The 144,179-nt window shown below is 38.7% G+C and overlaps 3 protein-coding genes across 5 annotated transcripts; 2 read left to right on the top strand and 1 right to left on the bottom strand.

The window, feature by feature from the left end:
- Positions 1 to 5,200: 5,200 nt before the first annotated feature.
- On the top strand, positions 5,201 to 22,711 carry BIRC3 (baculoviral IAP repeat containing 3). Its single transcript, XM_024574602.3, has 9 exons — positions 5,201 to 5,356; positions 8,521 to 11,751; positions 11,859 to 11,958; positions 14,004 to 14,082; positions 14,995 to 15,043; positions 16,792 to 17,034; positions 20,238 to 20,492; positions 20,842 to 20,883; positions 20,999 to 22,711. The coding sequence occupies exons 2-9, from the start codon at positions 10,899 to 10,901 to the stop codon at positions 21,190 to 21,192; spliced, it is 1,815 nt and encodes a 604-aa protein (XP_024430370.2). The 5' UTR covers positions 5,201 to 5,356; positions 8,521 to 10,898; the 3' UTR covers positions 21,193 to 22,711.
- Positions 22,712 to 36,471: 13,760 nt separating this feature from the next.
- Positions 36,472 to 62,098, top strand: BIRC2 (baculoviral IAP repeat containing 2). Of its 3 annotated transcripts, XM_053924966.2 has the most exons (10): positions 36,472 to 36,616; positions 36,774 to 37,003; positions 37,786 to 39,926; positions 40,021 to 40,120; positions 45,906 to 45,984; positions 46,570 to 46,618; positions 58,591 to 58,833; positions 60,651 to 60,905; positions 61,223 to 61,264; positions 61,373 to 62,098. In XM_053924966.2, exons 3-10 carry the CDS (start codon positions 39,029 to 39,031, stop codon positions 61,564 to 61,566), a joined length of 1,860 nt encoding a protein of 619 aa, XP_053780941.1. In that variant the 5' UTR covers positions 36,472 to 36,616; positions 36,774 to 37,003; positions 37,786 to 39,028; the 3' UTR covers positions 61,567 to 62,098. The 3 variants fall into 3 exon arrangements, with proteins under 3 accessions (XP_053780941.1, XP_053780940.1, XP_053780939.1); XM_053924965.2 differs by lacking the exon at positions 36,774 to 37,003; XM_053924964.2 differs by lacking the exon at positions 36,472 to 36,616 and having other exon boundaries at positions 36,633 to 37,003.
- A 14,724-nt stretch (positions 62,099 to 76,822) lies between these two features.
- Positions 76,823 to 118,549, bottom strand: TMEM123 (transmembrane protein 123). The gene is made up of 4 exons (XM_024574594.3): positions 118,209 to 118,549; positions 83,400 to 83,750; positions 82,082 to 82,235; positions 76,823 to 79,192 (listed from the first exon to the last, which is right to left on the bottom strand). The coding sequence occupies exons 1-4, from the start codon at positions 118,306 to 118,308 to the stop codon at positions 79,168 to 79,170; spliced, it is 630 nt and encodes a 209-aa protein (XP_024430362.2). The 5' UTR covers positions 118,309 to 118,549; the 3' UTR covers positions 76,823 to 79,167.
- Between the last annotated feature and the right edge of the window lie 25,630 nt (positions 118,550 to 144,179).

Genomic DNA, 144,179 nt, shown 5'->3' with positions numbered 1-144,179 from the left:
ATAAAAGATCCTTAAATGCACTATACATAAAAATTGTTAAATTAGACTTCACCAGAATTAAAATATTCTACTCATAAAAAGAAACTGTTCAAACCCTGGCTGGTGTGGCTCAGCGGACTGAGAGGTGGCCTGCAAACCAAAGGGTCACTGGTTTGATTCCTAGTCAGGGCACATGCCTGGGTTGTAGGCCAGGTCCCCTGTAGGGAGCATTTAAGAGACAACCACACATCGATGTTTCCCTGCCTCTCTTCCTCCCACTCTTCCCCTCTGTCTAAAAATAAATAAATAAAATCTTTAAAAAAATAAAAGAAACTGTTCATGAAGGCAAAGTCAAGCCACCACCTTGAAGAAAATATTCACAAGGCATATATCAAAAGACTCATATGCAGAATATAAAGAACTCCCTTAAGTCAATAATAAAAAGTCAATTCAGTTTAAAAAATGGATGGAAGATTTGAACAGACACTTCACAAAAGATGATATATAAATCACCAAAAGGCATACACAAATATATTACACGTCATTAATCACTAGGGAAATAAAAATTAAAAACATAATGAGGTATCATTACAAACTCAAAAGAAGAGCTCAAATTTAAGCTGTTGTCAATACTAAGTCTTAAGAACAGTGTCCAGAAACTAAAATTCTTATATATTGCTGGTGGAAGTGTAAAATGGGGTAAACACTTTGTAAAAGTTTTTGGCAGTTTCTAATAAAAAATAAATATATGCATATTCAGTGGCAGTTACACGTCCAGCTATTTATGCGATAGAAATGAACCCATTGATTCACAAAAAGACTTAAACTGAAATGTTTAGAGCTTTACTTTTCATAAGGGATCAAACCAGGAAACCCAAGAATCCATCAACAGGAGAATGGATAAACAAATTATGGCAAATTCATCCAGTGGAACACTATGTGGCAATACAAAGCACAAACTATTGCTACACTACGATTGGGTGAAAATAAAAATATGTTAGTGAAAGAAGCCTTTATGAGTACTCATCATACTATCCCAGTTATATGAAGGTCAAGAACAGACAAATCTACGGTGATAGAAATCAGAATAGTGGTTGAAATGGGGGGATGGTAGATTTGATAGGTATTGACTGGAAAAAGGCATAAAGGAATTTTCTTGGGTGATGGAAAATTTTCTTGATCTTGGTCTGGTTAATGGTCACCTAAGTATATATATTTGTTATAATTCAGGAGCTGTTCACTTAAATTGTGTGCACTTTAGACTAGAAAATTATCTAAATTATGTTATCAAAGTTATCAGAATTATACGTTATTAAAGTAGCATCAGGACGAAAACGAAAAGTAAGCCACCATTGCTCTGGCCAGGTAGCTCAGTTGGTTACAGCGCCATCCCAACATGTGGAATTTGTGGGTGGGACCCCTGGTCAATGCACGCGCAAGAACCAACCAGTGAGTGCATAAAGAAGTGAAACATTGAATCAGTGTTTCTCTCTCTCTCTTTCTCTCTGTTCTTCTCTCTCTAAAACCAATAACTAAAGAAAATTAAAAATTAAGCCACCATTTACATGGGTAAACTTCATTAGTTCAAAATAGGTCTGTCTAAATTAAAAATATTTACTTGTAAATATCTTCATCAGCACTTGTTAAGGGCGGATGTGGCTATATTTTATTTGCAAGATATAAAATTGTCAACAGACTAAGAAATTTCTGGCATTTACTCTTATATTTACTTTGGAACCAGAACGGCATGTTCCCTTTGTTAGAGTTCACTTTTACTTTCATTTCTAGATTCCTGAGTAGACTCTTTATGTATTACTTTAATTAAAAATTTTGAAAACTTACAGTGCAATAGCGTTAGGCTGGAAGTTATTATGACTTATTTTTTATTTGAAATTTCTTCCAAAGGTATTTAGCATAATTACCCTCAAGGGAAAAATACTTTAAAGTTGATTATTTAATAATAAGATATTGACAATGAAGTGCTGTTAAGAGTTATCAAAATTCCAAACCAGGAATGGAGTGAAAAACCCTCTCACACACTTATACCTTACTTATACACTGAGAGTAGAAGAAAACTGGAGAACTAGAGGTAGCAATGGGCCTATGTATCTACCTTGTCGCTTTTCTCAAACACTTCCTTCCTCATTTCTGTCTCTAAAACAGTATTTGGAGAGAAAATATATTTATGAATATTGAAAGGATTAGAGGGGGAAATGTTACACTATTAAAAATTTGGGTGCTGTTTTAGAATAAAGTAGTCCCAAGTGGATAGATTGACTCCATTTTTGTAAATCAACAATGATTTATTGAGCACCTACTATTTGCCCTGCTACTACTAGCATACTGCTGTGAACAAAATACATACAGTCCTTGCTCATATGCAACTTAGAATTGTTACAGGTAAACAAATATTGTACTTAAAAAAAAATCAGCAATTAGAGTTGTGTAAAATGTTGCAAAGAAGACATATTGATCCACTCCAAGCCCTGACAGGTCGGATCACAACAATCATTATTATTATTTTTTAAGATTTTATTTATTTATTTTTAGAGAGGGGAAGGGAGGGAGAAAAGGAGGGAGAGAAACATCAACGTGTGGTTGTCTCTTGCACATCCCCTACTGGGGACCTGGCCTGCAACCCAGGCATGTGCCCTGACTGGGAATCGAACCAGTGACCCTTTGGTTTGCAGTCCGCACTCAATCCACTGAGCTACAGCAGCCAGGGCCACAACAATTATTATTGATTGGAAGAACTTGGGAATCTTAGTTGAGGATTTCTTAGGCCATCTCCTTTAAACTGGGATATACGTTCTCTTGGGTGAGCATACCAACTCTTTACAAAAAATTTAGCAATGTGTAAGTGGTAACTCAAATAGGGTTCAGAGAATTAACAATCTGATGTAGTATTTTCACAAGTTGTTTTTCCACGTGTAGGTTTTCCTAAAATTGATCTGCCTGAAAACAAGAGTTACGGTTCCTAGCTTTCTTCTGTCTGCTCACCAACGTTTTCACAATGATTCTCTCTTAAAAAAAATACTGGCTCCTCTCTCACCCATCTTGGATTTTAGAATGGGTGTAAAATTTTCCTGGACAATTAGAAATATTGTCCAGGAAACATTTGCTAGTGTTGAGAAAATGAATGACTCTAATTATGTGGGTATAGAGTTGCCAGGTAAAAAATAGGACACCCAGTTAAATTTGAATTTCAGATAATCAATAAACAATGTATTCAATGAATAATGAGTTACATGATTTGTTATTTGTCTCAAATTTAAATTTAACTAAGGGCATTTTAATTTGCTAACTCTGGCAATCCAACATGGAGAGCAAAAGTCTGTAGTTTCCAAGTCACAGATTTAAACTAAATTGAGCTGTCTACTGATAACTAATTATATTTTTGGATAAAAGATTAGTAAATGACTTTTGGGCTATAAAATAAAGGTTCAAAAAATTGTCAGAAGATTGATATAATAACATCTTCTGGGCCTATCTATTTACTTGTGTAAAAAAGGTTTTCAACACTTACAATCTTTAGAAATGAGAAAAAGGAACTGAATCTATGTGAACCCTATCGCATTCCAATAATAGGCAATACTTGTGAGCACACACTTGAATAAATTGTTAAAATATAACCTGCAACCCCATTAAGATTACTTTTGTAATAGAATTTTACTTATTGTTAGTAATCATCAACATTTATAAAAATTTGTTATTTTGACCAATTGTGTAATAAGTATCAAAAGTAATATAAATGATAATGCAATCAATGAGAGATTTTTTTGATTTGCAGGCCAGCACTCAACCACTGAGGCACACCAGCCAGGGCGAGAAAGTTTTCTTTAATACTTAGATCACAGGAGAAAAAATTAAATTTTAATTTACACATACATTGTTTCAGAAATATGTGCCAGAGTGATCACAAAGATGTCTGTTTTGAGTATATATAGATATCGAAATTCTGCGGGGAAGTACAATGTTCAAGTACCAAAGGTAATAATATAAACTTTCCAATCATTAAATATGAGCTTATACATTAATTATTGAACGGATGGTGGTGGGTATCAAATGGCTATGTTATTTGTAGTCCATTGAATACATTTAAAAGAGGGCTGCATCAGTTTTATTCTAAAATATCTATGTTTACATTTTGTAGTTCCTTTGCAATTACAACAACTTTTATATTTTAACGTCAAGTTAAAAATGTGCGGGGGAATATAGTTTTTGAAAGTACTTTTGGTGAGCACGTGGACAAAAGTGTCTAAGGACCCCAAAATGTTGTCAATCATCTCAAAGGCGAGTTGAAAATGGCTTACAAAGTTTTCATTAAGCAGGCTCAAAAGTGGGTTGAAATCTCGACGTGATCATCTTTTTTTTATAAAATTCCGAATGAAACTCTAACTGGAGCTTATCCTACGTGTACTGAATGAAATGGGCGTCCTTTTTGATGAATTTGTGAATAATATTATGGGTTCTGCTTTTGGTTCCCGATTATCTTTGATCTGTTGGAAGAGGGGAGAATCAGGTGAGCTCCCCCGATTCCTCTCGTACCCTGGCAGGGACTGTCCTTAGAGAAAAGTGCTTACACTTACAGCTTAGATAAGGAACGCTGGGGAGATACAGCAGGGCAGTGAGTCTCAGCCTTCACGTTGCCCTGAGAATATCACCCTGATTTAGAGATCTTCCTGGTGAAGTAAAAGGTGGAATTTTTTATAGCCAAGTGTACCCGTTATAACCAACCAACCAACAAAAGAAGTTTCAGTGTAGGTAACTAATAAGATGATCTCAACCTTTAAAACGGTAAAAATAAACTGAAACGGACAATCATGTGATTTTTTTTCATACCTCTGCATTTTCATTCATATCTTGCTTTCTCAATTAGACCAAAAAGTAGAAATTATTAGAAAGGTTTCACCAAGTCCATGAGTTTTTAAAAATATGTAGATAAGGGAGATGGACCATTTCCAGTGATCGTCTTGTCTGCATAGGTTATCACTCTTTCCTCTGACCCACGAACAGTGAGGCAGAGCTCAGCCTTTCAGTAAATGTCTCGCGGATACGCCGAGGTTTAGAAATAATCGCGCTTTTAGGGTCGTGGAAATCCCCGAGTGAGTGATTAAGGGGAAGTGTCTGTGGTTTTTACCGCCGGAGTTCCCCTAAGTCCTAAGAGGAAAGCACCAACCACTGGGAGGAGTTCAGGTCGCCGGGTGTGCCGGGGTGTGGGTGGGGGAGGGGAGAGCGAAGTGACATATTAACAGGCAGCGTGCGACTCTCCCCCTGACGGACCCGACCAGCCCAGCCGGAACGCCGGGGCGACAGCTGTCACCGAGGAGACTTGGCAGGCAGGACCTGCTAGCGCGCATTAGCCTTGGGGCAGCAGGTGGGTGACAGGGCTGCTGTGAGGCCGGGTGCTCCAGCCCGGGTGGGAGACGGCGGGCTTAGAGGCGCGCGGGTCTGCGGCGGAGGACAAAGGTCAGGGGGTGGCACGGTCAGAAGCACCGCTGCACGGCCCAGAGGCCCGCTCCAGGGCGGCTCTGGAGCGCACCGGAGCGGAGAAAGAGTGGGGTTCCCCCGCGAGCCTGCGCTGTCTTTCCCCTTTGCTGTCAACCCGCCGGGTGGCGCTGCGCGCAGACCTCAGGGTTCCAGGGCGCTTGCGGTGCAGGCAGCCCCGCGCGGCCTTAGCGGACACTCATTTTCTGTCCGCCTGCCTGCCGGTGCTCAGTTCTATTTTACTTTGGGGGTGAGCCAGTGGACTGGGGAAGCTTTGATACTTGTTTTAATATGCTTGCCAAGAGGTATCACCAGGTCTTTGAGGATGCCAAATAAGCTTCAGAATTGGGCCTTAAAGCAGAGCTTTGCATGATAAGAACTCAGTAAAATATTTAATGAATAAATGGAGGAATGTTCCTAATGGTGGCACAAAGATAGCCAATTTTTGATAGTTTTCCTGGTGATCAGTATCAGAATTCTTTAGTACTCTTAATTAGTAAAGAGCTGGAGGCAACTGATGCTAAAGTAACTAACAATAATAACTTAGTTTCCTATTATTTATTGGTAACATGAGGCTTACTAATACCTAGTATATGCTAGGACCCCCTCCAAAGATTTACAGGTGTTCTCACAATCTTAAGAAGCAGTTACTATAGTTGGCTCTATTAACGATGGGAAAACTCAGGCTCACTTGCCCAAGGTTACACACCCTAGCCGGCTGGAGACTGAATGGTACTGGAAGCCCAAGATGTCTGACTCCAAAGCCTGGTACTGAACCATCACTGTGCAGACCTTGTGGTCGTTAATATAAAACTGATGTCCTTAATACCATGCAGATGAGGGTATTGTGGTCATAGGGGACTCAGTCAAGTTTGCTAACATTTACTTCTTCAACAAAAAGTCTGAGTGAGTGTCTTCATTACAATACCAGGCTGGGTGGACATTGTGTTTGGCAGGGCTGGTACATTGTTGAAACGTAGTTGTGATCTGAAGGAGTTCACAGTCTAGGGGGAGGCAGAAAAATAGAGGCAAAGGCCCTCCAGTGTCAAAGACATGGATATACTAAGTGCCCAAGAGACACCCAACAGCCCTGGGCTCAGGGAGGTTGCCCACTGGAAATTATAAGAGTAAAAAGAGAAGGGGTTGGGGGACTGGAGCCAAACTGAGAAGGAAGTGCAACGAAAGAGGAATTCCAATAGAATGGTATCAGAAATCCAAGACAGCAGAGCATTTTAAACAGGAAATGGACCCCAGTGTCAGAGAAAAATTTCCATTGGTTTTGGCAAAGAAGCTATTGGCTTTATTAATATTGAGATTAATTTTAAGTAGTGCTGGCTAAGGCCAATTGTAGTGGGAGATCTTAACCATAGAAACCTGTTCAATTCACTTGGTTATGAAAAGAAAGTGAGATACAAGATAGCTGCTTGAGTGGAAAGCGGGGTTCAAAGAGGATTTTTTTTTTTGGCTTGTTTTTATTTGAGAGCTGGGACAGACTTAAGCATGCTTGTCATATTGAAGAAAAAGAGAAGTAGAGAGCGGAGTTGAACAATGAGGAGGGTGTTGTGAAGAGCGTGGTCTCTGGCGTAGTGGGAGAGGGTGGCACCTGGAAAGGGGCAAGTGTTACCTGAGGGAGCAAGTAAGTTGTGAGCAAAAGGCATGGACTTGGGAATGTCAGAGGATAACTGCTCACTGATGTCTCTTTTCTTTGAGAAACAGAAGGCAAAGCCATCTTACTGAAAGCAAGACGGGGAGCGATGGAGAAGAAATTTGAGGAAGGAATTGAAGGTTTAGAGGCATTGGGTAGGACAGTGGGATAGGGAGCTGACTAGGGATGAGTAGAATTGTTAGGGATGATGAAGGGCCAGCCAAGGTGACACCTGAAGTCAGGTGGGTCCCAGTCTGCACGGTCCCAGACCTCCCCTAGCAGCTTTCCGGAGTCTAGGTATCGGAAATGATTAAGGCAGAGTTTGAATTGATCCAGGGTTGGCATCTTGGCATATTTCTGTATATTTATTTTAGAACCATTGTCTAAATATCCACAAACATATGCCTTATTTCCACACCAAAGCTTCTTTAGGGTAAAGTCTGTGGAAGAGGTTTGCTGTCTCAAATGCATAGGGGCCAGGCAGGTGATATAAATGAACAAAACTGTGGGTGTCTCTTTTAAACAAAAGCACGCTTTATTTACATATGTAACATGTAGGGATATTCTTACTTTCCACACGGAAATAGGGTGCTCACATTTTTCTCTAAACATGTGTTCCTCTTGGTCTACCTTTCATTTTTGTTACTTTTGATAGATACAGGCATTAAATAGTTTCACTTTCCTCATAATTCCACTGTAAGAAAATCAATGGTGACAGCTCAGTGACAAATAGCAGCTGACAGTGAGTCTCCATGCCAGGGCATCAAGTACGGTGCCAAACTGGAAAGCATGTTCCTGTCTAAGAGGTGCAGTCGCTGCTCAGAGCTGGCTGGTGTGGCCGCAGGAACATAGGTCCAGTGTGGGCAGATTTTTCAAGAGATTAGCTAGAATCTAGAATGTTAGGGAAAATCCCTTACTTTTTCATTAATTAAGACTTCTAAAAATACTGTGGTTCAAAATGCACTTATTTGGAAAACTGGTGAAATTCATATAAGGCATGCAGATTAATTAAAAGCATTGTATCAGTGTTAATTTTCTGGTTCCTATTAATTATACTCTGGTTAAGTAAGATGTTAACTTTGGGGATGTTAGGTACACAGTAGAGGGAACTGTTATTTTTGAAAGGTTTCTCTAAGTATAAATTACTTTCATAATAAAAAAGTTTAAAAATGGTAAAAGACAGTTCAGTTCTGTGCAAGCCAGACCTAATACCCCCGCTAGCCCCCAGTCTGGGCTCTCTGGCTTTTGTCTGGCATTTCCGGGCCTGTGCCGCGCCTGGTACAGCACCTTGCGCACAGTGCACAGTCAGTCAATGCTAGTGCTGTACTTTGGAGAAAATGTTTTTAAAAAGTTATTGTGTTTTTCCTATGAATTATCTGACTTTTAAAACTGTCTTTTTTTTTAAACAGGTTTTACAAAGGAAGTGAACCATTCTACTTCTAGAATTTTCCGTTTTTTCTATAAATCAAAACAGCTCAGAATGGAGGCCTAAAACCCTTAAAGGGACTTAGTCTAATCTCTGGGAGGTAGTTTTGTGCATGAGTAAACAAATTACGTAGTTAATGAGAGTTTGTAGCATCCAAAGAATGTTATACCTTTAAAAATATGATCTAGTTATGAGGTATAACTATAAAGTAATATTGAGTTTGATTTTGAATTTGACTGGAGAAGTGATTGTACTTGGGACACATTGTTGAAGCACTCTTCAAAACTGGCTGGGCGGTCTCCCACTGGCTGCTGTGTAGAATAGAAGAAAGTACTTGTGTTTGTTAAAGATTTAAAAATGAATGACAGTTATCTGGAACAAAAAGTTTACATTCAACCTCCTGCTAAATTACAGAAATATACAAATGAGAACTTTGACTTCTACAATGGCAAAAAATTGTCGAGAACAAAACTTTTTAATAGGTACAACAAATTTAGAGAAAGTAGGAAAGATGAACTTGATGATTGGTGATGAAATTATGTAACCATGATAAAACTATTGCTATTTTAAAACTCTAAAATTTAGTTTGTTCAAATGGGCTATTATCTCTGAGAATGGTAGGAATAAAAATGACAGCTAGATGGTTATATTTTGGTGAAGGAACAAACTTATTCAGAAAGAAAATTTACACAGAGACAATAATAAATACCAAACAATTTTTTATAACAATGTGTAAAATTTTTGACCACTGAAAGGAAAGCTGAAACTAGACATAAAAACTCACCTTTGAGATATGTTTCTTTTGACACCTGCAAATAAAGCTTTAAAGTCTGCAGTAGAAAATCCCAACAGAAAGAAAGAAAGAAAGAAAGAAAGAAAGAAAGAAAGAAAGAAAGAAAGAAAGAAAGGGAAAGAGAGAGAGAAAGAAAGAAAGAAAACAAAAGAAAGGAAGGTAGAAAAACCCCAACATCTGCAGGACCAGGAAACCATGCTTGTTAATCACTGCTAGAAAAACCGTGATGACTTGTTTATAGGTCATTGCTGATACTATTAATTCAGAACTCATTCACTAAAAGGTACTCATAATTGAGATATTCTAAATTGTTAGAAGGTCTTTGTTCAAAAAGAGTAGATTGTGACAAAATAAATTTATTATTTTTTATCTTGATAAATTCAAGTTCAAGGTATTCTATCTGTGATATGATTTCTGACCAAAGCCACATCTGTACCCTTTGCTTATCCAAGCTAGCCTACAGACTCAGCACTCTTGACTTTTGACTGCTATAAAAATAAGTCCACTACCAGAGTAGAAGATTTGACATTGGCTCTCAACAGCATGAAGCCGAGTTTAAAAGACCTGTTGAGCAAATACATTCATCTCTGATAATTAATTTAAAATACAACATCTAATTTGCTAAGGTTTGATAGTATCATTATTACAAAGCAACCCAGTTCCTATCTATGGGAAATAATTAATATTTATTAAATCTTAAAATGGCCTTAACATGTATCTATTAATTCTATTACTACTTAAGCTCTATCTGGAAGAAAATTTTAGGTTGATTTGTTCTCCTTATTAAAGTGATTGTAGGAAGAAAAAGTACTTAATTTGAGCAAGATTTGGGATGTGCTATATTTCATTGAATCTAAGATGTCATCAATTATAAGGTATATTATTATTTTATATACCTCCAAGAAATAAAAATGCTGCTAATTGAATATGATATTTAAATTGTCCTTTTAAATATCATATTAAAGATACCTCTCGATACCAGAGATGTTAAAACATGCATCTTACAATCAGTGAACTATGGTAATGCATTCTTGTCCTCTTAATGCTTTTTTTTCCCCCTAGCTACTAAATTTCACAATTGAAATAAAGCAAAATAAATATAGTTTGAATATTTTTCCCTCAGAGTTCATATAGAGCATAACTTTCCATCATGAAAGCAAGCCAGCTGAGTCAGACATTTCATCTTTAGGCTGGCTGAATGTCACTGAAGCCTTCTAGTGGAGAAGCTGACCCACCTGTGGGATACCTGACACTAAATGGCATCTTGATGACCTAAAACACTCTACACTTTTATGAAGGGCTTTAATTTCATCACAAGGTACTGTGTAGCATCACGTTTACGTTGTATGAGTATACAGAGGTGCTCTTCATACATAATTGTCCCTTAAGATGTATCAGTATAGGACTAGAATCTTGCTGTGCTGAAACCCTGAAGACAGGAGAAAAAAGAACAGATTTCCCATTCTAGGTGTTCCCCCTAATACTAAAATTAACACAAATTAAAAGTCATGCACAAAACTACCTCCCTAGAGAAAGGCTAATCCCTTTTCTTCCCCAACCATTTCTTCATGAACGTAGTAGAAGACAGCAAGTTCTTATCAAATCTGATGAAAAACGCCAACATGTTTGAATTGAAATACGACTTTTCATGTGAACTATTCCGAATGTCTACGTATTCGACTTTCCCCACCGGCGTCCCTGTGTCAGAAAGGAGTCTTGCTCGTGCTGGGTTTTATTACACTGGTGTGAATGACAAGGTCAAATGCTTCTGTTGTGGCCTGATGCTGGATAACTGGAAACAAGGAGACAACCCTATTGAAAAGCATAAAAAGTTGTATCCTAGCTGTAGCTTTGTTCAGAAACTAAATTCAGGTAACATTTCGGGAGCCACCTTTCAGTTTAATTTGCCTTTTTCAGTAACAAATTCCACACATTTATTACTTCCACGTTCAGAAGAAAATATTGGTTATTTCAGTGGCTCTTATTCGAGCTTTCCCTCAAGTCCTGCAAACTCCGAAGCAAGTCAAGATATTTCTGCCTTGAGAAGTCCCAACCATTGCCTAATGAATACTGAAAATGCCAGATTACGTACTTTCCAGATGTGGCCATTGACCTGCCCGTCGCCAGCAGAGCTGGCAAAAGCAGGTTTTTACTACATAGGACCTGGAGACAGAGTGACTTGCTTTGCCTGTGGTGGAAAATTGAGCAACTGGGAGCCAAATGATGATGCTATGTCAGAACACCTGAGACATTTCCCCAAATGCCCATTTTTAGAGAGTCAGCCTCAAGACCCTTCAAGATACAGTATTTCTAATCTGAGCATGCAGACACAGGCAGCCCGTTTTAGAACCTTCTGTAACTGGCCCGCTAGTGTTCCAGTTCATCCTCAGCAGCTTGCAAGTGCCGGTTTTTATTATATGGGTAAGACACTTAATCTGATAATAATAATTTTAAAATTCAACATGTTTTATACATTTTAGAGGGCAAATTATATGTATTTATAAGTTTTGGTCCAAAATTAATTTTAGGTTACAACGATGATGTCAAATGCTTTTGCTGTGATGGCGGACTGAGGTGTTGGGAAACTGGAGATGACCCATGGGTGGAACATGCCAAGTGGTTTCCTAGGTAATTGTTTTGATATTCTCTTTGCAAATGGGTTGATTGTCATGAGATAGGTTATATATGTGTACCTTATAATTGGCTGTTACTTCTTTGTTTCAAAAATATATTTGTGAATGCATTTAGGATGGATGGATGGATGGATTACTTAGAAAAAGAATTACTCAAAAGGTTTTGATGAAAATTTAAGACAAAGAAAAAATAGGTTTAGGATTTTTTGTGTAATTAATATATATTTTAAAATAATATATGCTCATTATAAAACCAAAATCACATGTTGTAGACAAGTACAGAGACAAAAAAAAATAAAAAAAAATTTTGTGAGTCCAGGACTCACAAACTAATGATGACTAGTTACCATTTTAGTGGACATCCCTCCAGAATCTCTTTGTGCATATGTACATACACAGGTAAATGTATATAATTTTACTGCATGAATTAGATATTGTGGATACTGTTTTGAAGCTTTTTAAGTCAATATTATATCTGCATATATTTCTATTCATTCAATATTAATTGACACAAATATCAACAACTGAATCTAAAAAACAAAAGTAAAAACAAACTAAGCAAACAACTAGAACAGCAACAGCATCACAGAAATGGAGATCACATGGAGGGTTATCAGTGGGGAAGGGGAGGGGGAGAATGGGAGAAAATGTGTAGGGGTTTAGAAGCATAATTGGTATGTACAGAATAGACAGGGGAATGTTAAGAATAGTATAGGCAATGGAGAAGCCAAAGAACTTATGTGCACAACCCATGGATGTGAACGAAGTGGGGGGATTGCTGGAGGGAAGGGGGGGACTGGGTAGAGAGGGGCAAAGGGGGAAAATTGGGACAACTGTAATAGTATAATAAATAAAATATACTTTAAAGAAATAATATTAATTGATCTATTGCCAGGCATTGTTCTAGGTGCTTAAAATACTCAGCGGGACAAAACCAAGACTTCTGGTTTCATAAGCTGACTTTATAGCAGGAGAGGGCAGATAATATAAACTTAATAAGTAAGTTATGTAGCATGCTGGAAGATAATAAGTACTATCGGTAAAAAGAAAAATAAGAGAGCAGGGTAAGGGAGATCAGAAGCACCAGGCAGGTTGCAATATCAAATAGGGTGATTAAGGTAAATGGAGACCCATGTCCTCTGTTTTGATCACTATATGGCTTTTTATCGCCATGTCTTACACTTTTGATTATTCCATACTTGTTTAGAGTCCCCCCTTTTTAAAATCGAAATCAGGTGGCCTATATTTTTTTCGTGGTCAAAGGTTGTAGTATTTTTAATGTTGATTACTAACCTTGGTATCCTAACTTCTTTTCCTTACATATATATTTTTAAACATAATACTGCAGCTTCATTTACATCAACTTAGTACTCCCCAAATATTTCAGATTTCAAAAATGATGAAGAGTATAAAGAACACTTTACAAAGGTGTTTTAAAAAGTGTTGCTAACTTTCCATTCTGGTCATTTTACAAATAGAGGAAAAGAATGGTAAATTTGCTTTGCCATTGTCATGAATTCATTTTGTACTTAAATTTGACAAGGGTGTGTGTTATCTAGGAAATGTCAAACTCGTGAATATCTACCTAGTAGAAAATGTGTTCCGCTTCCTCATTCTTTCTCTCGTCCCTCTTTGTATATTTCCATCTTTTAAACATACAAAGCTTATTTATCAACAATACCAGTAATGAGGTCATTTTCTATCTGTCCCTTTGGCTCTGTTCTTAGTGTTCAGAGCGTTCTTAGGAATATTAGGAGAGTTGAAGAGAGCAGCTAGGAGCTCTGAGTGGAGGTAGCCGAACTCATCCACCGCAGGCGGAGAGTGTGTGACTCACATCCTCTTCGGCCCCGGCAGGTTACCGTTATAGCCGTCCTCTTGCTTACGTCATCTTGCCTTTGACTTCAGCATCTCTTACCACTTCCCATATGCTAAATGAATAATCAAGTGGTTATACGTAAATCATGTTATTTTAAAATATGACCAGTCCACAAATGGCCAGATTAAAATAACTCCCCAAACTTAATTTTGTTTACATTTTAGGTGTGAGTACTTGATACACGTTAAAGGACAAGAGTTCATCAGTCGAATTCAAGCCAGTTACCCCTATCTGCTTGAACAGGTAGGGACTTTGTTTTTTTTAATCTCTGGTTAACAACAGATAAATTATTTTCTGAATATTTACAGAGAGTAGTATTTTCCTTCAAAGGAAAGAGTTGCTTTAGAAATACATTTTTGTCTTTATAATACCAAGCATGATTTAGACTCTAAACTTAAATTTACAATGGATGTATATTATCTAGAAAATGTCAAACTTGTGAATATCTACTTACTAGAAAATATGTTCAGCTTCCTCATTGTTTCCTCATTTCATTAAAGTAAATTTTAGAAAGTACTATTCTTAGGATAAAAGCAGATCCAGAATTAAAAACCTCCCGCAAAATATTTGTTATATTTCTCTTTAAATATTTTTCTAATAAAGTTGCAATAAAATTATTTGAGAAAAAAATTGGATGGGAGAGTAGAATTGTAATGGTTTAGTATATTAATTTTCCTTAAAAAGATTTGAGAAGGAGAATTGCATTGCTCTTTCTAATCTTCCTGGAAAAGCAAATAAGACCTTATATAGTAGTTTGGGGATCAAACACTTTCCAGCCATAGTAAATGGAACTTTAAATGTCCAACTTGTCCCAGAGGATGACCCAGGACATGTAAGATCTTTGGGATGAAAGGCAAACAATAATTGTGTCACAGATCACTGAAAAGGCCTAACCCTTCTCCTGCCTTAATGCAAATAGAATTTACTTGTTAATATACACATACACATACATGAATAAACTCTATCAGTTTATGGCTTAGGAAATTACTGCTATATGTACATAAAATAGTGCTTCTGACATGAAAAATTATACAGTCTATAAGTGAGTCAGTTTGCAATAAGTTGAATAAAATAGGTCTCTCAATTCATTTTAATTTTTACAATGGTCAGGGTAAGATTTATATTTTAATTTTTATACTTTCTTTTTCCCTGTAGCTGTTATCTACTTCAGACAATCCAGAAGATGAAAATGCAGAGTCGCCAAGTATGTAGAATGATAACTGCTGCATTAACCACTTGGTACTGTTAAGATTGAAATTTAGTTATAATGTACATTTGTTATGATTTATAATTTAGAGTGCTTTTTCAAATATATTAAGTGGGTATTCCTCTAACTTTAGGGTATACTATAATTGCCTAACAAACTTTAAAAAATATTACAGATTTCTGGTCTCTATTTCAAACTTACTGAATTGAATCATAATATCGAAGGGTGGTGCAGGAGCATCTGTTATTTTGAGAACTACATACATCCAGTCTAACTCTTGCTCTCAGGCCATTTGGAAACAGATGCACTATGGCTTTCAATTGCTCCCATATCCTTTCTGTGAAATGGAGAGGGTAGAGATATTATTTCCATTTTTTAATAGTGACCCTGAGGCTCAGTGAGGTTAAGTGATCTGTCCATCACCTTAAACATAACAGGTGATAGAACCGATATTTGAACAAGCTCTTCTACTCTATAGTCTACTATTCAATGCAATTCAATAAATATTTATTGTGTATCTGCTACTCTGAGGACAGAATAGAGAAGAGGATAAACATACCCCCTGTTCTCATGACCTAACTGGTGAAGGGATACAAACCAATACAAAGATGGGAGAGAGGGATATGGTGGGAAAGTTAAGCACTATAAGATGAAGGACAATTAACCCCGACTTGGAAGATCAGAAAAAGCTGCAGGTTAGAGGAGGTATTTGTCTCATTACAGAATCAAAGGGAAGAGTAGCAGTTAACCAAGAGACAAAGGGAGGAAAATGCAGAAAGATCAGCACATGAAAGACTTAAGTGACAAAAGAGAACAGGCGCATTTGAAGGACTGAACAAGATTCTGTATGGCCAGATGGAGGATTTGCAGACAGATAAATGAATGAATCAGGCCAGCAGTGAGAGCAGTCAGAACTGCAGGCAGGGTCTGTGACTTCTGGGCTGAGTGTAGAGTGTGGATGAACAAGTGGTGAGAGAGGAGGATGAAGATGTAAACCAGATCCAGATAAGGTGTGAGATCTTACAAGCCACAATCGAATGTTATCCTGAGAACAATGGAATTGTTGACAGAATTTAAGAATGTGACACAAGCAGATTTAGGTATTTAAAAGTCATCAGCTGCAATGCTGAGAATGAACTAGATGGGAGCAATACTGAAAGAGGCCATTGCAGTAATGAAGGTGAATGAGGACAATGGTGTCTTTTGAAAATATATGAAACTTGATTTAGAAAGTTCATTTTTTCATTCAACATGGGAATAAAGAACTTCTGTTCCGCTAGCAGTAATCTTTGACATTCCATTTCTTTCTCCCACTCATAGTTACGCCAGATAATGCATATTTTGTATCTGAACACAACATTCTATGTTCTTATTCTAGTAACTGAACATGTATACCATTACTGTAAATACATTTTATTTTTATTTTTTATTTTAGAGAGAGGGGAAGGGAGGGATAAAGAGAGGGAGAGAAATATCAATGTGAGAGAGCACCCTCACCAGGGACCAAACCTGCAACCCAGGCATGTGCCCTGACTGGGAATGACACCGGCGACCTTTTGGTTTGCGGGATGAAACCCAACCCATTGAGCCACAGTGGACAGGCTCATTATTTTAAATTTGACAAAGTTAATATAAAATAGTGCCTATATATTTGGGGGGCTTTACGCTTTTGATATTGTAATAACTTTCCATTTTAAAAATATACAGAATATCCCAATATACGTTAAATTCTTTGTTCCATACAGTTATTCATTATGGACCAGGAGAAAACCGTTCAGAAGATGCAGTCATGATGAATACACCTGTGGTTAAAGCTGCTTTGGAAATGGGCTTCAGTAGAAGCCTGGTAAAACAGACAGTTCAGAGTAAAATCCTGGCAACTGGAGAGAATTACAAAGTCGTCAGTGATCTTGTACTAGATTTACTTAATGCTGAAGATGAAATAAGGGAAGAGGAGAAAGAAAAAGCAACTGAGGAAGAAGAATCAGGTACACGTTTATTAGTGCAGTCTCTATTTCTGTAAGAATTCGATGTCATTGTATATAAGTTACTAAAAAAATACTCATAGTCAATTCAGATTTTTCTTATGTTCAGTATTCTGAATTTGAATTCTGAAACATTTTTTTCACATTAAAATAGATTTGAATTGCTTAGTAAATTGAAAATGTATATATTGGATGAAAGCATTTTTCCTGCTTTTTCTTAATTTATAATTTTACTCTGGGTAACTGGCTGTGTATGTAATGATTCATGGCATATTTTTGACCCCAGGCTAGTTGCTCACTCTCATTTGCTGTGAACTGGGGTGGGATCAGGGACAATTATTAATTTTAATATTAGCCTAACAGTATATCTTAACCTATAGCTATACATTAATATACAAATTATGATTAAGTCTCTCACCTGCCCACCCAAGAGCCGAGTTTCCCTTCCTAGTGTTCCCCTAGTATTTAGGGGAGTCCTAGGATACTGTTTCACATTCTCTCAAGACAACCACCCATGTCCTTCCATACCAGCTTTATCTGCCACTCTATTGCCTTCACTATGTTGCCTTTCACAAAAACTCTCTTCCTCAGAGCATGTTCAGTTTCATCTGGTTGTTCTGATTGCTTGTTACTGGAGACAGAGAAATGGCCTAGAGAGAGAAATGATCTCCCCTTTGCCATCTTTCCCCAGCATGGACTACATCTGAGAGTCCTTTCAACATAGCTGAAAACAGACTGCAACTTTTAACAAGCTCTTCCTGGAGAGTTAGGGATAACAGAAGCGCACTAGAGCACACATGGCAACTGACAACTGTAACTATGTGGCCGCTCTTGGTGCCTCTAAGCCCATCCTCATGAATCTCTCTTCCTAGCTTCTGCTTCATCTCTGCATAGCTCTAGCCAGTTTACACAAGTGACCAGGAAAATCCCAAGCATGTTTTCTTGTATCAAAGTTCAGGTCCCCAAATATCCACTAAGCCCAGAAGGAGAAAAGAGTTTACTCCTTATCCTTGTTCAGGGCCATCTGGGATCTATTTCTTCCTAGGATGATTGACAGTGAGATTGTCCACTCCACTCCTGAATAAACCTACCCTGCCCACGAAGGTGGCTTTGTCTTCTGGCCAACCCAAGCAAATGTATCAGTATTTATAGTATTACATAGTACATTGTAATACATACAATAATACAGTATTATATATTCACCAAAGTGTGAATTATTCAGTCCTACATACCACCAATTCAGCAGCAAACTCATCCAAGTTCATCTTTGCCCACCCTACTCAAGTTCTCTTTTTCACTGCGAAGTGAAGATTAGGCTGCAAGTCCTTCCTGTAGTCTTCTCAGGCTTGGCCATTGGTCATCACTGAACAATTGCTCATAGGAGAGAACACCCATCTCCACAAGTATTTATAGACCCTATGAAGTCTAAAGCTATCCAGTTATAAAATATTTATATTTCCTCCCAAGAAAATCAGCAAAGTCTCCAGATATAACCCCAACTCAACAATATACAATAATTTGCATTGTCAAAAAGATCCCTTAGCTTCTCAGCTCAGCATTATGTCCATACTACCTAGCACAGTGTCTGCACTCAAGAATATTTTTTGAATGACTGAATGAAAATATTTCCATTTAAGTTACTGATTATTTTATAGTTTCCCAAGAACAATGGGTGAGTAATTTCTTGATAGGTGTGTAAATAAAGATGCAATTAAGGATATTTTTCCAGAATAACAGAATGATATACTTCAAAGGTATTTTCACCTCTTGTTAGCCAGAGTACAGTCTATGACTAGGAAATGAGACATTTTTCCACAGCCACTAGCAATCCAATTTTAGAATACTTAAAAATTTCAGAGAATTCATTAATTAGGTTAAGTAAAATGTAATTAGAAAAACTAATCTTAGATTGAAAAACTAATATACTTCAACATCAACTGTAAATTATAGTTTAATATTTTAACATATCAGTATTTCTCTAACATAGATAATTTTAACACAATAAGTTCTAATTATTCTCCCACTTTGGTTATTACTTCTTTGTTCCCATTGCTCTTTAAATTACTCAGGCTTGGTTGTTCATTCGTTCAACATGCATTTATGGAGCATCGACCTTGTGCCAGACACTTCCCTGGGCCCTGGTCCTTTTCTCAGTTATTCTCCGAGTTTCAATTATCTTCAAAATGTATGTCTCTCATCTTGACTTCTTGACCACGCCCTACAGTTTATTCTTTATTAAATGGTTCTATTTTTGTGTCCTATTGCTTGCCAAATTCAGTGTTTCTAAAAATCTAAAAATCATCTCTCCCAAATAATTCTCCATTAGACCATCCAACTTCTGTCATTAGTTATTTAATAGAAATAGCGTTATGGATCATGGTGAAACTACATGATAACTAAATAATTATTAGAGTCATAAGTCATTTTCCAAAGAGATAATAAAATTTCAGAGTTTCAAAATAGGAAACATTTTACCAATAGATACAAAATCTAGAACTGGAAGGAGGATAAAATGCTCCTAAAGGACAGGAATGTGTCACTGACAAGTAGGATTTCGTTTCCACAATGCTGTTAGTGTCTTTCCCCTTTTACTGCAAAGTAGTCAGGTAGTGGCAATATCCAATCTAATTGGGGGAAATATTAATAATGAAAATTGCATCTTAAAATGGAATGTTAAAGGAATTTTATAGGCAAATGATAATTTAAGAAAAAATGTTTGATCATTTTAATTTTCCTGATTTTATTTTTCCCAGTTTGACCAGATTGAATCAAAATTTTAATTTTATTAGGTTCTAAATTTTATTTGGTTAAAGGCTTAGCAGTATTGCCAAATGGTTAAGAGCACAGATTATGATGCCAAACCGCGTTGGTTTGACTTTTGCTAGTTGTGTGTCCTCTAGTAGTTCACTTGCCACACTGTTTTCTCATCTGTTACATTAAGATACTAGTATCTACCTTCAAGGGCTGTTGTGAAGATGAAATGAGTAAATACACATAGAGTGCTTACCACAGTTCTCAGTGTTAGTCCTTATTGTAAGTCGCATTGTTCTCAGGCACAGGGGATCGGGTACCCCCAAACCTAGCAATCAACTTCAATGCATTATTATGAATTACAGTTGTTTTTCATTCAGTCATATGTGTAGGCCTGGAAGGAAATTTGTGAGCAGAGATTGAACATGTCTGTGTTTGCTTTCTTTTTTATAAAGATGATCTATCATGTATCCGGAAAAATAGAATGGCACTTTTTCAGCATTTGACTTGTGTGCTTCCAATTTTGGATAGTCTACGGATTGCCAGAGTGATTAATGAACAAGAACATGAAGTTATTAAACAGAAAACACAGACATATTTGCAAGCAAGAGAACTGATTGATACTATTATAGTAAAAGGAAATTTTGCAGCCACCATATTCAGAAAGTCTCTACAAGAAACTGACCCTGTATTATACAAGCGTTTATTTGGTGAGTGCTAGAAAATTAGTATTGAGAACTTTCTACATCAATTAAAAATATGCTGTTACTAATAATTTGTGATTATTGAAAAAAATCAAATTTAATATATAAACTATTAACTGCACACTAGACTTGCATTGCCTTGACATTACGACAGTTATTCATAGTATTTGGCCAGAGTCTAAACTATTGATTTAAAAATACACTCTGCAGATGGTGGGCTGAGCAGAGAGGGCAAAAGGGGAAAAATTGGGGCAACCGTAATAGAATAACAATAAAAAAATTTAAAAATTATATACTCTGTGACTAAATATTGATGTTATTTGACATACTAATGCTTTTTCTTTTTCTCCCTTAGTGCGACAGGACATAAAGTATATTCCCACAGAAAATATTTCAGGTAAAGTAGCATTAATGATTTAAACCAGTAGAAAACATTATTTTTCTTTTCTTGGCTTTTCATTGGGGGAGAAGCAGCAAACTGCCTTTTATTAAAAATGTGTTTCTCTTCTTAGATTTACCAATGGAAGAGCAATTGAGGAGACTGCAAGAAGAAAGAACATGTAAAGTGTGTATGGACAAAGAAGTGTCTATAGTGTTCATTCCTTGTGGTCATCTAGCAGTATGCAAAGACTGTGCCCCTTCTCTAAGAAGATGTCCTATTTGTAGAGGTACAATCAAGGGTACAGTTCGTACATTTCTTTCATGAAGATGATCCCAAATTTTAGAATTAATGTATTAATGTATTAAATATATTGTAATTTTAACTTCTATACTGACTTTGTTTCCATAATTTTTCAAATTTATTTAGAAGTCATAAAATTTTGTTTTACACATATATATTTATATTAATATATAGTTAAAACATATGAACATATTTCAAATAGCAAGAGAATGAGAAGCTTTTGTTCTTGTGAACAAAAAAATAGGGACAGCACTACAAGTACAATACTAAATCAAAATTTCAGCTCCATTGATATTGTAAGTGAAGTAAAGTTTAAGATTTTTAAGTTAAACTTTCAGAGATTTAAATATTTTGAAGTTGTTTTAAGAACCAAGCATATGGATCTTCTGCCTTTTTCGATCGGTGTCCTATACATAGAAGGTCTTGATATTTGTTGAATGACTCTTTATATAAATGGTGTTTTTTGTAAAGAATTCTGTGAGGAACATTTTGATAAAGCAATCAGAATTACTCTTGCTCTTAATATTTTTATTTCTGTGACATTGGATCATTTAGTTACTCCCAGGCTCCTCCTTCCTTACCATCTTAAGACCTCTTCAATATTGGCCTACCATTTAGATCCCTTTCTTCAAGATGCTCCATCATTTATACTTGTAAAGCACAGGGGCCATACCTGGTTTTAATCTACGGGATTCAATGGGATGTCTGAGATGAAATCAAACAATCCTCTCAGTGTTTGTTTCTTCATCTATTGATACATTTGGAAAGTCTCGCACTAACCCGATCCATTGGGGAAAGTCCCTAGTTTTATTTCTCACCACTTTGGAGTTAATTCTGGGACTTGGAAAGTACACTGGGTAGCAGCCCTTGGAACCAACAGCTCTTTCTGGAAGATAAATTTGCTCTGTACTATCAGTGCAGCAAAATTTCCTCCTATGCATCACTTTTTTGGTACCACATCTAATTCATAATTCTCTATCCTTGTCTCCCATAGTGCTATTAGGGCTTTAAAACCAGAAGTAACAGTATAATGGGAAATACTTAGGGGCACAAGCATAGGCCAATTATCTGAACCACTTCTAGATGTTTGCTAGGGTTTTACAGAGAACGATTAGGAACCAAGCACTGGGGAGAGAATCCATATCCTCATTCTGACACTGGGAGACTATTTCTTTGGGATGTCACTGATTTTGCCCCTATGTTAAAAGGCTCAGTTGGTTAGCCACATACTCACCACGTGGTCCTTCTGGGGTACTAGGCTGAACTAACTGTAATATTGCTTAGGGGATTTATAACTCAGCTATAGGATAAATATTTAGATACAACATGCCTTTTTGCAATGTCTATTTTTATCTGGTTCTTATTGCACATTACACACAATATTTGAACTTTTCTGTCTTCATTGTAAAACTTTTGTTCATTTCTCATCTTAGTAATTTGTAACTAATATAACCAACTTATTTATTCAAATAATTTGTTATTTTTCTAAGTATTAATTAAATTGAAATTTTGTTTTGGAAAAAATAAATCACTATAGATAATACTGGTAGCTCTATTTGCTGATACGTCAGCTACTGTTTTGGGGTGCTTGATGTGCATTAATTCATTTGATTCTCTCCAACTTCACTCCCCATACAACCTGGCCTTCAGTTCCCAGAATCGAGTAGATAATTTAAACCTCAATATACAATATATAATAAGCGTTATAATTCAGAACATTACAGAAGGCTTAATTTCATACTTAGGCCGTGCGGTGTTATAACTTCTACCCACTCTTTTTATTCATTTCCTTATATTACTTGATAATAGCTGTTAAGTTCCTTTGTGGCCACAGGCAACGTCACTCAACCATGTTCACCTCCTTGTGACATCTTGGATGTCATAGCAGACAGTGTGGATGTTTACTAACTAAATTCCAGGCAAAACTATCAGATGCGATGTTTAAGGAATTCGCTATTTAGAAGCAACACTAATATGCTTGAAATAGTATCAGTGGGTCAGTATTGCTCATTCTTTTAAAAACTGTGCCCACTCCCCACCCTTCTAGTCATCAGGAGTTAGGCAAGGTCTAATTCCCAGAGTTTGTATTGTGCAAATAATAGGTATTTTCTCACATTGCACAATGTACCTTTACCTTATCAGATTCTGACATGACCCTGCAGAGTACTCAACCTCATTTTCTGCCACTTCACCCTTGCTCACTGTTTCCCAGCTACCTTGGCTTTCTTCAGTTTCTAAACATGACTGGCTTTTCGCTTCAGGGTCTTTGACTGGAATGTTCTTCCAGTCACTCTTCCCTGGCAAAGTCCTACTCATTCTTCAGGTGTCATTCTTTAGCCTAGATGTACTTCCTCAAGAGAGGCTTTCTCTGACTTCTCCTACCTAAGGTATATCCCTTGGACTGTCTTTCAAATGGTCTTTTTGTTCTTTGTAACACTTGCCACAATTTGTATTTATATACTTGTTTAATGTCATATTCTATCATCGAAATGAGAAAGAGAACCATCTGTTTTGTCACCAACAAATATCTAGCCCCTAGCACAGAGCCTGGCATAGAATAGGTCCCTAGTGAATAAATGAGAATAAGTGACTTTCTGTGAGTGGGGGTGGAATGTGAGAGAGATTTCTCCCTCTTCAATTACCACTGTTGGTAAAGTATTAAGGTATAATCATTGATAGAGTACCATGGGCCACACTTAGATGTCAAAATGAATTTTTAGAAAAATCAACCCAGTTAAAAAAAGATTGATGTAGGTGGTGGGACTTGGAACTGTTTTCTGAATGATAAAGCAAGGTATTTCAATTTAGGAAAGAACATTTTAAAAAGGCAAAATATGGGCATTAGAATCTTATTAATAATAATAATAAACTGACATTTATTGAACATGCATGTACTAGATGTTTATATACATTATCTTATTGTCGACTCATGCAAGTCAAAAAAGGCAGTACAGCACAGGGGTTACAAGTGCAGGCTTTGGGTTCACATCACAGCTGAGGAATCTTGGGCAAATTATTTAATATCTCTGTGCCTCCATGTGCATCTGTGTGGGATGAGGATAATATGCAACATCTCATAAGATTGTGGTGAGGATTTAAAGAGTTGATATATATAAGGTGCTTATGATGCTCAAATATTAAGTAGATACTGTTCTTGTTTTTTAACAAGATGAAAAAAACTGAGGCTTCAGGAGGTTAAGTATATTGCCTAAGGTCTCTGCTGATAAGTGAACGAGTTGGGAGGAGAACCCACATTAATCATCACCATAAACTGAAAAAGACCTTAGGACTAAATTCTTTAGCGTGGCAATCATCCTGCCACTGTGATTTCTGAATCACCTCTATGAGGAACCTCTTAAAAAGTGCTCTGTCAGCTTTACTAGTCTTAGTAATAGAGACCATTACAACAGAATTTGTCATGCCTGAAAATAGCGATTCACCTGTTTTGTCAGGCCAAATTCTAATTCAAATTAGCTTATGCATCTGATATCATATCATGCTATGATATGGTCTGATATAATACCATATCCTATTGTACTACTTTCCAAATATATGTAGACTCCATTATGTAAAATAAATATACATGGGAAAGCATTGTTAAAGTTATTGATAGAGATTTTCAACATGACTTAACAATCAATACATATTAAAAGTGTCAAATTGTGATGGGGATATCCTCAAGACATTTAAGAAGTCTTCATACTTGAAAATATTGGAAATCATTGGTCCAAAATAGATCTGTGCCATTGAGTATTCCCTAGCCAGGCTATTGATTACTTAAGATGTGGCTTGGTCTTAAGAGAGATGTGTGGCAAGTGTAAAATATATAATAAATTTCAAAGACCTTGTATAGAAGAATATAAAATATCTCAATACATGTTAAAATGATACTATGTTAGATGTGTTGCGTTATAAATATATTATCAAAATTTCACTTGTTTCTTTTTACTTAATATAATTACCAAAAAATACAAAATTACTTATGTATATCACATTACATTTCTATGGGACAGCACTGGTCTAGAAAAATATAATTGCTCTTAATTTTATTACTTCAAGACTTTCAAGATTCATCAGAGTATATACAAGGGTAATATATACTATCCAATATTATCCTCTCTAAGAAGCTACTCTGTCCACTCCAGGCTAGGATAAAAGTCTCTCTCATGTCCCTTTATTGTCCCTGTGTTTGACTTTATGATAGTATTTATCACGTTGTATGAAATTAATTTCTTGGTCTCTTCCCCTAATCTATAAGCTTCTGGACAGGGACTATTTTTATTCACTTTGTCCTTAGAATTTATGCATATGTTTCTTGAATGAAAAAGTTAAATAATTTGTTCAAGGCTATATAACTCAAGGAGAAGCACCAGAGATGAAAGCAAAACGTGTTTCACTTCAATGCCCTAGTTTTATTTTTTTAATACATTTTATTGATTTTTTTGAATTAAAAAAAATTTGAGTTTGGAGCAGACAATCTTTTGAGCTAATGGTTCCAGTCTGCTGTGAGAAGTAAACAATACAAAGCCAATGCAGGGTAGGGCAAAAGTAGGTTTACCATTGTAAGTATACAAAACACAGTTTATTCTTATGTTATTTTTATTAATTATTGTATTATTTTCCATATGAACAATAGTAAACCTACTTTTGCTCCACCCTGTGTAAAAGGGCCATCTTCAACCCATTTATATAAATCTTTATCAACCTAACTTTTAATTCATTCATTTTTTATTAAGAGCTGCTGAAATTCTAATTAAAAGTACACTAAGCTTTTAAATATTTCTGAAATTAAAAAAAATGTGATTTCTGATACAGACTTTTAAAGCTGTCATGACATCCTCATATGTAAAACAAAGTAAGCTTTCAGATAATTTCTAGTTTGAAAACCCTAATGAAAAGATTTTATGAAAAAAAATCAGTCTCAAGACAAATATATAAAGTGATTTTTTTTCAACAGATGGAAAGATAATGCTTGTAAGTAACTAAAAGTTGGGGAAGCAACTAGTGATGTGGCCATACTTTCCAAGCTTTTAATGTGTTGGATTCTGTTTAATTTTGAATTCAGGAAAGTATGTATTTTATCTGCCTACTGAGGGGTAAAAGAATATGCCACCTCAAAATGTGCCTCTTTGGCATATAGATTTTGAGCTAACGGTCATTCAGAACCAACATGAAAAGCTCTATAAATAGGGTACAAGTCTTCCTTTTCTAAGGGAAATTTACATTTTTAAAGTGCCTTTTCTGGTCACTTTCCTAAGGCTTCAAACCTCTTTTCCTTTGCTGGGTATTTAAACCCACATTCTAACTACCTCTTTGGGTTACTGCTCAATGTGCGTTCTCACTGTACATGTGTGATGAGCCTGTTTGTTGCAGGCGTGTGTTTGTGATACACTCTTCTCTATAAGTCAGCTGGGCAACTGCTCGGCTAGCTGCCTGCTGAGCAGCCTGGCACCAAGGAAAAGACAAGAGTCACACAAGGTAACAGCACTATTCACTCAGTTTTTATTGAATGCAGGTTCATTCAAAGTAGAACATCAACATACATTAATGTCTTATTCACACTCTAAGAACAATCTAAGAGAAATATATGCAGCAATCAGTGGGGGATAAAGAACCTGAGTCCCAGAGTTTCGGTCTGCAGATCCGGGAGACAGCATGGTGGGCAAGGGAGCCGTCAGCATTTTGCAAGGAAAGGGCGCCAGAGCCAGGTGGGCAGCAGAGCAAGGAAAGGGTGCCAGAGCCAGGTGGGTAGCAGAGCAAAGTCCTCAGTCCAGCAGAGCAGAGCCTCCAGAGGCTGATGCCAAGGGAGATCAGTGTGGCATGGAGCAGCACTGGTGTGTGGAGCTCAGCTGTCTCAGCAGTGGTCTGGAGCCTGCCTCACTTATACCTTGAGAGTGGTATATGTACTCCACCCTTCTAGGTCTTTTCAGTAAATGTCTTGGCACCCCCAATGCCAAGTGTGGAATTTCCCCAGGAGCCTCTATGGGTGGTCCTGCTTTGCAGAAATGGCTACTCTGACCACATGTGCAGATATCTTAAGTGTGCCTCCTTGCAGGTGTGTTTACTGTGACTTAGGTAATTTTCCTCCTGAACCAAAGTGTCATGGCTGACTGACAGCCATTTTAGTTGACATAAGTGACTCCACTTTATTTTATATAGTTTATGCTATTTTAATTGGACCAATGCCATTTTATTGGTCCTGCTCTCCACACTGTTAATAAACTTGTTTGGTTTTCTCTTGCTAATCTAATGTTGGCCAGTTTAATTTTTAGCACCCTAGCAGGAGAACCTAAGATGGTCAGAGGTAGAGATTTTTCCTTCTTTACAGTATATACTGATGTAGGGGAGGAAAAAAAATAATTTCCCCTCTACCCTTCTGAGTTCTTGGCTGATATCCCTGTAATTAGAGACAGATTAACAAGAGAAAAAATATACGTTTAACATGTACACCTCATGTATACATGGGAGATACCCAGTGAAAAATGAGTAATTCCCTGAGGTGAACTAAGCCACAGGCTTCAATACATTCTTCAGCTAAAGACAAAAGGAAGAGGGGTGTGGGGAGGTTACCAGGAAAAACACGGTAAACAAAGGTAAATAGTTCAGTAGGAATGCTGCCACCATTGATATCTGACTAAATTCTTTAAAATCTTTTAATGTATAACACCTCGGCCTATCTTCAGCAAGAATCCCCCTACGCCTGATGTATCTCCTAAGTAATTTTGTATCTACTGACTCCCTTCCTTCTGCTGGGTGTCTGCTATATTCATAGTTGAGTCAGATCTCTCTTCCCTATTGCAATGCTCTTAGACCAATAGTCCTTAATAGTCTTTCTTTCCTGTTCCTTACTTGCTGACACTTTAACAAGTGTCAGAATAATTTTTCTTTAACAATACCAAATAATCAACCCTAACATTTATCCTTATTTTTAAAACAAATAGAACATTACATATGCAATTGATGCATATGACAAGATTTTCAATGTCATTCATAAATAGAGCAAATGAAAAAACAACACTGAAATCGGGGCTTCTAGGCAAATGGGCAGCATAGGTAAACGCAGTACTCACATCCTCCCAAAACCACATCAAAATTACAACTAAACTAGAGAACAATCATTCAGAACTGCCCAAAACCTAGTTGAAAACAAGTGCTACAACTAAGAATGTGAAGAAGCAGCTATCATACATCGAGACTGGTAGCAGGGACAGACTTGGAGTGGGCTGGTCCCACACACATATGTGGCAGATAAAAATCAGGAGGGATATCTCAGCTATGGAGGTTCCCCTTGAGGATCGAGGGGTCCCAGCCCCACACCAGGCCCCAGAGCTCATGGTTCCAGTACCGGGATGAGAAGTTCCCATTACTCTGGCTGTAAAAACCAGCAGGGACTGTGGCTGAGAGAGGGCTTCTGGAGTCCCAGGTGCTCCTCATGAAGGTCCCACACAGTGGTTTGTTCAGACTCACTGGCTGAGTTCCAGTGCTGGGGCAGTAGCTCAAAAGTGATCAGGGACACATGGGAAGGGAATGAATTCCCTGGCATCAGGGTGAGAGCTGGAGAGGCAGTTTTTTCTCCCACAGTGCTTGCAGAGGCCATTGTTCCTTTGCTAAGCCTCCCCATCCCCCAAGGCCAGCTGGTAGGCATCATATCTGAGTCTCCATTAACCTGGCAATCACTGTTCACCCTGCCCTGGTGATTCCTTGAGACAATGCCTCACACAACTGCAGAACCACACAAGCTATTTCCAGTGGCTTTTCTATACAAATGTCTGTCTTGTCTCATGTTTCAGACTCTCCTAAATTCTCTCAAACAAGCAGCACCAAGCCTTAGTATGCTCTGTACCTTTCCCTAAGTGGCCCCAGGCATAGCACCAGTGGTGGCTGGCCTTAATTCATAGCTTGGCCACACCTAGGCACCTCCAAGCCCAACACAAGTAGCAGCCATCTGCAGATCACCTTGTAGCTCATGCCAGGTGGCCCTAGACAGAACACAGGTGGTGTATGACCTTGGCTTGCACCTCTTTGGAGGCCCAGAGCCAGCTCACTCAGTGGACATCTTCGGACCATGTCAAGGCACCACCCCACCATCTCCACAAGCAATATACTCAAGGGGTGGACTCTTTGGGTACCACAGTCCTGCTGAAGTATTGTAAGTCCTGCTCCATGGGGTGGGCCCCTGTACAGCTGATACTTGCAGCTGATTGGCCTGGAGGTAAATCCCTTCCTTGAATGTGCTAACAGCAATCAAGGCCCAAGGACAACAGGAGGGTATACACAGCACACATTGGAAGCAGGTGCACCTGGAGTGCCCAGCTTGGATGAATGGGGAGGTTGTGCCCCTGGGCCCTACAGGGCACATACTACATAAGGCCAATCTACCAGACTGGGAGACATAGCAACTCAACCTAATACATAGAAATAAACACAGGGAGGCTGCCAAAATGAGTGACAAAGAAACATTTCCCAAATGAAAGAATGTAACAAAACTCCAGAAAAAGAACTAAGTAAAATGGAGCAATATATCAGATGCACAGTTCAAAACACTGGTTATAAGGATGCTCAATAAACTTAGGGGAAGAGTTGATGAACTTTATGAGAACTTCAATAAAGAGATAGGAAACCTAAAAACAGAGATAGAAACCATAAAAAAAGAACCAGTCAGAAATGAAGAATACATTAATTGAAATGAAGAATACATTACAGAGATTCAATAGTGTAGTAGATGAAGCAGAGGATGAAATCAGAGATTTGGAAGATAAGGAAGCAGAGAACTCCCTATTACAACAGCAAAAAGAATCCCCAAAATGAGTATAGTATAAAGAGCCTCTGGGATAACTTCAAGCATACCAACATTTGTGTTATGGGGGTGTCAGAAGGAGATGAGAGAGAGCAAAGAATTGAAAACCTGTGTAAAACTGGAGAGCATTTTGCTAAGTGAAATAAGCCAGACGGCGAGGGACAAATACCATATGATCTCACCTTTAACTGGAACATATTCAACAGAAGAAAAAAGCAAACAAAATCTAACCAGAGACATTGAAGTTAAGAATAATCTAACAATAGCCAGGGGGGAGTGGGGAGGGGACAGTGAGGAGAGGGGATTACAGGAACTACTATAAAGTGTCGGGGGGCTTTAACGCAGCCCCCCCCCCCCGTCTGCCACGGATGAAGAAAAAGACTACCAAGACATGATCTGCTTGGGGAGGAAAGGTGGCCGCTTCTCTCAAAGGAGAAGGGCCCAGAGCCTCTCTCTCCAGGGGCTTTTATTAGGTTCATTCGCATAGGAATATGGATAAAGCTCATCAATCATTGTCAGCCAGTAAGGGTTAAACAATACAAGATTTACAGAGAACTTTGAGGGCTTATTCTGAGTTACAGCCAATTAGTTAGAGGGCCATAAAACTTTAGGCGCCAGATTCATCTCAGGTCTGGACCCTTATCTTTTAAACTGAGGGTACAAATTAAGTAGGTTTCACAGGAATGCATGTATTTTTCTTAGGCCTGATTCTCCAGGGAATCCACCCCTCCCAGCACAGGACTGCACTGCCCTCTGTCATTGCTTCAGGCTTAAGTCAGGCAAGGGAAGTAAGGCAGCCAAGAGATTAGGAGACTTCTTGCAGACAGAATGAGGACTCAGGCTATTTCAAAGCCGAGGGGCGAGGGTCCATCACCCCCTTTTTCCACAGCCCCCCGAGTCCTTCCCTGCGGGCCTCTTCCATGACCATGCCTGTCTTAGGTTGATCTTCCCTTGAGGATTCTTACCCGTCATTGGCTAACTGGCCAAGCTCAGGGCCAAGCAGGGTGAAGTGGGCAGAGGTGGCACACCTGCCAGGGAGATAAGCTTTGTCTCCTTAGTGGCTTATGGTCCCAACTCTGACTCAGCCTTAACCATGGGGGGTTACATCCTCTGAAACCAGGCAGGGCGGTTCCCAACAATAAAGGACACAGGAACAAAGTCAAGGGGGAGGGTGGAGGTGGGGGGAAGGAGGTGGGTTCGGGTGGGGTAGAGGGATGGGGAAAAAAGGCATACAACTGTAATTGAATAACAAAAATTTAAAAAAAAAAAGAAAAAAAGGAAACCTATGTAAAAAAAATAATGATGTAAAATTTCCCTGATCTGGCTGGGTGACTCACATGGTTGGAGTGTCATCCCATACACCAAAAGGAAATTAGACATACAATTCCAGGAAGCTCAGAGAGTACCAAATAAGATAAACCCGAAGAAGCCCACAAGAAGACATGTCATAATTAAATTGCTAAAGGTTAAAGACAAAAAGAGAATCTTAAAAGAAGCAAAAGAAAAGCTATTAGTTACCTACAACAGACATCCTATAAGACTGTCAGCTGGTTTCTCAACAGAAACTTTGCAGACCAGATGGGATTGACATGAAATATTCAAAGTGATGAAAAGCAAGGACCCAGAACCAAAATTCCTCTACCCAGCAAAGCTATCATTTAGAATTGAAGAACAGATAAAGAGCTTCCCAGACAAGAAAAGGAGTTCATCACCACCAAACAAGTATTACAAGAAATGTTAAGAGAAAAAAGATCAAATATGTGAATAATAAAATGGCAACAATACATATCTATCAACAATTGAATCTAAAAAGCAAATGAACAAGCAGAAAAGAAACAGACTCATAGATACAGAGAACATTGTGATGGCTGACAGATGGGAGGAGGGTTGGGGGATGGGTGAAAAAGATGAAGGGATATAGAAGTACAAATTGGTAGTTACGGAATAGTCATGGGGATGTGAAGTACAGCATAGGGAGTATAGTCAATAACATTGTAATAACTAGGAATGCTGTCAGATGGGTGTGAGATTTATCAGGATGATCACTTAGTTATATAATGTCTAATATCTGGCTTGTACATCTAAAAGTAGTATTACATATTAACTATAACTATAAAAAATTAAACTCGAAAAATAATATTCTGATTACATTTACTACACTTCTTTAGTAGAGACAAAGGAAAGAGGAAAAAAACTATTACTACACCCCACCTACAAAATTTCTTAGTGTTTTAAAACAAGGACTGTTAAATATGGTAAAGGCATTTTCTCCCACCCCCTTTGCCAGTTTTTATGTAAAAGTGGTTTCATTTTGTTCATGCTACAGATGACAGTCATTTAATATCAATTTCAACCTATTGATAGCCTAATGCAGAGCATTATGCATTTTGTGGACAGATAATATGCATGTACATCTATTGCACATATGTATAAAGACCTACAGTTGAGAATGAAAGATATGAGGGCGTTATTTTGACAGCTCCTAAGTCGACAAAAACTTTGTTCTTAAATGCATGTTTTATTTTCTCCAAATAAAAATTGCCTTTTATTTTTTCCTGGGTTTATGTAAAAAAACTATACTGAAATATAATTTATATAACAGGCTGGCAACAATTCAAAAGTCTGATAACATACTCCTCTGAAGCTGTGCAACAAAATGCAATCTACATACATTGCTGGCTGGATTGCAAAATGCTAACATTCCCATGGAGGGGGAGGGATATTTGGCCATATCTAGCAATATTACTTAGGAATTTACCATTAGACCTAACAATTCAACTTTTGAGAATATATCCTAAAATAAGATTTATGTCCATGACTATTCATTACAGCATTATTTGTAATAGCAAAAGATTGGAAACCACTAAGAAATTTATCAGTTAGGGAAGTAGTTGAAAACACAGAGTACTAGATGAATATATTATGGTATGGTTGTAACAGGGTGCAGCCAAGGGGGGGCCCCAAATAGGGATTTATAATGGGGTCCAGAACTTGGTGTCCAGGAAATATTAGAAATATATATTTTATATATATATATATATAATATCCTCACCTCCACAAGTCTGAGCTGGGGAATGGGACACATGGAGCAGGGCCATTGAGAGTTGTTTTGAATAGCAACAGTTTTGGAGGTAACCTCTAGAACAGTTGTTTAACATATTTACATCCTTTAACTGGTTCATGGATATGTTAAACAGCTGTGCCCAGTGCTTTGAGCCAGGGGATGGGAGTGACTTCCACCCATGATGTAACTGGGAGGCAACTCCCCCTGGTTACAGAGCCTATGTAAGAGCTTGGAGATGATTGGCTCCACACCACAGGGCCACACCTGCCTGGACTTACTATGGCAGCCCAATAAAGCTGGAAAACTACAGGAATGCTGGCAGCTGCGGCCAATTGTGGGAGGAATCAGAAATGATGCGGCAGAGGAAGACTGGCGCTGGGATTTAAACCCAGGTGCAGCAGCCATTTGGCGTCTTTTTTGGGACCAAGTGGCTTGGGCAGAGAAGGACCCCGGACTTCTATTTTTTTTTTTCTGAGATAGGGTACCCCGGACTGGGCAGAGGGGGAAGGAAGGACTGTGCGTTTGTGGGTATTCTAAAGGACTCTGGGATCTCAATGAAGACATTAAGTCATTACTCTTAAGTTTGTATACCTCTTTAAATAAATAATTCCTTTCCTTTTTACCAATCTCTGGCATTGAGAGACGTCTTTCCCTGGCGGTGGGCAAGGTGAACCTACTATGGGGTAGGGGACCCCCAGAGCACAAGGGTGGGTCCATTCGGTAATAGTATATCAATCATGTCCCTTCTCCCCTCCCCACCCTGGGTCTGTTCTGTACTATAACTACACAAAACAAGCCTGTATTACCCAACTCTGTCCATGGATCAGGTTATAAAACAATACAACTCAATTACAATTAGCACCACAAACATTCAGATTTTTGTTTTTAAATACCATTTCCCATGAAAGGAACCAGGGTACACTGAATAAATGGTTTATTATAGGTAATGGGATAAGAAATGTATAAACCCAGCCTGGCAAGCTATCAAAGACTATTAGGGCCATGTCAAAGGACTCAGAAACCAATGTGAATAAACTACTATTGGCCTAAGATTAAAAACAAAAACAAGAAACAAAAACTTGAGTACTAATAATGCCAATAACTGTAATGGGTTGCAACTCACAACATACATTTAAATCCCCAGTTTCATAATGATAGCTATTCACTTTTAGGGTTTTTACTAGGATTGTTTTTAATAGTTTAGGTCAAGATCTAACTTTTCTATGAAAATAACCATTTATTCAGCATTACACATTGACTAATCCTCTTCTCAATAATACCAATGTCATATATAAAATTCATATATATAATACATGATATATTCTATATATTTATATTAATATATAAATATCTTTTATTATATATTTATTTTATACAAGATATATCTTTTATTATATTTATCTTTTAATATATAAATATATATTAATATCTTTTATAGATATAAGATATATGGACAGGTAAACAACAGAACAAGGAGCTCCCCAGAAGATATATATATTATATAATGTCATATAATAATTATATTAATTATATCTTCTGGGGAGATCCTTCTTTTGTTGTTTACCTGTTCATTCTTCTGCTAATACAATACTGTCTTAATTACTGTGGCTTTATTATGCAACTTATTATCTGGTGGACAAGTCCTTTCAACCTTATTTTCTTCCTTAAAATTTTCTTGAATGCTGTAAATAGTTTTTCTACATAAATCTGAAAAATATTAGGATGACAATCTCAGGAGAAATATACACCTTATTTTTAAAAATCACCAGCAATTCTACACTGAAAATATGAAAAATATTAACTGAATAAATTTAACACCAAACTACAAGGTTATACAAAATTAAAGTTATAAAGTAGTATTTATTATACCTGATTGTTGTTACATACTTTTTTGGGGAAAATATCTAAGGCTTTGAGTTTGTGAATGTGAATTTTCCCCTACATTGAAGTATATTCATTATCTTTTTTGGTCAGGACAAGAACTTAAAAAGAGAAATTACCTTGAATTCAGAATGAACAATTCTTGCTATAAAATTTTCCCACATGTATAAGGAAGGTTCTGTAACTTCCTGAGAAATAGTGACTTGAACTAAATACTGAACTACTACTAAAACTCATGTGCACATTTCAAAGTTTTTAGTCACTGGGAGTCATGGCATTTCTTTTCTCTGTTATCACTAACTGTTACAAATACTTTTTTATTGTTAACATTGGAACAGAAGACCTCCTGTTCTGTGACTGATTGGCAGGCAGAAATGACAGACAGGAAATGGGAAATGGTTCAGGGTCCTGGAATTCCCGGCTGGCTAAATGGCTTGTTATTTGGAAGTTTTTGAAATGTTTGTCCCCTGGAGTTCCCCTGAGAGACCACATCTGATTTCATTGACAAAGAGTGTCTTCATAGAACATAAATGAAGAAACTTGCTCGCTGTAACTCAGCAAACATTTACTGCATGCCACTGTATTTCAGGCACAACTAGAAGGGGGGGCGGGGTAGGGGGAGAGACAAAACGTCTGTGACTAGCAACGCCAAGACTTCTTATTTGCAATTTTCTATTAGTCAACTACTGAAAATTTCAATAAGGGGGCTCCTTTGTGGTTCACGTACCATTTTTTATATAGCACACATATACGTATATTCCACTTTAGTCACATTCAGAAAAAATTTGGGAGTAAAGCGTGGCCTGAAATGCTGTTCACGTTACCAGTGATAGCCTTTGAAATAAGAACGCTTTTCCGTTAGTGCATAAATCTCCAGAACGGAAAAACAAAAGTTTAAAAATATACATATAAGTTAATTACAAAATAGATATAACCCCTAAAGGATTATAAAATCAGGCCTTCAAAATTAACCTGACGCTGTTCTACTTTCCAACATTTCCGCTTTTTTTCATTTCCACGCTAGCTGTTGACTGTTGATGGAACGTGGCTGAGCTGGGAGGAAAAACGGTTACAATCGTTCATAGTTGAAGCAAAAATGCCAGCAGGCTGACAGTGTTCTCGAAGGCAGTCGCCTACGCCGAGTGGAGGCGCCACACCAGAGGTATTTGGCCAGGAGGTATGTGGACCTGTGAGGTGACGCGGTAAAACGACGCAAAACCACCCGCGCAGGGCCGTTTCCACAGGCTTTCCCAAGATTCAAACGTTTCGGCTCGCGGTTTGCCACGTCTCCCTCGGGAGAACGTTAGGGCCAGAGAGAGGAGGAAACGTCAAAAGTAATAAAATCGCGAGATTAAAAACCTAAACACCGGATTAATATTCATGGTGTCCCTTCACCCGCAGGCTGACCAGCTGACCGCAGCTGAAGGGGCGCTGAGTCCAGCTCTCCGACCGCAGACTCCCCGGCGCCTTCGCGTGGCAGTGACGCAGTCCCCGGCCAGGCGCGCTGACGTCACCGTGCGTCGGTACGGCCCCTGCCGGGGGGGGGGGGGTGGTTCGGGAGCCCTGGACCTGAGCCGGTCGCGCTGGGTGTCGCGTCTGCCCGCTTCTCCCGTGTGTATGTGTGTGTGTGTGTGTGTGTGTGTGTGTGTGAGTGTGGAGGCCGCCAGGCAGCCGCGCCGTTTCCGTGTGTGTGCGCCTGCACTGAGGTGAGTGCAGCTCCTTCCGGGCCCGGGCCACGGGAGGCGGGTCGGGGCGAGTGGGCCGGCGGGGCCCACTTCCCAGAAGCTGCGGCGGCGGGCCGAGGCGAGACGCGGCCTGGGGGTTCAGCGTCCAGTGAGCGTTCTGCCCTCTTCTCTCGCCTAGGCCTGTATTTAATACGGAAGCTCCGACTCCAAGACTTGAAATCGAAAATCATTTTTAAAAATTGATCTGTTTGCATGCCTTCTCTGGCTGCCGCCCACTTAACCCTCGGTACACTTTTTCATTTGTTGAAATCCGAGGCAGTTCTGCGCCGGCGAGATCATGTTTCGGATGGCTTCAGCTGCGCTTCGCCACTGTAGTAGTCTTTTGTGTGCTGTGAAAAATAACTCCTGGTAAATCCCATAGTTGCTCTTTTTTCTTCCAGTCTGTCCTCCCACCCAGCTACAGTTTGCATAAAGAGGGCAAAACTCCCAGTACGGTGCTTGCGGATGGGCGTTTATAATGTAAAGATGTGGTATCAGGTCCTGGTGTAACGAAAGCATTTATGCAAGTGGTCACATTCCCAAGGCCAGTGTTTCCCAGGCCTTTGTGCTACGTTTTGTTTTCGAGGTGCTTTCTGTTGCTGTTGCTTTGGAATTGGGGGGGGAGTTTTAGAGTTTTAAGGATTTACATTAATGACTTCCTAATGCATTTCACGCTTACTGGTCAGGTTCCCTAGTCCTGGAGAGATTTGGCATTAAAAAATAATGTTACTGTCTAATTACTGCTGTTCTGTTGCTGATGGTGTGTAGTCAATCTTTTTTTTTTTTTACCACTGTCTCCTTTTGCCAGCGATATTATCTTTAAAAGTTGTATTACATTATATTATATTAAAAGTTGTCACCAGAATAGGGGAGGAGACCAAGGACAAAATATTTTCTTATAAGGAAATGTCCATCTGTCTTTGAAGTCGTATGCTTTTTAAAATATATATACTCTTAGTGTTAAGGGAGCTATATTGCATTTATTTTAATTAAAGCTTTTCCAATTAGGAAGTTGAAGTGACAAGTTGCTGGAATTAAGATGCATTACCTAAAGTGTAAATCATTTTTAGATTTTATTGAACAAATTGATCTATAAATGCTCTTTACTATAAAAATAGTTTTCTAAAACAGCTTTTTTTTTCCTCCCCCAGATTTACAGCTCTGAAGATACTCCTTTTCCCCCTCACTTTTTCCTGCTGCAGTAATAAATCCCATTATGGAGACCCAGAAACTTTATAAAGGGATATAGCTTGAATTCTGTGGAGTGTAATTTTGTGTATGAATTAAATGTATTTTTAAAACATGAAGGGTTTTCAGAAAGAAGGCTAGTAGGGTTAATTACTTGTACATTATGTATAAGCAGTAGTTCTGTTGGTAATACAATATTTTATTAGGCATTTGTGATAATACTAAAAAGGACAAGGTGTATTTTGATAAATTGATTTATTTTTAATTTCAAAATGAATGATATTATAGATGCATGATCCTTAAATAATTTTTAAGTGCAGTGTAGAAAATTCCTGCTATGGAAACTTTATGGTTAACTAGTTAAGTTTGTGGAGAAAATACCTTCAGTTGATTAAGTATAATAATAAAGTGGTATGCAAAGTTAGGAAGAAAGGCAACATAATACTGATGCTGCAGAAAATGGAAACATGTATAGACAATAATTAACAAAAGTGGAAAAATTAACCGTTTGTTTTAAGCAAAGTTAATTTCATTTGACATCATATACAGTTTAACAGGCATAGGTTCAACATAGGTTGATATCCCCAAAAGTTATCTGAAACTAGTATAACTCATTTAAGTAAATACTATAAAAATAAATTGTGTGAAATTAGTCTGTAGATAATATGACCCCCATGAAGGCTTCTTGTTTACTAGCCTAAAACAAGATTTTTTTGAGAGGGTGGGGTGGTAATCATATTAAAGTACTTGTGGAGAAAGAACCTTGTGTATAGTTTTTCCCTCTTATAGCGTAATCAGCAATTGGCTTGCTACCCAGGCTTTGTAGCTTATAACCAAAAGCAAATTAAAGGTATAATTTAGGAATTCTATAGTTGTTTAGAATTTTGGGAGTATAAACCTCCTTGAAAAGTCAAGTAATTTTAAATATTTCAGAGGTGTGTCAGTTTCTTTCAGGCCATTATGTTAGTATTACACCAATAGGTAACCTGAATATAACCCCAAGGAGTACCACAGAGTATCTCAGTAATTTAGAAGAGCTATTCATCCTCCCTGAGTGTAAACTCAGGTGTAAATCCAGTAAAGTAGGTGTAGTGAATTTTAAGTAGGAGTCTGTCATTTGATTCTTTTTTATAGTAAAATTGATTTAGTGTGAAGGGATGAGAAATTTCATGTGAGAGTTTTACCCATCAAAAAGTAAAATCACTCATGCACAAAACTACCTCCCAAAGACTTATCCCAGGTCCCTCGTACCAAAAAATTAAGAGCATAATGGAAGATCGCACGATCTTGTCAAATCGGACAATCGACAACAAACACAAAATGAAATACGACTTTTCATGTGAGCTCTACAGAATGTCTACGTATTCGACTTTCCCCATCGGCGTTCCTGTGTCAGAAAGGAGTCTTGCTCGTGCTGGTTTTTACTATACTGGTGTGAATGACAAGGTCAAATGTTTCTGTTGTGGCCTGATGCTGGATAACTGGAAACAAGGAGACAATCCTATTGAAAAGCATAAACAGCTCTATCCTAGCTGTAGCTTTATTCAGAATCTCGTTTCTGTTACTAGGTTGGAATCCACCTTTAAAAATACTTCTCCGATGAGAAACAGTTTTACGCATTCATTATCTCCTGTTTTGGAACAAAGTGGCTCATTCAGTGGCTCTTGCAGCAACCTTTCATCAAACCCTATCGATTCTAGAGCCGTTGAAGATATCTCCCCGTTGAGGACTAATCCCTACAGTTACGCAATGAGTACTGAACAAGCCAGATTTCTTACTTTCCATATGTGGCCATTAACCTTCTTGTCACCTTCAGAATTGGCAAGAGCTGGTTTTTATTACATAGGACCTGGAGATAGGGTAGCCTGCTTTGCTTGTGGTGGGACACTGAGTAACTGGGAACCAAAGGACGATGCTATGTCAGAACACCGGAGACATTTCCCCAACTGTCCATTTTTGGAAAATTCTCTAGAAACGCTGAGGTTTAGCATTTCAAATTTGAGCATGCAGACACATGCAGCCCGACTGAGAACATTTATGTACTGGCCATCTAGTGTTCCAGTTCAACCTGAGCAGCTTGCAAGTGCTGGTTTCTATTATGTGGGTAAGAAAGTAATGGAGCTCTACATTTTGTCTGGTTCATTTTGATTTACGTATTAGAATGTGTGTATTCAATTTTAGTCTTCTGTTTTCTTAAGGTCGCAACGATGATGTCAAATGCTTTTGTTGTGATGGTGGCTTAAGGTGTTGGGAACCTGGAGATGACCCATGGGTAGAACATGCCAAATGGTTTCCAAGGTAATTGTTTTTAAAAGTATTGCTACACAAAACTGCTTAAAGAAACAGGCATCTTTGCATGGCTAAGTTTACATCTCAATATAATAAAACTTCTCTTATACTATTGGGGAATTAGTCTTTTAAAATTCCCAATTTGAACTTAAAATCTTTTGATTGGAAATGTTGTGGAATGTTCTGTGTACTTTTTTTTTTTTTTTTTGTAAGCCATGTATTCAGGATATAGTTTAACTTGATGACTCGTTTACAATTATGGCCATACATTTCATTTATACAGTTCCCATTTTGCTGTAAGGAGACTTAAGGATTAAAGATATGTAAAATAGAACCAAAAAAACCCCTCTAAGTTGGTAAGAAGGGAAAAGGAAAACAAGAAGTGACATAAAATGGAACTATGAATAAGATAAATATAGATGCATATAATAAAATCTGTTAAGTCTCTTTAATTGTAAATTATTTTTCTGCACAGTTTTATCTTGTGATATGTCACATAATTCCTTTGTCTCTAGCAGTATCTCCTATTTTTAGAAAGAATTTAGAGGCAGTGTTGTTAGTGGAAATAGAATTAGAAATTAATTGTTTTTGTTATGGAGTAGCTATGTGAACTTGAACAAATTGTGAGATGCCTTTGAGCCTCTCCCCTGTAAAATGAGAAAGTTGGACTAGATAATTTTTTTAATTGTGGTAAAATATAAATAACATAAAATTTATCATTGTAACCATTTTTAAGTATGCAGTTCTGTGTCATTAAAAGCATTCACATTGTTTCTTAACCATTACCACCATTCATCTTCTCAAACTGAAACTGTACTCATTACACTAACTCAGCATTTATTTGCCCCCCCCCAGGCAACCACCATTCTACTTCCTGTCTCTATGAATTTTACTACACTAACTACCTCTCACAAGTGGAATTGTATAATATTGGTAATGTTTTGATCTGTGCATGCTTTGCACAACATTAGGGATCTCTTAAACTCCTTCAGGAAATTAAAAATCTTTTTGTCATATTTGTGTAAAATAAAAGAAAACCTGAGTAACAAATATTTTGTTATGGATCAGTACATTGTTAAAAGTTGTGTTTCAAAATTACATTTTTAATATTCATAATATATAAGATAAATTTGACTTTCTAACTCTGAAAAGTGATGTATTTTGTCTACTTTAAATAATTTACGTAGGAAAAAGCATTTTTTATTTTCAGAATAATTTTTAAAAATATTTATTATTAGAAAGAGGGTAAGGGAGGGAGAAGGAGAGGGAGAGAAACATTGATTGATTGCCTCTTGTACACGACCCAGGAACTGAACCCGCAACTTAGGCATGTGCCCTGACTGAGAATTGAACCAGCAACCCTTCCCCTTTGTGGGATGATGCCCAACCGAGTATGCCCAGTCAGGGCTTATTGTCAGAATTTTAAATGACAGTTATGTTTGACTCTATGGGATTGTGTACATATAATTTGAAATTTAACTATACTGTGTGAAAAAGACAAAACAGCTTTCCAGTTCCAGTGTTTGAATGGCTGTATTTTATCCTTTATAAAACAAGACAAAAAAAATCTTGATTTGTTTCTGTAACTTGTGTTTTGCTCTAAATGGTTAAAAAAGGGAAAAAGGTTAGGGGGGCTTTTTGTAAACCTTCTAAGTACAACAAATTTCCACTGTGGGTAATCTTTAATCTCAGTAAATAAAAAACCAAAATGGATAATTGTTATTACTCTGTTTTAAACAGTTCATTTATTTACTTATCAAATATTTGGATGCCTAATGGAGACTATTTTAGGTGCTGGGGATATAACAGTGAATAAGACACATGAAAATTATCCTCATGGGATTTATTAGAGAAGGTGGAAATACGGGGCAGAGTTTATTATGCTTCCTGTCTTTAATCATTGTGAATATAAATTAATCAATCCCAGGATAAAAAATAACTTAAAACTATATAAAGATCAAAACAAAGAACATCTAGCTGTGTTATTTGCATGATAAACTTGAGTCCTGAGCATGCATATGGTCTTTATTAATTCTGCCCATGCACCAGTTAGGATATTTGAGTTGTTTCTAGTTTGCAGCAGTAATAAATGAAGCTGTTCTAAACATTAGTAAACATTTGTGGATACGTGTTTTCATTTTTCTTGGGTAAACATGCCCAAGTGTGATTGGTGAGTTATATGGCAAGTTTTGTTTTACCTTTATAAGAAACTTCTACATTGTCTTCTGAAATGGCTGTATCACTTAAAATGTCAAATTTCCACTGGCAAGGTATGAGACCTTCAGATGTTCGCCATTCTTAACAACATTTGGTACTGTGAGTCTCTTTTATTTTAGCTGTTCTAATAGAGGTGTATGTACATAGTGATTATCTCCCTGTGATTTTAATTAGCATTTCCTTAATTACCAGTGTTGGCAAGCTTCTTATTCACTTATTTGCCAGCTATACATCTTCTTTGGTGAAGTGTCTGTTCAAATCTTTTGCCCATTTTTAAGTTTTTTTTAAATTAAGTTTTGTGAGTTCATAATATACTTTGGATATAGTGCTTTATCACATGTGTTTTGCAAATTCTGAGTCTGTGGCTTGTTTATTTTCTTACCCTTGTGGAGGTCGCAGTCAAAAAAATTACATTGTAGGTCACTTGTATCCAAGAGATAACATTCATTACTAGTATGTGCTGAAATGGGGGAAAAAATTAAAAGCACTGCAGTTTTGTATTTATTATAGTTACATAATAAAAATACATGGTTTTTATTTTCAGTTACAATCTAGAAATCATTAAACAAAGATATATAAAAATATAAAGAATAAAAATTTTTCTTTTCAAATAATGGAAACATAGATACTGCTAAAAAATACAACCAAACAGAAAACTGTACTTGACCAACAGTAACAAAAAAAGAAATACAACCAAAAAATGTGCTTAACATTAATCAGAGAATCTTATTAATTGGCTTTGCAAACTATTTTTGTAACAGTCATTGCAAACAAGATGGCTATCCTCTAGGCATAAATACTTTTCACGATACTTGCAAAAATATTTTGATAAGCGACTCATTTTGGATGCATAGCACCTAACAACGTATTTTTCTTTTTCTGCTTGTTGAGGGAGCTGCATCTATGTTGTCGTTAGAATTTCCTTCACTTTTGTTTGAAATTGTTGAAATTTCAGGTGTAAAGGCTTTATGCACACCTGTAGCGATTTCTGAATGCCTTTTTATTTGTTCTGACACTAACTGCATTACGAGATTTCTAATAATTATTCTGCACCTTATTTTCATATTGCTGTTCAGTCTGAGCATTTATTCCTGCAATATTCAAAATTGCCTAGAATATAACCATAGGCATTCTTCTGGTGTTCCTGGCCATAATATATGTACTGATCATTTGGTCCACAGTGTCAACACCTGGTTGTAATATTCTGTTAGGTCAGGCTTATGTGAATCTAAATTTATGGCATCATCAAAATGCATACATGAAACTAAAATTACGTTTTTTCCCTTTTTGGGTATATGAGATACAAGTGTACAATCTGCACCAAAAGCAAATAAATTGCATTTTGGGGCCTGTTTTTGGAAGACACAAATTCAGGGGGTAATTGGGGTTTATTCTTAAACAGTACCTACATATGAAAGTCACTTCTTTTTCAAGTAGTAGATAGGATTTATATCAGTGAACCAGTTGTTTGCTGTAATATTACGTCCTGATGAGTAAATGGGTTTTGCATGTCTCTTGGTTAGGTTTATTACTAGTCAAGTAAGGACCTTTGGTCTGCTTACTGGCTTATATTTTAAGATTTCCTGTGTAAAATATCATAGCAGAAATTTTGATACCATATTTCCTGGACTTGGATGGAATATATTATCTAAACCCACATTTTCCTCTAAATCCAGGTAACATTTGGTCTGTTGTTACATTCTGTCTCATAGAGTAACTTAATTTACAGTGTTCTACAAATGCTGAGAAAATGTCTCCCAGCCATTGTTTGTCCACTTTCAGACTTTCTAAGTGGATGAATTTGTCATCAAACCTGTTACAATTATGAATAAATCTAAATATCTGTAAAGAACTAAAAAGTTTAGTTCAACTACCATCTGTAATCCATAAATCCTGTAATTTAGCAATTGCTTCTATATAAACCAGCCAGATATGAGGCCTAAAAATGCTTTCAGTTTGCATTTTTGTTTGTCTATTCATGTAGCATCTCTTTCTCCTGAAAACCAGCTCAAGATAGAATCAATGTATTTATTTGTACTTAATGAGATTAGATCTGAAGTAGCATTTGTGATAAAGCCGTTCCAAGTGTCAAGTTCTGTCTAGGCATTTTTTGCTTTTGGCCAAACTAATGGAAGTTGACACAAAATATTCTGTGGCTATTTTCTAATTTGTTTTCTTACTGGGTTTTTCCTCCACTTTGATTCTTTATCCTTTCCAAAAAAATACTCTTTATTCATGTTTAATTCATTTTCACTAAAAATATCTTGGTATCCAAATCTTCTGAATAAACTTTCATGTACATAATCTTCATCTTCTAAATAACTTTCATTTTCATGTTCAACTCTATCATTCTCATCATCAGACTCTAGTAGCATTCGCTGAAGTTCTTCAGCATCTCTTGGATTATCGAATCAATATATTTTTCCAGACATTTTCAACAGTAAATGAAAAAAAACCCCACAACACTGACTTCGGAGTTCTTGGGAAAAAAGCCCAACTACACCAACACTGACTTGGGAGTTCGTGGTATCTCTTAGATACAATTTACTATCGAATATCAAACACTCTTACGAAACGTGCTACAACCAAACTGACACCTTAAATGTTATGGCTTAACATTAGTCACATACAAACGTGCAGCTAGCAATGACCTTGAACCTATGCACTTGATATATGTAACAATATTTAAGAAAAGAGTTTGTGTGTATCTCTTAGATCAACTGTGGCCTCTGCAGGGTTAGCAGTGTCTTTTGATGAGCACACTTTTTAATTTTGATGATGTCATTTTATCAATTTTATCTTTTATGGATTATGCTGTGGTATCTTAATAAATCTGCACCTTACGTAAGGACAGAAAGATTTTCTGTGTCTTCTTCTGTTTTACATTTTACATTCATGTATATGATTTATTTTTAGTTTATTTTTGTGTATAGTATGGGCATAGGTTGAGGTTTATTATTATTTGCATATGAATATTTACTTGTCTAGCACCATTTGTTGAAAACAAAAGGAATGAAATGGAAACAGATTTTATGTGAACTTCTGGGACACCTTTGAGAAACCCTAGTAGTTTGAAAACAAGTATTTGGAAAACACTGTCACATTATGTATAGATGAAAATATTTGCTTCAGTATTTTTTGGAGGGAGGGTTTGTGCTTTAAATGTAATGGAGAAGTGGACACTGGAGAAAGATTAGCAGTTACTGTATTGTGAAACATCACATTTTAGGAATACTGTATTATAGTTTTGGAAAACGTTAAGCCCCCAAAATAAATTTTCTGGAACAGCATTTTTCAAACCTCAGTTTGTGTTCCTTTGTAGGTCTAGGGGGCCATTTTATTGTTGTTATTGTGTTAATGGAATTAAAGAGAAAATACCAGAATGCATCAACATATAGTAAGAGTCTGTAGTATTTTATGAGAATTTTGTTCCTGTTAGGTTTGTATGTGTACTATGTTGTGATGAAAAGTATTTATATTATGGGGTACAAAGAGTGTGAAAGCCACTTTTTAGAATGATCAGGTTATATTTTTGATATAAAACAATTAAAAAAATATTTTTCCTCTTATGTTTTAGGTGTGAGTTCCTGATACGCATGAAAGGGCAGGAGTTTGTTGATGAGATTCAAGCTAGATATCCTCATCTTCTTGAACAGGTAAATAAATTTTTATAATTGATGTTGAGTTCTCCTAAATAATAATCACAAACATATTAGAAGTGATAGTTACAGATTTTGTGTCCATATTAATACCTTTAATTTTTGTTTTTTTAACTGCCTTGTTGTTGAAGGGCTTAAAAAAAAAGATTGTCTTTTGTTTTTAGTTTTCTGAAAATCACTCAACATCCCACTATATAATTTGTGGTAAGGTTGGAGAAGGATCTGTAGTGTATCCTCCATCTCTTCCAGAAGAGAAAATAGAAATACATTGTCAGGAGTTTAGAACCTCAGAGAATGATCCCACTGAAGTACAACTTTCTAAAAGGAATGAGAAAATCATTAATACATTTTGCTACTTTCCTGAAACTAGAGGAATACTTGAATTCTAATTTGGAAGTAGATAAATTTTAAGGAAATTTTTATGATGATTAAGGTAAAACAAAAGCAAAGTGAAGTATCATGTAAATTACTTAGTTTTCAAAAGAGTATGCACATTATGTAAGGGAAACCTATCTTAGTGTTGCTTTGTGCAGGATGTTTGAGGTTTCTGATTTTACCTATTAATTTTTCTCCTGTTTCTAGCTGTTGTCAACTTCAGACCCTCCTGGAGATGAAAATGCTGAGCCACCAAGTATGTATGAAAGTACTTCAAATATAGAATGGTGATTTTTATAAGAATGTTGGAAACTAAGTATGTAAATAAAGGATTTCTGAAGTCATAGGAACTAAAAGCTGGAAGTTAACTAATAAATATTGTGTCTACTAAGATTCATGACATTGTTAGAGGTTTCTTAGAAGTACAGTAGTCTTTTTTAAAGTACTGATGACATTCACGTGAGGAGACAAGATGCATGTAGCAGAAAAAGAACCATAACAAAACAGCTCAAAGAATACCAAGGAAATACGCAAATGATTAGCCCTCCAAGGAGGAAAAGTTGTTTGCTAGCTTATAGCCTGTTTGAAAAAACCCAGTTCACATGATTTAGGAATTAGGTATTTGTCAGGTATATAGTTTAGTTGCAAAGATAGGAAGTACATCTTCTGGTTGGTACTTAATTTTAGCGACATCTGTGATTTAGTTCAGGGTTCCCCAACCTCCAGGCCACACACTGGTTCCAGTCTGGACCTTTAGGAACTGGGCCTCACAGCAGGAGGTGAGCTTGAATGTATTGCGCTTGAATCATCCCAAAATCATCCCCCTCCCCCCTGCCCTAGTCCATGGAAAAATTGTCTTCCACGAAAGCAATCCCTGGTGCCAAAAGAGTTGGGGACCGCTGATGTAATATATATATAAAGTACATGTTTTGGTGTCCAAAATAACAAAGGTAGTTCACCGATTTCTGCACTAATCATGTTTAGAAAGGGGTATTCTGTACTTGGCACACCATTTCAGAGAATATTGGCAAATTTGTAGCGGGACCAGAAGATTACAATATATGAATCTTAGAAACCATGGCTCAGGAACATTTGAGGATTTGGATGGTAGTATTTCACTTGGAAAAGAAAAATAGTTGCTTGGATATATGATGACCATCTCCTGTATAATAGAGCTAGAAAAAAAATGACAGTAGTGCTGACTATTCCTTAAAATTTATAACCACAGCTTTCTAGTGGGCTCCCCTGCAATCCTTCAGTTCCCTAACAAAATCACTTTGCTAAACTTTTAAATGTCTGTTCCACATTTTCTCCTCAAGTTTCTAACACTGTTTCCTACCTTATTCTCAGCTCATAACCTTGTTTCACTGAGAGAATGAAAGGAATCAAAAGAGAACTCCCTCATCTTCTCATTAGCAAAACTACCAGTCTACATAATGTACGCATATACTCTGGTTTCTGTTATTTTATAAAGGATGCATTGTCCTTGCCTTTATCCAAGCCCAACTTCTTCCACTTACTCTCTTTCCTTTGAATCCCATTCCCTACTGCCAATTTAAGAACTTTCTTTGGCAATAATCTACCCTTTCTCACATCATCGATTTTTCTGTCTCTCTCGACTCATTTATTTCAGCATGCATACATAATATACCGTTGCCAGTCCTAAGAAAACCTTTCCTTGAACTTACATCCCCTTCCAGTAGTTGCCTCATTTCTCTTGTTTCCAGTTACAACAAAATGCCTAAAAAGATTTATCTGAGCTTTCTTCTTCATCGTCCATTCTTTCTTTAACTTGTTCTACTAAACACTGTTTCTGTCAGGGTCTCAGCAAATCTACTACTTGACCATTATCCGTGTTCGAAGCAATTGAGTGCTTTATCTCCTCTCCCCTGCCACCCCGGCTTTATTGAGATAGGATTGGCATACGACATTGTGTAAGTTTAAGATGTACAGTGTCATGATTTGGTATACATACTGCAGAATGATTACCACATTAAGGTTAGTTAACACTTCTGTCACCTCACATAATTAAATTTACTCTCTCAGTAACTGTTAAGTATATAATACAGTATTGTTGACTATCGTCACCATGCTGTATTACTGGGTCTACAAAACTTACTCATCTTAGAAGGTCCGCCCATGTCACAAATTGCAAGATTACATTCTTTTTATTGGGTAAGTTATATGTATATATAATTTATACCATACATATTCACACTTATATATGTGTGTATAGTCACATTTTCTTTATCTATTCTTCTGGTGATGAACACTCATAGGTTTTGTCCAGTGAACATGGGGGTACAGGTATCTCTTCAAGATAGCAATCTATTTCCCTTTAAATATATGCACAGAAGTGAGATTTTTAGATCATAAGGAAGCTCCATTTTTAATTTTTTGAGAAACCTCCATACTGTCTTCCATAATGGCTGCACCAGTTTACATTCCCACCAGGGGTGCTAAGGGTTCCCTTTACTCCACAGTGTGGCCAACAGTTTTCTCTGGTCTTCTTATGGTAATAGCCATTCTAACAGGTGTGGAGTGAAATCTCATTCGTTTTTGATTTGCATTTCCTGATGATTAGTGATATTGAGCATTTTTTCATGTACCTAATGGCCATTTGTGTATCTTTGGAAAATGTCTCTTTAGGTCCTCTGCCCATTTTTTAATTGGGTTGTTTGTTTTTTTTGCTATTGAGTTGTATGCGTTCCTTATGTATTTTGGATAATCTCTTTTCTGATACAGTGTTTGCAATTTTATTTTCCATTTTGTATGTGCCTCTTCATTTTGTTGATGGTTTCCTTTGCTGAGCAGAAGGTTTTTAGTTTGATGTTGTTGATTTTTGCTTTTGGTACTTGTGCTTTTGGTGTTACATCCAAAAAATCATAGCCAAGGCCAATGTCAAGGAGTTTTTCTCTCTCTTTTCTTCTAGGAGTTTTATGGTTCCAAGTCTAAAATTTAAGGTTTTTTTTAAATTTAAGTTTTTTTTAAATCCAGGAGTTAATTGTATGGTAGAAGATAGGGGTCCAATTTCATTCTTCCGCATGTGAATATCAGTTTTCCCAATAGCATTTATTGAAGACTGTCTTTTCTCACTGAGTGTTCTTGACTCCTTTGTTAAATACTAGTTTTCTGTATGTGCGTGGATTTACTTCTGGTCTCTCTATTCTCTATTAGTCTATGAGTCTGTTTTTATGCCAATATCATATTATTTTGATTACTATAGCTTTTTAATATAGTTGGAAACCAGGAAGAGTGATGCCTCCAGTTTTGTTCTTTTTTCTGGTGTTTGCTTTGGCTGTTTGGGGTCTTGTGCAGTTCCATATGAATTTCTAAATTGTTTTTTCTATTTCTGTGAAAAAGTACCATTGGAATTTTGATGGTGATTGTCTTGAATCTATACATGTTTTTTGGTAGTATGGATATTATCATAATATTAATTATTTTGGTCTATGAACATGAGATATCTTAAGTTTTTTATTGTTTTTAAATTGAGATATAATTAACTGTATTTTTAATGTTATAGTAAATGGGATTTTCTTTATTTCTCAGATATTTCTTTGTTAGTGGATGGTAATGCAACTGATGTTTATGTGTGTTTTTGTTTTTGTTTTTTACGGAATTTACAGCAGTTTCAATGAATTTGCTTATTATAACAAATTTTTGGTGGAGTCTGTAAGGGTTTTCTGTATGTAAGTTCATGTCATCAGCAACCAGAGACAAATTGTTCTTCTTCTTTTCCTACTTGGATACCTTTTATTTCTTTTCTTGTCTAATTGCTCTAGCTAAGACTTCCAGTGTTATGTTGAATAAATGTGGTGAGAGTGTGCACCTTTGTCTTATTCCTAATCTTAGAGGAAAAGCTTTGAGCTTTCCTCTATTGAGTATGATGTTAGCTGTGGGTTTGAAATATTAGTCTTTATTATGGTGAGTATGTTTTTCCTGTCCCCAATTTGTTGAGAGCTTTTTATCATGAAATGGGTTGAATTTTCTCAAATGCTTTTTCTGAACCTGTTGAGAGGATATGTTTTTTATTCTTCTTTCTGTTAAAATGGTTGTTCATGTTTATTGATTTGCATATACTGAGCTATCCTCGCATCCTAGGATAAATTCCTTTTTAACACAAGCATGATTCCTTTAATATGCTGTTGAATTGTTTGTTAGTATTTTGTTGAGAATTTTTATATCTGTATTCATCAAGAATATTAATCTGTAGTTTTCTTTCAAGTAGTGGCTTTAGTATCAGGATAATGCTGGCCTCATAAATGAGTTGGGGGTTTTCCCTTCTCTTTAATTTTTTGGAGGAGTTCAAGAAGGGTTGACATTAATTCTTTTTTAAATCTTTGGTAGAATTCACCAGTTAAACCATCTGGTCTTGGTCTTTCTTTGTTGGGAGGTTTTTGATTACTACTTCAATCATCTTAGTTGTTATTGGTCTGTTCACATTTTCTGTTTCTTTATGATTCAGTTTTGGTAAGTTGCGTGTTTCTAGGAACTGATTCATTTCATCTAGACTGTCCAGTTTTTTTTGCATATGTTAGTGTTAGTTGTTTGTAATAGTCTCTTTAATGATCCTTTGCATGTCTGGTGTTTCACTTGTCATGTCTTTTCTTTCATTTATAATTCTCTTTTTTTTAGATTAGTCTAATTCTGGTTTTTCAATTTTGTTTATCTTTTTGAAAAACCAACTCTTAGTTTCTTTTTTTCTATTTTCTTTATAGTCTCTATATAATTTGTTTCTGCTCTAATTTTTATTATTTCCTTCCTCTAACTAGGGCTTAGTTTCTTTTTCCGATTTCATATGTTTAAAGTTAGGTTGTTTATTTGAGACCTTTTTTTAATGTAGGCATTATTGTTTTAAACTTACCTCTTAGAACTACTTCTGCTGCATCCTCTAAGTTTTGGTACATTGTGTTTTTGCTTTTGTGTGCTTAAAGATATTTTTTGATTTCCCTTTGATTTCTTTGGTGCATTGGTTGTTCATAGGATATTTTTTAATTTTTCTGTATTTGTGAGTTTTTCAGTTCTTTTCCTGTTGTTGATTTCCACTTTCGTATAATTGTGTTTGGAAAGGAAACTTCATATAATTTCAGTATTCTTAAATTTGTTAAGGCTTGTTTTGTGGCCTGACCTATGATTCCTCATGAAGAATGTGCCCTGTGAGTTTGAGAAAAGTGTTTTCCGGTGCTATTGGATGGAATATTCTGTGTGTGTCTGTTAGAGCCATTTGGTATATAGTGTTATTCGGGTTTGCTGTTTGTTAATTTTCTGTCTGGATGACCTATCCTATGTTGAAAGTGGAGTACTAAAGTCCCCTACTATTATTTCTCTCTATTTCTGTTAATATTTACTTGAGACATTTAGGTGCTCTAATGTTTGGTACATATATATTTATAGTTATTATGTCTGTTTGATGAATTGACCTCTCTCTAATGACCTTTTTGTCTTGTACTGATTTTGACTGAAAGTCTATTGTATTTGATGTAAGTATAGCCACTTCTCATATCTTTTGGTTACCATTTGCACAAGTATCTTTTTTCATACCTTTACTTCAGCCTGTTTCCTTAAGCTACAGGGAGTCTCTTGTAGGTAGCATATGGTTGGATCCTGTTGTTTTAATCCATTCAGCCATTGTGTATCTTATCAGAGAATTTAGATGTCTGTTTACATTTAAAGTAATTATTGATAGTTAAGGACTATTACAATTTTAATTGTAATAGTTTTAATCATAAAAGTTTTCCGACTTTTTACAAGTTCCTTTGTTCATTTATTTTCTTGCTGTCTTCCTTTCTGATTAATTTTTCTTTGTATTTACCATGAGGCTTACATGAAACATGAGTCTGTTTTAAGCTGATAACTTACCTTCAATCATATACCGAATCTCTACACTTTTACTTCTTCTCACCATACATTTTACACTATTGATGTTATACTTTTACATCTTTTTATATTATTAATGCATTAGTAAATTATTGTAGCTGTAGTTATTGTTATTTTTTTAACTTCCATACTAGAGATAAGACTGATTTACACACCATTGTTACAGTGTAGAGTATTCTGATTTTCACTGTATATTTACCTGTACCAGTAAGCCTTATACTTTATATGTTTTACACTGTTACTTCATTTCAACTAGAAATCCTGTTAGCAGTTCTTGTAAGGCAGGTCTTATGTTGATGAACTACCTCAGCTTTTGTTTGTATGGAATGTCTATCTCTCCTTTATTTCTGAAGGATTGTTTTGCATGGTTGATGGATTTTATATAAGCACTTCGATGTATCAAGTCAGTCTCCTGGTCTGCATGATTTCTGCAGCAAAATCTGTTGATAGCCTTAGAGGACATGTGAGAGTAGTTTTTCTCTTGCTTCTTTGAAGGAACAATTCTCTCTGTGTCTTTTAACGTTTTGATTGTGTGTCTTGGAGTGATCTTTGGGTTGATCTTGCTTGGAGTTTTTTGAGCTTATTATATTCCTGAGTATCTATAACTCTCCCAAGATTTGGTAAAATTTTCAGCTATTCATTTTTTCTTTTAAAAAAAATTAGTATTTCTGCCTTGGCCAGTGTGTCTAAGTTGGTTGGAGTGTTGTCCTGTAGATCAAATGGCCACAGGTTCAATTCTCAGTCAGGGTTTGACCCCTGGTCGGGGTGTGTACAAGAAGGCAACAAATCCATGTTTCTCTCTCACATTGATGTTTCTCCTCTCTCTCTCTTTCTCTTATCTCTCTCAGTAATTAAAAAATTTCCTCAGGTAAGGATTAAGAAAAATTATTTCTTTAAGTAAGCTTTCTCTCCCTTTCTGTCTTCTTCTGGGACACCCATAAAGCAAATGATCATGTGTTTGGTAGTGTCCCATAATTCACATGGACATTTTTCACTCTTCTTAACTTCTTTTCTTTTTGCTCTTATAACTGGCTGATTTCAAATGATCCCCCTTCAAGTTCTCTGATTCTTCTGCATGATCAAGTTTATTGTTGAATTTCTGTTTAATTTTTCAGTTCTGTCATTGTATTCTTTAGCTCCAGAATTTCTGTTTTGTTTTTTTATGGTTTCTGTTTCTTTATTAAACTTCTCATTTTGTTCATGTGTGGTTTTTCTCATTTTATTTAGTTGTCTTATCTTTGTTCTCTTGGATTTCATTGCGTTTCTTTAATTGATTATTTTTAATTCATTGTCAGGCAAATCATAGTTGTCAGGTAAATTGTAGCTATTTCTTTGGATTAGTTAGTGAGACTTGAGTAGTTTTCTTTGCTGGTGTGATATTTGCCTGATTTGTGTGATACATGTAAGCTTGCCTTGGTATTTGTGCATTTGAAGGAGCAAACAACTCTTCCAGTATTTGTAGACTGCTTTTATCAGGTAAAGGCCTTCTTCTGTAGGGTCTCCTGGCTGATGGGATTGCCTCTGGATTGTTGTCATGCTTGGTTAGAGCTGTTATGAGGCTGTTGCTGGGTCTGTGGTAGTATTCATGGGTGGTGGGCTTGTTACCGGGAGCTTGGGCTGGTGAGGATTCTATCTGGTCCCTTTGTGGATAGGACTGAATTTTAGTACATTGTTCAGTAGGATATTGTTGGGACAAGGGTCTGCTTAAGTGTCCACAGTTGGGCTTCAGATAGTGTGTCTGTTACTAGACGTGCAGTTGAATGTGGCTCCCTTCAGGTCCTTGGAGGGGCTCCTGTCTGGTCACTGGATTTGTCTGTTGATGGGAGCTGTTTCTGGTTCAGCCAAGATTGAGGTCTGTAGACCTACCTCTGGAGGCATGGATGGTGTCTTGGTGGAGTAGGCTGCCCCCTAACTTGGCTAGAAGGCTGGAATTATTTCAGGATCTCCTGAGGTGCAGACATTAGTGTCTCCCACAAGGTCCCTGTGCTAGAAGTACTGCTGCGGACGTGGTTGAGAGGGACTAAAGCTGAGTATTGGACCCTTTGAGGATCTTCAGGTGCTCAGTTGGGAGTGTCTCTTGCTGGGTCCATGTGGCAGCAGGGCTGTTTGTGGACTGCAGCTGGGATGGGTTGGAACCCAGGTACCAGGCCCTTTCAGAATGTATAGTTTGACAGGTTCACCTCCAGTAGCTCCTGGGCTATGGCTGGATCTGATCCACAGGCAACTTCAGTCCACAGCTGAGACTGAGGTATTATGCCTTTTACCTAAAGTATAGGTGGGCATGACTTCTCTCCATTTTCTTCGTGTATGGTGTTGGGGACCAGTTAAATTGGAATGCAGCCACTTCCTAAAGGGTACGAAGCTGTTTCCAGGTCTGTAGCTGGGACCATGGTCAGTGAGTCAACCGCCTGGGTACAGGCCTGTCTTCTCAAAACAGTTCTCCTTGGTCTTAAACTGCTAGAAGATTTCATAACCTAGCTGGATCTCAAAGGCACTTTATGTTATTTTATTTATTTATTTTTAACCCTGACCAAGGATATGTTTATTGATTTTTAAAGAGAGGTTGCCTTCTGTATACACCTTGACCTGGGATAGAACCTGTAACCTAGTTTTGTGCCCTGACCAAGAATCAAACACACAGCTTTTGGTGTATGGGGCAATGCTCCAACCAACTGAGCCACCCAGGCAGGGCCCACAAAGACATTTAGTCCATGGATGGATTCCTGTTGTTGACGGGACGTGTGTTTGGGGGGTGGTACGAGTGGGGAAAACATCTTATTCAGCACTCTTGCTAATGTTAGTCACTCTCCTTCATCCTTCTTAAGACATCGTCTCTCTTGTTTTAAAGATTTTGTTTATTTATTTTTAGAGAGGGGGGAAGGGAGGGGAAGACAGGGAGGGAAGCATTGATGTATGAGAGAAACATTAATTGGTTGCCTCTTGCACACCCCCAGCCAGGGACCCAGCTCTAAACCCAGGTATGTACCCTGACCAGGAATTAAATGGCAACTTCTTGGTTTGTGGGACAAAACCCAGCCCCCTGGGTCACACCAGTTAGGGCTTAAGACATCATCTTTTGACTTCCCAAACACCATATTCTTGGTTTTTCCCTGGTTGAACATGAACGATCTCCTTTTGACAGCTCTTTTTTCAAACTTCTGAAGGATGGAGTACCTCTCAACACTCAAGCCAAGTTTATTTTTCCATTTCCTGAGCTTCAGGCTGGCTTGTCCAACTACATATTTAAATCTCTACTTAGGAATAACATTTTCTCCCTGTCCTTCATCCCTCAAATCTGCTCTTAATCTGGTCTTCCCCATCTCAGTTAATGGTAGCCACCTGCTAAGGTCAGAAGCTGACTCAGGTAGGTGTCATTCCTGATTGTTCCCTTTACCTTTATATTTATTTATGGAACCACAAAGATCCTGAGAAGAGCAAAGTTGGAGAAATCATGCTACCTACTATCAAACTATACTATAAGGCTATAGTAATAAAAACAGCATGGTACTTGCATAAAAACAGACACAAAGATCAACAGAGAGTCCAGAAATAAACCTACATCTTTATAGTCAATATTTGACAGAGGAAGCAAGCACATACAATGGGCTAAAGATAGTTTATTCAATAAATCATGTTGAGAAAATTGGACAGATATGTGCAGAAAAATGAAACCAGACCACTTTCTTATGCCACACACAAAAATAAATTCAAAATGAATAAAAACTTAAATGTTAGACCTGAAACCATAAAAGTCATGGAAGAAAACATAGATAGTAAAGTCTGAACATTACTCATAGCAATATTTTATTTGATATATCTCCCCAGGCAAGGGAAACAAAAGAGAAAATAAGCAAGTGGGACTACATCAAACTAAAAGGTTTTTGCACAGTAAGGGAAACCATCAACAAAATAAAAAGACAACTCACTGAATGGGAGAACATATTTGCTGGTACATCTGATAAGGGGTTAATATTCAAAGTTTATAAAGAACTTACAAAACTCAACACCAAAAAACCCCAAACAATCCAATTAAAAAATGGGCAAAGGATCTGAATAGACTTCTCCAAAGAGGACATACAGAAGGCCAGTAGTCATAGGGAAATATACTCAGTGTCACTAATCATCAGAGAAATGCAAATTAAAACCACAGTGAGATACCATCTCACACCTGTCAGAATGGTTCTCATCAGTACAACAACAAACAAGTGCTGGCAAGGATGTGGAGAAAGGGAAACCCTTTTGACCTGTTGGTGGGAATACAGATTAGTGTAGCCACTGTGGAAAGCCATATGGAGATACCTCAAAAAATTAAAAATGGAACTGCCTTATGACCCAGTGATTCCACTTCTGAGAATTTATCCAAAGAAACCTGAAACATGAGTTTGAAAAAATATAAGTATCCCTATATATTCATTGAACATTATTTACAATTGCCAAGATTTGGAAGCAGCCCAAGTGTCCATCAGTAGATGAATGGATAAAACAACTATGGCACATTTACACAATGGAATACTGCTTGACTGTAAAAAAAAGAAAATTTTACCCTTTTCAACAACATTCATGGACCTAGACAACATTATGTTAAGTGAAGTAAGCCTATCAGAGAAAGAGAAACATCATGTGGCTTTACTCATATGTGGAATCTAATGAACAGACTGAACTAACAAGCAAGAGACAGACTGTATAGATAGCAGGCTGACAGCTTGGGGGGGTTGGGTGCAGAGCAGCAGGCACAGTAGTGATCTAGCAAAAAGGACTCGTGGGCGTGGACAACAGTGTGGTGGTTGCAGGGGAAGTGAGATAAAAGAGGGATAAACGGTAATGGGAAAAATACAATAAGAATTAATTAAAAAATAAAAGATTCTCCACACCCACACAAAAGAAGTCCTTCCATCTTGTACATGTTTTAGAAGTCATTTCATCTCTACCTTTGTAATATGTCCTTAATCTTACCACTTTTCTCCATTTCCACCCCTATCAATCTATCCAAACTGCCATAATTTTCTATTATAATATCCTAACAGGTCTCCTTTATTCCATTTTACCTCATTTTAGTTTCTCAACAAACTGCCAGATTCATCTTTTGAAAAAAGAAATCAGGTTTTATGAGCTGCCTGCTTAAAACCCTCCTAGAATATTCTGGCAAAATGAAATACAAACTTCTCCCAAGGCTGTACATGATCTGGGCATCATCCTCCTCTCTGGGTTTCACCGCCGCCTTTTTGTTTCTTGAATATATCAAGTTTTACTCTCTTTTTTAAAAACATTTTATTTATTTAGTTTTTCTCTTTTTTTTTTTTATTGTTCAGGTACAGTTTTCTTCCTCCCCCCCCCCCCAACCCCTCCCCCCAAGCTTTTCTCTTGACTTAAAAGTTTTTACACTTGCTTTTCTCTTTGCCTGAAAGGCTTCTTTTATGTATTTCCGTATCTTACTGCTTTTTATCACTTAAGTATTTGTTCTGCTGTTACCTCTTCAGACAGGCTTCCACATATGTTTGAACAAGGGAGCACAGTGCACATTGTAGCCATTACATATTTATATGTTTGTTATAACAATTTTCCAGCAGATGCCAGTAAAGTGTCTTGAAAAATTATGTCTTTGTACTTTTCATAGAGTGCCTTATTGGCTATTGATCCATCCTGTTGATCTATCCTGTTACCAGAAACTGCTTCCCTGATTACCTTATCTAAATTGTCCTCCCTCCTACTTTGTTTTAATCACCTTACACTGCTTTATTTTCTTCAGGGCATTTGTCACTGTCTGAAATAATGTGACTTTGTTTACTTCAACCGTATTTGTTTATATCTTTAGACATATTTTGCATGAACTAGCCTTCCTTTTTTACTATACTTTCTGGTTTGCTTGTTATTCTTTCTGTTTCATCTGTTCATCTCTTTAGATTCTATTATCTTCAAGTCAGAGCTCTAATGCCACTTTTTTCATGAAGTCTTTGTTGATTTTCCCTACTTTCCTGGTTAAAATGAGATAATTTCTCACTTCAAAATTTGTATAGCATATTGGTTTTTGAAAATGTACAGCAGAATCACTTGGAGAATTTTTAAAAGACACAGATTTCTAAGTCCTATCCCTACCCCCTCTTTAAGTAGGTCTAAAATGTAGCCTGAAAAGTGGAAGTGGTATTTTTTCAATAGTACCGCATATTATTACATTCTCATTTGATCCTGATCAAGTGTAAACTTTTGTTGGAGTTACAGGTAATTGGTGCATCTAGCTTGTCTCTCTTACCAGGATATAAACAGCATGAGAGTAAAGAGTATGTCATAGAGATTTTTCTACATATATTTGTATTTGCGGAATTTAACATTTGTACATGTCTTTTCAAATAGTTGTTCATTTTGGACCTGGAGAAAGTTCTTCAGAAGATGCAGTCATGATGAATACACCTGTGGTTAAAGCTGCCTTGGAAATGGGCTTCAGTAGAAGCCTGGTAAAACAGACAGTTCAGAGTAAAATCCTAACAACTGGAGAGAATTACAAAACAGTTAATGATATTGTGTCAGCACTTCTTAACGCTGAAGATGAAAAAAGACAAGAGGAAAAGGAAAGACAAACTGAAGAAATGGCGTCAGGTATTTGGGAACGTTAGTCGACTGCATTATTTCTCAGTGGGACTCCTCAGATTGTCTCAGGTTACAGGAAAGTTAGCATCCCCTTCTACCCACTAACTGCTGGTAGCAGCCTCCAGCCGTTTCCAGACCGCACATCCCCTTCTCCACTGTGGATAGTGGACTACATTACTTGGGAACTATTGACTATAGCTCTTTTCTATATGTTTATTTTCCAGTAAGATTCTCTGATACATGCTAATTAGAGAATTTTAGCATAACTCTTCTTGAGCTCTGTTTACTTCTTATAACAAATTTAAGTTGTTCTGAAAAAGCAAAATTTTAAAGTTGATTACAGGTCTTATTTCTCTCTTTTTTAAGTTCTCTCAAATCATGTTTTTAATATGGTATTTGACTCTAATCCTTATACAAAATACAGAACTGATAATGAAATCCTAGGACTTGGTGAGAAGCCCCTGTCCAATCCAAAGATCCTATAATAAAAGTTATATGAGTGTCTTGGACCATTATCGAGTAAGATTATGGTTAACTCGAACACAGGAACTGCCATATTGTGACAGTCGATCTAATGACCTAGTCACTAATGTGTGGGTAGCGTGTACAGTGTGGGTACACTGGACAAAGGGATTTTTCTATATCCCACCTGAGAGTGAGATTTCAGCACACTGCTCAGAATGGTGCACAATTTAAAACTCATGAATTGTTTATTTCTGGATTTTTCCATTCACTGTATGTGGACTGTGGTCGACCGTGGGTAACTGAAACAGTGGAACGTGAGACCGGAGGTAAAGGAGGTCTGCTGGGCTGTTTCATAAGCATGGAGTTGAAAAGAACACTAGGAGACCTGGGTCTGCAACTGATTCTGCTGTGACCTTGGACAGGTTCTCATTTTTTTCCTGGGTCTTCCTATTTGAAAATGAGAGGCAGTCATACCTACCTTACAGGATCTTTGTATCAAATATGACAACTTATATGAAAGGGCTTATAAAGCTAAAGTGATATAAATCCTTTTGAATTAGTGTTTTCATTTTCTTTCAATAAATACTCAAGTGGAATTGCTAGGTGGAATACTTTGTCTGTTTTTAATTTTTTGAGGACTCTCCGTGCTGTTTTCCGCAGGGGCTGCACCAGTTCGCAGTCCTCCCGTGAGTGCACAAGGGTTCGGTTTTCTCCACATCCCTGTCGACGCAAGTTTTTTGTTGACTTGGATAGTAGCCATTCTGAGTACTGTGAGGTGTATCTCATTGGTGGTTTTGATTTGCATTCCCCTGATGATTAGTGATGTCTTCTTTGGAGAAATGTTTTTCATGTTTTCTGTACATTTTTAGTGGAGTGATCACACTGTAAGATATAAATGTCTTATTACCATGTTGTATACCTGAAACTAATATAACCAATATAAAATTATATGCCAACTGTATTTATATTTTAAAAACTTTTAAAAAAGTAAAGTGATATAATTCAAGTAGAAGTTAGTATTATTAATTCTCTGGGGGAAAAGTACAGAGGTGGGAAATTTTTATTATCCTCCAAAATTCTCTGCTTTCACCAGAATAAAGGAAAAACAGGCTTCTAAGCATATAAATGTATTGCCTTAAAAAGGACACAAACAGACTCTATGTACACACTTATAATATGTCTTAGCTAAATCTTCTAGAAGTTTTTCAAATGAGAGACATTAATGTGCAAACAAGTAAATTAGTCAATGTTTTTTCAAGTTCCTATTTATTTAGTGCCTTTGCTTTCAGAGTTGGCATGAGTGTAACTGGAGCAATTTAAAATCTAATGGTGTTTTTCTTTTCTTTTTTTTTTTAATGAAGATGATTTGTCATTAATTCGGAAGAATAGAATGGCTCTCTTTCAGCAGTTGACCTGTGTGCTTCCTATCCTGGATAATCTTTTAAAGGCCAATATTATTAATAAACAAGAACATGATATAATTAAACAAAAAACACAGATACCTTTACAAGCAAGAGAACTGATTGATACTGTTTTAGTTAAAGGAAATGCTGCAGCCAACATCTTTAAAAGCTGTCTAAAAGAAATTGACTCTACATTATATAAGAACTTATTTGGTGAGTTTTTTATTAACAATATTTTAGAACGACTTGGGATTATGTTCATTTTTGAACATAATAAACTTAATAAACTTAATTAGCAAACTTAAATAAACTTAAATTAAATAAACTTAATTAGCAAACTATATAATTTAACACGTTCTAAAATACTGAAGTCTTTTATTTTTTATTGCCCAAGTAGAATGGCTAAATGTTTTCTGATAATATACATACCTAGAATCACTGTTGTTCAGTAGATAGTAGGTAAAACAGGTAGTAGGTCAAGCAGTGTTGTATTTGGTAGTGATGCTTTTTGTATGTTTTTCTTTCCATAGTGGAAAAAAATATGAAGTATATTCCAACAGAAGATGTTTCAGGTAAAACGAAATTAATACAAGACCAACATGAATCATTACTTGTATTATTTTTTTAATCGGAGCCAATAGAAATTCAGTTTCACTAAAGGCTTTATTTGTTGTTACTAGGTCTGTCACTGGAAGAACAATTGAGGAGGCTGCAAGAAGAACGAACTTGTAAAGTGTGTATGGACAAAGAAGTTTCTATTGTGTTCATTCCTTGTGGTCATCTGGTAGTGTGCCAGGAATGTGCCCCTTCTCTGAGAAAATGCCCTATTTGCAGGGGTATAATTAAGGGTACTGTTCGTACATTTCTCTCGTGAAAGAAAGATAGGCTATATGTTAGCCTGTATGTAAAAATCTTCAAAATACTGTTGAACATTTTTGAAGTCATCTGAAGTAAAAAAGGAATATTGATTCTTTAATTAGTAATATTTGTGTTCCCCTCTGCTTTGTTACTAGCAATGTTGTTTTAAAAATATAGTATCATATATCATATTTAATCTTAGTTTCTGTTATATCAAATGGATGATTTATGCTTGGTGGGCTATATTACTGTACATGTGTCAACATAGGAGAAATTAAAGGCGTAGGTAGTCTCAGTGCTCTTATGTACCATTTCAGGTGCGACTGAATTTGGTATTTCTGAAAGGTTTGAGTATTGAGTACTACATTAGAATGTAGTTTAAAAGAACTGGAAACCAGAAACACTGAAGTTTATCAAAGTTATGGTGCCAAATTCTCTTTGGTGTTTTTTCCACTTGTGTTATAAAATAAGAATTATTTCTTTTACTGGTAAATAAGCTTTTTCCTAGTTTGTGAGAAACATCTTAATAAAGTTCTTTAAAAAGAGTACATTGCCAAATTTTTTTTCCCTTAAAAAATAATTTTCATATGTCTTTCTAGGGTTATAAGGATTAAATGAAATAATATACGTAAGATAGTCCCTCTCACATTGTAAATACTCATATGCTTAGATAGCATTTAGATAAATTAGATAAAAAATTGAACTCATGAAACAAATTACTAAGAAATTTTTAAATGATGTGATTAATGAATATTCTTTTAGATAATATTATTTGTCTAGTTACTTTGTATATTACAAATATAATTTGAATTAAAAATTTATATCAAAAATTCTTTTTTTAACTTATTTAAAAATTACATTTTGTTGATTATGCTATTACAGTTGTCCTGATTTTCCCCTCTTTGTCCCCCTCCACCCAGCAGCCCTCACTCCCTCAGTCAATCCCCCCACCATAGTTCAGGTCCATGGGTAATGTGTATATTCTTTCGCTACTTCATTTCCTGGGCTATACTTTATATCCCCATGGCTATTCTGTATCTACCTATGTGTACTTCTTAGTCCCCTCACCTCTTCACCTTTACCCCCATTCTCTCCTCCCATCTGGCAACCATCAAAAACACTCTCTGTATTCATGATTCTGACTGTTCTTATTTGCTTAGTTTGTTTCTTAGATTTGATTGTTGATAGATATGTATTTTTGCCATGTTATTGTTCATAGTTTTGATCTTTTCCTTAAATATGTCCCTTTAACATTTCATACAATAATGGTTTGGTGATGATGAACTCCTTTAACTTGACCTTATCTGGGAAGCATTTTATCTGCCCTTCCATTCAAAATGATAGCTTTGCTGGATAGAGTAATCTTGGATGAAGGTCCTTGCCTTTCATGACTTCAAATACTTCTTTCCAGCCCCTTCTTGCTTGTAAGGTTTCTTTTGAGAAATCAGCTGATAGACTTATGGACACTCCTTTGTAGGTAACTCTTTCCTTTCCTCTTGCTGCTTTTAAGATTCTCTCCTTATCTTTAGTCTTGGGTAACTTAATGATGATGTGCCTTGGTGTGTTCCTCTTTGGGTCCAGCTTCTTTGGGACTCTCTGGGCTTCCTGAACTTTCTGGAAGTCTATTTCCTTTGCCAGATTGGGAAAGTTTTCCTTCATTATTTGTTCAAATAAGTTTTCAATTTCTTGCTGTTGTCTTCTCCTTCTGGCACCCCTTATGATTCAGATATTGGAACATTTCAGGTTGTCCCAGAGAATCCTAAGCCTCTCTTCATTTTTTTGAATTCTCATTTCTTCATTCTGTTTCAGTTGGATGTTTATTTCTTCTTTTTGTTCCAAATTGTTGCTTTGAGTCCTGATTTCCTTCCTGTCACTGTTGGTTCCCTGAATATTTTGCTTTATTTCATTTTGGGTATCTTTCATTTGTTCTTTCATTTTTCGACCAAGCTCAATCAGTTCTGTGAGCATTTTGATTACCAGGGTGTTAAATTCGCCATCAGATTGGTTGGCAATCTCCTCATCATTTAGCTCTCTTTCTGAAGCTTTGCTCTGTTCTTTCATTTTGGCTATATTACTTTGTTTGGGGCCCCTGTTAAGTTGTAAGTTGTAAGGGGGTGGAGCCTTAGGCCTACACCCCAGCAGGGCAACCCTCCTTGGTGTGTTGCAGCGCCGCTTGTGGGGGAGGGGCCAGAGAGGGAACAATACAGCTTGTCTGCTGTCTCTAGCCCACTTTTCAATGAACTCTCGAACTCTTATGTGAGACTGGGAGGTTCTCCCACTATGGTAACCACCATAATCCACAGTCAACTCAGTCTCAGTTTCCCCTTGAGTCAGCCTCACCCTTGCAGCCCACCACCTCGCTGCAGCCAGCTGCTGGCACAGTCCGCTGCCTCACTGCGGTTTCTCTCTGCTGCCTTACCAGTCTGCTTGTTCTGTGACTGTTTCTTTAATTCCATGGTTGTCGGAGTTCCATGCAGTTTGGTTTTCTGGCATTTCTGGTGGTTTATTGATTTTAGATTGGTTTTTATCCTCCTTTTGGTTGTGCAAGGAAGTGAAGGGTTTCTACCTATGCCTCCATCTTGGCCGGAACTCTGTTTTAATAATGTACAAGAACTATTCTTTTTTGCATTTAGTAAAAATATTGCATAAAATAGAAGTAAATGATAATGTAATTAATATTTTATCCTCTTGCTGAATTCTATGTACCTAGAATGTAGGATTTGGGTTTCTTACCCTCTTTGCCCTCCTTAGGATGATAATGTCTCATAATAGGTATTCATTATGTTGAACAAATAGATGAAAGATGTTTTGTTAGGTTTATTTATTGCCTTATTTAACCCTTAGAACCCTGGGAGAAATGGTACCCCTTTTTTGTACATGGAGAAATCTAGGCCCAGTGAAACGATGTAGGTTGCTGGAGATAATAGGTGGTGGACTGTGAACTGTATATGGGCTAGGTGGGAATGACTCCAAAACATTGACCTTTTTACATTTTAATCTGTTAAACCACCCTTCAGTTTTTTACTTTCTACTTGTATTTGGAAATAACATTTCTCTGTTTCTTTACTTTCTTAACATCAATTGGGGGAATAGTGTAATTTATCATTTGTCAGGCCTCTTGTTTCCACCTTGGTTGTTTCCAGTGTTCTGTCTTGAAGACAGCACGAGTACTGGAGCTTTCTCTCCTGCCCCACACTAACAAATTAAGAGTCCCTTCACTTGTCGACTGCCATTCCGTAAGTCAAAGGGCAGCTGGCTGTCTGCTTTGCTGACAGACCTAAGTTTTTTTCTAAAAGTGTACATTTCAACCAGTGTCCCCTAGTATATGTAAAATAAATCTGTTGGTGCGTAGTAGCACTTCTTAAAGATTTTGGTCTCAGAATATTTTACAGTTCTAAAAAAAATGTTAAGATTTTATTTATTTTCAGAGGAAGGAAGGAACAAAGAGAAGGAGGGAAACATCAATCTGTGGTTGCCTCTCACGCACCCTGTACTGGGTACCTGGCCCACAACTCAGGCATGTGCCCTGACTGGGACTTGAACTGGTGACCCTTTGGTTTTCAGGTCAGTGCTCAATCCACTGAACCACACCAGCCAGGCCTGTTATAAAAATTTTTGAGGATCCTAAATAGCTTGTGTTTATGTGGGTTGTATATATTTATATTTACCATGTTAAAAATTAAAACAAATGTTAGCCCTGACTGGTGTAGCTCAGTGGATTGAGTGCGGGCCTGTGAACCAAAGGGTCACCAGTTCAATTCTCAGTCCAGGGCACATGCTTGGGTTGCGGTCTGGGTCCCCTGTGGGGGGTGCATGAGAGGCAACCACACATTGATGTTTCCCTCTCTCTCTTTCTCCTTCCCTTCCCCTCTCTTTAAAAATGAACAAATGAAATTAAAAAAAAATTAAATGTTAAAAATTTTTGTTTCTTTAGAAATAAACACATATTTTTAAAAATAAAGCAAATACACATTACATGTTAAGGTTGCACTTCTTATGAAAAGTAGTTATTTAAAATATTTAGTGAGAAGAATGGCTTTGTTTCACATTTTGGCAAAGTTCTATGATATCTGGCTTAGAGTAAAAGACAGCTAGATTCTGCTTCTGCATCTCATCTTTTGTAATACATATGTTGTTTCAGTTGAAGTATATGAAGAATATTCAGCCTCTCAGAATATGTTGTTGGAAAAGGAAGGAAAATTTTTCAACTACAGCGTGTATTCTTTTTTGATGCTACACCAAAACATGACACGTGGTAGATAGTTCCCTAAAGGTAGTTGGAATGTGGAATCTAAAATGATATTAATGATCTTTAAATTTTTTAAGTTAAAATTAAAAATATTTATTTATACATTATATATTTCAGAGTAATTTTAGGTTCACAGCAAAATTGAGCAGAAAGTGCAGAGTTCCCCTCTACCTTCTTGCCCACACACGCTCAGCCTCCCCTACTCTCAACATCCCTCACCAGTAATTTGTTACAATGAGCGAACCTACACTGACACATCATTGTCACCCGAAAGTCAATAGTTTACATTAGGGTTCACTCTTGGTGTTTTGACAGTTGGATAATAATGACATGTATCCACCCTTGTAATATGCGGGACACTTAAATTGCCCTAAACATGTTCTGTGCTCCACATCTTAATCCCTTCCCTCCCAGCTGCCCACTGGCCACCTCTGATCTTTTTACTGTTCAGTAATCTCTTTGTTTTCTGTTATATTAAGACCCATTGGTGAGTCTTGCACTTGGAATGGGCCTTTCACCTATGCACAGTCTTGTACCATTAGGCATTGCTCATTTGGAAGATACTTGTTTACTGAAATATGCAGATCCCCCATATGTTGACACATTTCGTTACTAGTATCCAAAAAATCACATTTGTTCTTACCACTTACATCTTAGGACAAGTCTAAGAATTGGGAACACTCAAGCTCATAGTGGATAGAAGTTTCTAAAATTTTAATTTTTACTGAAAAGCTTGATTTTCACCACTAGCCATAAACACTGTCCGTTGTTTTCTCAGACTCACTTCAAGAGAATGAATGCCAAATAAGTCTATCAGTATTATTTTTTCTGAGTTAAAATTCTTTTTATTTTTAAATTACAGATGACATTCAGTATATTAGTTTCAGGTTTATAACCGTGGTTAGACATGAATATGACTTAGGAGGTGATCCCCCCAATAAGTCTAGTACTGATACATAGAACCTATCAGTATTTTTGGTCAGTTATTCTTTTAAGTAAAAATGCTATTTCATGAAAACACAAGTTCAGTCACACAAGTGCTTTTCTTTGAAACATGATACTTTTGTATATAGCGTAAGTACTTTATGTATACTTCCAGTTTTGTCACATAGTGTTAAAATGATGTCTACTTAGATTTGATAATAATTTTCTGCTTCATCAAGAATATTCTTAAATAGTCTAATTTTCACTATCAGAGGAAATGGTAAAGAACATGTTAGTATTTTTGAATTTTCAGTGCCCCCAAAGTAGTGGTCCCCAGGCTTTTTGGCACCAGGGACTGGTTTTGTGGAAGACAATTTTTCCATGGATTGAAGGAGGGGTGGGGGATGTGGGATGGTTTCAGGATGATTCAAGCACAGTACATTCAGTGCAGCCAGGTTCCTAACAGGCTCTGACCAGTAGGTGCACAACCCAGAGGTTAGGGACCCCCTGCCCCAAAGGGTCTGGGGTACCCTCAGAGATCCTTGGACCACCCACCCTTTAAGAACCACTGGTATATGGTAACCATTAGTCTTATTCTTTACAAAAATTAACCCATGAAGGGTTGTATTAAGGGGCAACCTTTAGTCTTTTTTTTTTTTTTTTTTTTTTGAGGTTTCCTTCGTAGATGGTGTTCTCTTTGCCCCTGCACTTACCTTCGTGGTGGTTTTGGGAGAGAAACTTGAGTATGCCTCGCAGCTCGATTGCATCTTTCTTTTTTCTCCCTGGGAGCCACGCTGTGGGCAGAGGTCATACTCTGTTCCTCTGTGATCTTGGCATCAGAGGAGCTGGCCTTGGTTTTTCATTATTTCCAGTGACCGAGTGGTGAGGTTTTTGCATTCTGTGGCTCAGTGTTAGGGAATGTACGCCTAAGGTTTGTTCTCCAAGGCTTTTGTCAGTAGTAAGGGTGATTTCTATGTGATGACTTTCACCCTTTATTGGTTCTGAACTTGTATAAAAGAAGTGTTATTTATTGTGCCCTCAAAACCACAGTGGATTATGTTGCCTGACTGATCTGTTGGGATATGCATGATTAGCTCCACAGAAATGGAAAAATCATGCTAATCATTGATTATTATGCTAGGTCCTGTTGTATTTCTTATATAAGGGTGTCCAGACAGGTTTTAACCAGTGAGTCCTTGGAGCTTTTAGTCCTTCGCATCTCTTACAGTAAAGGGTAGTAGGTACTTAATCTAGTTCTAAGGCATGTGATTGTGTTGTTTAGTGTGGTATAGTGAAGAGCGCCTAGAATTTAAAATCCAAAGGCTTTGCCTCTAAGCTTAGTTCCACCATTTAATAAAGCTTTCACCAAGTCCTTTCTCTCTGATCCTCAGCTCTTCTTTGAGGGTCAATTTCAGCCCTACTTATTCCTCCCATGGTTATAGTGGGTTCTAACGTGGAGCTGCATGTAAGAACTATGCTTTTTATCAGTAAGCGGTGCTAATGATGATGGCGTTGGTCTGAAGGCCAAGTGGCAAGAATCTTGTTTTGCACCTGATCTGGATGAACTGAGTCATGGCATGTGTTCTGCTTGGTGTTTTTTGTATTCTTGTTGTTGTAGAAGATTTAAACAAGATAAGTATATAAAATAAAGTGGTCTCCTTTGTTTCTCCCCACCACTATCAATTTCTTCCCCAGTGGTAATCACCATTAAATTTTCTGTGTATTCAGTGTGTGGGGGTGTGTATGCATACATGTGCCTACATACATGGGGTTATGTGAATGTTTTTCAGATTACTTTTTCAATCAACAGGATGCCTTGAAAATCTTATCTTTCCATGTCAGTGGGTAAGTACCCAATGATTTTTCTATAAAAAATATACATCAGCTCAGTTTCAAAGTTACAAGGAAGCTAAAGATTTTTTGGTCTTTATCTGGAATATGTAATCTCCATAACACTTAAATGATAATTACATGTACAGTCTCTGTTTCCAGCAGAATTCACTGTCTTGAGGAAGCTTATCCATTTTGAGACTTTTATGATTGCTAAAGTAATTCATAGTATAGCGTACTTTGGCGTAACTGGGGTATATTTTACAGACCCCAAAGGTGAAAGACCATGGCAGGTATGGAGATTAGTGATAGCTTTGGTACGTGTAAAGGCAGAGAGGAGCAAAAGAAAAAGCACTGTCAGAGAACAGGGAGGTGTTCTCTAATTCACAATCTGTTTAACACTTGGGATGCTGAGGTTCTGAGATACATTTTAATCCAAAGTAGAAAATAATGACCATAAAAGAGTTTCAGATAAAGTGCTGTGGGGACTTTTTCAAATTTAGCTAAAATAGCAATTTACTGGATATTGAGGATTAAATAAGATTATAGGTAAAGAACAGAAGTACTAGGTAGTATTTCCCAGGCAGAGGGAAAAGTAAGAAAAAAGTGCATGAAGCATTGGAAAAAATGAAGAGTTGTAGGTCAGTGAAGGTGAGTAATGGAAACCGGGTGGAAAGGTAGGGTGGGGACCAGGTTTGAGAGGACACCAAGTTATGGCTTTGAGGTCTAGACTTTATTCAATGGGTAAAGGAGAGCTCTTGGTTTTTAAGCAGAAGAGCTATATGATCATAGCTGTTATTTATAAATAATAATGCAGTGTCAGAATTGGATTTGTATATAAACGCAGTTTGGGAAGTTAGTTGATTGGATTTGAAAGTTAAATTCATAAAGCATCCTATGTGATATTGAAAAAGCATCATTGTGTCAGAAAATGGAGAAAGAGACGCAGATTATGAAGATGGCTAAAGTTCCCTTAAATGCCCTGCTACCACTGAGGATGACAAGGGGTGAAATGGATGGGAAGGCAGAAAGACTGGGAGTGGAGATCTCTAAGGGATTTCCAGAAGTTCATTGATGTCAGATCTTCCCTCCCGTGTATTCTTGCTTTAATTTCCTAGAAGTGCTGTTATTAACCCAAGAAAGCCGTTTGGTTTATTCCTCCCAATTCCTTTTTAAAAATTGAGATGAAATTCACATAAAATGAACTATTTTAAAGTGCACAATTCTTTTTTTCTAAATTGTTTTTCAAGTACAGTTGTCTCCATTTCCCCCTCACCACTCCTGCCTGCCTGCCACACCCACTCCCACCTCCCACCCTTGATCCTATCTCCCTTTGGCTTTGTCCAGGTGTCGTTTATACAAGTTCCCTGATCATCCTTCCCCTTTTTTCTCCCATTATCCATCTCCCTCCTACCCTCTGGTTACTGTCAGTTTGTTCTCTATTTCAATGTCTCTGGTTATATTTTGGTTGCTTGTTTGTTTTTGTTGATTAGGTTCCACTCACGGGCGAGATGGTATGGTATTTGTCCCTCACTGCCTGGCTTATTTCACTTAGCATAGTGCTCTCCAGCTCCATCCATGCTGTTGCGAAGGATAGGAGCTCCTTTCTGCTGTAAAGTGTACAATTCTGTAGCATTTAGTACATTCACAATGTTCTGCAACCACCACTTTTATCAAGTTCCAAAACATTTAATCACCCCAAAAGAAAATCTTGTACCCTTTAAGTAATCACCCGCTAGCAAACACCATTTGCTTTCTGTCTCTGTGGATTTAATTTAGGTAATTCATATAAATGGAATCATACAATATGTGGATTTTGTGTCTGGCTTCCTTCACTTAGCAAAATGTTTTTGAAGTTCACCACATTGTAGCATGTATCATATTTCATTCCTTTTATGAGTGTATATATCATTTTGTTTATCATATCATCATATCACTGATGAACCTGGATAGTTCCCAGCTTTTGGCTATTGTGAATAGTGCTACTATGAATATTTCTGTACAAGTATTTGTTCTGAGTTTCTGTTTGCAGTTCTTTTGGGTGTATACGTAGGAGTGGAATGCTGGGTCATGGTAATCTGTTTAACTTACTGAGGAGCTGCCAGACTGTTTTAACAGTGGCTGCACCATTCATTTCATATTCCCCCCAGCAAAACACAAGGGTTCCCATTTCTCCACATTCCCTGCAACACTTGTTTTCTCTCTCATTTTAAAACTATAAACATCTTAGTAGATGTAGTTTTTCACTGTGGTTTTGTTTTGTGTTTTCCTAATGGCTAATGTCACTTAGCATTTTTGTCATGTACTTTTTGCCCATTTGAATAATTTTGGAGAAATGTCTTTGTTGTAGTTGAGTTGTAGGGGGTTTTTTTTTCCACATATTCCAAATCCTAGACCCTTTTTAGATATATAATTTGAAAATATTTTCTTATATTCTGTAGATTATCATTTCCATTTCTAGGTATCTTTTGGTGTAAAAGTTTGGTTTTTAATTTTGATTGTGCAATTTCTCTAATTTTTCTTTGGTTGCTTATGCTTTTTATGTCATATCTAAGAATCCGTTGCCAAGTCCAAGGTCATGAAGACTTACCCCTATATTTTAACAGTTTATAGCTTAGCTGTTATGTTTTAGTTATTGATTTCAAGGTAATTTTTGTGAATGTTGTGAGATGAGGGTCGAAATCCATTCTCTCGCATGTTTGTGCTGGGACTACTGGGTATTTGTTGAAGAGACTATTTTTTACCTCACTGAATTGCCTTGGCTCCCTTGTCAAAAATCAAGTGGCTATTGATGAAAGAAACTGAATACAAAAGATACCCTATGCTCATGGATTGGAATAATTAATATTGTTAAAATGACTATACTACCCAAAGCAATATGCATAGATTCAATGCAATCCCTATCAAAATTTAAATGGCATTTTTCACAGAAATAGTAAAAACATTCTAAAATTTGTATGGAACCACAAAAGACCTCTAATTGCCAAATCAGTTTTGAGAAAGAACAGAGTTGGAGGCATCACACTTTCTGATTTCAAATTATATTACAAAGCTATAGTAATCCAAACAATATGGTGCTGGCATAAAAACACATAGATAAGTGGAACAGAATAGAGAACCGAGAAAAAAACCCAAGCATATATGGTCAACTAATTTTCAAGAAGGGTGTCAAGAATACATAACGGGAAAAGGATAGTCTCTTCAGTAAATAGTGTTGGGAAAACTGGGCAGCAACATGCAAAGAATGAAACTGAACCCTTATCATACACCATATATAAAAATAGCTCAAAATGGATTGAAATCATAAAACTCCTAAAAGAAAAAAAATATGGGAAAAGCTCCATGACATTGGCCTTGGCTATGATTTTTTTGGATATGACACCCAAAGCTCAGGCAACAGAAGTGAAAATAAGTAGGACAACTTCAAACTAAAAAGCTTCTGCACAGAAAATAACAATCAAATGACAATTTACAGAATGGGAGTAAATATTTGCAAGCAATATATATGATGAGTTAATGCAGGAAAAAATGTAAGGAACTCATACACTTCAATAGCAAAACAAACAACAACAGAAAAACCCCCAAACAACCCAACCAAAAAATGGGCAGAGGACCTGAATAGACATTTTTCCAAAGAAGACATGTAAATAACAGGAATTATGAAAAGGTACTCAACATCACTAATCATCAAGGAAATTCAAGTCAAAATCACAATGAGGTATCACCTGACACGTGTTAAGATGGCTATTACCAAAAAGACAAGAGGTAAAACAAGTGCTGGAGAGGATATGGCGAAAAGGGAACCCTTGTACACTCCTGGTGGGATTGTAAATTGGTGTAACAATACCCAGAGGGGTTGCTGAACCATATGGTTGTCTTCATACTGCTTTTCCATAATTGTTATACCAATTTATACCAGTATAGCAATCTTTATTCCAAAGGATATGAGATCAGTACCTTGAAGATACTGTGTTCCCACATTTTTGCAGCATTACTAACAATAGGTAAGATATGGAAACTAATTATCCAGTTGGAGAATGATTAAAAAACATATATCTGTATATATATATATCTACAAGTATATCTATATCACATATGAGTATTATTTAATCTTGGGGGGAAAAAAGAAATCCTGCCATTGTGACATGGATAAACCTGGAGGACATGAAGCTAAGTGAAATAAGCCAGATACAGAAGGAAAAAAAACCCAAAAAGCATGCTCTCGCTTATATGTGGAATTTAAAAGAATCAACTACATAGAAGTAGAGAGTAGAACGGGAGGTACGAGGGGAGGGCAAGTGGAGGAAATGGGGAGATCAAAGAGCACAGCATCGGTTATGCAGGATGAGTACGTCTGGGTATCCAGCGCACGACATGATGACCACAGTTAATATCGCACGGAATATTGGAGATTTGCTAAGAGAATAGAATCAGGTGCTCTGGTCACAAAAGGCAAGTGGTAACTATATTTTTTATGTAAAAAATAAAATTAAAAATTTAGGCACATGCCCTTCAGTACACAGCAAAAAAAAAAAAAAAAAAGATTATGATTTTATTCCTAGTGGTCAATTCAATTACATTGGTCTTTATATTGGGAAGTGTAATCCTCCAACTTTGTTCTTATTTTTTTAAATTGTTTTGCTATTTGTGGCCCCTTATGATTCTGTGTGAATTTGAGGATAAAACTCTTGGAATTTTGATAGGGATTGCATTGAGCCTGTAAATTGCTTTGTGTAGTATTGCCATATTTACAATATTAGGACTTCCAATCCATGAGAATTTGTCCATTTAATTATGCCTTTAATTTCAGCGCTGTTTTGTAGTTTTCAGTGCACAACCAGGAGTTAACCAGGCGTTTTCACCTCCTTGGTTAAATTTCCCCCTAGGTATTCTTTTGGAGGTTGTAAATGAGATTATTTTCTTAATATTCTTTTGGATTATTCATTGCTAGTGTATAGAAACACAACTGACTTTTGTGTGTTGATCTTGTACCCTTCAACTTTGTGAATTATTAGCTCTAGATTTTTTTGTTGTTGAAAATCTTTGTCTTTAGGATCATGCCATCTACAAATACAGTTTTACCTCTTTTCCAGTTTGATGCTTTTTCTCTCACTTAATTTCTTTGACTAGAACTTTCAGCACAATGTTGAACAGCAGGGATGAAAGTGGACTTCCTTGTCCTGTGCCTGATCTTAGAAGCAGTTTCTTTCACTATAGAGAACATTAGCTGTGTTTTTTTTCCCTAAATAAATGCCATTTCCCAGATTGGGAGAGTCACTCCTATTTCTACTTTTCTGAGTGTTATCAGGGAAGGATGTTGGATACTGTTAAAGGCGTTCTCTGCATCAAGACGGTCACATTCCCCCCCTTTATTAATGTGGTATGTCCATTGATTTTTGTTATGAACCATCCCTGCATTGCTGGGATAAATCCCATTTGCTCATGGTGTATATATTCCTTTAAATGTTGTTGGATTCAGTTTGCTTGTATTTTATTCAGGATTTTTGCATTTTTATTCACAAGGGATATGTAGTTTTCTTGTGGTGTGTTTGTCTGGCTTTGGTATCAGGGTGATACTAGCCTCATAGAACGAGTTAGGAAGTATTCCATTTTTTTTTTTTAATCCTTTGGGTGTAGAGCATTTGCAGTTCCCAGAAGCTTCCTGCCTGATCCCACGGCAAGAGGACAAGATGACATATTCTGAGAAGCCCTTTGCTACATGTTCTTTTCTCAACTTTTTGAAGCAGCAGCAGCAGCAGCAGCAAACACGGGAGAGCAAGATTGGAGGCTTAAGAATTCTTCATAAGAGGTGGCACTTTAATTGGTCCTTAAGAAATTGGTTAAAAATGACTATGATATTTTGTTAATAGGAAGGTCTTTGAGTAGTTGGAAATGATAAATCTAGACACTTGGGTGCAGAAGCCCATCTCTTCCTCAAATGGGAAAACAAAGGGTTAGGATGGTAAGTGTGTGTAGGGTGTGGTGCTGGTGCAGGAAAAGGGTCAGGATGCTGGGTACTTTCTGTTCACAGTAGAAATCTTTCAGGACTTAATCTGAGCTGTCCAGTTAGTTTTCTTCTTAGTTGTTAGCTATTTATATCCAGAGGTGTCTATTAAATTGTATTCTCTCCTTTAGTATCAACCTACTAATAATGAATTTGTAAGGTCACGTAAGAGCAGACATGAAACATATGTATTTTATCAAATGTTTCTTACTATGTGTATTTCTTCTTTTTTTTTAAGATTTTTATTTATTTTTAGAGAGAGGGGAAGGGAGGGAGAAAGAGAGGGAGATTAACACCAATGTGTGGTTTCCTCTCGCACTCCCCCTACTGGGGACCTGGCCTGCAGCCCAGGCATGTGCCCTGACTGGGATTCAAACCAGTGACCCTTTGGTTCGCAAGCCGGCTTTCAATTCACTGAGCCACACCAGCCAGGGCTTATGTGTATTTCTTAATGTTTTTATCTTGTTGCTTGAGCTTTAGGTGTCATATCCAAAAATTCATTGCCAAGACCCATTGTCAAGTTTTCCTTTTTTCCTCTAGGAGTTTTATAATGTCTAGTCTTACATTTAAGTCTTTAATCCATTTAGAGTTAACTTTTGTGAGTGGTATAAGATAGGAGCCTAGTTTCATGATTTTACACGTGAATGTCCAATGTTCCCAGCACCATTTACTGAAGAGACTGTCTTTTCCCCACTGAGCATTGACCCACTTGTCAGATATTAGTCAACAGTATATGCATTGGTTGATTTCTGGGCTCTTGATTCTTTTCCATTGGTCTGTTTTTATGCTAGCACCATACTGTTTTGATTACTGTAGCTTTTATTTTATTTAAATTGATTTTCCCCATCTTCCCACCACCTTTGGCAGTCACATAGAGCTTCATATTACAGCTTGAAGTCAGGAAGTGTAATGCCTCCCACTTTGTTCTTTCTTACAATTGCTTTGGCTACTTAGGGTATGCTGTGGTTTCATATAAATTTTAGGAGTTTTTTGTACTTCTGTAAAAAATGCCCTTGGAATCTTGACAGAGATTGCATTGAGTCTGTAGGTGGCTTTTGGTGGTATTGACGTTTTAACAAAATTCTTCTACTCCATGAACTTGGGATACCTTTCCATTTATGTGATTTCTTTCATTAGTCTCTTACAGGTTTCAGAATAGAGATCATTCACCTCCTATGTTATTCGTATGTATTTGTTTTTGATGGTATTATAAATGAACTGTTTTTTCAAATACTTCATTAGTGTATAGAAATGCTATTACTTTTTGTATATTAATTTTGTATCCTGTAACTTTACTGAATTTGTTGATTATTCCTAACAGTATTTTTGTGGAATCTTTAGGATTTTCTATATGTACAATCATGTCATCTGCAAAGAGACAGTTTTACTCCTTCCTTTCCAATTCTGATGACTTTTATTTCTCCTTGCTTGATTGCTCTGGCTAGGACCTTCAATACTAAGTTGAATAGGATGAGAGAGTGGGCACCCTTGTGAGGGGAAGCAAAGTCAGGAATGACCTATGTTGCCATCTTAGTGATGCCATTCTCCTTTGTTTGTGTATGCATAATATACTTTAATTAAAAAATAATGATTAGCTGAAACTTAAAAAGTTTCTGAACAGATGTGCTATTTATTACATGTACTCCCATATACCACTGGGTCAAAAGCAGGAGACATGCCATACCCAGAGTGAAGCCAGGCAAGGGTGGGGAGGGAGGAAGAAATGTGTACAAATACCGTAACAGGGTACTTTATTATATAGAGGATTTCCTGACGACTGTACCCTTTCCCGTTGATTACCTTATAACAGACATTTGTTATTCTCAGATAAATTATATCCAGTTTTAAAGAATAAAAATACTTGAATACTATATATTTATAATAATGTATTTGCAGTTGATTTATAGTGGTAGTTTTTTATTTCTACTGTGAATATACTTATTTCTAAAAATTTACCCAGCAGAATTAAGTTGCTTCAAATGAAAATTCTTTGAGCAGTGCTTCTCAAACTTTGGTATTCATCAGAACCACCTGGTAGGACTGTTAAAACTTTGACTGCTGGGCTCCACCCCAGAGTTTCAGTAGGTCTTGGGTGGGAGACTCAAGAATTTGCACTCCTAACCAGTTTCTGGGGGATGCTGCTCGTGGTTCAGATAACTACACTTACAGTGTCAGTCAGCAATCTGGCATTTTATTCTGCGGTTTTCCTATTCTGTTCATTTCTCTTGAGTTTGATGAAATGAAGCAAAACCACACACATAAAACTCTTGGTGAACAAAATTTTATTCTAAAAATAGATCTTAGATCTTAACAATGAAATATCCAAAGCTGGTCATTATAATAAAAAGAAAAAAGAGGATTCACTTTAAATGTTTTTTCTGAAAAATACAAAATTATCATTGTAATACACTGCCAACTCTCATGTATCTCTATTTGAATTATTTCTTTTACGAATTATCCAAGGAAATTGTAAAATCACTGACTGGATTCTATCTGATAATATACATCTGAATTGTTTTTATCTTCAAGTAAATACATTCTCAAAGAATGCAAACAAAATGGAATGTTTGCTTTAAGTCAACATAATTAGGAAAAAATTAGAAAATATGCTCCAAAGCAAAATATTGGTTTGCCTCCGTTTCCCTCAATTTTTGCACATAACCAAAACTACCTGACTGTATAGAAATACTGGTATTTAAATGTAGCAAATTATACAACATATACAGAGAAAAGAACTAAATTATTTCAAACCCAAAGCACAGGAATCTTTAAAGGCATATGATGACATTTAGCATTTAAAAAGTGGTTTTTTACCTTCAAAGTGCTAAAGAAAGAAGAATGCAAGAAAACTTCAGGCCTGTCTACAAAGTTCTGACTTATTTGAAGTACTGACACATCAAGAATGCAGGGGACAGAACAACTTCAATGTAGAAGGCCCATCACTATAAAAGACGGGTTTCATAACATGTCCCCACACAGCATGTGTGACACCCACCCTGTCACCTCCACATCTGGGATAGCTTCTGTCACCCACGTTCGCCACGTCAACTGACCATCGTGCACAGTGAGTGCAAGTCATTCTTTTAAATCAAATTGCTTGATACAGTCTCCAGAAACCAAAAGCTGATTACAGAAGTTACATTTAATTCCTATTAATGTAGCTGCATGTTTACTAGAATATCTTAGCTCATTTTTAGACTATTAAAAATTGGTGTGATTTACTTTGACTAATCTAAGACAGAAATACTATTTTAATCTGACTCAATACCTCCTTTGTCAAAACTTGACCCTGAGTTTTCAATGCTGGGATATAAACTGTAAAACTGAAAACACTCCAAAATATGTTGGCTAATATCAGTGTCCCTGTAAGTACTATGCTTTTTCTCTCTGTTAACAGTACATCTGAAAGTGCCTCCTCTTCAGCAAGAGAGGAGTGGTGGGAAGAATACCCAAATAAGGAACTCCTGTCTTAAATCTTCGTTAAGAATTTATTTCAAAATATGTTGGTATTTTAGTATAAAAATGCTGTTTCCCCAACTTTTGAGTAAAATCAACAGTGCAGAAAAATGCAGTATGTTCACCTTGTAGGTGTGGTGGCGTGAGGGGAGCGCTACCGTCCTTGGCCTGATGAACAGAGCGTGACTACAGTTCTGACTGTACGGAGTTCCAAATGTTGTTCTGGAGGTCAAATAAGGGGCTTTTTTGTTTCAGGTTAGGTGTGTTTATGCTGCATTAAACATTTCTATATATTGAAAGCAGCTCTACATCTCTTAAAGATATCCACTAAATAATAGCTCAACATGAAACAAAGCAATTTCCAGTGGTGACGATATTCTCACAGTAGCAAATAATCTAACTTCTTATTTAATACTAACAACTAAATCTTTAAAACACTATCCTGTTAAACATTGCAATTTACTGAAATTACAGAGGGAAAAACAGATAATTATATCAACTGCCATTAAAGCTTGAAAGAAGTTATTAATAAAAATAGGCTTTCTTAACAGAACTAAACTCCAGTATTGTTTCTGCTTTTATTTGATTTTTTGTTTGTTTGTTTTGGGAGGAGGGGATGCATTTTGTTTCTAAACCTAGTACTAAAACATAAAATATTGATGCTTTTTGAAGAGACAGAAACTAAACTTGTGCCTAAGACCTGGTTTACTCATGAAACGCCTGCTGTGTGGCAGTAGTGAATCAGCACGTACCCAGCTCTGTGCAGCACTAAGCTGTCTGTGGAGCAGGAAAGAGCCCACATCCTGAGTGCTGGGGCAAGCTGCTTATGTGAAAGTCCAGACGGCAGTGCCCTTCAGAGATGATGCCTTCCAATCACTGGCTCTATGTGACCAATGCCAGGAGAAAGTGGGACAGGACTTGTCTTACCATCTATTTCCTAAAAGTGAATATAACCACCACATTAACTGTGTGCTCCAAACGAAACCCCAAAAACCCTTTTGACCTTTAGTGATCATGAGAAATCTTTACATATTTATATAATATATTGTACATTATATGCATGGCCTGTTTATACTGTTTTGAAAAAGAGAATATGGTCTTAAACTAATCAATAGGGTTGCATCGGTCTTCTTTCCAATGGTCCTCAGATTTCCTTAAATGATGGCATCATGTTCATCACTGTAATATATCAAAAGTTAAAATTACTTTGTTTTGTATCTGTATCAAAACTACATATATATTCATATTTTAAAGTAACAAATCATTTCAAGTTTCAGAATTAAAATTAAGTGCTTAAGGATTTGAATGGTGGTTCGGGCTGTCAAACCTAGACTTAAATCTCTGCTCTGCCTCTTGGGGCTGTGTGACTTTTCACCAGTTCGCGATCACAACCCTCTTTTAAAAAGAAAACCACCATCATTTCTTGAGCATTTACTATGTGCCAGATATTACACTACAGACTTTACATCCAGAACTCATGTAATCATCACAGAAATCCCATTCAGAGGACACTTTCATTTATTTGATTTATTCATTCTCCCATTTTGCACAGGATCAGAAGCTGAGCAGGCATGTGAACCCCCTCGTGGCCACTGTGTACCACGCCGCCTTGTTTACATAAGCACAGGAAGGCACCCTGCTAGTCAGCAGTCAACCGGGCCTAAAACGCTTGGGTTGGCCAAAAAAGTCTGTCTAGTTTTATTTTCATCAATACCTTTATTGATTTGGACATTCTGGCTATGTCTCGCTATTGGCTTCTAGTGGGTAGAGGCCAGGGATGCTGCTAAACATCTTCCAATGCATAAGACAGCCCCACAGCAAAGAATTATTTGGCCAAAATGTCAATGGTACTAAGAAACTTCACAAACCTCTTCTGACACGTTCGGTCAGTGACAGCACCTTCTCCATACACTGCACAAATCTTTTTGGCATTTCAGGTGCGTTTTTACATTTCTTGAAATATTAAAGCATAATATTCCAAAAATGTTGAGTATTTTCTTCTATCTTCAATGTTAAAATGGCTACACAAAAGTTTTGATAATTTTTGATAACAAAACCAATTTTGGTAAGTCTTTAAAAAATGCTTGCTCTTATGATAGCTGTCACAATACAATCTAACAAAACTATTTCAAATGAAGTTAAAGACAACTAAGCACTACTAGAGCCATCAGACAGAAAAAACCAACTTTCTGGCCAACCCAGGAAGTTTGCCCAAACTCCATGTCTTAACTATTTAATTCCACTGTCCTCCATGCAACTCTAAGAAACACGAGTGCTAACATTTTAGTCAGTATTTTAATCAGTCAATATCCAATAAGTGAAAACTAGAAATGTTCACTATTACTGAATATGGAGAGTCTCAGTTTCTTTCTTTCTTTCATTTTTTTAAAGATTTTTATTTATCTCCAGAGAGGGGAAGCAAGGGAGAAAGAAACATCAATGTGCAAGAGATACACTGATTGGCTGCCTCTCACACACCCCCAAACAGGTACCTGGCCCACAGCCCAGGCATGTGCCCTGACTGGGAATCGAACTGGCGACGCTTTGGCTCAGAGGCCTGCACTTAGTCCACTGAGTTACAGCAGCCAGGGTGAAGGTCTCAGTTTCTTTACTGGGACAAACATTAAGTCCTTACTTATGGAATGCCATTTTTTATAATTTCAAAGGAACTACTGGCTTTAAAACGCACATTTTTTTTTACATAGCACTAAGAAAAGCACAGCCTATTAAAGTACAACACAATGCTTTCTCACCCCGCAGACTGTAAGCTATATCCTAATTTCAGAGGTGTTACAATGTGGAAAAAACCAGAAATGTTTACTTAGACTCAACTAAATATGGTGTTTTTACCACCTGCTGGTTCCTACATGAAAATAAAACTCCTCTCAGAGTCAGAGTTCTTCGGCCAGCAGTTTCCTCCCAGCAAGGGGGAGTCCAGACCCTGACTTACTCCACAGGGCATGGGGCACTATGTGGTCATGTATGTCTCAGGGGAAAATTAGCCTGTAAAGCTGAAATTGCATACTTCATAGTTAAGGCAGTTTAAAAGGAAAACACATATTTATTTAACTGCTATGCTATTTTATAGCCTCAACTATATGAATACATAGATATTATGAAATATAATTGGCATTTAATTTACTATAATCAAAATGTGCCTTCTGTTTAACTGCTTAAATTTACTAAGAAAACAGATGATAAATATTTCTAGAAAGAGTGATTTTTAAAAATTATTGCAAATTTTAAAGGCTCAACCAGTATTTCTCACGTTTCTTAAGTGGAAAGTCTGTGTGGGATGCATATGTTTACAACAACTTAAAAAGAACAAACTTTGGAGAACGATCATCTATTCTATGGTATTAATACATGAACATCGAAAGAAGGAATTGGTGCTGGTACATATAAGACTCAAATCTAAAAGGATTTTGTTGGTGTAACAAAAGCTGGGAGGTACTACCACCAAAAATCGTAAGGCCTATGCAAGTTACGAGGGGCGAACATGTTTGGTGATCAGGACTTGATGTAAAGCTCATCTAAAAAGTAGTTTTACTACAGAGAAAATGATACTGTATGTTATACTAACAAGTCATTTGATACAGTAAATTATCAGGGAAAATGTGGCTGTCAGAAAAATTTCTTTAGTTGCTTTGCCTTTGTCATAGAAAGCAAAAACCATGTTTTTACCAAGGATGTTATTTTAGTGCTACTGGTAGACATAAGACATGCCAGGCCAACAGCCACATGAACCCTGATCCGGTATTAGATCTAGATTAGAGCTAGAAGGTTTGGCTTCACTTGGGTCTGTGGTAAAAAATGTGTAACATTAAAAAATACGAACACGTTTATAGGTACATACATCTATTTCTGTTTACAAATACTGTAATCAGAAGCTGTACATAAATGATTTACTTTGGGCATAGAAGATTAATGGGAACAAAACTCATAAATCCATAAATTACTCATCTCTGAGATGAACACTGCCCCCACCACTCTGATATTTTGTCATGATATTTAAATAAATAAATACAGAAATAATTAAAATGAAAGCCCCAGGCAATCAAAACTTACATGGTTCTATACTGAATGCCTCTTCTTGAATAATATACTTTGCATCCAATGTAAAGAATAGATAAAATTCCCAGTGTTAATGCAATACCACCAACAAAGCTGCCAATATCAAATTTTGATCCTTTATTTTCTTTAGAATTTATAGTTGCTGTGACTGAAAGAAAACAAAAAAAACAAAACAAAACAGGCTTTAGTACTTTTTAAAACCATTGTAATAACCTAAAATGTTCTGAATCTCTATTGGGGATTGGGGACAAGGGGGCCTCTAAACACAGAAGGGTGCTCTCCAGCATCTCTAGAGACTTGCCTGGCTCTAGTTTTCTTCAGTTAATCCAACACCCCTCTTACTGAAAACCCCTAGTGCCTGCAACCCCACGACTGACGGTGTCTGATGGTGCTGGACTCGGACAGCCTCTACCAAACCCTCAGAGGCAGCAAGACTTCATGTTTTTCCCCCTTATAAATCCTCTTAAGAGCTCTTGCCTTAACAAAAGAAGTCTGGGTAACACAGCTATACTCTTGAAACTGGATCCAATTTGAACAAATGTTTCTAACTGAAATTTCTCCTTTTGAATAAATCGGAAATCTAAACTATTTTGGTTTGAATCATGGCAAGAGCCCCTGAGACATTATATTTGATTTCAATAAATAAATTGTAGCAATAAAGAAAATAAACTAGACGGAGTAAAATATATAAAAACACACAAAAGAAACCATGAAGTCTGCTATTTGTTCTGATGAATGTACTAGCTCTTAAAAAGACCACCAATGTTGGATAACAAAAAGAGAATAATCTTCTTAAGGGTTTTTGAATTCATGGTTTCACAAACATCATGTTTTTAAAAATGCAAAAAGTAAAGAGTGCTGAGACTCTGAAGCTACATACATGATTATATCTAATATAATATTAAAATATCTTTATGGCACAAATGAATTAAAATCAAAGTTCACTGTGATTTTGGTTTGGAAATCATGTAGATTGAGCCTAATTGCCTCCTTCAATGAGGTAAAGTGTTAAAGGTATGACAAGTTTTCAAACCACAAAATAAAGTCCCCTGTTAGGATTAATCACTTATTCACAAATGGGTCTTATACAGTCATTATGTGGTATGATTAAGTTGGAAAACCTTTTTTTTTTTTTAAGGGATAAGAACACTAAGTCAATCAGCTCTTGATTTCTACAACTAATTTATTTAATAGGAAATCATTGCCTAAATTTCTGTTATTTATTTTTGTAGAATGGAATGATGACCTAACTGTGGCATTTAAATTAACAACTATTTTCAGCATAGGAAAAGAAGATATTTTTAATACGTACTTGTTACTGATGAAGAAACAGATGTCACCGAGCTATTGTGGCTTGTGGCCATCGAGGATGTTGACACCTGTGATGTGTTTTGTGAAACGCTTGTTATTTTGGGTGTAGACTTTAAGGTGGTAGATGTTGTATTTGTTGAGACCCCTGGTGGTGTTGTCACTTGAGAAGTTGTTGTGGGTTTCAAGGTGGTGACCGTCACATTTTTTGTGACTAAAGTAACTGAAGTTGTTGATGGTTTCACTGTGGATTTCGAGGTGTTGACTGACACTGAGAAAAATGAAGTTGTAGATGGTTTCATGGTCGAGCTGGAAGATTCATTCCTATTGCTGGGAGGCACAGGTGAGACACTCCCTGTGAGAACACCAAAAAAACATTAAAACTGGACTTCCAGCCAAGATGGAGGTAAACAGGTAGATACATTTTGCCTCCTTGCACAATGAAAAGGGCAACAAATTTAAAAACAAAAAACAACCCAAAGTGACAGAAAATCGAACTGTAGACTGACAACCAAAGAGTTAAAGAAGAAACATTCATCCAGACCAGTAGGAGGGGCGGAGGCGGGCAGCAGGGGTGGAGAGGACACACGGCAAGGCAGCGGATGGAGGACTGGGTGGGTGAGGCGGTGGCTGGCAGTCCCACATTCGTGTGCAGATAAACCAGGAGGAACAACTGAGGAGTGAGACAGAATGCACAAGCCAGGGTTCCAGTGAGGGAAATAAAGCCTCAAAATCTCTGGCTGTAAAAATCTGTAGGGGTTGCAGTGGCAGGAGAAACTCCCAGCCTCACAAAAGTTCATTGGAGAGACCCACAGGATCCCAGAATGTACACAAACACACCCACCCAGGAATCAGCACAAAAAGGGCCCAATTTGCTTGTGGGTAGCAAGGGAAGTGACTGAAAACCAGCAGAGAGCAGAACAAGTGGCATTGTTCCCTCTCAACCCCTCCCCCACATACAGCGTCACAATGCAGCAATGTGACTTGCCTCACCTTGGTGAATACCTAAGGCTCTGCCCCTTACAATGTAACAGGGGTGCTGAGCCAAAGACATATGTCCCAAATGAAAGAACAGATAAAAAATCTAGAAAAACTAAGCAACAGAGAGATAGCCAACCTATCAAATGCACAGTTCAAAACACTGGCAATCAGGATGCTCACAGAAATGGTCGAGTATGGTTATAAAATAGAGGAAGAAGTGAAGGCTATGCCAAGTGAAATAAAGAAAAATATACAGGGAACCAACAGTGAAGGGAAGGAAACCAGGACTCAAATCAACAATTTGGAGAAGGAAGAAATAAACATTCAACCAGAACAGAATGAGGAAACAATAATTCAAAAAAATGAGGAGAGGCTGAAGAACCTCTGGGACAAGTTTGAACTTTCCGACATCTGAATCATAGGGGTGCAAGAAGGAGAAGAGGAAGAGCAAGAAACTGAAAACTTATTTGAAAAATAATGGAGGAGAACTTTCCCAATCTGGCAAAGGAAAGAGACTTCCAGGAAGTCCAGGAAGCCCAGAGAGTCCCAAAGAATTTGGACCCAAGGAAGTACACACCAAGGCACATCATAATCACATTACCCGAGATTAAAGATAAGGGGAGAATCTGAGAAGCAGCAAGAGAAAAGGAGACAGTTACCTACAAAGCAGTTCCCATAAGACTATCAGCTGATTTCTCAAAAAAAACCTTACAGGCAAGAATGGGCTGGAAAGAAGTAAAATAACCTTTAAAACTGGAGCTATGACCTGGGGAAAATAAGACCCCACATCAGTGTGACTCTCACGGTTCCACAGAAACAGGTCTAACAAGTACGGCAGTGTGAGAGATACTTAGTCCATTGATAAATACTCAATAGGAACCAAGCCTACACATAAGAATTTCTGTGAAGATATGAAAAAAAGGATTGAGTCTCTTCAATACAGGGACAATGTCTTACCATTTCTTTCTTTCCTTTTTTTTTTAAAGATTTTATTTATTTATTTTTAGAGAGAGGGGAAGGGAGGGAGAATTAGAGGGAAAGAAACATCAATGTGTGGTTGTCTCTCACATGCCCCCACTGGGGACCTGGCCTACAACCCAGGCACGTGCCCCGACTGGGATTTGAACTGGCAACCCTTTGGTTTGCAGCCTGCACTCAATCCACTGAGCTACACCAGCCAGGGCTCTTTAAAAAAAAAAAAAAAATCATTTCTACCTGAAGCTCTTATTAGTTGAATAGGTGAATAAATTAATGGATATGAAAAGGGTTTTTTAAATTAAAAGTATAAAGTTTTTCTGCCACATCCTTCCAATGAGCTTTGAGGACAACCGGTAGTTGCATGTTTCAAATTCCTCTCACATTTTCTCCACTTTGGGTCTGTGTGTTGTCTTCCACTGAGTATTATCTACTATTTCGAAAAGGCCTAAGAAATTACTTCTGTACTATAAAGACCACTAAGTTATAAATTTCTAGTATATGATACAAATGAGCTGAACTTGAACTAAATCTTTTACTACTCAATTCTGAATACTCTATATAGATAAAATATGGCTTAACATTGAAATAATCACATTTTATTTTAAACTAGTGGATGAATTCTATTGCAGTGAAATTAAGTACAGCAAAGAACTAGCATTTATATCATATCTTTAGAACATAATGATCTTTGCAGAGTAAAACAATGAACACAATGCTGCTTTTGGATTCAACCACAAACACAGCCCAATCCCACTCCCTGCCAAAATAAATTTTATAAAGTCACATGGGCAAAAATAGGGAGCTATTACAGATTAGTTCTCCACTAAGAAAATCCAAATGTGTTGAAGAAACAACTAAGCAGCCAAAAACACAAAGTGACAAAACAGGCAAGTATGTTTTGTATCAAACTGTGTTTTATGATTAAATGTGTAAACTGCAATGCCCGGACTCGCTCCTCAAGGTCAAAACTCACATCCAGTGTTCCTTCGCTTTTGCCTGTAATATAAGTGGTCACTTGTGCTCCACTACAAATGATCCTGTGCCACCAAGGAAGTCTGGATGTCTTCCCTTACCCTTAACTATCCAATTACTGACCAGCACCTCCAGGGGGTGGCTGAGTTAGCACCTGCAGACGTACCCGCTGAAGAGACCACCCAGGACTTGCAGAGGATTAGGTCCTATCTGACTTTGCCAGTCCTAGCCATTCAGTCTCCTCCAGCCTCTGAGAAGCACAAGTTGTAAAGGCTTTTGGGGTGAGGTTTGAACAAATAGGTGAAGGGGTTCAAAAGCTATAAACTTCCAGTTATAAAATAAATAAGTCATGGGGATGTAATGTAAAGATGGTGACTATAATTGATGATACTATACTGTATATTTTAAAGTTGCTAAGAGTAAATCTTACAAGTTTTCATCACAAGGAAAAAAGTTTGTAACTATGTATGGTGATGGATGTTAACTAAGCTTACTGTGGGTTGATTTGATCATTTTGCAAATATCAAATCACTGTGTCGTATACCTGAATCTAATATGTTATATGTCAATTATACCTCAGTACAATTATAAAGTACTAAAAACAAAATAAATACAAAACAAAAAAGGCCAAAAGAAGGTAAGTTATTTGAGAGTGTCACTGTGCTATGTGTCAACCCCCACCTCTGCCCCTGGCGAGAAAAGGAGAACGCTACCCTTCATTTCAAACAAAGCTGGAAAGGCAGTAAACTCTTTGACATGGATTGGTCTTAGCAGTTTCTTTTTGGATAGGTCTCTTTGGGCAAGGGCAACAAAAGAAAAAAGGAACAAGTGGGGCTACATCAGAGTAAAGAGCTTTTGCACAGTGAAGGACACCATCAACAAAAGTCTTAGAAACTGTGGGCACTTCCCGTTTGTCCCTCCCTCATCCCACCTGCTCTCTAACCTGAGAAGGAACCCTTATGAATTGCACTGATAGGCTACCTTACCACCTAGGCCTCTGGTTTGGTTCAGCCAAAGAGAAAGCATCATTTGTTAATGCTTTATATCCTGCCTTATTTTTATTAGCTTGTATAACTAATGTGACTGAAAGCGCAGTGTCCTTTACTGCTTGGGACCAGATCCAATCAGAAACAGGCTCACAGAGTTAAGCCCAGTTCTGTGTGCCCTAAAGCTATCTGTCTGTCCACATGTACTGGGTTGGCCAGAAGTCCATTACATTTTTTTTCTGTATGATGGCTCTAGCAGTGCTCAGGTATCTTCAACTTTATTCAAAACAATTTTGTTTGATTGTATGGTGACAGCTGTCATAGTAGCATGCATTAAAAAAACATCAAAATTGGTGAATTTCTGTATAACCATTTTAATATTCAAAATGGAAGAAAATACACATTTTTGGCATATTATCCTTTATTATTTCAAGAAAGGCAAAAACTCAACCGAAACACACACACAAGATGTGCGCAGTGTACAACTGCAGAAAGAGAAGGTGCTATGACCGGTCAAATGTGTCAAAAGTGGTTGTGAAGTTTCTTGATACCAATGACATTTTGGCCCTATAATCCTTTGCAGTGGGGCTGTCTTGTGTATTGGAAGATGTTTAGCAGCAACCCAGCCTCTACCCACTAGAAGCCAACAGCAGGAGATAGCCGACATACTCAAAATATCCAAATCAATAAAGTTACTGGTAAAAATGAAAAATGTGCGACTTTTTGGTCAACCCAGTATTTACTTAATGAATAATTAAACAGTATTCATTCTGAAGCAGACACGGTTCAGAATATTTTTAAAATATTACAATTTTCATAATTACCCAGGAGGTAGATGCAATGGTCACCCCCATTTTACAGATGAAACTGAGGTAGAGAGGTTGAGTGACTTGAGCACAAGCAGTAAGGGGAGGAGCCAAGACTTGAATTTAGGCGGTCTGGCCCAAGAGTCGCTGTTCTTGAACACTATGTTAAGTCACAAAAAGTAGTGCCATTAAGATGAAAAGCTTTGGTTGGGGTGGGTGACTGTCACTGCCCCCCTGTTGACCTTCAACATGCTAAGTGTAAGCTAATAATGGATTTTAGGTAGAAAACATCACAATATAAACATTCTCACAATAACTCTAAGTATTTAATAAGCCTCAGTGGGGGATGTAACAAATACTCTTGATGTTCCATGTTCTACAAACCTACATACAGAAAATACTACCCGTCTGTCTGCATTGTAAATCACACGCAAAACAGTAACAACTTCTCATCCCCTGACGTGTTTCACTGTCCCGACAGGGCCAAAACGTGTGAGAAATAGGTCTGACATACTTTGAAATAACATTATTAGACCTACAGTTGCAACCTCAAAAGGCTGTGCAGGTGATGCTGCCACTCAGCTCTATGGCCTAAACACGGAGAATAAGCATGTGTAATGCGCAGCTGCCACGTAAGAATTTGGTCATTAACAAGCACAAAGCACCACAACAAAGAGATTTTCAGTCAGCAAAAAAGTCTGCTCAAATGTCAGCAAAAAGAAATCCCTACAGATGACAACTGTACAGCTTAGTATCCACTAGTAAACAATTTTAATTCATTGTGTAAAGGCATTAGAAAATCTGATATTCAATACTGAACATTTTTTTTCTTGCACGACAAAAAAAAGGCAAACCTTTGAAATTACTAAAAGTACATACTTGCTTAAATGCTAGAAATGGTACCAGAGTCAAGAATGGGTTTGCTCCCTGCAACATACACATAAGAAAGCTGTGACTCAGAAGCTTAAGTAAATTCCCTAAATCATTCACTGTGAGAGGAGGTGGTGAGCAGACCTTACTTAACACAGGTCATCACCTCTGGGCCTGGTGAACTTTTCACGGGTTTCCTCATTATTCCTGATGAAAATCCACCTGAATTCCAGAGCCTGCTGTATCTACTTTAGGCACTAGTTTTATCATTGACTATCTTCACTGCACTAAAAGCACCTTCAGTAAGCAAATGTATATACTCAAATAAAACCCTGCCAATTAAGAAATCCCTGAAAGGTGTGCCCCTCCTCCACTGCAATTCTGTCAGAAGAACCACTATCCTGAGTCTATTCTACATTTCTTTATCTTTTTACTTCACACTGTTTCTAAGCAATATAGTAGTTTGTCACATGTTTAAATTTTATATAACTAGCATAATGTTAAAGGTAATCTTCTGTTCTTGCTTTTTTGTACTCAGTATGACATTAATTTCATTCATGTTAACATTGAGATTCCCCTGGTTCATTCATTCCTCATAGTATATTTAAATTTTTTATACTGAGAATTATGTTTTGAGATGTTTTCTGTTTCTATGAGACCGATGATATGACTAACTCAAATATCTTTCCGAATAATCTACCCAGAATACAGCTGAAAGGCAAAATGTGTTTGTTTGTGTACAATCAGGCTCCTCAGTTGTAAGAGATCGATCCCCTGAGCCCTCACTCAAAACCCCAACAACTACTGACCCAGCAATCCCACTTCTAGGAATCTAGCTGAACCCTAGCTCAAGCCTGCACAGGTACGCTTGTGTGTTCACTGTAGCACTGTTTAGAAGAGTAACAATATCCCCGAACTGGGGCACGGTCAAGGAGATTATGGGACATCCACATTACGAAACATAGCACAAACATCAAAATCCATCAGACAGAACTATACTTGCTGTGGTGGTTTTAAAATATGCCCACAGGTTCTTGGATATTCCTCCCTTCAAAAGGTGAAGCCTAATTCCACTTCCCTTGTCCGTGGACCTAACTTAAAGAGTCTTGCTTTTAACAAAGAATATGGTGGAAATTATGCTATGTGACTTCGGAGGCTAGGTCCAAAAAAAAAAGAGAAATAGCGTCCATCTGGCTTTCTCTAGAACCTAGGAATCTCTAGAATTGCTCACTCTTGGGGAAGCCTTCCACCATATCGTGAAGATACTCAAGCAGCCCCATCCTATAAAAGGAGAGGAAGTGAGGCCTGCTGACAGCCAGCCTACGACTTAGTTCACCTCAATAGTGAGTCCTTCGTGATTGCAACCTCAAACCCCAGCTAAGCATGTAGCTAAGTCATTACTTGACTCCTAGCCCAGAGGAACTGTGAAATAATAACTATAATCTTAAATCATTAAGTTCTGGGGTTCTGTTATATAGCAATGACCAATAACACAAAAAGATCAGTATTTCATAGTTTAGTCAAAAATCAACTTGTAGGATGTTATATACATGCCTATTTTATATATTCATACTAGCAAACAGTGATTAATCTAGGGAGTTATTGGGGAAGGGAAAGGGAGGGAGGGACCAGATTCTTACTCTGTATGTTTTTACATTGCTTAAGAGATTAAATGCATGCATTATTAACTTCTACAATTTTAAAAGACTATAAAAATTGAAAAAATATGAAAGAACTTTAAACCATTTTAAACCAGTAAAGATTAAAAAACTCTCCCCCTTTGTAAAAGAAAAGAGCAAAATTACCTTAATTTTAGACACATTGCTAACAAGTTCTATTGTGTGGTTTCCTAGTTGACTGCTGATTAAAATCAGCAAACTGGGGGAGAAGTGGGCTAATAGAGGGAGGGAAGGCATAATGCCAATACCAAGACATGACAGTTGAGTTTGTTAGAAAAAGGAGACAGAAGATAAAATAAGCCATCTGAAACCACTCAAGTGTAGAAACAAAGACCCTTATTTATCTAGAAGCCTCTGAGGATGTATCTCACAAGACTGTAATTATAAAAATTGTATTTATATATAGCAGTAAATAGTTTATAAAGTATTCCACATACAGAATTTTTTTTTATCCCATAGTAAACCTTGAGACATACAGAAGCATTTTTATTGCCATTTTACTGATTTGGAGACAAACCCAGGGAGCGAGTGGAGTCAAGGCACAAAGCACCCCGAATTTCATTCTAGAAGTTCAAACTTGATGATGCAATACCATTTATCTGATACTGAAAGGAGAGAGGGTCGAGATTATAGACGTGGGCCCTCTTGGCCCCACAGCCAGAATGAGCGTTCCTCCTCGCCACCCAACTCTGCACAACTAATAGGCTCAGAAGCGACCTTTTCAGAAACAGTCTTGGTGCAAGACAAACACGTGTTCTTCCCAGGGTTTCTGGGAGATGCTGGAGGCGGCAGAAAATCTTTGTTGAAAATGTAGAATGCAGAAAATTCTAATTTGTATCAGTTTCTAGCCTCCAGATAATAGCATATGTGTCTCATTACCTCACTTGAGTGCAATCACTTGTGTTTCTGAAAAGGCAGCCAAGTGCATTAGAAGGAAAGGCAGGGTCAACCACTCCTGTGCTTAAATGGTTACAAAATCACTTTCTGTACGTATGACTTTTCCTCCTCTCTAAAATAGGGAAAACAATAATTAACTTGGTTGTTTTGTGGAATTAAAAACCAAGGGTGAAATACCTGAGTAATGTTTGGCAACAGCATTAGGTTCAACGAGAGGTTACCATCATTACCACCGCCAGCACCTCCACCATCATTTCACAAGAGGGCAAACTTGCAGACGCAGATGGCCTGGGCCTTCTCTGCGGTACACACCGTGTCCTTCCTCCACACCTTTCCTCACGCTGTGCCCGCCAATGGTTTCCTTCATTCCACCTCTGAAGGTCACATCGACTCAGACCTGGTTCATGCTGTTTCCTCGCAGATTTTACCAACTGAAAGTGATCTCTCCCTCTTGAGTGCTCATTTGCTTTTGCACATGTATTACTACATTTAGCATATTGATCTTTTATTATAGCTATTTTCATTCTTTTCAATTAAATCATAAGCATCCTAAGGGCAGTATCTATGTGCAGTTAATTCTCTGTATCTCCACAGTACCTGGCATCCTCCCAGAACATACTGGGTTCAAAATGAACATCTGCTGAGTGTATACAACAAAGGAACATCAGAGGCTTAGATAGCAGAAGTATCACTAAACTCCTATAGGAGGATCAGCAGGATATTTGTAGCTTTGAATCTAAATAACTATGGTAACATATTATAACTCTGACTTCTCCACCCTTGACCACTATATTTGGATCATTATTAACAGGAATAGTTAATGTGTACATAGCACTTATTATGTGCCAGACACTGTTCTAAGTGTTTTACATATATGTACTTATTTCATCCTTACGCAACACTATAAAGTAGTACTAGAAGGAAACTAAGGCACAGATTTTAAGTGCCTCTTTCCCTCTAGCTGTGTAAGAGAAAGGAGGGCTAATAAGACTAACGAAAACATAAATTAGTCAAAATAGGAGTCAACAACTTTTAAAAGCTATAATGGCCAAAAAGAATTTATTTAGCATTGCGACACTCTATACAGTTTACTTCAGCCAGTCTTCACAAAAACCCGTGGACTGGAATCAGTCGTGTGTTTTATTTTTTACTCTTTTCCTATTCATACGTTAATGGATATTAATGATTATGCTTTTTTCCCAAAGTAAAATAAGGTTCTACTATCTACTGTCTATGATCAATTTCCACTGATCTACAGAAACACTTCTAGTTACCTGTATCTAACTAGTATAAAAGCCAAGGAGAATTATCTCTAGGCCCTGGGTTTCCACAGAAACTTACCTTGCCTGAGGTCAACCGCTTTGCAACTAATTAGTAGACTGACAAAGCATGTATAATATGATATTTGTAAAAATAAAACAAAAACTTTCTAAATAAAACCTTTGTCTTGAGTGCAAAATTACCTGGGATCAGTTTCTTTACAATAATTTATCTGTATTTAAAGAGGTTGTTATTTAAGTTTTAGGTATCTCCAGGAAGTTATAAAAATTGTCTTTGACTTCACAATAGGAAACCCAGAAAGTGTACAATGAAGTAAGGTATGCAAGGGTCTCTGGGATCCCTTGTGTTGCTGCTGTTTAACAGTGAAAACAAATGTACTTACTAGAATATGAAGATAAAGATCGAGTAAGCATGTGGCTTAATGTTTAAAAAGGCAGTTTTATTCCCCACTTACTGATCAAAAGCCATAGCTGCCTAATACATTTAAAACTAGAAAACTATTTGATTCGATGACATCCTGACTACTATAGGATATCAAAATAACCAACTGATGTATATGCCCAGACCCACAACTTTGTATTTACTGAATAGCCTGTTACGGATAAAGTTTTGGGTTATATACACCAGTTATTGGATATACTAGGGTAGTAGAGACGTCACTTTTAAGTCAAAAGCTAGATATGATTAAGCTTAGTGAAGAAGGCATGTCAAAGCTGAGAAAGGCCAAAAACTAGGCCTCTTGCACCAAACTTGCAGTCAGCCAAGTTGTGACTGCAAAGGAAAAGTTCTTGAAGGAAATTAAAGTGCTATTCCAGTGAATACACAAATGGTAAGAAAGTGAAACAACCTTATTGTTGATCTGGACAAAATTTTAGTGGCCTGAATAGAAGATCAAACCGGCCACAACATTCCCTTAAGCCAAAGCCGAATCCAGAGCAACACCCTAACTCTCTTCAGGTCTGTGAAGGCTGAGAGGCGAGGAAGCTGCAGAGAAAAAGTTTGAAGCTGGAAGTTGGTTCATGAGGTTTTAAGGAAAGAAGCCTTCTCCAAAACAAAAGTGCAAGGTGAAGCAACAAGTGCTGTTGTGCAAGCTGCAGCAAGTTATCCAGAAGATCTACTAATGCAAATGGCTACATTAAACAATACATATTTAGTGTAGATGAAACAGCCTCACATTGGAAGATGCCACATATATAGGACTTTCACAGCAAGAGAGGAGAAATCAATGTCTGGCTTCAAAGCTTCAAAGGACAGGCTGCCTCTCTCTACTCGTCTGTGCTCTATAAATGGAACAACAAAGCCTGAACAGCAGCACATCTGTTTACAACATGGTTCACTGAGAATTTTAAGCTCACTGTTGAAACCTACTGCTCAGAAAAAAATTCCTTTCAAGATATTACTGTTCAGTGACAAAGCACAGGGCCACCCAAGAGCTCCGATGGAGATGTACAATGAGATTCATGTTGTGTTCATGCCTGCCAACACCACATCCATCTTGTACCCCATGGATCAAGAAGCAATGTTGACTTTCAGGTTTTATTATTTAAGAAATATGCTACCTATGACTAGAGCTGCCATAGAGAGTGATTCCTCTGATGCATCTGGGCAAAATAAATCGAAAACCTTCTGAAGGGGCTCACCATTCTAGACATTATTAAGCACTGTGAATGGAAACTGACACGACAGTCATTTATGTCATGGGAACTGAAATGGATGGAGCCAGGAGGTCAGGAAGAGGCTACCTTATGATCACCCTACCTGTGAATTTTTGAGACCACATCCTGAACTTCACTTACGCTTCACCACGGCAACAAGACTATCTGAACTCTATCCTGAAAGGAGCCAATCTAGCTCACCAGTCTGTATCTTTCATTTGCATAGAGGATCTAAATGAGGTCTGAATTCTTGGACTTGCCTGCTTACCACAGAGCAGTGATTTTCAACCAATGTGCCACAAGAATTTTTAAAACATGCAATACCTGACTATTTAGTCACAGGCGTTGACCACTTTTCCTTTCTGTCAAATAAAAAAAATGACGACAACCAACACCATAGCCATCTGGTATGAATGAATCAAAATTGTAACTATTTTTTGTAGCGATAGTTAAAAAATATATTGCTTGGTGTGCCGCAGAATTTTAGTAATTGGTTTGTGTGCCATGAGATAAAAAAAGCTTGCAAATCGCTGTCCTAGCCACACGTCTTGGAAGTTGCTTACCTCAGGATCTTACCACGTGGTCCTCCCCTATCCTTTTCAACTAGTCATCACACCCTGTTAGACAGCCAGTAGGAAAGGGTCCTTTGTTACAAAATGTGTGGGGTTTACCTTTAAAAACCCTGCTTTTGCTCTCTTTGGAGTTCAGTTTGGGTTGCTACCTAAATCTGTGCCTCCTGGACTGCAACTGAGCAATTCTTTTTGCTCCATTAAAATGCTTTTGTTCTTCATTATGGCCTAAACTTAGTCTTTGGTTAACACTACTTATGGATGAACAAAGAAAGTGGCTTCTTCAGGGGGAATCTGCTCCTGGGGAAAGAAGCTGTGAAGACGGTTGAAGTGACAACTGATTTAGATCATGTACATTTAGTTCATCAGGCAGTGGCAGGGTTTGAGAAGACTGACTCCAACTTTGAAAAAAGTTTTTGTGCGTAAAATGGCATCAAATAGCATCTCGTACTACAGAGAAGTTGTCTGTGAAAGGAAGTGTAAACTGGTGTGGCAAATTTCATTACTGTCTTATTTTAAGAAATTGCCACAGCCTCCTCAGCCTTCACAACAGCCACCCTGTCAGTCAGCAGCCATCAACATTGAGGCGGGACCCTCCACCTGCAAAAAGGTTATGATTTGCTGAAGGCTCAGATGATGGTTAGCCTTTTTTAAGCAATAAAATATTTTTAAATTAAGGTATGTACTTTTTTTTTTAGACAATGCTATTACACACTTAATAGACTGCAGTATGGTATAAAGACTTTTATATGCACTTGGAAACCAAAAAACTCGTGACTCGCTCTTTTGTGGTGGTCTGGAACTGAGCCCACAATATCTCCAAGATATGCCTGCATATGTTGATGAAAAATAATTCAAAAAGCAGTGACTGCATATTTGCATATATTAAGAAATTATGGGGACTGATGTCACCAAGATGGTGACATAGGGCACTCCTGACTTTGTTCCCCCATAAGATCAACTAACAAGTATTCACGGACAAGACACCACTGAAAGAACCCTAGAACACGGGGGTGCAGTGGGGATGGTGTGGGTGGTGTGCATGGGTGACTGTCTGTCTGTCTGTCTGAAGTACTCCTTGCACCACAGAGACCAAGACAGACCGCATTAGAAGAGTAGCAGGCCACATGCCCCACCCCAGGATGGCACAGAGACAAGCTGAGAGGTCTCCCCTGTACCTATTTCATTCAACAGGAAAAGAGAGCCCAGGGTGGACATTCAGCTCCCCCAGAATTGTGGGTTGCATCTTGGGAGCCCTACTTCTGTCTCGCCCCATGGGGATTTCCCAGGAATCTGTGGAGCTCAACCACTGGAAATCTGATTGTGATGGGGAAGGGGGTGGGGCTCGCAACAACTAGCACTTGGATCTCGGCAGACGGAGTCCCTACCTGCAGGGCCCAAGTAGTAATCCAGACCAGCAGCTATGCTCATCTGCAGAACCGAGTCAGTGTGGTACAGCCTGACTAGGGAATGGAGCAGGGTGCACGTCTACCTGATTCAGGGCTTAAAATGAAGGATTTACCAGTCCTGGAGCCTCATCCACCTTGCCGCAGGCAGGGGAGTTGAGTCATAGCCCTTCCCACTGCTGAGTGAAGCTTCCAACCCTGCCCAACCAGAAAGAAGGGCAAGAACACCTACAAGCTGCATAGCCAGCAATGCTTGAGCAGAGCCCAAAAGGCAGAGCTGATAGTCTGCCAAGCAAAGCCAGTGGCCCTAATTGGCCAGTGAGGTTGGGGCACCGGTCGGCTAGAGTCTTACTCGCCTTGGACTTGGTTCTCCCACTGCAACTTACAGGGAAACTAATGCATGGCCCTGCCCATAGGCCCTCAGCCCACCCAGCCAGGGAACCTAAACTGAGCGTATGCAAAGCTGTGCGGCCATCCAACAGCCAGGCTTACAGTGACACTTGAACAGAGAGCATAGTTGGTGGCTTTCACTGTCTGTGGAGCAAAGCCAGTGACCCTTTCTGGTCAGGGACTTCGGTGAACACTCTTGCCTGATTTGGGTCCCCAAACAAGCTGTGGGGGCTCCAGGGCTCATCCCGCTGCCCCATTAGGGCAGAGAAGCTAATTCATAGCCCCACCTACTGCTTTGTATAGTTCCCAGTCCCAACCACTAAGAAACCCTGACCAGAGAACCCAGACTACCAAGGATCCCATCCTACAACCTCACCTGGGCAGGGAACCAAGCCAGCAGTACCAACTGGCTGTTCTCAGCCAGCAGGACCCCACCCTGTCCATTGACCTCAAAGCCCAGACAGTGACCTCACCCAGAACAGACCCTGAGAGCAAGCCCCACATGCCCAAAGGCGTTACCAGCAAACATGTCTAGAAACCCAAACTGACCTGATTGATGAACTGTCTCCACCAAAGTGAACCTGTCAAGTCTGGAAGAGGAGACAGCTTATTCAAATGTAGGTACCAACAGAAGTAATCACGGATCACAAAAAAAGGTAACTATGGCACCCCTAAAAAACCCTAGTAAAGTGCTAATAAATAATTCTAAAAAAAGGGAGGTCTATGAACTCTCAAATAATTCAAAACAATCGCCCAAAAGTTTAGTGAACAAGAACACACACAGAGACAACAAAATCGGGAAACAGTCATGAACAAAAAGAGAAGTTCAACAAAGAAATAGAAACCATCAAAACCAAAACACACACAAACCCTACAGCTGAAGAACACAGTGACTACGGTGAAGAATGCAATATATAACTTCCAAGCAGGTCACAATGCAGAAGAATTGGTGACCTAGAAGACAGAACATTTGAAAGTATCCAGTCAGAGGAGCAAAATGAAAAAAGGAAAGAGAGTGAAGAAAGCCTACAGGACTCATGGAACACAATCAGAAGGAACAATATCCACAGTATAGCAATTCCAGAAAAAGAAGAGAGGATAAAATTTAAAAAACACCTATTTAAAGCATTAATGGCGGCAAACGTCCCAGTCGGAGGGTGGAAATGGACATCTGGTTTCATGAGGCCCAAAAGACCCCAAATATTTTAGTTTGAACTCGAACGGGGTTACACTGAGACGCGTCACAGTTAAGCACTGTTTAATGATGGGGATGCATTCTAAGAAATGTGTCATTAGGCAATTTCACTGTTGTGTGAACCTCACAGGTGCACTTACACAAACCTAGATGTTAGAGCCTACTACACACCTACATCACAAGGTAGAGCTTACTGCTCCCAGGCTGCCAGACTATGCAGCATGTTACTGTTACAAACATGAGAGTAAATCAAACACTGGAGAAAAGTATGTGACCGAGAGAGCCAGTAAAGATGAGAGGCAGCAGCCTCTGTTATGCTGCCAGTGTAACAGAGCACACGTTTTACAGCAAACGTTTTTACAATTAGAAAGAGTACACTCTAAAATAGCAATAAGTATACTAAATATACTAGTAACAGTTGTTTGTTGTCATTATCAAGTGTCATGTACCGTACATGACTGGAAGGAGCGTATTTTTATACAGCTGGCACTGCAGTGGATTTGTTTACAGCAGCATCACCACAAATACATGAGTAATATGTTATGCTATGACGTCATCATGGCTATGACATCACCAAACAATAGGAATTTTTCAGCTGCATTATAAACCTATGGGACCACCATTGTATATGTAGTATGTTGTTGACTGAAATGTTGCTATGTGGCTTAAGACTCTATCATTAAACTGTCAAAAGTCAAAGAAGGACTTTTGAAAGCAGTGAGAGAAAGGAGAGAAATGACATACAAGGGAACACCTCTCCCCACCCCCATGAGACTATCAAAGGACTTCTCAACAGAAATGTTTCAAGCCAGGAGACGATGGTATCATATACTCAAAATATTGGGGGTGAGGGAACATCTGCCAACCATGACTTCTATACCTGGCAAAGCTGGTTCTTTAAAGAGACAGGCTTTCCTGAACAAGAACTGAAAGAGTTCATCACCACTAGACCTGCTTACAAAAAAAGCTAAAGGAAATTAATTGACTTAAAGGAAAAGAATGCTAACTGACATCATAAAAACATAAGGTAACATAAAACCCACTGGTAATGATAAATATATGATTTGTATTACAAAGCTACGGTAACCAAACCAGTATGATATTGGCATAAACAAAGACACATAGACCAATGGAACAGAATAGAGAGCCCAGAAATAAATCTGTGCATATCCGGCCAACTGATGTTGACAAGAAAGCCGAGAATACACAACGGAGAAAAGACAGTCTCTTCAATAAATGGTGCTGGGAAATTGGATATTCACTTGCAAAAGAATGAAACTAGACACCTATCTTACACCATTCACAAAATATAACTCAAAATGAATTAAAGACTCAAAATTAAGACCAAAAACCATAAAACTCATAGAAGGTGGTCAAAAGGTACAAGCTTCCAGTTGTAAGATAAATTAAGTACCAGGAATGTAACGTATAATATGATGACTATAGTTAACACTGCTGTGTGGTATATATGAAAGTGAAGAAAGTAAATAAACCCTAAAAAGTGCTTGTCACAAAATATTTTATTCACTATTTTTTTGTTTTTGTTTTTTATGTACATTTTTGTATCTATATGAAATGATGGCTGTAACTAAACTCAATTTGGTAATCATTTCATGATATATGTTAAGTCAAATCATTACGCTGTACACTGTAAATTTATACAGTGCTGTATGTCAAATATACCTCAATAAAACTATAAAATATTAATTTCAGGTGTAATGGTATTATTTAAAAAATTGTCCTCATGTTCATATGTGAAATACACAATCTCAACATGCACATCTTCGTGATAAAAGCTACCTAAGTATTCCTTAAAGCCAAGTTTTAATCCAATTTACTCTAGAGAAAGGCATAAATGATTCTCATTCCATTATTTGTAAAGTTACTGCCATTTGTTTTCTCTTTTTTTGTCACACTGTGATGATGTTAAAGAGTTAATGGAATGAGTTAACCTGGAATGAAAGTCAGCTTTAATGTTGCAGAAAAGCTTCACAAACAATCCAAGAACAATTGTTAATGCATGAAGTAAGTTGTGCAAAGTGTAATAAAGTCTCATATAAGTAGAATAAAAAGTCTTATAAATGGAATTCCCAACTATTTTCTATAGCTATTAATGTAAATAACTATTATTCTTGTTTCTGAAACTTCTCAAAGAAATTGTACATTTTGGAGGGTTAGTCCCCACTCTCCTTGTCAGCTAATGAAGTGGGTTTCTTATCATATTTAAACAACGTTAATCACAGTAACAAGAACATGGTACTACTAAAGTAACTACTATTGCTGTGTCCCTCTGTTTGTCCCTTATCTTTCCTTATCCTGACCGAATCTCCTGAAAAAAACAAAACCAAAAAACCCTGTTCTCTGGATCACTGAATATTTTGTTTTGGGTGGGGTGGGGGGGGGCGCGGGTCTTTTACAGGATGGTGGGGATATCCCAAGATAAGCAGAATCACTACTTTCTGCATGTCCCCACTAGTTAAGATTTTATAATTCTTACAAAAAATAAAGACAAAATAAACGGACTGTTACTGCAAAAGCATCCATGTTTTTCACACACTTGCCAAAGGCTACTTAGGGAGAGCAGCCTCCTTCAGCCATTCTCAAAGTCAGTGATTCTCAACCTGTTATACAAGGAGTGACAGAAAAAAACCAATTAACGTATAAAAAATTGTGTACTTATTTTGACATGTTTAGACTTTAGTCACCTTCAAAGTACTCTCCATTTGATGCAATACACCTATCAAGATGTTTTTTCCACTGCTCAAAACAGTTTTTGAACTCATTGGTTTTTAGGCCTTTTAGGGTTTCTGCCATTTTTTGTTTTACCTTTTCCACACTGGCAAAATGTTTCCCTTTGAGGACTTTCTTTCACTTGGGGAAACAAAAAATGTTGCTTGGGGAGAGATCAGGTGAATAGGGAGGGTGGGACATGGGGGTCATGTCATTTTTGATCAAAAACTGAATATTCAGCACACTATTGGCAGGTATGCTTTAAATCAGCCATCATAAAATGGGTAAATGCACTGAAAGAGTTTTCAAAAAATTCACTGAAGCCGAATGCAGCCTCTCGCAACACCACCAGCTGGTACAGTGATACAGATGGGTTCCAAGAATACTCACCTAGTGGGGGAGCCTGTACCACAAGGGGCCTAACCTCCAGAAGATAATTCTGGTTTTTTTGGGTCCCCCCTTCTATATCAGAATCACTTGGGCATGTTTTCATGCTATTCCCCACCCCAGATTTAACTGTTCTTAAGTGGAATCAACACCAGCATTTTTAACATTCCAGGTAATTCTAAGGTGCTACTAAATTTGAGAAACATTGCTATAAGGTTTCTTACAGTTCAAGGTTTTACAATTTTTTTAATTAAAATGGAATAACTACAAGATGACAGTTTCTGAGATTTATCCTGCCAGAAACCTCTTTAATAACTGGATCGGGCAGGAAGTTAAAACCACCTAGTTTTAGTGCTGTCAATGCCCCTCCCCCCAATCCTTCTCAAAGACAAAAAAGCATATAAAAAGGGATTCTCTTCCCTTTCTACTTTATCTAAGGCCCAATTCTTTGTCCTTACTTTGTTGTCTTTCCTCATGTGGCTTTCCCACTTCAGACATGGATCAACCCACTCTCCCCTTCCAGCCTGCTGGGAGCTCCCAGCTGTGCTCATTCTTAACTTCTCCCCACCCCCATAGTAATCCCCCAGATATGGGGTGGCCAGGTGTCTGATTTTGACTGGGACAATAAAACATTTGATTTGAGCTCAAATTCAAACACACAGCCACACCCAATCCATCAGCAAAATCTCTCTTCAATCTCCACTGCTACCACCCTGGCCCACCATCCACTTGTACTGATTTGTTTAAAATCCTGCAATGGTTTCCCCACTGCATTTATATCAACCCAAACTCCCTGAAGGACTGCAGCAATCCCCAAAACACCTTTGTCTGGTTACCTTCATTACCTCTTTTACGTCAGTACAGAGCACGGATGTTCCTGCCTTGCCAAAATATCACATGGCCCAAACATCTGAGGCATCACCTCCTCAACAGGGAGAGTGACCACAGCAGAGGCCTGGCGAGCCAGGCAAGGCCCTCTGTGTCCTTTCAGACCTGAGTCCCCTGTCTATCCCCTTCCACACACCACTCCCGGCATCAAGGCCTGGTTGGAGGGGCTTTATCTGAACAGAGAAAAAGAAAACAGAATTGCCTAGAGACACAGTACAGGCATGTCACAGAGACATTGAGTGTTCAGTTTCAGACCACCACAACAAAGAGAGTTATAATCTTTTCACTGGTGGAGCATCTTGCCTTCAATTTGTAAAAAAAAAAAAAAAAAAATCCAACACGTGCAAAGTACAAGAAAGCTAAGCGTGATAAAACAAGATGCAACTTCCGGTTAAGATGGAAGCGTAGGTAAACACGCTTTGCCTCCTCACACAACCACAGAAAAAAATTACAACTAGACCTCAAAACAAATAACACGCAGAACAGTCAGAAAATTGAGCTGTATGGAAGGCTGACAACCAAGGATTTAAAGAAGCCACATTCATCTGGACCAGTGGGAGGGGTGGAGAGGTGTGGAGACATGGTGTGGAGCAGAAAGGTGGCAGTATGGGTGGTCCAGCATTCACATGTGGTGGATAAAAATCAGGAGGAACACCTTCAGAGTGAGTGATCCAGCCCCACACCAGACCACCCAGCCCTGGGTTCCAGTGCTGGGAGGATGAATCTCCATAACTTCTGGCTGTAAAAACCAGTGGGGGATGGAGAGGCAGAAGAAACTGCTGGATTTTCAGGAGACTCCATTTAAAGGGCCAGCACAAACTTAAGACATACACAGACCCACCCACTCTGGGATTCAGCCCCAGGGCAATAGCTGGAAGGCGCCAGTTGCACAGGGTGAGTGCCAGGCAAACCTCAAGAAGCCAGGCAGCATCACAGTCCACTCTCCAAACCCTCCTTCCCACAGAGCCATAAGGCAGTGAAATGGGTTGCCTTGCCCTGGTGGTTACCTAGGTCTCCGCCCTACACAATTTACAGGTGTCTTTTTTACAACAGGCCATGCTACTAAGACAAGGAGCCAAAGTGGCTCCACCTAATACACAGAAACAAACACAGGGAGGCTGCCAAATTGAGGAAACAAAGATATATGGCCCAAATGAAAGAACAGAACAAAACCACAGAAAAAGAACGAAATAAAACGGACATAACCAAGGTATTAGATGCATAGTTCAAAACACTAGTGATCAGGATGCTCAAAGAATTCATTGAGTATGGCAACAAAATAAAAAAGACCCAGGAAGAAATGAAGGTTATATTAAGTGAAATTTAAAAAAATCAACAGGGAACCAACAGTGGAGGGTAGGAAGCCAGGATTCAAATCAATGATTTAGAACAAGAGGAGGAAATAAGCATTCAACCAGAACAGCAAGAAAAAAGAATTTTTTTAAAAAGAGGATAATATAAGGAGCCTCTGGGACATCTCCAAACGTACCAACATCCAAATCATAGGGGTGCCAGAAGGAGAAGAGGGAGAGCAAGAAATTGAAAACTTATTTGAAAAAATAATGAAAGAAAACTTCCCTAATTTGATGACATACCAAATTAGGAAATAGACATACAAGTCCAAGGAAGCACAGAGAGTCCCAAAGAAGTTGGACCCGAAGAGGACCACATGAAGACACAACGTAATTAAAATGCGAAAAGTTAAAGAATCTTAAAAGCAGAGTTACCTACAAAGGAGTTCCCATAAGACTGTCAGCTGATTTCTTAAAAGAAACTTTGCAGGCTAGAAGGGGTTGGCAAGAAGTACTCAAAGTGATGAAAAGCAAGGTCCTACAACCAAGATTACTCTATCCAGCAAAGCTATCATTTAGAATGGAAGGGCACATAAAGAGCTTCCCGGACAAGGTAAAACTAAAGGAGTTCATCATCACCAAACCATTATTACGTGAAATGTTAAAGGGACTTATTTATAAAAAGAAGACCAAAACTATGAACATTAAAATGGCGACAAACTCACAACTATTAACAATCTAAAAAAATCAAACTAAGCAAACAACCAGAACATGAACAGAATCATAGATATGGAGATCACTTGGAGGGTTATTAGCTGGTAGGAAGTAGGGGAGAATTGGGAAAAAGGCAGAGATTAAGAAGCATAATTGGTAGGTACAAACTAGATAGGGAGATGTTAAGAATAGTATGGGAAATAAGAGAAGCCAAAGAACTTATATGCACAACCCATGGATGTGAACTAAGGGGAGATGATAGCTGGAGGGAATGAGGGTACCAGGCAGAGAGGGGCAAAGGGAGAAAAACTGGGACAGCTATAATAGCATAATCAATAAAATATATTAAAAAATAAAAAATAAAATAAAACGAGATGCCTATAGTACAATTATGGCAACTCTCCCATTAACATTAAGCCCTGTTCTCCCTCACTGTACAGAGTGCAGGTGGTGATTTATTTTGACCAACGGGCTCCCAACTTCTCTTGCAGGTAAGCAGGAGTTAGCAAGCACAAAAACTGGTTTCCTTTTCACAGAGCATTCTTTTATCTTTTTTTTTTTTTTTCCATCAAAAATGTTGGCCAGGTCCTGGGGATGGGGTGGTGGTGAAGTCAGCGTTGCCCAAGGAGCTGACTTTCTGTTCAGGAAGGGAGGGAGACTTACATAAAACACCACACAAACAGGTACGGTCTTCCGAAGGCCTGTAACTAGAGGTCAAGAACTGCCCCCCCAAGGAAGCAGAGCTAGAGCAGAGACCTACAGGCTAAATGGGTGCTAACAAGGGAAAGGCATGGATAGGAGGGAACAGCTCTTCAGGGAGTGAGAACAGCACAGCCGTCCTACCTTGAAGATTCGGTTCCAGAACACTGCAATAGAACAATTCGTTATCTTTTTGCTGGTGGAGGACTTGCTTTCAATTTTTTAAAAAAAGCAACATCAGTGAAGTGCAATACAGTGAAGCACAAGAAAACAGGCAGGCCTGTGTATAAAGCCCTGTAGCAGAGAGCTTCGCAGGAGGGATCAAAAACAGGGTCACCGTGGATGGAGAACAATGAGAAACACATTTAATTTTAATGCCAGCTGCTTTACATGTATCTCACCAATCCTGTGAGGTAGCTGTATTTCACCAGCTCAATTTTACAGAGGAAACTGAGGCACAGAGAGGTTCAGTAACTGGCCCGGGTTCACTTAATAGCAATGCAATTATTTTCCCCTTAGTATCTTCCCCCAAATACAACAAAGCACACATACTGGGGGGCAAGTACCAGAACTAGGGAATCAAATTCACCGTGAAGTAAAAAAAAAAAAGAAAAAAGTAGTCCAACCAGTTCTAACTGAACAGTCAGGTAATATATTAAAATTGTCATTTTTCAACTAGCTATTTCCTGTCATAAGATGTACCCATAATGACAATGTTTTGTAAGAGTGGGCTAATTCTCATTTTAAGAAACTGTACCTATGTAATTATGTTTGAGATTTTAAAAAAACCTTAAAAATACTTGGTGAAAGTAATCTGAATAATAATTAAAAAATGCTTGACCTGGCAAGTGTGGCTCAGTGGACTGAGCACAGGTCTGCAAACCAAAAGACTGCTGGTTCAATTCCCAGTCAGGGCACATGCCTGGGTTGCAGGCCAGGGCCCCAGCTGGGGGTGTGAGAGAGGCAACAGGTGGATGTATTTCTTGCATATCAATGCTTCTCTTCCTCCCTTCCCACCTCTCTAAAAATAAATAAATAAATAAAATCTTTAAAAAATGTTTTGCTGTAACAGTGTGGTGATTGGTGGGGGGAGGAGTGTATAAGGGGACTTAATGGTAATGGAAAGAAATATAAAAAAGACTAAATAAAAAAATAAAAACATAAAAAGTGCTTTGCTGTGGTTTCCAAAATTTCCATAAAACTATATATAAGTATTTATAATCAGAAAAGAAATGAGTAACGACACAGACAAGCTAACAAAATGACAACCTACCCTGTATTTTGCCACATATAATGCACACTTTTTGGCCCAAATTTTTGAAGGAAAAATAAGGATGCATATTGTACATGGGTAGTACTAATTCTGTATCCATATAAATGTTTTTAATTCTTTTATTTATGCTTATGCATTAAAAGTGTAACTCTGGAAAGCAATAATGATATCCATATGCAAAATAATATTCTGGAATATAATTGGTTTTGTTCCTAAATATAAATAAATAAAATACTGAATTAAAATATTAAAGGGAAAGATTTTTTTCCCTGCAAGTTTGGGCCAAAAACGTGGCTGTGCATTTATACATGGCAAAATATGGTAATTAATAAAGGAGTAAGGGATGTGAACAGACATTTCTCACAAGAAGAGATACAAATAACCAACAAGCACATGAAAAGATGCTCAACATCTTTCTTTCTGCTCAACGTCTTTGATTTCTGTCATCAAAGAAATGCAAATCAAAACCACAATGAGATACTGGTTCACGCCCACTAGGACGGCTAGAATAAAAAAGTTACATGATAACAAATGTTGGTGAGGATGTGGAGAAATCAGAATACTCATACTTGCTTGTAGGAATGTAAAACTGTAGCCAACAGTCTGCAGCAGTTCATTAAACAGTTATGTATGAGCCAGCCATTACACTCCCAGGTATATGCCCAAGAAAAATGAAAACTACGTCCAAATAAATGTTTACAGCAGCATCATTTATAATAGCCAAGAGGTGGAAGCAACCCCAGTGTTCTTCAATGATGAATGGACAACCAAAATGTAGTACAGGGTTGTCCAAAAAGTTTGCTTAGTTTTTCCCTATGATGGCTCTAATAGTGCTTAGTTCTCTTTAACTTCATTCAAAACAATTTTGGTAGATTTTATTGTGACAGCTGTCATTATCAGCATGCATTTTTAAAAAACTTATCAAAACTGGTAAATTTTTGCACAGCCATTTTAATACTGAAGATAGAAGAAAACACTCAACATTTCTTGGCATATTATACTTTATTATTTCAAGAAAGGTAAAAACGCAACTGAAATGCAAAAAGAGACTCGTGCAGTATATGGAGAAGGTGCTGTGACTGACTGAACGTGTCAAAAGTGGTTTGCAAAGTTTCTTAGTACCATTGACATTTGGGCCAAATAATTCTTTTGCTGTGGGGCTGTCTTATGCATTGGAGGAAGTTTTAGCAGCACCCCTGGCCTCTACCCACTAGAAGCCAATAGCGGGAGACTGCCAACATACTCAAAATATCCAAACCAATAAAATTATTGGTGAAAATGAAAAATGTGTTTTTATTTCATGGAAAAAACTAAACCGACTTTTTGACCAACCCAATACATACACACATTGGAATATTATTGAGCCATAAAAGGGAATGAAGTACAGATACAAACCACAACTTGGGTGAACCTTGAAGATATTATGCTAAGTCAAAGAAGCCAGTCACACACACGAAAAACATACTACATGACTCCATTCATAAGAAAGTCCACATAAGGGAATGTAAAGACACAGAAAATAGCTCCGTGCTGTTTCGGCTGGCTGGTGTGGTGGGGCGGGGAGCAAGAGGATGACAGGTAAAGGCTACTAGGGTTCTTTCTGAGGTAATGCAATGTCCTACAATCGACTGTGGTCGCACATATCTGTGAATATACCAAGAGCCACTGAACTGCACAGCTGAAAGGAGTGAATTGTGTGTATATGAACTGTATCTCACTGAAGCTGTTTTAAAAAAGAGCCCCCCAATCAATGTGAAAATATTCTCACATTAAGTCATTTAAAGGAATGTAACTCTTCATGAGACTTTTTAAATCGCATCTCAAATTGGCAAATATTAAAATGTTTGGTATTACCCAGTGCTGTTGAGACTATAGGAAACGGGCGCCTTTAGTACTTCTAGTGGGAGTAAACTGGTATAATCTTGGAAGAAAATTTAGCAGTATATCACCAGTTAAAATACATACACCACTGACTTAGCAGTTCCACCACTAGAAAAGAGCACCACAGGTGCCCTTGCAGAAGACGGACCAGGAAGGATGCTCACGGTAGAACTGCCTGAAATAGCAAAGACTGCAAATAACGTCCATGTCCATCAATAGGGAACTAACCGGGTGAGTGGGTGAAGCTGCCTCTGTCCCATGGAATACCATGCAGCCATTAGGAAGGGTGAAGTGCGAGACCAATCGGGTACAGAACAGTGCTTAGCATTACCCATTTATGTAAATAGAAAGCACACATACTATATATGGATTACGCGTAAATTATATTTTGGAAGGGTGCATGTGAAACTGGTAACCATTTTTGGCTTAAGACATTGTAAGAATGGCTGTCCCACGAGGTGAGATAAGAAATACAACAGCACATCTCTGGGTGGAAATAAGGAATCCGGCTTTTGCCTGCTGAAGTACATTTGGAAAAAGGACTGGTGGGGCTCAATGGAGAAAGGAAGACTGGCATTGTGTATTTTATATTTTCACGTACATACCATTTAGACACTTTTATGATGTATATGCATTACTTATATAATAAATTTTAAGCAAAACTACACATTAAGAAAAAAAGACAAGCAAAAAAAAGAAGAGACAAAATGTTAACATCTGATATCAATTACGGCTTAACTCTAATCACTAATCAGACAAAGTCTCTATTGAAGAACTTGATACATGTGGGAAAGTTACTCTTGAGAAATCTTTATGCATCACTCAACGTGACGGGTTGTATTTTAGTCGGAAAGAAGTCATGAGAGTCCACAACTTTCTGTGAAAAGGGAGTATTAAATGGAAAAGATACAAAAAGAAGTGCCATGTATTCATACCCAGTTGAGTCCATTCTCCTTTTCAAGCTAGAATCCAGAGTCGACAAGGACCTACTGTGCATCCAACATGTGCCGGGCCCTTCACAGGCTTTTTTGAAAGACAAGAGAAACCAGGAGTCGGAGTTGGCTTTTCTGCCCTAGGACTACTTTTTGGGAGGGAGGTGGGGGCAGCAGCTGTTTCATCTTCTATATCATCTTTTGTTTTTTGTGCTTTTGAAAAAATATATATTTAAAAATGCCTCAAACTTTCATTTTTTCTCTTATTTTTGTTTTGTACTTTTCAGTGTTTCTGGAATTTTGCATGTTTTCTCAATTCATGTGCTTCCTCCACTGTTTACCTCTCCTAACCCAGTTCACCACACCTCCTCTCCCCACCCACCCCCACAAACCAAACCAACATTCACAGTTCCCTGGATTTTCCCTGAACTTATTCAACAGGCTGGTTAGTTACTCAGCCCCATAACTCTAACCCTTAGAATGATCTAAGACAGTAAATGCTCTCTTTTATAGTTCATACCATAATAAAGTAGAGCAGCAGTTTCTGGTCTGAATTGGGAACATTTCCTTGGGCTCCTAATTGCAACTGTAGGACAGAAGAATATTTCAGGGACGAAAACACCAGGACAGTTCTATTTTATTGTTACACTTGGTGTCTTGGACATGCAGAGTACACAGGAGCACAGTGGCTTAGCATCACTATAGCATTTTAATGTTTTCAGAGCCACGTGCCCCCCAATAAAGAAAGAAAGGACCTAGAGAAGTCAGTGAAATTACCAAAATCCGTATTTCCAGCCTTCTCTTCTGGAGCCTGTTTTACTATGTTTCTGATGTCTCAAAATATAAATCTTGTGTCTTAAATATTGTAATTTCTTACAATATTTTCTGCTTAATTTCCTAGATGTAATAAAATAACTGCAGTACAGCTCCACCCCCGCATGCCGGCCACAGTGACCCCCACCTGCCCGTGTTCCTTGCACACAGAGGCTTGCTTCAGTTTCAGAGCACCCGCGCCAATCATTCCTTGCCCGCAATGCTCTCCCCTCTGGTATCTACAGGGCTGGCTCCTTCCTGTCGGTCAGGCCTCAGCCCGGAGGACCCCGCCCGCTCAGAGAGGTCCTCCCTGACCTCGAACTGGAAAGAGTCCTTCCCTAGTAATTCTCTACCACATTCATTTATATTCATGTGTGTGTGTGTGTATATATATATATATATATATATATATATATATATATATATATATATATATATATATAAAATCCTGTTTATTTTTTTTAAAATCACAATTCCAAACCATCTTCTTTAGTTGTGTCTCTCCTTGTAGTCTGTATCTCTCCACCTGGAAGTATACACTTTATAGAGCAGGGGCTTTTCTGTCTGTCTTGCCACTAGATGCCTGTGCTTAAAACAGTGACTAGCAGAACAGGCAGTCAAAACACACATCTGTTCCCTAAAAAGTGAACATAATATTGCATGATTTTCCTACTCTATATTCCTTGAGACAACATCTGATGATGTTAAAAATTACCAACAGTTTTCACATGCAATTTCAAAAACATGAGTTGAGTACAATAAAATCTTTGAGGAGTTTAAGCAGTTTTAAGTACAAACAAGTTCTTCATAGTAGTTAGGGAAATTCTTTCCTACATAAAATCTCTAGTTAAAAATAAATATCAGTATCTATATGTCCGTCCGTCTGCATCTATCACCATCGACACCTAAAACAACCTGTCAGGCCAGATGGATCTTGCGTAATAGCAGCCTACAACCTAGCAGGAAGTTTCCACTGAATATTTCTTTCATTCACTCCAAATAAGAAGATTTTCCCATAATAAGTAGAAAAAGGTAGTATGGAATATGGAATTATACACCTGATGAATTCTTTCCATTTAAGTAGGACTTTTAGTGTTTCCATTGGGGGCAAAAATTGGAATACAGAATTATCCAAGTAAGTCGTTCCTAAATTTCCACCCTCTCTTCTGCAGAAAATACGCCCAATTCACGTTCATCTGCTCGAATTTGCTAGGTCCTGCCATGTCTATGGAGAACACCAACCCTACCAGAGTAACCCAAGTGACTGAACCAAGAATGGGTTACCAAACCAAAGGCAATCAAGTACAGATGGAACATTAACAGAGATCAACTACTTTGAAACTGGTTTGGTGCAAATAATGCCCAAGGAAGGAGGTTCAAACTGAAGTAGTACCAAGAACCCCTCAAATTCCTCTTTTTGGGGAAGCATAAGACCTAAGGAATCGAGGCTGAATCCTGAATGATAGTGAGCTGTTGCTCTGGCTACTGATGAGACCTGCTGTCCATCCTGAACCATGTCACACTCTTGTATCCTTCCCCAAACTCTTGCTACCAAAAATCATCCGGGCATGTGTCTTCCTTGCACCATAAAGAATAAATTCATCCATCCACAGACCCTAAAATATAAACCCTCTAACTATACATGAAATGGGGGAAATTATTTTCTCCATAATCTGAAAACGTTAACAAGTCTCTGCAGAAGAGAATGTTCAAAGTATGGCTGTGTTCAAATAACAATTAGGGCATTTGAAAAATAAAAGAACCGCTGCACATAATTCAGTGTTACAATTGGAAAGTAACCTTAATTCCTATTTCTTTGACCTCAAGTATCTATCTTACTCTATAAAGAAGAAGAACCCCCCCCCCCCCAGGTATAATAATGGGAAAGATTAGAGCAGGGACCACTCATGTTTACAGGATGTATACAGTGGTTCTTTGATAAAGTCAAGTCAGCGATTACAAAATATGTATTTTGTTCGATAATTCAGTTCAACCAACATGTGTGCATATCTATGTACCGGGCATACTCTTAGGAGGTAGGATAAATAAATCATAGATACCACTTTCAAGGAACTTGGATGGAGACTAAAAAACAAAAGAGCAAAAATATTTACTGAATCCAATGTGGTAAGTCCTATAACAGTGATAGGCACCTAGCGCGGTACCACTGCTGGCAGTCTCCACTTTTTCGTAGAACACACGTCATACAAGAGTTTGCCAAAGAAAGATGTTATGTTCCTTTTGGGATTGGTGCCAAATAAACTGGGCTAAATAACTAACACCAAACAAATTGCTGAATGGTATGTTCAAAAAAGCAATGTTTCAACAATTAGAAGCACCCATGCTACCACAAAAGAAAACACTAAGCATCAGGTCCTATAAAAATTCAACATGTTACATAAGAGTTTTCAAGATTCAAAGAGGATAGGAGGAATGCAAGTTCAAGGAAGTGTTACACATTGAACAACAAAAATTGATTATAATAACTATTATCTGGTTTCTTTGGAAAAAAAATTTGAGGCAATGCTTTCTTTTTTTCCTCAATAAACTTCCCTGAGCTAGAAAGGACATTTGAAATCATCCCACTGACTCTGAAGCTGTTCTCAAAGTATTGCGTTGTTCACGGTTAACATCAGCAATACACCTTGGTATATTATATCTTGGTTGAAAAAAAAATTTTTTAAGATTTTATTTATTTTATTTTTAAGAGAGGGAGAAGGAGAGGGAAACATCAATGTGTGGTTGCCTCTAGCACGTCCCCTACTGGAGACCTGGCCTGCAACCCAGGCACGTGCCCTAACTGGGAATTGAACTGATGAACCTTTGGTTCGTAGGCCGGTGCTCAATCCACTGAGCCACACCAGCCAGGGCAAGTTTTTTAAAGTTAAGGCCACACCACAGTTTCAGGACGTTCAGCAGTACAGAATTAGAGTTAATAAGGGTCAATAGGAAAAGACACCTAAGAATTTGATAAAATATTTTAAGAAAACCCTCCCACAACTGCCCAACAATAATCATTATTACATTTTGGGGTAATCTATCCAGTCTTCCCCCCTCAATAAAAATTTCTCTGTAGAATTACTGAAGCTAAAATAAAAGTATATCCTGACTATGTTCAGCCAGGAACCAGCATGAAAAAGGCATAGATAATGAAAAGCACAGAGGTGAACTGAGAATATGAACTACATGGGACCCATGAGAATAAAAACTCTACGAAGTTGCACAACAATGTGAATGTACCTAATGCCAGTGAATTGTGTACTTAAAAATGGCTCACATCATAAATATTGTTATAGATATTTTCCCACAATGAAAACAAAACATCTCCCCCCCAAAACAAACAAACAAATAAAAACAAAAACAAAACCACCCCTCCAAGAAGCCAGGGCTTGGTCCATTTTGGATCTTAGCATCTAGAACACGGCAGCGTATTAGACACACTCAATGAATATTTGTTACTAAAGCTAGAGAAAATGGGTCTAGTGATAGGATCTGTGTACTTTTTCCCAAGTTTCTACCTCAGTCACCTCTGAAGAACAAGGATAATAAAAAGATAACCTAAATATTGCTTATAATGAACACACCCGGATGGTTTACTGCTGATATTTATGACATCAACCTGGTTCCTACATCTATCTTTCCATGTTAGTGGACTCAGAATTCCAAGGAAGAAATCCATTTCTCCCAAACTGAAAGCACAGGGAAAATGTATCGATAATGTTCCTATAGGGAAGCAAGATGTGTACGTGGCGTCGGGTGGCGGGTGGGTGGGGGAGGGCAGTGCTGAAGTTCGATGGTTGAAATGTAAGCAGGGTCTACTTGGAGTCTATCAAGACAAATTAAGGCTGCCCTGGCTGACCAGCTTGAAGTGACTTGTTTCACTAGCACAACAAGCAGACTTGCGTACTCACATCTGCAAGCGGAGTGCAAAACCCTCACAACTAAAAATGTTCCTCAAAACACAGTATGGCCCTGGCTGGGTAGCTCCGTTGGTCAGCGCATCATCCTGATATGCCACGGTTGTCTATCCGTCCATCTCTTTCTCTCTCCAAAATCAATAAACCCACACAGTATGAAATTCTAATATGCTTTTGGTTTTAGAATTTATTCACATCTTTGCTAGACTGAGACAGACTATTCATCTAGTGGACTATCAGTGATTGATGCCTACGAAGGGCAGCCCTTGAGGTAGGCTGCAGGGATTCATGAATAAATGGTGGTTGAAACAGGTCAGTATACCAGACTTCATGTATGTACCTCCCTGGCTGACAGTTCTTTATGTCTTCTAGACAGATGAAAATCCATTTCTTGAACCTTTCTAAACTCATCTGTTGACTTAGTAGTGGAGCTTTTCAGAAGTGTGGAAAATTTCCATCCTGGAGATGCTATAAAATAAATAGCCTGTGATTAATGGGCACTTAATATTCAACTAAGAACACTGGTAATATATTGTGGTGGTGGTGTGGGGAGGGTAGGTTATTCCACAAGAAGTTCTAATGTCTACTCTTGCCATTGTTGCAATGAAACATATGTCAGTAAATCTGGAACTGTATTATCGGTTTTTCATGAAGAAAACATATAGCTTATGTAACAAACAATTACAAAGTACTTACTATGTGCAAGCCACTGGCTACTTGTGTAATAGCTTTGCCAAAGTTCATTCATCCACATGACCACACAGTGACTGGTAAGAGAGAAACTGATTTCTGCTACTACACCCCTGCTGTTCTGAGTGGAGTGGGCATCATGGGAGGCGCCCTTTCTATTCATGGGTGCCCCCAGGTCTTGTACCACCAACATTCTCTACATTGTATGAAGTTACCAACATTGGAACTTTATACAATGTAGAGAAGACAGATTCACTTTTAATTGGAAGCCTTCTCAGTATGACTCTTAATTTTTAATTAGCACCTTAAAGATTTGGAAAAGGTTTAGGGGATTCTATGTCCCAGGTAAGCAACTTTTTCTGTTGGTTTATTCATCTTGTGTCTTTGTGTAATGGAAAAATTAAATATATATACCACATAGGAAGAGAGCAAGCGCATTACTGTGTTATTTTTCACAAAGACAGCATCCCTCAAAGAAAACCCCTCAGAGTACAAAAAAGGTAAGCAATAACAAGTTTGAAGGATCTTTATTGCAAGTGCAAATTTATTCCTCTTGATGGAACCATAATCCAGAAAAAGATCTGGCGTGAAGGTTAAACTCGAAAAAGATCAAGGTCAGTAGACTATACAGATGTATATAGCGGTAGGTATCAAACAAATACCAATGTTATGAAAAGCTTAGAACATGCCAAGCCTCCCGGGGAGCATGTAACTTGCATTAGCTCATCTAACGCTCCCAACAATTCTGAGACAGGAATATTGTTTTGCAGTGACAGGAACTGAGGCCCAGAGAAGGCCACCCAGCTAGTGAGTGGCAGAGTCTGGATTTGGACCAGGCTGTTTAATTCCAAAGCCTGTGCATGTGAATGCTGAAATGAAACTGTTGATTTTCCACTATAAACCTGTTCTCTCCCAGTCTTTCCAGTTCGTGCACTACCAGTTGTTCAACTCCCAAACCAAGATGTCATCCTTTGATGCCTCCTTCTTCCTCACTCCAACATCCAATCCATCAGCAAGTGACTTCAGTTCCAACCCCTGAATAGATGTAGAATTCATCCACTCAGTCTCCACCATCACATGCCATCATCTTTGGTCTGGACTACTGCAAGAATCTCCCATATCTGTCTCCCAGCTATTGTCACTCTTATGAGGGATGATTTCCTGGCAAGCTATTTTTTATTTTTTGCTTGAGAAAGAAGACAGAATCTCTCCAGCTTTACTAATTTTTCTCCTTTTTTTCAATAAACACACATGAAGTATTTGCTGTGGGCAGGCACTGTTTTTGTACCTAAGAGACAATCCTAAGTACAAGAAGTTTGAAGCTTTACCTGACAGAAGGACCAAATATTCAACTGAATGATGCACTGAATGGACAAAAAAATAAACACAAAACCAACAAACAAAAAGTTAAATTCATGAAATGGCATGGACTCACTATGGATTTATTTCATCTCCTAATTTGGTACACATTAGGGTGGCCTTTGAAGCCTGCGACTCACTTTAGAAAGTCCCTGTTATCTGAAATGCCATGTTCTCCCCAGGCCCCACTCCCCACCAGTCTGAGAACAGTTCAACTATGGCTTGCCTGAGAACTGATACATGTAATCAAAAGAGCTGGAAGTGGCCATCTCCTCCTGACAACCTATTTGAACTCCTTGGATTTTCCATTAAAGAGTCACGAACCCCCTTCTTTCCCCGAAGGTTGCTCAGGGTGGGTTTCTGTCACTTGCCACCAAGACTCCTAGTAATAGCCTCTCCCTTCTCCCTTCCCTTAATGTTTCTCTTGCACTACCACAATCTGTCCTGTTTGCTAACTTGCTCATCCTCTCCCCCACCCCTCAACTCAGGATATTTACGAAGCTATGCAAAAGACTACGAAGGATATTTTAAAAGAAGAATTTCAGTAATGTTTTTTATCCTCTCCCATTATATTCTCCCAGAATATAATGTTTTTTATATTCTGGGCTGTATTGCAGATTTAAGCATTATCACCTTGGTAAGCCAATATCACCTACTGTGGCAAAATGGTTAACTGAGAGTTTGGATTCCAGTCTCTGAGGACAAACATGTATGACAAACAAGACAGAATAAGTTAGGTAATTTCTAAGCCTCAGTTTTATCTACAAAATGGGGATAATACTGTGAGGATTCCATGGGATGTGGTATGGACCCCAATTAGCATAGTGTGAAGTACGTAAAAAAAATGTCTAGTACAAATTAGCTTTATCACTGTATTTCACAATGACACTTTATCAGATTACACGATGTATATGAAGACTAGAACATTTATTTCTCTTTTGAGATATCCTCTATAGAGCCTTTCTTTAGTTTCAAGGTAACATTATTGTCAGTAAAAAATGGATTCCAGTTTATGTTGGTTATACTAGTTCATGAAAAAGGCTTTCGTATGGTTCAGCACTCATTCCAAGTTTTCCAAGTAGCACTAACCTCTTGTGAGACATTGAGTAATAAACAGAACAAGCAGCAAATGTTAAAATAGGGCAAAAAAATCTGTTATGAAGGCAAAGAAAAAGAGCAAGGACACTGTTTCTTTAATCAGCAATTCATTAGGGAAACAAAGAAGATTGCTCTCACAAAATAACAAATACAAAATTATTGGTATAAAATTAGCACCAAGATATACTGTTTCATTCCAGATTGTTCAATTTTACAATAAAACATGTCATAATATTGAAAATGTGATGAACATGACTTACTGATCGTTTTCTTAAATGATCTCAAACTTAGATCCACAAAGCCAGTTTGTCACATGCACAATGCAACAAAGCAAACAAAAAAATCGGCAAACAAAAAAAAATTGGCAAAACAAACAAAAGTTGTTATTGCCTCCCTCAGATTACTCTAGCAAAAGCAGGTGTTGTGTTTGAACCGTCTGGTTTTGCAAGCTGTCCTCTTTTATCTAGATAAACTAATGTCAGGCTAAATATACAGTAGGTGGATAGAATTTAAATCCATGAAAAACCTGACTCCTTTAAAACAACTTATTTTAGTTTACTGACCATTATCCTGACTTCTATAGTAGTTTACAAATAAAATGTAATTTACACAGCAAATCCCAGTTTTCTGGCCTTTTCCAAATAGGGCGTTTTAAAGTCCCCAAAGGGAAAAGGCCTAAAGGGTAAGCCCGTTTCCGCAAGAAAAGTTCTGCCCTCGCTGACGACGTCATGGGGTCCTGACTACCCTCAGCAGTGATGCTAAGGCCGCACAGTTGATGCACTGATGCGCGCCTCCGCTGGTTTTTGGCACACGAGGGGCAGGAGGCGCCCTTCCCACCCGGCAGAAGCCTCACCGGCGCCCGGGAGGGCAGGCTGCGCTTCCCAAAAGCTCCCAACCCGCCACATTAGCCCCAAAGTCTTAACTTGAAAGGTGTGGGGTCATGAGACTAGAAATCATTTGTTCGATACGACACAATTAAACGATAAAACGCCAGGGAGACTCCTGAAAAGTTCCCCAACGACCTGGTAGACATGTTTCCGCAGGAACCGGTAGACATGTTTCCAGCCCACCTACTCTTGAGTACAAAAGAAAGCACTAGATAAAGGGAAAGGTTGGAACAACTAACGTAACACCAGGGGAAGGCTGGTACAATTAACTTGAGCCCTTCGCTGAAGGTCCGTCCTTCGGGTAACTCAACAGGTTACACGCACCCCTCCAGGCTTGCGACCTGGGTTCGCAGAAAAACCGAAGGGATGGACCCGACAATCCGTCCAGCAGGCGGCTCCGGGGCAAGTGCGAGGCCGGCCGGAGCCTCAGTTTCCCCTAGCCCTGTCCAGTCACCTGCAGCCTGGACCCGCGCGTTCGGCGGAAGACACGCAGAACTTTTCCCCATAACCAGATCCCAACTTGGAAACTCCCGCTGGGCAGCGCGCCTCCTCTGCACACGCGGCCTGGCGCCCCCCGCAGCCGCTTACCCGCCGAGTCTCCGCCTTCCACCGCGACCTTCAGCAGCGCCAGCACCAGCAGCGCCCCCACGAAGAGCAGGGCCCAGCTACCTCGCGTGCCGAGCCCCATTGTTCTCGAGGGAGGACGCGGCGGCCTCGTGGGTCCTCAGGCGAGGTGGCAGCGGCGCGAGCTAGAGCGGTGCCCCTACACACGCGAGCCCGTTCCTCGTCCGCCTCCGCCGCGCACGCCTGCCCTCCCACCACCTACCCCGCAGCGAGTCGGTAGGGCGCCGGAGCAGGGCCCGGTGCCGGCGGAGGAGCGAACCCAGCCCGGGTGGTGGGACGGTGCCCTGCGGGAGTCGCGGGGGCGGGGCCGGCTCGCGGGGGCGGGGTTTGCGAGCGTTGGCGCCCGACTCCGCGCCCGACTCTGCTCCCAGCGTCCCCCTCTGATGCGCGCCCCAGAGCCGGGAACGCTCGAGCAAGTTTCCTTTCTTGTCGGAAATGGCAAGTTTTGTTCTCTCCGATAAAAGCTAGCACCACTGCCTCTCCGGATGCTGGGCACACCAGGCTTCGCTGGGCCCGGAAGGATGTCTTTGAAGCGTAGCTTTCGGGTAGGGCACTGCGGTGGGTGCAGCTGAGAGGGAAAATTTGCAGGCGAGGGCCGCAGAGCAGGAAGGTGAAGGAGAGAAACTGGGAGGGCGGAGGGATGGGATTCCTTCTGAGAGGTCCTGGGCCGTTGGCACTTTCCTTTCTTGACCCAGCCTAAGTTGGGTGCAGAGGGGGTGGCGATGACGGACAAATTTCATTGCTTAAGTTTATATGTAAAATATCCATGATCTCTATATCACAAATTGTACCTCATTCCCTTCCACAGGTTCCCTGCATCTCTGGATAAAGATACATTCTGTGAAAAAAGAGATTAGTGGAGTGGGGAGGGATAGAAGGGAACAGAAGAGTTGGCAGCATTTCATAGGCGAGTATAGCCAGCCACCAAGGCTGAGGTTGCACAAATCCCACCTAGTCCCTTCTGTCCTTGGTGTCTGCTGTCCCAGTTCAGATGGAATAATGTGTTTTGAATAGTTTTTGGATAAAGCCATCTTAAGCCCTTGGAGCCAGTTTCACTAATCTGTCTTGACTTGCAGTGCTTCTAAAGTCTGCATCTTCTTTTCGCTGAGAACTGAGAAGCGACCTGTAGCAACCTGTGGCTGATGCAGGAGAAAGACTGGTTTGAGTCCTGGTTTGGATGGGAAACCCTCAGCGAAGATGAAAGACAGAAGGATCCAGGGCACTTAAAATCATGGCGAATCCTCCACCTGCACAGCTCTAAATGTTGCAGGTCTTTGGCATTTGATCCAAATTTTATGAAATAAAAGCCACATCACATTTAACTCTCAAAAATATGTTATGAGAGATAGTACTTTCCGACCTCTATCGATATGGAGATGACCTCTCATAGAGACTAGCATGGGCAATCTCTCCTCAATGTATAGACTTCCACCTGTTGATTCAGCCAAACCTGGCATCCAAAATGGGCAAAAAAGCAAGCACTGCACATTTAGCTTTTGGTTACTCTACTTAATTGGGGAATCTGATGTAGGGGTAAATTGTTTTGATGACTGAGCACTTATCCTGGTATCCAAGCATTTCACAATCCTGGCTAAGCCAGTCTTTCCAGCCTGGGTTTGGCTGCCCATGGACAACGGTGTTTTTTGTTCCTGGCGTTTGCGTACATTGTTCTCTCTGAAATGTCCTCCTCCTTTTCCATTCTCTTCACCAATCCACATCTAACACTTTCTTTAAGGCTCAGTGTACATCTATTTGGGAATCGGGTGGAATATGAGATGATTGCAGAAGTGAAATGAGAAAGTATGAAATACAAGATGTCTACTTGACAATTTCTCCTGGGATTGACCTTGATAGAGAAGCACTCAGACGTTCCCTGTGGTCTGATTTGTGTACCTCAGATATAAATGGGTGTGCCCAGCTTCACTTTGATAATAATAGCACAGAACTGTGGGTTGGCTGTGTTTTTTTCTGGTCTGAGGAGAGGTGAAAAGGGCAAGAAACTGTGTCCTTTCTGCCCTCTTAGAAATTCCTATGAGAGATCTGAACTCTGAGGGAAAATCTAGACCCAGTTTTGTCTCAGGTGCTGCCTCCATCCCCGCACCAACATTTTACTTTAGTGACTCGAAATGTTAATATAACAGCCTCAAAGCCCTTGGCAGTCTAGCTCTCCCCTACTCTTCCAGTCTCATGTATAACTTGGGAAAAAAAGGATGGATTCCAGAGCACACAGAATTTTCGGCTGGGAAACTAAAATGTAGGGTTGGGAGAAGCATGCGGCTTCTTCCCCTTGCTCACCCTGTCGGAAATCAGCTGGGCCATGTCCCAAGAATGTGTTCCTAGGCCGTGGCTGAGGGACAGTGTGGTGTCTTCCACACTGCACGGACAGTCCTGGACCAGGCCCTTTTCTTTCTCTGAGATCAGTGCACAGATACACAGGCCAGAGCGCTCTCTGGCTCTGGGGGCTGGAGCAGCCACAGGTGCCTCCACCCACAGATGGAACCCGTATATGACCAGCTGCAAGAGTTGGCTGCGGCCCGGGCCCCTGGGGTGAGAAGCAGCTGCTGCGTGGCAATGGTGGCACCAGCCCCGCACGTCCGACTCCAGGAGTGAGCCCGGCGTCGGAGAACCATCCACAGAGCAGCCTTGTGCTCTGGGGGGCAGACAAGAATGGAACAGGATCTCTGGGCTTGGTTTGGGGTTTCAGTCTTTTGGGGAACAAAGGGTTTTTTTCCCCTCTGTTTTGTGGAAGAGAGGAACCTGGAGTCAGGGAGTCTCCTGCTCCCCCAAATTGTGCAACATTTTAATAAAAGCCTTTTTCGTCCCCCACCAATCTTTGTTTTATGCCTGTGTTTGGCGGCAGGCAGCCGCACGCCACTTTTGTTCAGTAACACTATGAGAACAAGTCTGAGTGTGTAACTTTCCTTTAGCGCCTATCACACATTGCTATAGGACAGTGGACATCTATCATATTAATGGATACCTATCATCTTTTGAATAGCTTTCCTTTATTTAGAGCTCAAATCCCCAACCTCCCTTGCAATTGGGCTCAAAAATGCGATGGAGGCTCTGCCAGTCAGGCTCACTCATATGAAGCTTAAATTCAGGTATGAGCAACCAAAGGCAACAGGCTCTGTATGGCACTTCCAGTTTTGCTGGAATGAGTGGCAGCCGAGGTGGCTGGCTTTGTAGGCAGCACAACAGCAACAGCAGTTTTCTCTGGTTGCAAGACCCAGTAGCTCATGCAGAAGTGACATGGGTAGGGAGCTGCAATGAAGATAGTTTCCTCACTGGACTAGTTCTGTCCCGGGTTTTGTTTTGTTTTGTTTTGCTTTGCTTTTGCTTTACTCTTGGATGCTTAGCTTTAGTCATGATTCTCTACACCCTTCAACAATTCTGAGAATTACCCACCCTGCAACATACGCCTCTTCTACTACATCAGCAAGAGTCAGCTTCTCTTACTCACAACTAAGGATCCTGACTTTATACAGTTGATTATGTCTCCTCCCCTCCCCCAGGAGGCTACATTCTTCCTTAGATGATTTACCAACTATTTATTGAGAGCTTACTGTGTGGTGGACAATGTCTTCACAGACCTCCCAGTCTAGTGGAAAGACAGATGCTAAGATTTAATGAGGGAAAAGTATACAGTAGAGCCAGGGCTTGTGTCTTCATGTTTGTGTTCAAGGGTCGAACACACTTCCCATCGTGTAGAAAGCATTTCCTATAAATTTTGGATGAAGATAAACAGAAGAGCGAAACTCTGGTACTCTACTCCCCCAGTGATGCTCTTTTTTCATCCATCCTGTGTTTCCCATATGTCTGTGTCTTTGACTTGAGGTCACCTGAGGATGGACCAGAGGTTGGAACCGTGATCCATCTGTTCATTCAATCACTCAGTATCCAAAAATTTATTAAACACATGACATGCTGAGAAGTAGCAGTGAACAACACAGATCTACCCGTCTCATAAAATGACAGGCCCCCCGTGAATGTTTGCAAAGTGAGTTGCTTTCTAGAGAGGAATGGCAGAAGCTGCTTCTGTTATGACTATACCAAAGATACAGAGATTTCATGTTTTCCCACTGAAACTTACTTATATCCCACAGTAAATTTTTATTCACTTAAAATGGAAGAGGTGATAAAGGAAAACCCATCTGGCTTGATGTCCACAGCTGTGCATAAGCCAGTATGTTGATAAATCAATATTTGCATGAGGAATGAGTCATAATCCGCTGACGCTGAGCCTGTGAGGTAGCTGCGAATCAGGCAAGGCTGTGGAAAGCTTTAACAAAAGATTGCAGTTGGCCTGTGGCCACGTCCCTGTTTCTGCCAATTTCCTGTCAAGTTTCATTTTTGCAGATTGACAGCGTGTTATAAACTGTGATTAAGTCTTCACAATGAAGTTCATTTATTGTGTTTCTTCCCAATCCTTCTTCCAACCTCTACTTCCTTTCCCCTATATCCTAGATTCCCTGTTTTTCTTGCACCTTTGTCCTCCTTTTTTTACTTCTTGTTTCTTCCCTCAGAATGTGAATCTATTTAATTAACCCCCCAAATTATGGTGTATCTATTTTGTGTTTAATGCTAAATAGGACTCTCAGATTAAGACAAAAACAAAAAGAAACTTCAAGTTGGGAAATGTTCCGACCCCTACACCCATGTAAGAATTCAACCAGTGTAACTTGCAAAACGCAAAGACATCTGACCGTGTGAATTTAGAGTGTGGATGGAAGAAATCATTTGAATGTGTATAGAAAACTTGAAATACTCAGGAGCTGAGTGCACATATTTGCTGCTACTTAAAATCCTGACCTTTTAGTCCCGTTAGACCTGGTAGTTTTGTTTTAGCATGGTCTTTTCAACTTTGTTTCCTGTTTAACTACCAGCAACTTCTGTTGTACACTCACAAGTTTAACTGTTATAACAGTGTTATATGTCAATGGTGTGGTTATAAACTTTATTTATATAAAAAACTCAAATATTAGTAAAAAAAAGACAAGATCAAAAGTAAAAAGAAAACAAGTAAAAAAAACCCAAGTAATACTAAAGGATTAAAAAAATAAACAGAGAACAATGAACTCCTACACATTGGATTTTTCTCTTGAAACAAGAAGGTCAGAGAAGAAAGGGTTCTGGGTAGACTGAAGTTTTTAAGGAAGAACTTGTCAGAAAGGGAGTGAGGAGCTGTGTCTGAATCTGAAGGATCTGGTTGGGAGGGAGGTCGTGATGGTGAGTCTGCAGTATGAGTTCTGGGCAGATTTATGCTGTGCTGTGAAGACAGTAAGAAGGTGGGATATGAGTTCAGAGACTTTAAGGGTGGGCACGAGGAAGCCCCACGGGCCTTTCCATTGTTAAATCCTGGGTTGTTTATCCGCTCCTACTTTGACTATTTTTGTTTCTTTTCTGCAGGCTACACAGATTCCAGATTCAGCCTACCTTCCTTTCCTGTTTAAAGTTACGGCCACCGATTCCATCCTTCGGTGTTATTTCTTCAAGTCTTCATACAAGTTAGTTCTAAGTCCCCAAGCTATTTTTCCTAACTGCCCCAGAGTAGAAGTACTTTCTATAGAAAGGGTTTCATTGCTAGTCACTACTAAGAAATTGAAAAAGATAAAATAGCTGTTGTGAGGAAGTTAAAAAATAACCTGAAATAAAATTCTTAAGGTCTTGTTTCCTACTTACTATTTCTTCCATACAGGAAATAGAGGAGTAGGGCTGACCATTTATTCATTCCAAAATATTTTGAGCAATTGAAAATATACACATACACACAACAAAAATAATTACAAATTATTATTTTGCAGAGAAAACACAACAATGTAATGGAGAACAACTGAATGATTACTTTAGCATAACTAGTCAGAGAAGTCCTCTCTAAGAAGATAACAGTTAAACTGAGTCTTTAAAAGGAGCCCTGTAAAAACCAAGGGGGAAGTACATTTCAACCAAGCTTAGTTCCTTGGGGGAACAGAAAGAAAGCCAGTGTGGGTGAGGCTTAGTGAGTAAGGACAGAGAAGTACAGGGCTTTTCAGGTGAGGAGTTTGGATTTTAATTCAAATATTATGGAAAGCCATTCGAGAGTTGGTGAGTGACATGTTATGGTTCATATATTTTTAAAAGGTTATACCAACATCTATAGAGAGGAACAAGAATAGAAACAGGGAGCCCAGTTAGGAGGCTAGGGTATGGTGGCTGGAACTAGGCTTGAAGTAGCAAAAATGGAAGAGGTGAATGGATTTTGGATGTGGATTGAGTGTGGAGTCAATTGGAAGTGGTGGTTGAAGGAAAGTGAAACTAAGGTTTGTGGCTTGTATACTGGGTGAGTGGTAGCTCCACGTCCCATATCCTGGAATGCTCACACACTTTCTGAATTCTGTCCCACTGTCCTTCTGTCGTTTCTAAGACTCTTCTAGTGGCCTCTATCAGAAGTGCATACAGAGAGCCAAGGCAGAACAAAGTGTTACAATCTCCTGTTGGTATGTACATGGACCAAGGGGGGAACTACGCAGTACTGGGTGTTACTGAAGTCTACTGCCACCCAGGAGTAGTGCTCTTTGGGTATTACCTGGATTGAGGGAAGACAGGAAGTAAGAAAAATAGTTAAATAGATGAAACAGTTTTTCATCTGTCAACACTAGGATGATCCTAGTGTTGGGGAAATACAACAAAAAGACTCCAACAAAAGATTGCCTGTACCAATATAGAAGAGAGAGAGAACATAATATAATACTGGGTAAGCATTATCAGTGATAACATGCATGCAAGATAACACAAAAGTGCCTATAAGTCTGGAGAGATTTTTCACAGAAATTTATACAAAAAGGTAGAAGAGATAAATGAAAACATGTCTCCATAAGAGAGAAGAGGATGTACCTGGTGATTGTCTCATTATACTCATGAGAGATGTCTGAGCTAAATTCAGAGTTAAGCATTTACAGTTTCAAGGGTCAGTATGACCATGAGGTCAGGCCATTTATATCAGGCCTATTATGTCCTCAAGGTAAAGAGGAGAGGGTGGAGAGAAGGTGATCACCTTCCTTAAAGAAGATGTCATCATTTTACCTTTACAATTTGCTACATATTTTTTTCCAAAGGCCTTCCACATAGCCCACTGTCGGGGAGCTTTATCGCAGCCCCTGTCTGCCATGGATGAAGAATAAGTCTACCAAGACATGATCTGCTTGGGGAGGAAAGGTGGCTGATCTCTCAAAGGAGAAGGGCCAGGAGCCTTTTCCTCTATGGGCTTTTATTAGTTTCATTCGCACAGGAATACAGATAAAGCTCATCAATCATTGTCAGGCGGTAAGGGTCAAACAATACAAGATTTACAGAGAACTCTGAGGGCTTATTCTGAGTTACAGCCAATTAGTTAGAGGGCCATAAAACTTTAGGCGCCAGACTCATCTCAGGTCTGGACCCTTATCTCTTAAACTGAGGGTACAAATTAAGTAGGTTTCACAGGAATGTATGTATTTTCCTTAGGCCTGATTCCCCAGGGAATCCACCCCTCCCAGCACAGGACTGCACTGCCCTCTGTTATTGCTTCAGGCTTAAGTCAGGCAAGGGAAGTAAGGCAGCCAAGAGATTAGGAGACTTCTTGCATACAGAATGAGGACTCAGGCTATGTCAAAGCCGAGGGGCGAGGGTCCATCACCCCCTTTTTCTATAGCCCCCCGAGTCCTTCCCTGGGGTCCTTTTTTCGTGACCATGTCTGTCTTAGGTTTATCCTCCCTTGAGGAATCTTACCCGTCATTGGCTAACTGGCCAAGCTCAGGGCCAAGCAGGATGAAGTGGGCAGAGGTGGCACACCTACTGGGGAGATAAGCTTTGTCTCCTTAGTGGCTTATGGTCTCAATTCTGACTTAGCCTTAACTATGGGAGATTACAGCTTCTGAAACCAGGCAGGGCGGTTCCCAACAGCCCACCCTGCATAAATAATATATGAGAATTTTACTGTGTAATGAGAACAAAGGAAAGGACCATACATTGTAAGCATTTGTGGTTTCTCCTACCTCCTCCCCTTTCTTCTCACCTCAGTTCACACTCCTGTGTCTCCTTCCAAGAGAGGGGCTAAGTATGCCAACTCCATTAATGATTCATCATTCATCATTCATCAATGAAAATGGAGGAGAATCAGAGAGTGAGGAGAGACACTTCAGCGGGGTGAGCTGAAGAAGTAAGAATGAATGCCAAGATTATGCAAAGGGCTGTAATTTATTGGCTGGAAGGAAGAAGGAATAGAAAAGCAGAAGCAGAAGAAGGGAAAGAAAAGCAAAACCAAGAACAACAAAGAACAAAGTTTAGGGAGAGTTTTTGGTGATGATTTCGGGACTGGGGCTTTGAGTCAGCTGCGGACTTGAGACATATTGAAGTGAGAGGAATGGAATGTTTTAACAAATGCTATTATGGGTTACAAGTTGAATTTCTTTTCATATTCTTCAAGAAATGGAAATAAAGATTTAAATGCACATGCAGATGTGCTTCATTCTCTGTGATGGCTACATAACATCAGAATGTAGATGTAATTTATTTAAACATCTCACTTTTGATAGATATTTAGATGATCTCTAATTTTTACTAATATAAATTTATGGCACTGTGAATATCCTTTAGCCAAGCACCTGGCAGTATGAAAAAAATAATTCTGAGGAGTAGATTTTTAGAAGTGGGATTATTTAGTCAAGGGATATATGTTTTAAAACTTTTGATCAGTAATGTAAAGAACCCTTTAAAATTTACATCCCCTCTATTGTTGACGCTGAACATTAACTCTTTGGCTTTTGCTAATGTGATAGGCAAATGGCAGTGTCTCATTTTGTTCAGTTTCCAGTTTCCTTTTTATTATATGAGAGGACATATCTTTGCCAACTTTATTAGCCATTTGATTGTCCTCTTCTGGGAATTACCCATTTATATCAAGTTGCTTAACTCTTCTTTGAGCTCTGTACACGCAGGTAAGTAATCAGAGAACTTCTCTGCATACCTATAGTACTAAGAAGTGTTTCAAAAGCTAGCTGGGAGTTCCTCGCTAGTGTGCCAGGTTCCTCTTGTTGTGGCTTGTAGATAGATACCTGAGTTAACCATCAAACAAGCAATGTTTTGTGTTGTTGTTTAGAACAACTAGCTAGGTACAGTGTGTGATTTAAAAGGAAATAAAATAAAATAAATGGCAAGAGTCTGTCATTGACCTTTAGAAGATCATAATCTGATCGATATGAAATGTACAACAAAAATAATGAAAATCATTTGCCTTTGATCAGTGCTTTGAAGTTTATATTATTTTGATAAAGAACACATGTACATAAATTATAAAAGGGGTTTGGTGCAAGTAGAAATAAGTTGGGAGTGTGGGTACTGGTGTAGAACAGAAAAGAATTCCAAGAAGGACGAAGGAGAGATGAGGAATGAGATGGAAAAGATTTTTATTGGTGGAAGAAAATCATGTGAAGAGACAGGACCAAAGGGCGAGATTCTGTCTTGAAAAGAAAGATCATTTCCCTTTGGATTGGGCACAGCATTCGTAGTGCCTGGGAAGTGACCACGAGAGTGAAGATCTCGTATTAATTTTCTTTCTTCTGAGCACCATACTCTAGTTAACTCAATCTCAAGGTTATACCATAATTTTTTTTTTCTATCAGCCACACTCTCCCTACTGGTTTATATTGAGTTAGGGTGAATTTAAGTATTCTGATATTTTCACATAGACCTGTCTGTGACCACAGAAGGGAGATGCCACATCTGAACGATCCTGTCCCTGACCTTCAGTCACAGGGACATCCATGAACTCATTGATTCCTTAATTCATCTGTTACAACATTCCAAAGACAGGTATTGCCCACCCACTATGCATTAGGACCATGCTAGGTGCTGGGGAGACAAAGACAAACATGTCAAGTTCCCTTCCTTGTGGGACCTGAAGTTCATCGCAGGCTGAGATAAGTGAAGCACTTGGATACTTAGCAGGTTGAGTATCCCAGTCTCAGAGATAGCAGGTCCAGATCTGATCTTCGTTCCTGTTAGTGAGGGCTCGATAACAGGAAGGGGAGGGGCTGGGAGGGGCTGCCAAGTGGCCTGCTGGAGCCTGGGACTTAGGGAATGGTGAAGTGTTAATTCACACTCTCATTCAGGGCAGCACTGGTTTTAATTGATACTGTATTTTGCTATATCTGTTCACAGATGGTGGCTATGCTTCAGCAGAAGGAGGAAATTTACTGAGCCTTAAAATCTGTTTTTCTTCTTAAGAACCAGTTGGTTTACATGATCCTCTAGTATATTAGAAAGGTGTTGTGGCTTAATGATAGTGGCATTATTATCTAACCTAGTTAAACACCCGTTACTCCTTTCAAATTACTTGTGTTCAAATTGCTTGGTGTTGTATTATCTTGTTTTATTGCTAGCTGTAAATTCATGTAACTGTAATGAACTCATCTAGGTGAAAACATTTCAACTTGCTCGATTGCTATATATTAATAAAATAATTTGTATTTCTTCCATATCAAATAATTCAGATGGTTTATTTATAAAAAGCCAAGTTCTTTTTTTAGAAAAGGCTGGCTTGAGGATTAAGGAAGCTATCATGAGTGAACACTGTTGTTAAGTGTTAGAAGGTAGGGCTTCTGACTTCATTTCTACCATTTTTAATTGTGGAGCCCTTGTCACAAACTCTTAGCCCCAGTTTCCTCTCAGATAAAGTGGAGAGCATTCATTTGACTAAGGCGTCTTTAATGTCCCATGCAGCTGCCTGGGACATTAGCAACATGGAACCAAGTGACTAATAGCAACATGGAACCAAATCCATGAATCAAGGGACACAAATAGGCGCTGAACCCAGAGACGTATGACTGCCCACGTCTCTGGTTAAACACCCTCACTGTGCTGCCTGGCAGCCTGCCTTTGAATCTGTTCCTTCCTCCATCTACAAGCATAAGTCAGTCCCTTAGCTTCGCCGAACTTCCATTTCTTCAACTGTAGTATGAGACTAATGGTAGTACCTATGTTATAGTGATGTTAGAAGAGTGAGATAATTTATAGAAAATCCTTCCTGTTGTGCTTGGCACAGTAAGTGTTCAGTGTTAATTCTCTTTTTACATGAAATGCTTAGGTCTAGTTTCCTAACTTTTATATGGGCATGGCGTTCATATTATTTCTCCAGCCAATTAAGCACATGTGAATGAGTTACTAATTTATACATGTTGTCACTGACAGGCGCCAGGTAGCAATAATAATTTTAACAATTTAATCATCATATTTTAATGGTATAAACACAATATAGCACTATGTGGTAGGCCGTGCTCTAAGAGCATTACATGTGTTAACTAATTCAGTCCCCACTACAGAGGGTACTATTATTATCACCCCCATTTTATACCTGCAGAAGTTCAAGGCACAGGGCACAGAACTAAGTGGCAATAAGTGTTCAAACCCAGGAATCCAGAACTTACGCTCTTCACTACTCTGCTTTGCTGATTAGTTTATAAAATTACACATACCCCTTTGCTTGCACAAAGATTAGAAAGTTTTAAAAAGTCTGCGAAACCTTAAACAAATTAGTCATGAAATATAAGAAAAATGATCAAATAGAGTACACTATTAAAACATTCTACAATAGTGTAGATAGAGAAAAAACACTAAATAAAGGAAACATTTTTGAAATGAAAATAGTAAAAGCATAGTAAATAGAACTACCAGCTACAGACTTGTGTCTCTGGCAATATGGCAGCTTATGCATCTTGGTTGACTCAAGCAGTGAAAACACATAAAAATGCTGGGTAAAGGATAAAAAGACATTTAGAAAACAAGACTCCAATAAACTGATGAGGAAATTAGGAATTTTCAAAGGCTGAAAAGTTAGTAAAAGCAGAAACAGAAAAATGTCAAAGAGTTGGCTTTCACCACGGAGACATTTGCCAAACCAAGCTTTCGTTTTCAAGTAATGGGGTTCAGTCTATGGCCATGCCACCCTGAACGTGCCCGATCTCAAGTGATGGGGTTCAGGACAGGCTAACCTAAAATATAACATCTTGGCATACTGAATATTTTTAGCTGAAGGAGTCTGAGAGAATGGAAGAAGCAGGAAGTTCTCTCTGACCTTCCCCTGGCTCATCTCCCCTGAAGCAGGTCATGAGATCCTGAGAGGGGCCTTCTCTCTACCTGGAGAAAGGAGGATCTTCATGTTCAAAATGAAAAAAGAAGAATCTGAATAAGCAGGTCTTGCTAAGTTTCCTCCGGTTCACTACACTTACCACATACCCTTGGTCCTATCATACTTCTCCATGGCTGTCCACTCTTCATCAAACCTGGCATAAAAACACTCAGGTTTAACCATTTCTTCTGGTCTTTATTTCCTTATGAAAGCTCTCATATCACATAAAACTTATATTAAATAAATTTGTATGACTTGCCCCTGTTAATCTGTTTTAGTCAGTTTAACTTGCAGATCCAGTTCAGGACCCTATGAGGCTCGAGGAAAACTTTTCTCCTCCCCTGGGTCCGTGACCCAGGTAGCCAGGGGCCAGGGTTCATCTGTGATGAGGGGCCTAATAGCAGACCCCTGTGAGACCAAAGGGCTGGAAATCCAGATGTCCTCTTAGATTTCTTCCTCTCCCTTTCCTTTTGGAAGTCCATCATTCACCAAGTCCTGTCCATTCCATATCCTAGTCATTGCTCCTCGCCTCCAGCAATTGACTTCAGCCATTGACTCCATCACCAATAATCAAGTCACTCGAATCTTTTAATAGCTTCAGGTGTCCCTCCCTCTAGCTGACACTGTGCTACAGCCTCTTCTCTCTCTGGCACCCATGTTCGCTGAACTCTGGCCATATTAGGCAGGCTGTTTCATGTCTCTTTGTGTTTGCTTCTGCTGTGTCTGTCCCATGCCTGTGATGATCTTACCACTTCTGTCCTTTGAGTTCAGCTCAAATGTTACCTCCTCCATGATGCCTCCCTTGACTTAATTTATTCATTATTTATTAAGCATCCTCATTCAAGGCATTATGCTTCTCGGGAAAAATGGTAAAGAAGACAGAGATTCTAGTAGAGTTAACTGACGAATAAATCCTGGATAGAGATAGATTCTTCTCTCTCTTCCCATGAAAAAGAGAGGTGAGCACAGACCATGTGCTATTCATTATACTAGGAATGCTAGAGTGATTTTATTTAACCTCCCAATTCATTCTCTCATATGTTGTGTTATTCAATAAATATTTATCAAGTGCCTCATTTGTGCCAAGGACATAACAAGAAAGACAGACATATTTTCTGTTTTTCCAAAGCTTATAGTATAACTCTAAGTGTGGACTGTTTTTATTCCCAGATTGCAAACAAGGCAAATGAAGCTGAAAGAGGCTGAGTAACCAATTGTCATACAATTACTAAGTGGAAAAACTGTGTCCGTCTCAATCTTTAACCCTTGTTCTTTCTACAATACCCCACCAGGCTACTTATTGAAGATTTGTGTTATTGAAGGCTTTTGGGTTGCAAGTAAAAGGAAAAAAACCTCAAATATATATATATATACTCCTTGATGATTTAAATCACCCACAGAAACATAGGGTCCTCGTGCTCTTTGTGGAGTAGGTATTGGAGTAGGGCACTAATATTTATTTAAAATTCTTTTCTGGGTATTGGATATATTTAAATCTGCACAATTAATAGAATATGGTTAGATGCTCAAAATATGTTAGTTTTCTCCCACTTCAACTGGAAAACGGAGGAGATTGTAATGTTGAAGGTGGCACGGAATCATCTGAAAGCAGAATTTTAAAAAGATTAATGTGAGAGCAGTGTTGAGAAAGAAAAGGATTAGAGAAGTCCTTTAGGATGGTGCGTCTCAAACAACTTGTGGTAAACAACCAGTTTCTTTTTTTCTCTTTAAAATCTATTGCAGATCATTTGTAAGATACAATTATAACTTACTAGAAAAATAAAATGTAAACACTGTATACAAAATACAAGCCTGACATTCTATTTCTAGATTAGACAGACATAAAATTACTCCCTCAGATTGTTGTAAATATTTCTAAAAGATAACTCTCAATTTCCGTACTTTCCTTGGTTGGGATTGGGAAGAAGCTTCTTATGAAAGGGCACTGGTCCCCACTGACTGGAAGGCTGTGCGATAATTCTTGTGTCAATGTCGTCCACTCTAAACCCAGCAGGGATACCTGTTCTGAGCAGGTTGGGTTATTACTCACTGAAGCAAGGGGGACCGCACGCCCTGCAACTTCTTAGTGAGAACCAATTAGAAAGGACTTATTTTAGGATTTGAGCTTATGTTAGGTAAATATTGAGTCATGGGGCTTTTTTTCCTGGGATTGGATGCTGTCAGGAAGTGGAGCAATTCTTTCATTGGGTATTTGATAAATCTTATTGGAAATGGGCAGAAGTAAACTGAATATAAAGTTTCAATTTTGGGAAAGAGGCAATGGCCACTCACTCAGCTAGGTTGGAAAATATTTCGGTTATTTTTGTGGTTTCAACAAGTTCCTGTTTTTGTCTGTGTTCAGACATGATTACAGAGTGGTCTTGTTTTTTGTCACGATCACACAATGGCCTGGACTGATGATGTTCTGTGGAATTGTTTGTGTTCGATACCAAGCCCAGCTGTGAATGTCAGGACAGCTCCCAGATGTCAGGGGCTGCTTTCCTCTTCTTACCTCTATAAGGTGGCACAGGCCTGTACAATGGTAAAAACATTTGAAAGATAAAGAAACAGGATGTGGTGAGTGGCTACCACAACTTAACATCTGTCCTTAAACTTGCATCAGAATCACCTGACAAGCTAATTAAGACACTGAGTGCTGGGCCCCCACAACCAGTTTCTTTTTCAGTAGGTCTCTGGTAGGACTCAGAATTAGCATTTCCAGCCAGCTCCCAGGTGTTACTGATGCTGTCAGACCACACTCGGAAAACTGGTGACATAGATGAGGCCTCAAGGGTGAATATAATTACAGGGGAAGAAAGATGTGTTGTAGTTAGCTGCAATTTCCAAGATAAAAATCCAGTGCATTCTTCTGGTAACACTTTGATGCAATGCTAATATTAGACTACACTGTGCATTTTTCTATTTTAAATGACCAGTCTTTGAAGAGCAAGTTCACAGAGGAAGATTCTGTCCAAAATAATTTGCAAATTGTTGACTACTAAAGTTTGTAATTGACATGAAAATAAAATGTATCTGTTTATTGTTCATATTCTAGGAAATTCCCAATTACAAACAGGCAAATTCATTTTAGGAAATTGGTTTAGAAAACCAACTCTTCAACTGGATTATTTGCAAACTGGCTTATTTGCAAATAGGCATTGTACCTATTAAATGCAAAGTGGCCCTTACAATCCTCCTTTTAACTATTTTACTCCATCAATATTAAGAGAGAATTCCTTAAAAGGCATGTAACTACCCCCAGTTTTGAAATATTTAGATGTCTTTACTAAACATTTGACATTTTCTATTTGATTTTGTTTATTTTCTGGGAGGTTTTGTGAAAAGGGGAGGTGGTAAATAGGTATGGGAATGGGTGATCCTTGCTTGTTCCGAAAAATTGGTTTTAATTTAATTTTCTGTATTTTGCCTGAATATGCAATGAAAGAGATGTGTGACTTGAATCTCTTGTGGTTCAGCTGAATTTGCTTCTGTCTTATAAATCACACTGAGATTCAGTTAATTTGTGACCTAAAATTTTTGAAGTATCAAACAAGGAATCTGTATAAGAACTTCTTAATATGGTTTCCTATAGCTCTTTTAATAACATAAACTATTTTATTAACTCCCTCTTTAAAAGGCAACCAAGAGTCTGGTAATTCATAAAAGACAGCTCAAATGACTGTAAATTATTGCTACAGAAGTAGAAAACGTGGCTTTCTTTTAAAAATAATTTCATCATCTTCTCAGAGAGAATAGTTTTTGGTGGGGAGTTAGATCTTGCAAATCTAATAGTGAGGCGGATCCTGGCCCGCAGGATCCGTTGTGGTTGCAATATACGCATACACACGGACTACAGAAATCCAGTGGAGGAAAAGGGACTGCAACGCCACTCTCCCCAGAGGAGAGCACCCCGACCCTTGCCTTGACAGGCTTTTATTGTTTTTCTAGGCCCCTTACATCAAAGAAGGTCCTCCTTTACTACACAAAGGTTTGTTTTGGATAGACAAAGGAGACAAAGGAGAGGGTGTAGCTGAATACATCAAAGGGCGATATTTGCAATGTAAAGGGAGAAGTGGTGGTGGTGGGGGGGGTAACCCCGGCCAGGTTCCATACCTGAAAGGTCTAGCCCAGATTTTAGGAAGATAAAGATACTCAGTAAACATTTGCTTGCCTCAGGGTGAGGGAGTTTTAGCAAAAGCAAGTCTCATAGCAGTCAAGGTACAAAGCAGGCCTGATTTCCCACTGGAGAACTTATGCATGGACATGTGTCCTGCCCGCCAACCTCGCTCCCCACTGGCTTTTCCAAGTGGGGGCTGAGCCACATTTCCCACGCTTGGACCGGTTCCCACCATAATAGGAGCTTTTCAGTTTTGCATTAGAATAAGAACTCAAATAGAATAAAATGATTAACCTTGGCTAAGGTGTGTATACCTCTGATTGGCTCCTGGACCAGGAGCAGGTCTTGCTTTGATGAGTAATTTAATTTCAGTTTCTTCATGTAAAGTGAGGAGTGTAGACTAGACAACCTCCAGAGAGTCTCTGAACTCTTAATTGTTCAGGGTGTTATACTGGGCCTGGAGCTGTAAGTTTTAATGAAGTTGTGCTCATCATTTTCACAGCTCTTCTAAATATTTTTTCAATATCAAATGGATGTTGACAATAGGGCAGGTATGAAGATGGCAAAGGGTCTGAGAACACATTAGAAAGAGTTGAAGGAACTGAGGATTTCAAGCTTAGAAAAGAGGAAGTTCAGGGTGGGAGAGATGTAAGATTTCTCTTAAAAATATGTGAAACCCATCACGTAAAGAAAGCAAACATGTATTCCAAGATCAATGAGTGGAAATTATGGGGAGAGAAGTTTTGGTTCAATTTCAGGAAGAACTTTTCAGCTAATCATTCAAACATTATCAAATACTTGTTGAGCACCTACTATGTACCAGGCACTGATCTAGATTCTGGGGATTTGCTGGTGAACAAACACAAAAACTCTTTCCCCAATGAGGTATACTTTCTGCTAAGGCAGTCTTATGTGCTAGTCATTGGAAGTTTACAAACGAAGATGGCTGATCATAGGGAATACTGTGTCCAGGATTCCTGTTTGGAGTGGACAACTCCTACAGTCTCTAAAGTCTTTGAAGTCTCTAAATGTATGAACGTTTAAGTAGTAAACAAACATTTATTAAACAACTTTTTAAGTGCTAAGTATAGACCTGGCCACTGACAATACAAAAATGCATAGACAGATCTTACCTTCAAGGAGCAGTCAATTTTGTTGGGGAGGAATACAAGCAGTGTGGAAGTTCAGTTATAGAAACGCGTAATGGAGCAAGAACACAGCAACGTGGAATAGCAAACTCAGCTTGAAGGTGTTCTGAAAGAGGGGACATCTGAGATGTTTTACTAGTACGGAGGAATTCACCAGGCAAAGGAAGCCTCATGAATGTGGTCACTGAGGTCATAAACAAATGGTGCATGTGGAAAACTTCATAATTGTACCTACCATTCTACTTTTGATTTAATTCCCTATCAATAAAAATGGAGTGGATTTCCAGTCAAGAAGGAGGAGTTAGGTAAATGCAGTACTTGCATCCTCCAAGAACCACATCAAAATTATAACTGAACTATAGAACAACCATCATTGAGAACTACCTGAAATCTAGCTGAACAAGTCCTATAACTAAGGATACACAGAAGAAGCCACACCTAGACTGGTAGGAGGGGTGGAGATGCAGAACGGGTTGGTCCCACACTCACATGTGGCAGTTAACAATCAGGAGGGATACCTTGGCTCTGAGGTTGCCCCTGAGGAGCTAAGGCTCCCAGCTCCAAACTGGGCTCCTCAGCCCAGGGTTCCAGTGCCAGAAAGAGAAATCACCATAACTTCTGGTTGTGAAAACCAGCAGGGATTATGGCTGAGTGAGATGGCAGGCTTCTGGAGTCCCAGGAAGTTCCTCTTAAAGGGCCTGGGCATGGACTTACTCAAACTCACTGGTCTGACTTCCAGTGCTGATACAGTGGCTTGAAAGGTGAGTAAGGGACATATGAGGAGGAATTGAATTCTTTGGCTTCTGGTTGAGGACTAAAGAAACAGCTTTCTCCCAAACAGAAGTGTTGGCAGCAGCTATTGTTCCTTTACCACATCATCCCCCACAAAACTGGCAGGGGGATGCAATATCTGAGTCTCCATCAACCTGGCTTACACTGTTGGCCCCTCCCCGGCAATTACTTGAGACCATGTTCCACCCAACTTCTGGGCGCACCAAAGCCATTTCCAGTGGCTTTTCCATACAAATGGCCTTGCTTTGGCTCATGCTGTGGATTTTCCTAAAATTTCTCAAAGACTCACAAACCCTTAACAAGCTGTATCTGGCCTCAGCGTGCCCCCTACCTCTTGCTAAGTGGCCCCAGTTCTGAAACTGCTGGCCTCGGTTTGCAGCTTGGCCTCTTCTAGGCACCTCCAACCCCAGCATAAATAGCAGTCATCTGAAGATCACTTTGTAGCTTACGCTGAGTGGCCCTGGACAGGGCACAGGCAGCTGCTAATTTGGGCTTGAACTTCCCAGAAGGCCCAGAACCAGTGCACCTGGTGGCCAGCTTCAGACAATGCTGGATCATCACCCAAACTCCTCCATGAGTGACACGCTCAAAGGGTAGACACATGGGCACAAGAGCCTCACTGGAACAAGTCCTGCTCTGTGGGGTCGGCTTCTGCACACAGCAGATCCTCTGCTGTAGTCATAGCCAATCCTTGCAAATGATTGGCGTGCAGGTAAATCCCTCCTACTGATGTGCCAAAAGCACTCAAGGCTCAGCTACACAAGGACAGTGCACACATAGGGGGCATATCTTAAGCACCCAGATAGGGTGACTTTGGAGGCTGTGCAATGTGCCCTATAAGACACTGACTACATTAGGCCACTCTACCAAGACCAGGAGATGTAGCAGCTCTACCTAATACATAGAAACAAACAGAGGAAGGCAGCCACAATGAGTAGACAGAGAAATATGTCCCAAATGAAAGAACAGAACAAAACTCCAGAAGAGGGACTAAATAAAATGGAGACAAGGAATCTACCAGATGCAGAGTTCAAAACACTGGCTATAAGGATGCTCAATGATCTCAGTGAAAACTTCAACAAAGAAACAAAGGAAACATAAAATGGAAATAGGAAACATTAAAAAATTAGAAATAAAGAATACAATAACCATAATGAAGAATACATTACAGAGAATCAACAGTAGAGTAGGCGAAATAGAGGGTCAAATAAACAATGGAAGATAAGGAAGCAGAAAATATCTAATCAAAGAGCAAAAAGATCAAAGAATCCAGAAAAATGAGGATAATTTAAGGAGCCTCTGGCACAACTTCAAGAATACCAACATTTGCATCATGGGGGTGACAGAAGGTAAGGAGAGAGCAAGAAATTGAAAGCCTATTTGAAAAAATAATGATGGAAAACTTCCCTAACCTCATAAAAGAAATAAACACACAAGTCCAAGAAACATAGAAAGTCCTAAACAAGATGAACCCAAAGAGGCTCACACGAAGGCACATCATAATTAAAAGACCAAAGGTTAAAGACAAAAAGAGATTCTTAAAAGCAGTGAAAGAAAAACAGTTACCTACAAGATAGCTCCCATAAGACTGTCAGCTAATTTCTCAACAGAAACTTTGCAGGCTAGAAGGTGATTGGCACAAAATATTCAAAGTGATAAAAAGCAAAGACCTGCAACCAAGATTACTCAGCAAAGCTATTATTTAGAATTGAAGGTCAGATAAAGAGCTTCCCGGACAAAATAAAAACAAGTAAACAAATAAAAAAACACTAAAAGAGTTCATCACCACCAAACAAGTATTATAAGAAATATTAAAAGGTCTTCTTCAAGAAGAAGAGAACAAAAGATCAAAACTATGAATAATAAAATGGCAATAAATACATATCTATCAATAATTACATTAAATGCACATTATTAAATGCTTCTATCAAAAGATATATGGTGGTTGAATGGATAAAAGACCCTTTACATATGCTGTCTACAAGAGACTAACTTCAGATCAGAAGACACACACTGACTGAAAGTAAAGGGATGGGAAAAGATATTTCATGAAAATAGAAATAGAGAAATAAAAAAGCCATACTTATACCAGCCAAAATAGACTTTAAAACAAAGGCTATAACAAGAAACAAAGAAGGACTCAACAGTTCTACTTCTGGGTATTTACCCAAAGAAACCCAAATCACTAAATCAAAAAGACATATGCACCCGTATGTTTATTACGGCATTATTTACAATAGCCAAGATATGGAAGCAATCTAAATGTTCATCAAGAGACGAATGGATAAAGAAGAATTGATGCACATATACAATGAAATATGATGCAGCCATAAGAAGAAAGAAATCTTGCCAACTGCAACAGTATGGATGGACCTAGAAGGTACTGAGCTCAGTGAAATAAGTCAGACTGAGCAAGACAAATGCATGTGATTTCACTTATATGTGGAATCTAAAAGACAAAATAAACAAGCAGACTAGAAACAGATGCATAGGTAACAAACATTTTGACAGTTACTGATGGGAGGTGTAGGGGATGAGCAAAAAAGATGAAGGGATTAAGAAGTACAAATTGGTAGTTACAGAATAGACATGGGGATGTGTAGTACAGCAGAGACAATATAGTCAATAATAGTGTAATGACTATGTATGGTGTCAGATGGGCACTAGATTTATTAGGGTGATCACTTGGTAAGTTTTATAAGTGTTTACTATGTTGCCCACCAAAACCAAATATAATATTGTACATCAACTGTAATTGAAAGAAAAACTATTACAAAGAAAAAAATAAAAATAAAAAAGGAATGGAGACCATAGACACTCACGATATACAATTATCCATGCCTTTTGCGGGTGGATCCCAGGACTCGGTAAGGTAGACAAATCATATACATTCATTTATTCTTACATTCTTTTGAAATCATTGAGTACATATTATCTGATTGAAACTCCATTAAACTGACTATTTTACATAAAAATATTAGACCAAGTCTTTGTCTTCAAGGAGGGTTCAATCTAATGGATGGAAGCAGACACAATAAACTAGGTAAAGTGTCATATGTACTGTGATAGACATCTGTGTTAGGGCGTTGAGGCCACAAAGACTAAAATGAGAAGAAAGGATGGGAGAGGGGAGAAGAGAGAGTAGGAAAACTGACCATGGAGTTGAGTCTTGAAGATGAGTGGATTCAACCAGTAGAATGGCAGTGAAAGGGAAGCAAGTCCACGGGAGCTGGTAAAGCAGCACAGTGCATTAGGAGTCAGCCTAGTTAGTGCTTGTCTGGAGTGTGTGGGGAAGGGAACTATGTCCTGAAGAGCCTTACTTACTTGCTAGGGAATTCTAAATGTATCATGAGCAGACCTGTGCCAACACATGTGGGGCCCAGGCCAAGAGCACAAGTAGTTTCTTGGCTGGTTCCCTTCTCTTTGTATCCTCTCTCTTGCAACTCACTGAAAAGCCCTCGCACATGTGTATGAATGCAGCCTGCAAAGTCCAGGCTCTGTCCCATCTCCCTGAAAACATCTGCCTTTGGCCACCTCTAAGGCTTAGAGTGAACTCTAGCAGCAGGCTCAGGTCGTCTGGGTTGGGAATCCCAGGAGTTTTGTCTGGAAGGGAGGAGGACATAGGCTCCAGGTGGGACAGCCCTGTGGACAGATGTGGACTCTGGGCCCTGATTGGTTAGAGAAAGGTCAGAGTGGAGTTCTCTAAACTTAAGAGGGGGCAGCAAACTTTTTTAAAGGGCTAGATAGTAAATATTTTAGGCTTCTCAGGCCACATATGGCCCCTGCTGTGTATTCTTTGTTGTTTTCTTCGGTTAAAAATTTTTTAAAATGTAAAACCCATTCTTAGCTCAAGGGCCATACAAAGATGGGCTGCAGGCTGCAGTGGCCAGGAGCCATAGTTTGTATGACAAGGGACGACAGACCAGTGAGGCATCCCCAAAGGATGTTAAAAGGGGGCGTGACAGGCACTTTGTGTTTTAGGAAGATCAGTCTGGCTTTGTGGAGAGTATATTGGCATTGGACAAGTTAGGAGGCAGTTGTAGTAATCCAGGCAAGAGACAATGAAGTCCTAAATGAAATCAGAAGTAATAGGACTGAAGAGAAGGAATTAAGAACATTTTAAAAGACTTGGTGACTTTGGATTTCTGATTAAGGCAACTGGGTGGTGGTGTAATCACTGGGTGGAGATAGGGACTGGGTGGCAGGGTAAAGAGTGGGGTGGCATGAACTAAGGGGTTCTGTTTTTAACATCTGGAACTTGATTTCTATGTAGGTACCCAAGGGGACGTCCAGTAGCTTGGCAGTATGAGCTATTCTTCTGTAGTGAGTACAGACCTGGAGAATGGAAATTTGAGAGTCACTGGGGACAGATGGCCACTCAAAGAAATTTGGAAAGTAAAATTGAAGAAGAGAAACTCCTTCTATCCTACAAGTGACTCTTTCCTGAGGTAAACCTCATCAAGACAAGGAGGGAGAGATCTTGGAGCCCCAGCCTGGACACCTGGGCCAGCTTCTGGTGATAGATGGTGAAGTTGGTGAGCAGTGTGATGTTGGAATGTGGCACAAACAAGTGTGCAAGTATGACCACAGAATGGTCAACAGAGAGATCTTTTCCCCAGGGGATAGTCCCTCAGCTACTGGATTTACACCCCAAGTCAGGAATCTACTGCATTGTAACAGGTTTGAATTTACGACCAGAAGCGCAAGTGTGCAAGAAACGTCACATTTCCTTGTGACCCATGAATCAACCTAATTGTGACTCCAAGCTGCCATTCCATGGGGTTGGCAGTAAGTCGAACATGAATCATTCTGGCAGCCTTGTGGCCCCACCCCAACTACAGCCCCTTACTGCACCAGTTCCAGAGCTTCTGGAGGCCTTTCCTAGTCATGCGTCATCTCTCCACTCCAGTTACTGCAGATCTGCCCATGTCTGTGTCTGCACGATCCTGACAGGTCTGGCAGCTTCTGGCAGGTTTCCTGACACTTTTGGGACACTAGAATATTTGACAAAGCTCTGAAAACCGGTGCCTAGGGTACTGCTGAGATGAACCATGTACCTCCTGTCTGGAGTCTTGCTGCTTCTCAGGGTACTGACTTGGAGCAAAGTCTGGCTTCTGCCTGCTTCTGGACCGGCAGACCTCTTTTCCTTACCACCTCCAAGTGATCTCCGGTCCGGGTGGAAGTTCTTTCCTCTTGTTCTTCCACCATATACTTTAAGTTTGTTTAATCCATAACTTGAAAACCATGTTTCTATTTGCTCCAGGAAAGGGACGGCTTACTTTGCAAAGATGAGAACAAATATTTGTACTTAACTTTCTAGTGCCTCAAAGGAAACAAAAACAGGTCTATTTATGCATCTAAATAGTGTGAACATTAACATCTTGCCACATATTGGTGGAGAGGAGATTGGCAAGTGCGAGGAAGAATCCAGTCCTCTGAAGGACTCGATGAATGAGACAGTCGGTGGGGCAGGTGATGGGGATGAATAGTGGCTTCCCAATAGTGGATGAATAGTGACCAACATCTTTGGACTTGGGCTTTGTTGATTTTCAGAAGGGGTGGGAGGGGAGAGGGGCTGGGCATTGGTGCTTGCGTAGGTAAAACACCCGATCCTCCTCCTGTGTTTCTGCTTTGCTCTCACACTAATACCACACATGCAACACTTCTGATACTGGACGTACGGGGGGTGGGGGGTAGGCTCCCTACAACAAACAAATGTTTGCGACACCACCTGGGTGTCCTACAATTTAACTCAATTTGGACACTATCTACCTGGAAATAGTATCCGATCTCACAGATTAAGGGCTCAGTTCCAGGAGACTTTAGTTGCCAGTCACAACTATGAGGTCATTAGGTTACCCACACCTTTTGTCAAACTTGACTACAAATTGGAGGTTCCTGTGATCCTCCTCCCTGGATTAGATCATTTGCTAGAACAGCTCACAGAACTCAGGAAAACACTTATATTTACCAATGTTTTAAAGGATTTGATAAAGGAAACAGATGAACCATCAGAAAGGCAAGGGCTGGGAGGACCCCAAGTGCAGGAGCTTCTACCCTGTGGAGTTGGGGTGCATCACCACCTGGCCCGTGGATGTGTTCAACCAGGAAGCTTCCCAAACCCCTACTTTGGGGATAATTATGGAGGCTTCATCTTGTAGGCATGATTGATCATTGACTCCAATTCTAGCCCCTCTCCCTTTTCAAGAGAATGGGGGTGGGGCTGAAAATCCCAAGCCTCTAGCCATGACTGGGTCTTTCTGACCAGCCCTCATCCAGGAGCCTGCCCAGAGTCACCTCATTGGAACAAAGACACTCCTATCAGCCAGTAAATTACAAGGGTTTCAGGAGCTCTGTGTCAGGCAGTGGGTCAAAAACCAACTTTAGAACAAAAGATGCCCCTAGAACTCATCATTTAGAAAATTTTAAGGGTTTTAGGAACTCTGTGCCTTGAACCAGGGGCAATAATATACATACTTTCCTGCCTCTAATCAAGATTTCTATGGAATTCTGTTGGGTTAAAACTGGGTGCAGGGATCCTTGCTCTAATCTGTGGATTGCTGGGGATGGCTGGTGTTGGAATCAACTAACTTTTATTTAGAAGTTAAGATTTTACTCGCTTTATTTCATTTGCTCTTCAAACATCACAGTGAGGTGTTATCATTTCCGTTTTGCTGATGGAAACCCTGAAGCTCAGGGTGGCCAGGTGAATTTACCACCGTGATACAGACAATCTGCGGCACGAAATCCATGGTGGCGATTGTAATTGCCCAGCAGTGACATTTGAGAATGAAAGGGGATGCTGTTAATAATTGTGCCAGTAAGTGTAAAGTAGAGTGTGCCTGAGCAGACAGGGACGTGTGGGCAACTGGGTATTTCTCTATTCTTACTGACTTAAAAGAAAAAACAAAAACAAATTGTAGATCCTTTTTTGTGGTGCCTTGGAGGCGGTTGGCTGCTTTAGGGTGAAGCTGAACATCTTTTTCTCAATTACTGGCTGCCAGAAACTCATTGAGGTAGACACAGAACACACACTTCATACCTTTTATGATAAAGTATGGCCACAGAAGTTGCTGCTGATGGTCTGGGCGAAGACTGGAAAAGTTATGTGGTTCGAATCAGTGGTGGGAATGACAAACAAGGTTTCCCCATGAAGCAGGGTGTCTTGACCCACGGCTGTTTCTGCCGGCTGCTGAGTAAGGGGCATTCTGGTTAGAGGCCAGGGGGGACTGAAAGTGCAAATCTGCTTGGGGTTGCATTGTGGATGCCAATCTCAGTGTTCTCAACTTGGTCATCGTAAAAAAAAAAAGGTTGGGGGAGAGATACTCTTGGGCTCACTGATACTACTTCACCTTGTTGCCTGGGGTCCCAAACGTCTCACAGAATCTGTAAACTTTTCAGCCTCTCTACAGAAGGTGATGTCCACCAATGTGTTGTGAGAAAGCCCCTGAACAAAGAAGGTAAGACGCCTAGGACCAAAGCACCCCAAATTCAGTGTCTTGTTACTCCACGCATCCTGCAACACAAATGTCACATTATTGCTCCAAAGAAACAGCATACTAAGGAAAAATAAGGACAAGGATGAACAATAAGCTAAACTTCTGGTCAAGAGAAGGGAGGAGGCCAGAGAAAAACGCTAGGAACATGTCACCAAGAGACTTAAGCTGCCTTCTCTGAGAGGTTCTACCTCTAAGACTGAGTCCAGTCAAAATGAGATTTTCTGAGATTAGCAAATA

The sequence above is a fragment of the Desmodus rotundus genome, chromosome 5 (genome assembly GCF_022682495.2).
Source record: "Desmodus rotundus isolate HL8 chromosome 5, HLdesRot8A.1, whole genome shotgun sequence".
Classification (NCBI taxonomy): Eukaryota; Metazoa; Chordata; class Mammalia; order Chiroptera; family Phyllostomidae; genus Desmodus; species Desmodus rotundus.
The sequence above is the reverse complement of the archived record's forward strand: the minus strand, read 5'-3'. Positions and strand labels throughout refer to the sequence as shown.

Excerpts from the sequence above, each read along its gene's own strand:
- BIRC3 (XM_024574602.3), top strand. The coding sequence starts at position 10,899 with ATGAACGTAGTAGAAGACAGCAAGTTCTTATCAAATCTGATGAAAAAC. Across the intron at positions 15,044-16,791 it reads TGAAAATGCAGAGTCGCCAA|TTATTCATTATGGACCAGGA; the intron begins GTATGTAGAATG and ends TGTTCCATACAG. Across the intron at positions 20,884-20,998 it reads TCCCACAGAAAATATTTCAG|ATTTACCAATGGAAGAGCAA; the intron begins GTAAAGTAGCAT and ends TTCTCTTCTTAG.
- TMEM123 (XM_024574594.3), bottom strand. The coding sequence starts at position 118,308 with ATGGGGCTCGGCACGCGAGGTAGCTGGGCCCTGCTCTTCGTGGGGGCG. Across the intron at positions 83,751-118,208 it reads GGAAGGCGGAGACTCGGCGG|GGAGTGTCTCACCTGTGCCT; the intron begins GTAAGCGGCTGC and ends GTGTTCTCACAG. Across the intron at positions 79,193-82,081 it reads GGCATTCAGTATAGAACCAT|TGATGAACATGATGCCATCA; the intron begins GTAAGTTTTGAT and ends GATATATTACAG.
- BIRC2 (XM_053924965.2), top strand. The coding sequence starts at position 39,029 with ATGCACAAAACTACCTCCCAAAGACTTATCCCAGGTCCCTCGTACCAA. Across the intron at positions 40,121-45,905 it reads CATGCCAAATGGTTTCCAAG|GTGTGAGTTCCTGATACGCA; the intron begins GTAATTGTTTTT and ends CTTATGTTTTAG. Across the intron at positions 58,834-60,650 it reads AACTGAAGAAATGGCGTCAG|ATGATTTGTCATTAATTCGG; the intron begins GTATTTGGGAAC and ends TTTTTAATGAAG.